This window comes from Dendropsophus ebraccatus, chromosome 4 (assembly GCF_027789765.1).
Source record: "Dendropsophus ebraccatus isolate aDenEbr1 chromosome 4, aDenEbr1.pat, whole genome shotgun sequence".
NCBI classification, from domain to species: Eukaryota; Metazoa; Chordata; class Amphibia; order Anura; family Hylidae; genus Dendropsophus; species Dendropsophus ebraccatus.
In genome coordinates this window covers 11,413,534-11,557,712 of record NC_091457.1, presented here as the reverse complement: position 1 = coordinate 11,557,712, position 144,179 = coordinate 11,413,534, and the positions used below count along the sequence as shown (strand labels likewise).

Below are 144,179 nucleotides of genomic sequence, written 5' to 3'. Positions count from 1 at the left end.
TGTTTATGGGCCAGGGTGACTCCAGTTTAATATTATTTAATATACATAAAAGTTCTCTCTTAGTATTGACCACATTCCCTGTATATAAGGTTGGAATCTTGGTCCCTTTTTTATATTCATTATAAAGAGCATACCCTGAATACATGATAGGTGTCCCCGCTATTATATCTAGCATTTACATTACGATGCTGTATCCCACATAAGTGTCCTCTGATAAAGAAGGGGTCTGGGTTGTTACTAAAAACTGCAGATAATATTGTTCTGGGAAAAACAACCCTCATAATACCCCCATTATAATACACATAGCAGGGCCTGAGTGACATAACATATCTACAGGGCTTCGCCATACAGTTAGATATCTACATAGGGAAAACCAACCTGGGAAGGATAGAGGTAAAAAAAACTATATTTTTAGAGTTTATTTGGGTGTAAACCTCATGGAATTAATGATTTAACTGTTTCTGTACCGCATCGCTCAGTTGTTAACATATAGCCCATAGGCGTCCCTATAAGATCAGCTGTGTGTTCTGCTATTCCCTATCAGTGGGCAGTATGAAGTTGCACCAGGCTCCCCTCTACCCATAAACACAACAATATAACTTAACAAAGAAGTGACTTACCTGCCCCACGTATTGGGGGGCACATGAGTCAGCATTGTTATAGGCCCCCAATCTGCCCCTTTATGGAGATATGGCTTATAAAGGAGACACTCTTACTAAAGATTCACCTCTAAGAGTAAACTGAGACCAGATGGGGAAATCACAGATACTATAACCCCCCAGGTTTTATTTAGGAAACAATAATTATATATATATATATATATATATATATATTATCTTTACATATATATATTTATCTTTACATCATAGGATAAATTATATATTTAAAAAAAATCTTAAAATAATCTAAAAATCTATATACAAGATGGCATTTGAAGGGGTTAATGCTCAACCACAGAAAATACAGGAAATATTAAAAGATGATAAAATGTAGACGTACGACTGAGAGACCAAAAATAGTTATAAAAAAAACTTTTTGCCCTTTTACATTTTTTTTGTTCTTTTATAGAGTCCAGTGGAATGTTCCAGAACTAATAGGAGATAGAGAAATTGCTGACCATCCAGGGGGGAAAATTTTAGGCCCCACTATGGCTCGGACGCATATAGAAAATTAATTTCCGAGATGGGCCATGCGTGAAGAGAGTAGTGTTCTGGGAAGGAGAGGTGACCCCCAAAGTACAATACAGAATATGGGACCCCTCTTGTGGTGCCTGGTCACCATGTCATAAAAATGATGATTTACTGAACAAAATATGACCCATCATTGCTCTCATGAAAAAGACCACAGGTTGTATAACACCCCCCCCCCCCCAGGTTTAGCTGGGTTCACACTACAGTTTTGTAACCCATTTGTGTGCATCTGTTTTGATCTGTTTTTCCATTGACTTCCATTATAAAAAAAATCAAAACTAATCCGTTTTTTTATTTACGTAGATCAAGTACGTTTTTGTGTACATTTTTTATTTATACTGGAAGTCAATGGAAAAACGGATCAAAAAAGATGCACACAATTACATCCGTTTTTCCACCCGTTTTGAGCAAAAACGGATTGCAAAAACGTGGCGTGAACCCCAGCCTTAGGTGTACAGGAAACAGTATATAAGGTTCATTATACTACTATACTATACATCTACTTTATATACATCATTGACTGAAGAATAATCTAAATCTACTAAATAACATCTCACCAGGATAAATGCTGCCAGGTCGTCAGTGATGGATTTTATATATAGAATAAATAATCTTATTATAATTTTTTTTTTTTTTAAATAAAGGTATATACAAGAGGTTAATGCTTGGACATAAAAAAATAAAACAAAGACAATATAATGTCTGCATAAAAAATGTATAAAAAAAAATTAAATTACATATATATACACTATATATATATATATATATTATTATTTTTTTATTATTATTATTATTATTATTATTATTATTATTATTATTAATGTTTTCATCCTTCCATTAGGCCATCCTGGGGATAAGGCGCTAAGAGCCCACTAGAGGTCGGACCTATACAGAACATTAAATCCTTAAATGGGCCGTGTATGTAGAGAATGGTGTCCTGGGAAGAAGAAGAGGTGACCCCCAAGGTAAGGACCAGAATATGAGGCCCTTCTTGTGGGCCGCCATCCTGGTAAAGGAGAGGCCGGGCACTTCATATCACATCTGTTATAGCAGGGAAGGGAAGAGTGACCCCAGGACTAGTATATTTCATGTCCATGTATATATTGTATAGATAAAACATCTATATCTACATACATCCTGTACACAACCTTTATATGAATATTCTATTATAAGGTAGGACCATGGTGTATATGGGGTCAGGGGAGTATGTATATGTATATGGGGACCAGGGTGTATATGGGGCTATAGTGTAGTGTATACACTATACACCAGTGTTCCCCAACCTGTGCCTCTCCAGCTGTTGCAAACTACAACTCCCAGCATGCCTGGTATATAAGACTGGGCTTTGCTTTTGCTTCCAGTACTGACTGTACGTATTGATTTGATTCTTAGTATTGCCTGTATATAAGGTTCGGGTCTTGGTCCCTTTGGTACTCTAAATAAGCAATATACATAAGCGATGTCCCTGCTATTATATCATATCTACATTACGATGCTATATCCTACGTATGTGTCCACTGACAAAGAAGGGATCTGGACTGTTTCTAAGAACTGCAGACAGTATTGTACATGGTAAATGACCCTCATGGTATCCCCATTATATATAGGCATATAGTAGGACCTGAGTCACCCGGAACAAAGCCCATAGGTGTCCCTATAAGAGTCATGGGGCACTGAAGTTGCTTTGCCCTTCCCAATAAAGTTGCACCAGGATCCCCATTCTCTATAGACACCACAATATTACCAAGTAATTGAATTATCATCCTACTCTGCCCCAAGTATTGTGGGGCATATGAGTCAGTATAAGGAGTGTTGTTTTGTGACCCCAATCCATCCAATCCAGTTTTAGTAAGAATAATGGATCTTACAATCACTTTCTTAGATGAAAAGACCCAACTCAGTAGACCCCAGGTTTTATACCCTCACAAGTTTAAGGGAAACAATAATCAGTTATATTGTTCTATGTATTAGGCTTAGAGATATGGATATAAAAGACCGAACCAATAATTATTGCAAAAAATTTTTTAAAATTTCTCTGGCATATATAAAGTGAGGGATTTTATATATATATATATATATATATATATATATATATATATATATATTTAACATCATGGAATAAATTAGAATAATTAACAAGTATAGTTATATACAAAAAGATGGCTGAAGGGGTTAACGCTCGGCCCCGAAAAATATAAAAATAGTAATAAGACGATAAAATGTCGGCATACGACACGGAGACCAAAAATAGCTCAAAAGGAAGAAAATAAACGTCATTTTTTTTTCTTTTTTGTGGAATATGAACTATGTAAATTGTTCACTACTAAGATCCTTCTATGGATCAGTCTTGGAAAATGAAACCTTGATATCTTAAATGGGCCGTGTATGTAGAGGACGGCATCCTGGAAGGAAGGAAAAGGGACGCCATAGTAAAGAAAAAGAATATGCAGAACTGGTAGTAGAACTGGAGTCATAGAAAATGTCTACGTAAGAAAGATCCAACCTGAGAAGGAGAGAGTTAAGAATCGTGATGTTTTTGAAATTTTTTGAAAATTAAGAATGGAGTTTATTCAGGAGTAAACGTCAAAGAACGGATTTAACTCTTTCATTACTGCACTGTCCAGCTCTGCGAATTCACCTGGTACATATGGGACATAGTAGCTCATAGCCGTCCCTATAAGGGAGATGGGGAGCCAAGGTGGCTGTTCCGCCCTTTCTCATTTAAGATGTTATTCTGCACCGACCTCACCTTTCTCTCTATAGACACCACAATGTTACCAAAGAAGTTACCTGCAGCCCTTCTTTGTATTTGGGGGGCACAGGAGTCGCTATTAGGAGCATTACTAAATTTGTTGTTTTTTCTATAGGCCTCCTATCTGAGTGGACCCCGTGTCCTGGAGATACCGAGAAGCTGAATTTTATAATTATTTGCCTTATTGAGAAGAATTTACATCTAAGGCAGACCGGGCCCAGAAGGGGAGACCATCAGCTATATAACCCCCCAGGCTTAGATGTACGGGAAGTGGGACAGTAATCAGATTTTATTATTTTATATATTAAGTTTAGAGGTGTAGACATAAAAGACTAAAGCAATAATCATTTCTAAATCTACCGGGATAAACGCTACTTTATATATATATGTAACATCACAGAATAAGTGATAAAAAAAAATCTTGAAATAAAATATTGTAAACATATAAGTATAGATAAGAAGATATCAGAAGGAGGTAATGCTCGACCACGGAAAAAAAAAAAAAAAAAAACACGAGGCAAAGATGATCAAAAATGTGGGCACACGGCAGCGAGACCAGAAATAGCTCTAATGGCAAAACAAAAAAGATGAAACTTTTTTTTTTTAATTTTTGATTTAGATTCTTTTTTTTATCACTCTCCTATAGAGTTCACCCTCCTGGGGATAAGACACTAAGGCCCATTATGGATCGGACCTATAGAGAACAAGACCTTAATCTATACAATGGGCCATACGGTTACAGTATATGTAGAGAATAGCGGAAAGGTTACCCCAATGTACAAATTTAATTACGGAGCCCCTCGTGTGGTGCGGTCATTACCCCCATCCTAGTAATGGAGAGGCCGTCATTCTATATCTATTATAGTAGAGAAGGGCAAAGTGACCTCAGGACTAGTCTGGCTCATAGTATATTTTATGTCCATGTTTATATTGTAGAACAGCTATCTATATCTACATACATCCTGTACACATACACAAAACCCATATATGTATATTATTAGTACACATACAGGATAGGACCAGGGTGTATACGGGGCTCAGGGCGGACATGGACATACACAATATATACCAGTGTTCCCCAACCTGTGGTTCCCCAAATGTTTGAAAACTACAACCCCCCCATAATATCCCCATTATAATGCCAGAGTGATAGAAGATGTATACGTAAAAAAAAGATCCAACCTGGGAAGGAGAGAGTTAAGAATCATGATGTTTTTAATTTTTTTTCAAATTATGAATGGCGTCTATTCAGGTGTAAATGTCAAAGAACGGATTTAACTCTTTCATTACTGCACTGTCCAGCTCTGATCATTCACCTGATACATATGGGACATAGTAGCCCATAGCCGTCCCTATAAGGGTGATGGGGAGCAGAGGTGGCTGCTCTGCCCTTTCCCATTGGAGATGTTATTCTGCATCGGAGAGAATTAAGAATCATTCAGGGAAATTTATCAAGAGCTTTGCACCTATTTTTAGGTAAATAATTGGATTTTTCCCCTATTTTTAGTCTAACTTCTACTTATGACCAGGTATTCGATGGGCAAATATTTTTTAGATACAACTTTTTTTCAAATTTACCTGTTATAAGTATTCTTCCAAAAGTTCACATAATCCAGGATTAACTCCCAATTTATCATTTGCGACTTTTTAGAAAGTCGCACAAACAGGTGCAGGTCAGTACCAGGTGAATATGCTTGCACAATTTTTGCATTTTTGCAACTTTTTCTGCAACTTTTTATGCGACCCTTTACTTAGATACATTTACTATGGCAATGCTACAATAAATTAGCCATGAGATATTGGAACAAAGTATACACCAATCCTCACTAGAAGAGTCATATAAATTAGACTGCTTAGTAAATGTCCCCCATTGTAATTTTGAAATTTGTTCGAAAATTATGAATGGAGTTTATTCAGGTGTAAATGTCAAAGAACGGATTTAACTCTTTCATTACTGCACCGTCCAGTTCTGCAGATTCACCTGGTACATATGGGACATAGTAGCCCATAGCCGTCCCTATAAGGGTGATGATCCTGAGGTGGCTGCTCTGCCCTTCTCTATTGGAGATGATACTCTCACCTCTCTCTATAGACACCACAATGTTACCAAAGAAGTTACTTGCAGCCCTTCTCTGTCTCCAGTATTGGGGGCACAGGAGTCAGTATTAGAAGCATTACTAAATCTGTAGTTTTTGCTATAGGCCCCTATCTGTGTGAACCCCATGTCCTGGAGATACAGAGAAGCTGAATTTTACTATTTATTTTCTATGTTGTGAAAAATGTACATCTAAGGAAGACCAGGCCCAGAAGGGGAGACCACCCGCTATATAACCCCCCAGGCTAAGATGTTGGGGTAGTGGGACAGTAATGAGATTTTATTATTTTATATATTAAGCTTAGAGGTATAGACATAAAAGACTAAAGCAATAATCATTTCTAAATCTACCGGGATAAACGCTACTTTATATATATATATATATATATATATATATATATATATATATATATATATATATATATATAAAAATATATATATATATTTAACATCACAGATTAAATCATAAAAAAAATCTTGATATAAAATTATCTACACATATAGGTAAGATGTCGGAAGGGGTTAATGCTCGACCACAAAAAAAAAAAAAAAAAACATGAGGAAAAGATGATAAAATGTGGCCACACGGCAGCGAGACCAAAAATAGCTCTAATGGCAAAAAAAAACCTACAATATAAAACTTTTTATTTTTTTAAGTTTTGATATTTTTCCATCACCATCCTGGGGATAAGACACTAAGGGCCATTATGAATCGGACCTATAGAGAACAAGACCTTGATCTATACAATGGGCCGTACGGTTACAGTATATGTAGAGAATAGCGGAAAGGTTACCCCAATGTACAAATCTAAATACGGAGCCCCTTATGTGGTGCGGTCACTACCCCCATCCTAGTAACGGAGAGGCCGTCATTCTATATCTATTATAGCAGAGAAGGGCAAAGTGATCCCAGGACTAGTCTGGCTCATAGTATATTTTATGTCCATGTATATATTCTAGAACAGCTATCTATATCTACATACATCCTGTACACATACACAAAACCCATATATGTATATTATTAATAAATATACAGGATAGTACCAAGGTGTATACGGGGCTCAGGGCGGACATGGACGTTACACTACACACCAGTGTTCCCCAACCTTTGGTTATCCTACTGTTTGAAAACTACAACTCCCAGCATGCCTGTATACAAGATTGGACTTGGATTCCAGTACTGACTTTATATATAATTTGGGTCTTAGTAGCACCCCCATTCCCTGTTCTATATATTTAAGGTTTGGCTCTTGATCCCTTTTATACTCATTAAAAAGAACATACCCTGAACACACAATATAAGTAGGTGATGTCCCTGCTATTATAGGATATCTGCATTACGATGCTATATCCCACATACGTGTCCACTGACAAAGAAGGAATCTGGACTGTTACTAAGAACTGCAGAGAAGATTATTGTTTGAAAATGATCCTTATAATATCCCCATTATAAAGAATATGTTAGGGCTGGAGTCATAGAAAATATCTACATAAAAAAGATCCAACCCGGGAAGTTATGAGTGAAAAAGCGGGATGTTTTTGAAATTTTTTGAAAATTACAAATGGAGTTTATTCAGGTGTAAATGTCAAAGAACGGATTTAACTCCTTCATGACTGCACCGTCCAGCTCTGCTCATTCTCCTGGTACATATGGGACATAGTAGCCCATAGCCGTCCCTATAAGGGTGATGGGGAGCCAAGGTGGCTGCTCTGCCCTTCTCCATTGGAGATGTTACTCTCACCTCTCTCTATAGACACCACAATGTTACCAAATAAGTTACTTGCAGCCCTTCTCTGCCTCTAGTATTTGGTGGAACATGATTAGGTATTGGGAGCCTTACTAAATCTGTATTTTTTCCTATAGGCCCCTATCTGTGTGGACCTCGTGTCATGGAGATATTCAGAAGCTGAGTTTTACAATTATTTTCCTCATTGTGAAGAATTTACATCTAAGGCAGGCCGGGCCCAGAAGGGGAGACCACGCGCTATATAACCCCCCAGGCTTAGATGTAGGGCAAGAGGAACAATAATCAGATTTTTATCATTTTATATATTAAGCTTAGTGGTATAGACATAAAAGACTAAAGCAATAATCATTTCTAAATCTCCCAGGATAAACGCTACTTTATATATATTTAACATCACAGAATAAGTGATAAAAAAAATCTTGATATGAAATAATCTACCCATATTGGTATGATAGGTAAGATGTCAGAAGGGGTTAATGCTTGACCACAAAAAAAAAAACATAAGGAAAGATAATAAAATGTGGGCACACGGCAACGAGACCAGAAATAGCTCTAATGGCAAAAAAAAAAAACGAAAACATAAAACTTTTTATTTGTTTTTTTTTATTTTTTTCGTCACTCTCCCATAGAGTTCACCCTAAGTCACTAAGGCCCATTATGGATCGGACCTATAGAGAACCAAGACCTTAATCTATACAATGGGCCGTACGGTTACAGTATATGTAGAGAATAGCGGAAAGGTTACCCCAATGTACAAACTTAAATACGGAGCCCCTCATGTGGTGCGGTCACTACCCCCATCCTAGTAACGGAGAGGCCGTCATTCTATAGCTGTGTATTGTAGCAGAGAAGGGCAAAGTGACTCCAGTACTAGTCTGGCTCATAGTATATTTTGTCCATACTGTCCATGTATGTATTGTATAGGTTTAACCGCTATCTATATCTACATACATCCTGTACACATACACAAAACCCATATATGTATATTATTAGTACATATACAGGATAGGGCCAAGGTGTTTATGGGGCTCAGGGTGGACATGGACATTACACTACACACCAGTGTTCCCCAACCTTTGGTTTTCCAACTGTTGGAAAACTACAACTCTATCTATCTATCTCCTATCTATCTATCTATCTATCTATCTATCTATCTATCTATCTATCTCCTATCTATCTATCTATCTATCTATCTATCCATCTATCTATCTATCTCCTATCTATCTATCTATCTATCTCCTATCTATCTATCTATCTATCTCCTATCTATCTATCTATCTATCTATCTATCTCCTATCTATCTATCTATCTCATATCTATCTATCTATCTATCTCCTATCTATCTATCTATCTATCTATCTATCTATCTATCTCCTATCTATCTATCTATCTATCTATCTATCATCTATCTATCTATCTATCTATTATCTATATAAGGTTTGGCTCCTGATCGCTTTTATACTCTGTACCCTGAATATACAATATACATAGGTGATGTCCCTGCTATAATAGGATATCTGCATTACGATGCTATATCCCACGTATGCGTCCACTGACAAAGAAGGGATGCGGATTGTTACTAAGATCTGCAGATAATATTGTTATTGGGAAATGACCGTCATAGAATCCCCATTATAAAGTATATAGAAGGGCCAGAGTAAAATATAAAAGTAAAATAAAATGTCTATGTAAGAAAGATCCAATCTGGGAAGGAGAGAGTTAACAATCATGGTGTTTTCTTTTGTTTTTGTTTTTTAAACTATGAATGGAATTTATTTAAATGTAAACATCATAGAACGGATTTAACTCTTTCATGACTGCACCGTCCAGCTCTGATCTTTCACCTGATACATATGGGACATAGTAGCCCATGGCCGTCCCTATAAGGGTGATGGGGAGCTGGAGATCTGGCTTATAAAGAAGACAATAAGCTTAATAGATTTTATAATTACTTCTCTTAGTCAAAGAGAGTCAAGGCCTAGATGGAAAGACCCCAGGTTATATAACCGCCTCCACTAGATTTAAGGAAAGTAAAGCAATAATAGTTTATTTTTTATTGTACTATATATTTATGTAAGTTTATGTATAGACAATAAAAACTAATCTAATAATCATTTAAAAAAAAAATAAAAATCACCAAGATAAATGCTGCCAGGACAATAGTGATAAAAGTTATATGTATTTAACAGCATAGAATAAAAGAGTAAAAAAAAAATCTTAGTATAAAATAATATAAAAAAAAAAAAAATAGGCACGGAAAGGCGTGTGAAGGGGTTAACGCTCAGCCACAAAAAATATAAAAATAGTAATAAGGTGATGAAATGTCGGCATACGGCACGGAGACCAAAAATAGCTTAAAATATATAAAACTTTTTGTTTTGATTTGTTTTTATTTATTTATTTTTTAACTTTGTCCCATAGACCCCGGACGAATCTTCTCTCACTAATATGAGCCACGGAAATTTTTACCATTTTGGGTTTATGCTATTAAGATCCTACAGTGGGCCAGACCCATAGAGAACAAGATTAGATATCTACCATGGGCCGTAGGGTTGCAGTGTATGTAGAGAATATTGAACTGGGAAAAAGGACTCCAAAATATGGGGCCCCTCTCTGTCATCCTGGTACAGGAGAGGTCGGCCACTTCATATACTACTTAATGTAAAATGACCCTTAGAACTAGTCAGTCTTACTCCCCATTGTGTTCCCCAAACTGTGGCTCTCCAGGCGTTGCAAAACTACAACTCCCAGCATGCCCTGACAGATTTCAGCTATAACTTCATCACAGGTATGTTCCCTAGCCTGGGGCTCTTTATCAAAACTACAACTCCCAACATACAGGCTTTACTGCTGTTGCAAAACTACAACTCCCATTGTGCTCTTCCAGTCACAGGCTCTCCACTTGTTGCAAAACTACAACTCCCAGCATGACCTGACTGCTACCTCTACACCCCCTATAACAACGTTCCTTAGCCGGTGGCTCTTCAGTCGTTGCAAAACTACATCTCCCAACATGCCCTGACAGCTTTTTGGAGGTGTGACTACTGCCTCTGCACCCCTTATGGGAATGTTCCCTACCGGTGGCTCCTTCGCTATCACAAAACTACAACTCCTATCATGCTCTGACAGCCGTAGACTCTCTCTCTTATCATATCATAGCTTTACAGGTTGGGAAACACCATGTTACGGTGGAAAAGTGATAGACATCTTACTCCATATAGTGCCCCCCCCCCATTAAATGTATCTGTATTATTGCGCAACACAACTACATATACCCCAGGGTGACAATTACAGCTTCACTGTTGACTACGAGGAGCTCAGAAAGCCCTGGAAATGGTAAACCTGGCCTCTAGTTTAAGCCTAATCCCTAGGCCAGGCCTAGACCCTTGCAGATGCTATCTATACGACTTTCCCATTATGATACATGATATAACTGTGAGGCCAGATGAACACGCACGTTTGGCTCTGTTAAGTTACGTCTGTGTGTGCGACGTATATATATTAGGGTTATGGCTGTGTCTATATGTATATACTCTGGGGAGATTTATCAAACATGGTGTAAAGTGAAACTGGCTCAGTCGCCCCTAGCAACCAATCAGATTCCACCTTTCATTCCTCACAGACAATTTGAAAAATGAAAGGTGGAATCTGATTGGTTGCTAGGGGCGACTGAGCCAGTTTCACTTTACACCATGTTTGATAAATCTCCCCCATAGAATTTAGTAGAGGTATTACCTGGACTAATCAAAACTTAAAAGAACGCAGCTATAGGCTCTCCTTGTGTTGCAAAACTACAACTCCCATCATGCCCTGACAGCCAAAGGCTGTCAGGGCATGATGGGAGTTGTAGTTTTGCAGCACCTGGAGAGCCCCAGAATGGCACATTATATGCAGATAAGAGAGGTGCCTATAGACACTAGATTGTCTGCAGATGCCCCCAAACTTGGCTGGATCTGCCCACAAATATCTAATGTCTATAGTCAGCTTGTATTATCCCTTCAAGGGGTGTGTTACAGAGCGAGAGCTACTTACCTGTTACAGTATGCATAAAGGAGCTGGGTGCATCCTATGCTCACTGTACACAAGGCCTAGCCAGGACTCAGCAGGAAGGGGATTGGCCTTAAGGTGATGGTCCTGAGAGTAGGAGAGAGGGGGGACATGAGTCATCTGCTTAAAGGTCAACTATAGTCAAAATTCACAATTACTTTATACCTGGGCGCACACTATAACACTAATGGTATATTATATGGTATATGCAACATACCTGCAAACATACTCACTAGTGCAGATGGCTATGCACAGGAGGAATATTAATAACTGTATAACAGAACAATGTCTCTATATACAACACATACAGAACATATTTTATACTCTCAGGACATAGGTACCATCTATAATCCCTGTGCACAAAGGAGGGGATATATATATATATATATATATATATATATATATATATATATATATATATATATAACCTTTACTGTAGCATATGTCTGCAATACTGACTGTATACAATAAGTAACTGACCAGTATACAATAAGTTATATCACATATGTCCATCTAGTCCAAATATCACCTATGTAATTGCACAGTATATGGGTAAGTGTAACTGTCTTGTAGCATCAGTAGTACCTTGCAGTGTATACATAGCAATCTTACCTGTACATGGCAGCAGGGTTCCACAGTAGCTTCCTGGTTCATAGTCATCTGGAATATCATGTTCCTAAAAGACATGAAGACAAAGGCCATGATACACCCTGAACTTCATAGGACTATGGAGCTGCCCTTTAAAATCCCACAGCTATGTGTATGGATAGAAGCAACATGAATGTATGTATGAACAATATATGTATCCTATGGCCTTATGTATGAACAATATATGCATCATATGACCTTATATATGAACAATAGTTGTATCCTATGACCTTATATATTAACAATAGTTGTATCCTATGACCTTATATATGAACAATAGTTGTATCCTGTGACCTTATATATGAACAATAGTTGTATCCTATGACCTTATATATGAACAATAGTTGTATCCTGTGACCTTATATATGAACAATAGTTGTATCCTATTCCTTATATATGAACAATAGTTGTATCCTATGAGCTTATATATGAACAATAGTTGTATCATGTGACCTTATATATGAACAATAGTTGTATCCTGTGACCTTATATATGAACAATAGTTGTATCATGTGACCTTATATATGAACAATAGTTGTATCCTGTGACCTTATATATGAACAATAGTTGTATCATGTGACCTTATATATGAACAATAGTTGTATCCTGTGACCTTATATATGTACAATAGTTGTATCCTGTGACCTTATATATGAACAATAGTTGTATCCTATGACCTTATATATGAACAATAGTTGTATCATGTGACCTTATGTATGAACAATAGTTATATCCTATTCCTTATATATGAACAATAGTTGCATCCTATTCCTTATGTACGAACAATAGTTGCATCATACGACCTGATAGTTACATCCTATGGCCTTATGGATGAGCAATAGTTACAGCCTATCCCTTATGTATGGACAATCGTTATATCTCATGGCCATATATATATATATATATATATATATATATATATATATATATATATATATATATATGCACAGTCATATAGAAAGACATCACATGTGAGGAGACCACAACATGACTGTATTGTCTATCGACAGCAACAATGGGGAGGTAAAGGGACTGAGTAATCGAGACGATACAGCTCCTGACATTACTAGTCGAGCCCACCTTTCTCCTTTATGCTGTCACTATGATTTATATACTGTATATATAGTTATTACTATGCATACAGACTACTGCTCACATCATTGTCCTGGATGGTGGTATATAGCCTCCAGCTGATACAGTATACAGTCTGTGGACAAAAGCCATTCACTTCGATGTCCATGAAGCCCACCATCTGCCTACTGACCAAGACAGGGACTGGGGGACCTTCTTATATCTATATAGAAGACCCCCTTCTTTCTCATATCTGCACATAGTCGTATAGGAAACTTCCTATATTGCTGCAAACTTAAACCTTGTAGACGAGGGAATCCCCTGCAAATTGGAGACGACCCTAAAGAGCAGATGTGGTGTATGAATTAGCCTGCTGAGGACTGTAGGACCCTTCTAAAATAACACAGCAGGACTGTAGGACCCTTCTAGAATAACACAGCAGACCCTTAGACCTTGCAAGGAATGTGCAATATTCAACTTTTACTTTAAGGATTTAAAGGGACTATTATAGGGTGCTACTTCTTCAGAACCCCAAGTCTCAGGCTAGCAGTTCCTATACCCTATAGAGATCATTCACTTGCCATCCTCGTCTACCAGACACCTAACCAGGAGCTGGGAAGGTGAGTCGTGACTCCCAATGCAACTGCAGCAGAAAATCTACAGGTCCCTCTAAGAAGGCTGCAGGAATCCCCAGTCCCTACCACTCAAAGACCCCCTTAATGGCCACCGAGGATGTGGACTACCCCCAAATAGTCACCACCAACCTGCAATCTCATCACCTTAGTCCTTAAAGGAATCACATCTCCTTCCAACTTGCGACTTTCTCATACCTGACCTAAACCTGAGAGACGTTTTTGCTTTTTCTCCCTCTTCCCCCCCTTCTCTATCTCCCTCTTTTCCCCTATGTAATGATGGGATCTTTTACCCAATAAGACTTTTGTCTTCGGAGAATCGATCACTTTTAAGAAGGAAGGTGGCAGGAATCCTGTGCAGTGTACGATATACAGGAAAGCCAAAACTGTCGCATCTTTTTAGACTGGGATCTATAAACTTTGGGGCCAGGGGATCTATAGACTAAAGGGAATGACCCTCCAAATCCCTCCAAGGAGAGTGTGCTTGTGTTAGTGACTGTACACACTCATGTCTCTCTCTCATCCACACCTATGCATTGTATGGGAAGGGGGGCGTCTACACATTAAATTCCTTATAATTTATAGTATACATTCATACATATATTTATATACTGTATATACTTATAGACTATACTAATATATATATAGAGAGAGAGAGGGCAGGGTGCTGGGTGCACTCATCACTGTTACTAGGGATCTATACATATTGCTATATACTGTATATACTGCTGCTTTTTCCCACTTTTTACTGATCCCCCCTTTATAGGTGTCACTTTACTGATCAGTTCCCGATAGATCGATGTAGCAGAGTTCATTGTGTATTGTGTAATTGTGATAATACTCTGAAGCTTCCGACGTTTATTCCCAGCTCTCTGACTGCCCTGCACAAGCCCCCGACCCATTTGGTATTGCCCCCCAGTCTGCTCTTTTATTACCAGCTCACTAAGTCGTCTTCTTGACCCCCTACTCAATGTAAAACGTAGCAGAAGCCGGTGCCCCCCTCTTCCTCCTCTTCTTCCTCCTCCTCCTCCTTATTCCTGCTCCGTGCGCGCCGTGTGGATGAATGAAGCCGAGCTGGAGGAGGATGGACAAGGTGCTGCAGGCTCGGAGGAAGAAGAAGAGGAAGATGAGGATGGCAACTTTGGGCTCAACTTTTACTGGGCTTAGAAAGGGTGCGGCACACAAGGGGGGGGGTACTTTATTGAGCCCCCACCTCTAATTTTTAAGAAAGTTTTAGGAAGTAATCCGAAGTTTGTAGCATTGTTCTCCAACCTGTGTTGTAAAACTACAACTCCCAGCATGCCCTGGCAGTCTCCTGGAAGTTGTAGGTCATAGGTTGGGAAACCCCGCATGGAGGAACTTAGAGGGGACACTTGGGAGGAACTTTTGCAGGGTCAAGTGTGGAGTCAATCTTGGAGACTGTTGAAGGTGCTGGAGTGCTGAGCTGAGGGTGGGTGGTCTTGGAGAAGTCTTAGGTGTTGGAGGTGCTATATTAGGAGTGGTCTTGGATAAGTCTTGTGTTGGGTTGAGGGTGGTCGTGGACAACTGTCAGGTGTTCTTAGAAGGTGATGATGGTGAAAAAGTCTTGTGTTCTTGGAGAAGTGGTGGTTTGAGGGAGGGGGGGGGGTCGTTGAAAAGTCTTAAGGAAGTGTTGGGTTGAGGGGGTGATGGTGGGAAAGTCTTGTGTTCTTAGGTTTAGAGTGGTCTTGAAGAAGAGTGGTTGGGGGGCTGCACACTTGTAGTCGGGGAGGGAGGGGGGCTGCACACTTGTAGTCGGGGAGGGAGGGGGGCTCGCTATCACTCAGAGGTCGCCGTAGTTCTGGGGTTAGGAGGTCACTGGAGTCTCTTCGCTGCTGCCGGTGAATGCGCCCTCCGCAAATGCTTTTTGGGGTAAGGGCTTCCCGGCTACGTATTGACATACAGCAAGCCCAGACCGCAAAAAGATTCGAGAAGGACCTGATCCAGCTTGGCGGCTTCCAGCAGCTCCGGTGTTCCGAGCCCCCTGCCTCTCCTCTAGCCGGCCACCCCCCTCCCCTGGCCGGCCACCCCCTCCCCTGGCCGGCCACCCCCCTCCCCGCCCCTGGGATCCGGGCGCCGGCAGCAGCTCCCCGCTCAGCCCGGCTGGATGAGACCGAGCGGCGGAGCCGGAGGAGCGGCCGGTACCGAGCACAGGAGCTGCGTAAAGAGGGAACTCTCCCCCTGAGCGCTCCATAAATACACAGCAGCCGGCCTGCCCATTGGCTGCCACTAAAATCGTCACCCGCCAATGGGGAGCCGCCTCACTGCCCATTTTCTTTTCGAAAGGGGAAGAGAGAGAAAACATTTCCATCTCCCAATTATTCCACAAATCCTCCACAGAAGAAACGATAGTGAAAGGGAGGAGGGGGTGGTGCGCCCCTTTATCCGGCCAGAGGAGAAGCAAGAGCATCTCTGTATAGAGCCATACAACCAGTAAGTACAATCCCTTTAAATCCCCCCACCCCCCTTTTATAGACCCAGAGATGGAAAAGCATCTTTGTAAGAACAGTAAGCGTACCCCTTTAAGAGATGATGCAACCCAGCTGCGCCCCCTTTAGAGACCCAGAGCGTCTGTTTATGGATCCATAGGAAGAGTAAGTGCACCCCTTTAAATTCCCGGGAGAAGCTGATGCACCCCTTTATAGAACCGTAGGAGACCATTTTTTATAATAGATGAGTAAGTGTACCCCTTTAAATCCCCAAGAAGAGCTCACTTATATAAACCCAAAGAGAAGAGACCCCCACCCCCCTTATACCCTCTAAGGAAACAGCGACCCTTTATAAGCAGGGGCTTCTTAGAGGGGATGTTGCATAGTCCTTATTAGCACTGGGTTAACTCTTTCTATTCCTCAAAGGTCCTTGTTCTCTTTATCAAGTCCAACACGTGTACACGTCAAAGCCATGGAATCCCCAGTGAGGGGGGAGCATCAGCCATCCCCCTCCTCATCCTTCCATACATATCATTAACCCTTGCTGTGCCCACCCCATCACTCATCTACTGCTACATACACAGATCATTATACTGATATTATATAGTGCTCTCCCAACTCTACAGCTCTGGCAGACTACAACTCCTATCATGGTGGCCATTGTAGTCTTACCACAGCTGGAGAGCCACATGTTGGGGGAAAACTGATCTATAACATCGATATCATTGATGACAACTTTGTATCTTTATACTATAAATACTATTTCTATACTTACTATATAGATATACATACACCTATATACTATGTCTATTCTTACTATATAAGTATAAATATTCCTATATACTATACTTATACTTACTATATAGATATACATACACCTATACTATGTCTACTCTTACTATATAGATATACATATACCTATACTTACTATGTAGATATACATACACCTATATACTATGTCTATACTTACTATATAGATATACATATACCTATACTTACTATGTAGATATACATACACCTATATACTATGTCTATACTTACTATATAGATATACATATACCTATATACTATACTTATACTTACTATATAGATATACATACACCTATATACTATGTCTATACTTATTATATATAAATATTACTATACTTACTATATATAGATATAAAATATATCTATATACTATGTCTATACTTGCTATATATAGATATAAATATACCTATATACTATGTCTATACTTACTATATAGATATACATATACCTATATACTATACTTATACTTACTATATAGATATACATACACCTATATACTATGTCTATACTTATTATATATAAATATTACTATACTTACTATATATAGGTATAAAATATATCTATATACTATGTCTATACTTGCTATATATAGATATAAATATACCTATATACTATGTCTATACTTACTATATAGATATACATATACCTATATACTATACTTATACTTACTATATAGATATACATACACCTATATACTGTCTATACTTACTATATATATATATATATATATATATATATATACATGTACCTACATACTATGCTTATACTTACTATATAGATATAAATATTCCTCTGCTTCCTATATATAGATATAAATATACCTATATACTATGTCTATACTTACTATATAAACATACCTATATACTATGTCTATACTTACTATATACATATACCTATATACTATGTCTATACTTACTATATAGATATAAATATTCTTATACTTACTATCTATAGATATAAATCCCTATATACTGTGTCTATACTTACTATATATAGATACTAACTATAGATACAAGACAGAACCAGCATCCCCCAATGATAAAAGTTGAGCAGCTACTTACTTGTCAGGCTGCAGGGCTCCTCCTCACATCTGGGCTCCTCTTCTCTTTAGATGCCATCAATATGTGAACAATCCACCTTCCCTCTTGTCCCACAGCCAGGTGTGTATATAAGTTACTGTACTGAGTGGGAGGGTCACGATCCTCTAGATTCCTTAACCCCTCCTCTGCCCTGTCCTGTTTGGATGCAGGGACCCCCTTGGATCTTGTCTCATTGGATCTCTTATTGGATTGGAGCCCCCCTCCCTGGATCCCACCTCATTGGGTGCTGCTGCTGCTGCTGCTGCTGTTTGTGTGTGATACCTTGGACTGAGAGACCCCCCTTCTCCTCTCTCATTGGGTATCTAGAGAGTCACGATTCTAGCTCACTCTGGGTGAACTGTGACTGGAGCAGTGACGCAGGCAGCTGCCATTACTCACTTATACAGTCACGACTTGGAAATCCGTGCTGTTTCCACCGACATCACCGCTGCTGCTGCTGCTGCCGCCATTCAATTATTTCCTAGGATCCCGGGCAGGAGAGCTCGTGTGTGTCTGGGCTGCTGGCTTATAAGGAGGGGGGGGGGGGGGGGGGGGGCTCTGCTTAACCCCTTAGATGCAGTGCATTGGTGTCAGTGCATATATATGTATATATAGGTGTATAAACCCCCTCCCCCTCCCCTCTGGGGCTGCAGTCAGTCACTACACGTGCTGCTGCTGCTGTTGCTGCTGTTCAGACTGGGATCCGTTTGTAAATACGACCACGCAGCCTGGAATCTCAGCAATGTACACAGTGACATCAGTGGGTGGTTTTCTTGTAGAAAATTTCCTCTCCACAATACGTTGGACTGCCTGTCTGTGCAGGCTGCTTCCCAGCTCTCCCTCTCTCTCTCTCTCTTTTACATCCTCTTCTTCTTGGCTGCTGTCCTTAACCCTTTGCAACCAGTGAACACGAAGAAGGGCGGACCCCCCAGCAGCCCCCCCCCCCCCCCCAAAAAAAAAAAAAAACAACGAAAAAAAAACAAAATAGGTGTCCGTTGCTACAGTAAAGGCAATGGCATCCAGGGGGGGGGGATCCTGCAGCCTGAAGAGGAGCCTGAAGGGGTTAATGACGCCAGCTGCCGCTTCATCTGATCACTGATCTCTGGCAGTAGAAGCCGCAGGAGCTCGGATGAAGGTTTGTACACTTCTCATTCTCTCTTATTGCAATGGCCGAGGAGATCCAGGGTGATGGTTCTGTATTGGGGATGGGGGGGGGGGGGGTCACTCTAAGCAACAGGGTTGCTACAAAATAATCACTTTCTTAATGGGGGGGCTACATCCACACTAATAGATACACATCCACACTAATAGGTCCACAAACACACTAACAGGTACACATACACACTAATAGGAGATACACATACACACCAATAGGTACACATACATACTAATAGTTACACATATACATGTACACACTAATAGGTACACATCCACACTAGTAGGTCCACAAACACACTAACAGGTGCACATACACACTAATAGGAGATACACATCCACACCAATAGGTACACATACATACTAAAAGTTACACATATACATATACACACTAATAGGTACACATCCACACTAGTAGGTACACATACATACTAATAGTTACACATATACATATACACACTAAGGTGCACATGCACACACACACACACACACACACTAATAGGTACACATCCACACTAATAGGTACACATACACATATACACACTAATAGGTGCACACACACACACTAACAGGTACACGTACACATACACACACTAATAGGTACACATCCACACTCACTCATACGCTCAGCATCTTCAGGGACCAGAGTCTTAAATAGAGAAGAAAAGAGGTGGGAGGAGGAGAGGATCTAAATAAAGCAACAGCCAGCATCAGCCATAAGTCATTCAAATACGAGGCGGGAAGATGAAGCTGCTGGGAGAGGAAGAGGAGGATGAGGAAGCTTCACCTGCATGACTGCTCCCTACACTTCTCTTCTCTAGTCCTCCTTTCTCCTTGCATAACAAGTCGGGAGCAGAGACTTCTATAGACTGCTGAACGAGCAGAGACTTCTATAGACTGCTGAACGAGCTGAGACTTCTATAGACTGCTGAACGAGCTGAGACTGCTGAACGAGCAGAGACTTCTATAGACTGCTGAACGAGCAGAGACTTCTATAGACTGCTGAACGAGCTGAGACTTCTATAGACTGCTGAACGAGCTGAGACTGCTGAACGAGCTGAGACTTCTATAGACTCTTGTACGAGAAGAGATGTCTATGAGCTGTTTGTTGAACAGCAATGACGTCCCTGGGCTGTTGAACGAGTGGAGACGTCTATGGGCTGTGGAACGAGCAGGACATGTAGAGACTGTTGCCTTCAGCACCGCTCTGCTGGACAGCTCCCGATAACAGCTCAGCACCGCTCTGCTGGACAGCTCCCGGCTCCGCAGCTTCAGCACCCGCACCCTGCACAGCTCCCGGCTCCCTGCACAGCTCCCGGCTCCCTGCACAGCTCCCGGCTCCCTGCACAGCTCCCGGCTCCCTGCACAGCTCCCGGCTCCCTGCACAGCTCCCGGCTCCCTGCACAGCTCCCGGCTCCGCACCCTGCACAGCTCCCGGCTCCCTGCACAGCTCCCGGCTCCCTGCACAGCTCCCGGCTCCGCACCCTGCACAGCTCCCGGCTCCGCACCCTGCACAGCTCCCGGCTCCCTGCACAGCTCCCGGCTCCCTGCACAGCTCCCGGCTCCCTGCACAGCTCCCGGCTCCCTGCACAGCTCCCGGCTCCGCACCCTGCACAGCTCCCGGCTCCGCACCCTGCACAGCTCCCGGCTCCGCACCCTGCACAGCTCCCGGCTCCCTGCACAGCTCCCGGCTCCCTGCACAGCTCCCGGCTCCGCACCCTGCACAGCTCCCGGCTCCGCACCCTGCACAGCTCCCGGCTCCGCACCCTGCACAGCTCCCGGCTCCCTGCACAGCTCCCGGCTCCCTGCACAGCTCCCGGCTCCGCGTCTTCAGCATCCAGGTTCTCCCTATACAGCCAACACCACGAGATTCCTCTGAAGCAGGAACACTAGGAGACTCCACAGCGCCGGCAGCCAGTGGGGATGAGAGGAAAAGCTGCAGCCTCTATCGATTCATAGATTTAATGCTGGGAGATCCCCATTCTCCTCCTAGAATCCCCCCTCACTCTACATTGTACACATGCAACCAATCCCCAACCCCTTCCCATATAGCACAAAACCAACAACAACAACATAATCATCATCATCATCATCATCATCATCAACAACAACATCATATGCATATTCATATACAGAAGCTACATGTCAGGATGTCTACAGCAAAGCATTGACATTACTTACCGTGTCTGGGAATTCTGTGTATACAGAGAGAAAGAGACTGACAGTGTGTGAGAGACAGAGAGAGAGAGACAGAGAGAGACAGAGAGAGAGAGAGAGAGAGAGAGAGAGAGAGAGAGGAGAAAAGAGGGAAAATCCGACAATTAATATCAAGGCTAAAAATAATCCTAAAATGTAACATAAAGGCAGCTGTGATGTGGGGGGCTCTGCTGCCTGCGCCGCCTTATATACCAGTGAAACCCTCAGTCTATTTCTGGCGCACAATCAAAACCCTGATGCTATTTTTAGCCTGAAAAAAAAAAAAAATCCACACACACACACTGACACACACACTGACACACACACACACACTGACATACACACACACACACTCACATCTCATTGGATCTCTGGCATCTATCTATGCATAGCTTGATACATTGTAGCAATATTCCATGAGATTTGGAATTTTCCCCCCTAGATCCCCGGCTGCGGCTTCTGCCTCCTGTATCCAGAGCCTCCTCCTGTTCTGCCTGTTGCAGAATTCTTTTTTTTTTTTTTGTATTGTTTATTTACCGGGCTGATTAACCCTTTGTCGGCAGGATGGCTGGTTGCTGTGCAGTGTAGGGAGAGCTGTCCTGACATCCCCTCTCTCTCCCTCTCTCTCTTTCTCTCTCTCTCTCTCTCTCTCTCTGCTATATGGGTGGATGGGGATGGAGTTGATTTCCCTCCCCAGGATTTCTATTTGGAGCTGAGAGCTTCTATAAATGGAGCTTTGCTTTCTGGTGGGTGAGTTGTGGTATTTTGGGAGGGATGTCCCAGTAATCCACTACACAAGGGATACAGGGTGGGATAGGGGGGAGGGGGGGGGATTAAGCAGTGCACATTGCAGGCTGCCTGCATCCAACCTGCTCCCCCCTCTGGAAGCTGCGTCAGTTCCAGCTATTTACGTCACGTTCAGAGTCCCCCTCTACAGAGAGAGATGAGGCTGAGCTCAAAATGGCTGTGGATGGAGAAGAGGGTCCCTCTGCATAGGGCTGTATAGGGGGGTGACATGAGCATAAGGGGGGATCTGCAGTGCCTGAGCCCAGAGCTGCGCTTCATCCATTAGATTTGTAAGGAAAACAGCCCAGTCTCCCGGGGTGACGCAAATAACAGAGTCTATGGCGCTGCCTCCTGCGCCCACGCACTGCACTCACACTCCCACGCAATCGGCACAGCACAGATTCCCAGACTGGGAACATAGCATCTCCCTTCTTCTTCCCAAACACAAACAAACATTCTCTGCTCCAAGGTGAGCCATATGCAATGTGTGTACGAGAGATGGAGGGGTGGGGGGCATCCAGGCAGGTGCAGTTAGGAGCCAGGGGGAGAAAGAGGGGTGGGGATGGGGGGCATCCAGGGCAGAGGCAATGAGGAGGCAGTGGGAGATGGAGGGGTGGGGGGCATCCAGGCAGGTGCAATTAGGAGCCAGGGGGAGAAAGAGGGGTGGGGATGGGGGGCATCCAGGGCAGAGGCAAGGAGGAGGCAGGGGGAGATGGAGGAGATGGGGGGCATCCAGGGCAGAAGCAAGGAGGAGGCAGGGGGAGATAGAGGGGTGGGGGGGCATCCAGGGCAGATGCAATGAGGAGGCAGGGGGAGATGGAGGGGTGGAGGGCATCCAGGCAGGTGCAATTAGGAGCCAGGGGGAGAAAGAGGGGTGGGGATGGGGGGCATCCAGGGCAGAAGCAAGGAGGAGGCAGGGGAAGATGGAGGCATGGGGGGCATCCAGGACAGATGCAATGATGAGGTAGGGGGAGATGGAGGGGTGGTGGGGATCCAGGCAGGTACAATGAGGAGGCAGGGGGAGATGGAAGGGTGGGGATAGGGGGCATCCAGGGCAGAGGCAATGAGGAGGCAGGGAGAGATGGAGGGATGGGGATGGGGGGCATCCAGGGCAGAAGCAAGGTGGAGGCATGGGGGGCATCCAGGACAGATGCAATGATGAGGTAGGGGGAGATGGAGGGGTGGTGGGGATCCAGGCAGGTACAATGAGGAGGCAGGGGGAGATGGAAGGGTGGGGATGGGGGGCATGCAGGGCAGACAATGAGGAGGCAGGAGGAGATGGGGGGCATCCAGAGCAGAGGCAATGAGGAGGCAGAAGGAGATGGGGGGTATCAGAGCAGAGGCAATGAGGAGGCAGGAGGAGATGGGGGGCATCCAGGCCAGATGCAATGAGGAGGCAGGGGGAGATGGAAGGGTGGGGATGGGGGGCATTCAGGGCAGAGGCAATGAGGAGGCAGGGGGAGATTGTAGTGCAGGGTAGCCCCCCCCCCCCCCCCCATTACCTTAGAGGACCCATTGGGGACAAGCATTGATAACATCAGTCACACCTATCTATGTCAATGTCTAGGGGATGTGTGACAAGGTAGATTACTGCATGGGAGAAGCCGCATGGCTGATAGCAGGAAGCAATAGACTGTATCATCAGTAAATAGCATGGAGCAGTGTTACCCGACCTGTGCAGCACCTGGATACTACGGGCACAAGGTTTTTGCAGTATGTAAAGATGATGCTTTTTTTCTTTATAATGGAAGTCAATAGAAAAACAGATCCAAATGGACTGCATCCGTATTTTTCCATAAAACGTATACATTAAACGGACTGCAAAAACGCAGTGTGAGCCCCCAGCCTAACAGGGTTTTTCAATGCTGGCTTCAGTGCAGGTTTTTACTGCGAAGGTCACTTCTTTAGGGCCCTTGCACAGTACAAAAATCACACGGATTACTTGCCATGGATTACGCCGCCTAGTGTGCTCCCACTTGCTGCTCCACCCATGCCATAGGCTCCATTCTATGGTCAGGCGGATTCCGCCTTCCGCCCAAAAATTTGACATGTCGGCCAGATATTCAAGCGGCAGCGCACATGGAATCTGCGGCAAGTTATCCGCATGATTTCCGTAGTGTGCAAGGGCCCATACATTGGGAAGTGTAAAGCCCGAGATTTGGCACGGGTCACATGTGGCAAAATATTTAGTTTTGTGTCCCTTGAAGACCATGCCTTCCATGAGGCTGTACAATGACATCACAGCGATTCTTCGCCCCAGCACATGATGTCACCAGAATGCAATTCCCTCTTGTTTTATACACATTGATCTACATAGGAATAATAATGCAGTATGTGCATGCAATGGTTGTTATCAGGCGGTAGCAGATGGGGGCTCCTCAGGCGGTGACCAGTTTGGTGTTGATGGTGGACACCAGTAATAATCATATCAGCCAGACCTAAGTCCATGAGGGGTGCCAAGGCCTATCTGTTACAAATCATATCAGGTCCCAGTAACCCCCACATCTGTATATTATACTGTGCACTATAGGAATATATCGTCTGCATAAAATATATTCAGAATAGTCTTGTATGTTATAGTGCATAAGAGTCCAATGGCAGGTCTGGTATTAAACATCCTTACCATAGAGGTCACACCTGCTGCTAATGAAAAACTACAAGTTCCATAAAGCCTGGAATGGCAAAGGCAAAGGCATGATGGGACTTGTAGTTTTACCACAGCTTGGACAATGCTATATAGATAGTCTGACAGAGGGCTATTCCGCAGACTAGGGCTTTACTACACCATGTTATTAGAGTAGTCTGGTATGGGACCGGTCCACTGGAGATCATTATGTAAAAACAGTCTAGCAGTCTATTATACCATTACATTAGGATGTCACCATATTGCGGTCTAATATGACTATAAGAACAGTCTACTGGGCAACATCAGCATATAGCAGTTCAGCACTGATCTATACTGACTGTCTGGCACAACACCAACACTACATAGTCTGGTATTGGACGATTTATGGTTTTTTTTTCTTTACATTCATGAATACTGGCTAAAAAAAAATAAAAAATTACTGTAAACCATCAAGGGACCAGAGAGATTGTAGACCTGTGAATTACTTGGTGCCTGTATCTCAGATAGTACATAGTATGTTAGCTATGGCTGGCAGGGTAAAGGGGGAGTCACACGTTCCATGTACGATCCATAAATACGGGTAATTCAGATTTCCTGGCACTATCATTCAATATGATGCCGGGAGCTCGGAAACATTTTAAATCTTCACGCTCCTGTACTGACACACTTTAAACCGATTCAGTGCTTCCAGCATCATAATGAATGATTCCGTATGTATGGACAGTACATGAATGGGCGACTACCCCCCTAGTGTTCTGTAATGTCTGATTGTCTGTTTATGTTTCCACAGAATTGTAATGTGCTGCGGAATATGTTGGTGCCATAGAAATAAACAACATTATTATTTTTCCTTCTATCTAATGGAAATCCAAATACTAACAGTAGCAGCCAGTGGGATTCAAGGTATCAAAGTTACTGTGTACATACATTACCTTACTGTTCCTGTACTGATCCTGAGTTACATCCTGTTTTATGCTGCAGAGCTGCACTCACTATTCCGCTGGTGGGGTCACTGTGTACATACATTACTGATCCTGTACTGATCCTGAGTTACATCCTGTATTATACCCCAGAGCTGCACTCACTATTCCGCTGGTGGGGTCACTATGTACATACATTACATTACTTATCCTGTATTATACCCCAGAGCTGCACTCACTATTCCGCTGGTGGGGTCACTGTGTACATACATTACTGATCCTGTACTGATCCTGAGTTACATCCTGTATTATACCCCAGAGCTGCACTCACTATTCTGCTGGTGGGGTCACTGTGTACATACATTACATTACTGACCCTGAGTTACATCCTGTATTATACTCCAGAGCTGCACTCACTATTCTGCTGATGGGGTCACTGTGTACATATATTACTGATCCTGAGTTACATCCTGTATTATCCTCCAGAGCTGCATTTACTATTCTGCTGGTGGGGTCACTGTGTACATACATTACTGATCCTGTACTGATCCTGAGTTACATCCTGTTTTATGCTGCAGAGCTGCACTCACTATTCCGCTGGTGGGGTCACTGTGTACATACATTACTGATCCTGAGTTACATCCTGAGTTACATCCTGTATTATACCCCAGAGCTGCACTCACTATTCCGCTGGTGGGGTCACTGTGTACATACATTACTGATCCTGTACTGATCCTGAGTTACATCCTGTATTATACCCCAGAGCTGCACTCACTATTCTGCTGGTGGGGTCACTGTGTACATACATTACATTACTGATCCTGTACTGATCCTGAGTTACATCCTGTATTATACTCCAGAGCTGCACTCACTATTCCGCTGGTGGGGTCACTGTGTACATACATTACTGATCCTGTACTGATCCTGAGTTACATCCTGTATTATACTCCAGAGCTGCACTCACTATTCTGCTGGTGGGGTCACTATGTACATACATTATATTACTGATCCTGTACTGATCCTGTATTATACCTCAGAGCTACACTCACTATTCTGCTGGTAAGGTCACTGTGTACATACATTACATTACTGATCCTGTTCTGATCCTGAGTTACATCCTGTATTATACCCCAGAGCTGCACTCACTATTCTGCTGGTGGGGTCAGTGTGTACATACATTACATTACTGATCCTGTACTGATCCTGAGTTACATCCTGTATTATACTCCAGAGCTGCACTCACTATTCTGCACTATGTAAGGTTCATCCATATGTACCAGCAGGATAGGCCAGGAGGCTGCCCAATGACTTGTGGCTGTCGGCAGGTTCCAGTATATAGTAGGCACAGTGACCACTTACAATGTGAATGATCCTATGATTTTCCTACAACTAATAGTCAGTGTGGCCGCTCGGCCTACAGGAGATGGTGACGCTTCCTCTCTTACTACCTCTGCACCTTTACAGATTAATCAATAATAGAAGTAATATCATTTATTAATATAACCAGACAATTGTCCAATCCCATTAGGAATATTTGGCCCAACTCTCGGTATTGCCAGTCCACGACCATAATTGTTCTACCATGTTAATGGTGCCACCTAGAGGCCTTCTGCAGAACAGCACCTCACATCACCGTACCTGGAAGAAAGTCTCAATGGACTAAACTAGAAACCTATGGAAAGAGAAGAGAAAGCAGAAGAGTGATTGACGGCTCCACCTGCCAAGAGGTTCTTGGGCAGCTGCTCCTTCTATGTCCTTATGGATTTTCCATCACTATTTCCGATCGGTCTATTGACACCAAGTGGTGCAACACTACTTCAATAGAGGGGAAAAGTAATGGTGGTGTTCCCCAGCATAGAGCTACAACTCCCATCATGCGTTTTGCTGTCAGGGAATGGCGTTAGAGCTACAGGTAGTATACCTCTAAAGTTGGGTAGAGCAACCTGTGGCTCTACGAATGTTGCAAGGCTGTCCGGGCATGATGGGAATTGTAGTCGGAGGGTTGCAAGTTCCCCTTCGGATAAGGGTGAACCCCATTAATTTCAATGGGGTCTGCAGGAATTTCCATACTCAATGACAAGATGTATGGAATGGATTCCAGTATTAGGCTCCAGACTGATACAATGTATCCCTGCACAATGTATTCAAGTATTAAAGTAACTTTGTACCCACGATCCCCCCCCCCTCCCCCCCAAACCGCTTGTACCGTCGGATAGCTGCTTTTAATCCATGATCTGTCCTGCGGTCCGTTCGGCAGGTGATGCAGTTATTGTCCTAAAAAACTACTTTGACACTTGCAGCCCTGTGTCAAATTGGCATGGCCTAGATTGTCTGTGCCCTAGGCCTGTGACACCTCTCCATCCCTCCTCCTTGTCCCCTGGGCAGGATTTCTCCTATTCATCACTTGTCTGAACACTGCACAGATGCATTAACAACCCAGTCCCTGTGCAGTGTTCAGACAGGTGATGATTAGAAAAAAAATCCTGCCTGGGGCGTTCCTAATGATGAGGAGGGTGGGAAGGAGGGACGGAGAGGAGGTGCAGGAATAGGGCACAGACACGCTGGGCCACACCAATTTGACACAGGGCTGCAAGTTTAAAAGTAGTTTTTTAGGACAATAACGGCATCACCTGCCGAACGGAGCCCAGGACAGAGCTAGGATTAAAAGCAGCTATCCGAAGGTACAAGTGGTTTGGGGGGTCAGATTGTGGGTACAGAGTAGCTTAAGGGTCGAGATCTGTGATGCTGGTATCATAGATTAGATACAAATGTAACAGTTCCTCAGCTGTGAGCAGTGATAGGTATAGCCACGTGTGTTGAGGCCGTGATCACCTATTCTTATGAACTGAAACAGCGCCTCACCTGTCCTCAGTTTGGGTGCGGTATTGCACCTTAATTCCATTGAGTTAAAATACCACACACAACCACCGAGTTATAATACCACACACAACCTGAGGACAGAGGTGGCGCTGTTTTTCTTATTCTAGATAACCTGCATGACTTCTGTAATGTAATATGCTGTGGATATTCCCCACATAAATCCACTGCCTTCTTCCAAAAAGAGCCCCACCCCTGCCCTCAGGTTGTATGTGGTATTGCAGCTATGTTCCATTGAAGTGAATGGATATCAGTTGTAATACCACACACAGCCTGAGAACAGGGGTGGAGCTGTTTTTACAAGAAAGCAGCTATGTTTTAAACAGTCTGAACCCAAGTAAGAAGAAATATGATGTTTCCAACTACGCTGGAGCCTGGCTGCAGTGTCTGATATCAGGATCGGGCTGGAGACCTCCGACAAACACTGAGAGGGGAGTTAGAATAGCTTTTATTAACAGATGACGCGTTTCGAAGATAAACCACCTTCTTCCTCAGATCTAGATGTGAGTATACCTTCGAAATGCGTCGTCTGTCAGGAAGTTGTCATTCACTGACAGCAAGAAGAGATCTTGAAAATGGTGGCCTTCTCATTACACCAATGAACGTTCATTCCCACAGAGTCCTCCTGGTTCTCTCCGGGTCGTCTTCTACTGGGACTTCTGGTGACCGGCCGAAGGTGACACCCCTCAATGTTCTTGTCGCCCCTCAGTAGAGATCGGATGATACCCGATGAGTTTAAGGGTCCGAGGGGGATGCCGGAGGGTCCTCAGCTCTTACCATAGGAACATGTATACATTTGTATTGTGCAGTTAGTGAGGGGAGCAGACTCTCCTCTATGTACGTCCAGTTTAAAGGGGGTCTGTCCCATCTGTAGTGCAAGAGGAACCGAGCAGAGTTATGGGTAATATTTAGGGATAACTTATTTATTCATGTGAATTTTTGCTCATTCTAGGCTAAATGGTCAAGTGGGCGGTGCTAATCAGTGACTGACAGATTTCTGTATATGTGTACATTTAGAGAGATCAATCACTGATTAGCACCGCCCACTTGACTACTTAGCCCATAAGATTCACATATTATCCTGGAATATTCCCCACATATATCTATATATCAATAAGCTCAGCTCCTTCTGCTCTATAGCCTGTAGATGCTGCCTGTAGATCAGGCTTTATTTACACTGTGATAGATCCCCTTTATTGTGTGTCTCAAACCTTAAAGGGGTAATCCAGCGCTACAAAAACATGGCCACTTTCCCCCTACTGTTGTCTCCAGTTTGGGTGCAGGTTTCAGTTCCATTGAAGTAAATGGAGCTTATTTGCAAACTGCACCTGAACTGGAGACAACAGTAGCGGGAAAGTGGCCATGTTTTTGTAGCGCTGGATAACCCCTTTAAATATTTCAATCCTAGGTTCAAATTTCTGTTATGAATATATATATATATATATATATATATATATATATATATATATATTATGCAATAAACTCATCCTTGTATGAGGTCACACCCGTAGATTATAAAATACAGGGATATTGCGTCACATGACTCATTGTCTTTACTCCTGGGGAGATACCTGGGCATCCTATCTGCAGGGAACTGACTGGATAGAAGAAATCACCTGCGTATAAACTGTAGCTGAGCCCCAGACGCTGCTATATGCCGTATGTGTTACTATAGGAGGTGACGTGTTTGCATAGATGAAAGTACAGTATCACACAGACAACCCTACGCATAAGCGACAACATGTCCACCTGTGTATAAGGAACGTGTCCCCCTGTGTATAAGGAACAACCTTTTCCCCTGTGTACATAGAACAATGTGTCCATCTGTGTATAAGGAACGTGTCCACCTGTTTATAAGGAACGTGTCCACCTGTGTATAAGGAACGTGTCCCCCTGTGTATGAGGAACATCGCGTCCCCGTGTATGAGGAACGTGTCCACCAGTGTATAAGGAACGTGTCCACCTGTGTATAGGGAACGTGTCCACCTGTGTATGAGGAACGTGTCCACCTGTGTATAAGGAACAACGTTCCACCTGTGTATAAGGAACGTGTTCACCTGTGTATAAGGAACGTGTCCCCCTGTGTATAAGGAACAACCTTTTCCCCTGTGTACATAGAACAATGTGTCCATCTGTGTATAAGGAACGTGTCCACCTGTTTATAAGGAACGTGTCCACCTGTGTATAAGGAACGTGTCCCCCTGTGTATGAGGAACATCGCGTCCCCGTGTATGAGGAACGTGTCCACCTGTGTATAAGGAACGTGTCCACCTGTGTATAAGGAACGTGTCCACCTGTGTATAAGGAACAACCTTTTCCCCTGTGTACATAGAACAATGTGTCCATCTGTGTATAAGGAACGTGTCCCCCTGTGTATAAGGAACAACGTGTCCACCTGTTTATAAGGAACAATGTGTCCCCTACCCATACAATAATCGCTGTGTCGCACTGTGTGAATGGCGCAGTAATGTGACCAACAAGCGGCCACGACCTGACAGTCACCAAAAAAAAAAAAAAACATTTACCATGAATTTCTGGTGACCGCCGGGTCACAGCCGCTGCCATTTTTGGGGGTCACAGTGAAGCCCCCATTAACTTACCTGACCTGATTCACATAGCGACATGGCGACCCCCTCCCCTGGCCTCAGCCTTATAAAGCTGTTACTGCAGGGTTGTTACAATGTGCTGGCAGGTGCAGAGTACAGGCTGCTACCTATAGGACCTTCATGCTGATGCAGCAGAGCTGAGTGTGCGGAGCCTGCCTATGTGTGAATGAGGCTTCCTATAGACTCCCTCATTGTGTGAGATAATAGATGGGTACAGGCAATGGCTTATAGTGCAATTCCTCATCATACTGAGTAATGTTGCATTGTTGCATTCCCACTGTGTTAGTTCCTGGACACAGACCCGCAGCCCCCACCCATAGCCCCCAGGTCTCCCTCATCCCCCACCCATAGCCCCCAGGTCTCCCTCATCCCCCACCCATAGCCCCCAGGTCTCCCTCATCCCCCACCCATAGCCCCCAGGTCTCCCTCAGCCCCCACCCATAGCCCCCAGGTCTCCCTCAGCCCCCACCCATAACCCCCAAGTCTCCCTCATCCCCCACCCATAGCCCCCAGGTCTCCCTCATCCCCCACCCATAGCCCCCAGGTCTCCCTCAGCCCCCACCCATAGCCCCCAGGTCTCCCTCAGCCCCCACCCATAGCCCCCAGGTCTCCCTCAGCCCCCACCCATAGCCCCCAGGTCTCCCTCATCCCCCACCCATAGCCCCCAGGTCTCCCTCAGCCCCCACCCATAGCCCCCAGGTCTCCCTCAGCCCCCACCCATAGCCCCCAGGTCTCAGGACATCTATTACAGGATTCATGTTGGACACATACAGTTTGGCAGAAAGTGTCTCTCTGCATTGAACACTTGACGTCTACAACTACAGCTCAGTGCAGAGACACGCGCGCCATCTAGTGGCCACAGGCTGGAACTGCGGCTAATAAGGAAATTGCAGCCATTTTTTTCCTCCCTCTCCTGTCTAGCTCCTACCCCCTTAAAGAGAAAATCCACAGAACACCTGTTGCTAAATCACGCCTCCATATACATTGGGCTTCATAGATGATAATACAAAACAAATCTGAAATGTTCTTCTCTTTTAGGCTGTAACATGAAGGGGCATGCATTAAGAGTAGAGAGGTGCCATGCTGGGGGGGGGGGGGGGGGGCACTTGTGGAGTCTGCCTGCCCAGTCCTGGAAGTGGGGCACCTCAATGTGAGTGCAATGACTGGGGGCATCTGGGGTGAGGGTGTAAAAGAGGGGAGGGGGGAGGACCCCCCCTTGTCTGGAGAAAGTGATGCAGCAAGAAGCTGGCACGACCATGAGAGAAGGGCATGGAGCCAGCTCTGCACCCCACACATGCCAGGCAATGTAAACACAAGCAGAGGGCATGCAATGGGAAGTTTCCAGGAGACGAGATGCGACCTTTCTGCAGGCTCCTTACCTTGCGCCACTTTGTGCCAGTCCGTCCTTGTAGTCGCCTCGGAGCCCTGAGACTTGTGGCAGTGGTGGCAGCGGGGTGGGCTGCAGGAGAGAGGGGCTTCAGCAGGGAGGAGGCGGGGTTAGGGGACATCTGTGCTCAGGATGGAGGGGGAACTCACTGCCACAAAAGTAAAGATTGCACTGAAGCTGCTCCTGACTACTAGTCAGTGACTATAAGGGGGCTGGCAGGAGGCTGGCAGCAGGGGGGAGGGGGCTGCTACTCGGGGGGTAACACACTCACCCATCCACAGACACACTGGGGACTCAGCAGAGTTTCACAAGTCAGTGAGAGCGCCCCCTAGGAGAGGATTATCAGCCGGCTATTTATAGCAGCGCCCAGCACCTTATGTCACCCAGAGAGCCCCCCTAGTGTACGGCGGCAGAACTACAACTCCCAGCATCTACATAGGGAACAACCACCATCACACCCCATTACAGTCACATGCATAATGGAGGATCCCAGTAATGTCATCATAGTAGCATGCTGGGAGTTGTAGTTATACAAATAAGTGAGGATCCCGGTAATGTCATCATAGTAGCATGCTGGGAGTTGTAGTTATACAAATAAGTGAGGATCCCGGTAATGTCATCATAGCAGCATGCTGGGAGTTGTAGTTATAGAACAGTCATGGCTCACCTTGACACTCCAGCTGTTGCAAAACTACAATTTCCATCATGCCTGAACAATCAAAGAAATGGCTTTGGCTGCCCAGGTATGATGGGAGTTGTAGTTATAGAATCATTGAGAAACCTCCAGCTAACATCTATGGAGCTTATTAGATGGGGGGCACGATGGGAGTTGCAGTTATGGCATAATTGAGGGACTCATAGCAAGACCTGTGTCTTTAGACATAATTGTAGCATGCTGGGAGTTGTAGTGGCAGAATAATTAAAGACCCATGTCATTGGATGGGGTATGCACCATGACGGCATGCTGGGAGTTGTAGTCAGAAAATAATCGGGGACTCCGGGTAATAAGATAGAGACTGCACCATGGTGGCATGCTGGGGGTTGTAGTTCTAGAAAAAAAGGGATGATTAGCTGAGCAGAGCGCCCCCTGTCTGGGGCAGTTGTCTGTATAGAGGGCAGCAGTCTCTGGCAGTCTCTGTATCAGGCTGACTGTCTGCAGGCAGTCTCGGACAGTCTCTCCCCCGGCCCGGGCTGTCTCTATCTCGCTGACTGTCAGCAGTCTCTAGCAGTCTCTCCCCCAGCCCGGGCTGTCTCTGTACACACTGACTGTCTGTTAGCAGTCTCTAGCAGTCTCTCCCCCGGCCAGGCTGTCTCTATCTCGCTGACTGTCTGTTAGCAGTCTCTAGCAGTCTCTCCCCCGGCCAGGCTGTCTCTATCTCGCTGACTGTCTGTTAGCAGTCTCTAGCAGTCTCTCCCCCGGCCGGGCTGTCTCTCCTCCACCAGTGTGCTATTGACCTGCATTGACGTCATTGCGTCATTAGGTCTCCCTTAGAAACACTGACTTTCAAAAATAGCATCAAATTAATTCGGCGGCTGCTGGAAACTGCGGAGCGGAGGCGGATCGGGGGCTGAGGCTGCGGATCGGGGGCTGCGGCGTGTGCGGGGCTGAGGCTGCGGATCGGGGGCTGAGGCTGCGGATCGGGGGCTGCGGCGTGTGCGGGGCTGAGGCTGCGGATCGGGGGCTGCGGCGTGTGCGGGGCTGAGGCTGCGGATCGGGGGCTGCGGCGTGTGCGGGGCTGAGGCTGCGGATCGGGGGCTGCGGCGTGTGCGGGGCTGAGGCTGCGGATCGGGGGCTGAGGCTGCGGCGTGTGCGGGGCTGAGGCTGCGGATCGGGGGCTGAGGCTGCGGATCGGGGGCTGCGGCGTGTGCGGGGCTGAGGCTGCGGATCGGGGGCTGCGGCGTGTGCGGGGCTGAGGCTGCGGCGTGTGCGGGGCTGAGGCTGCGGATCGGGGGCTGAGGCTGCGGATCGGGGGCTGCGGCGTGTGCCGGGCTGAGGCTGCGGATCGGGGGCTGCGGCGTGTGCCGGGCTGAGGCTGCGGATCGGGGGCTGCGGCTGCGGCGTGTGCGGGGCTGAGGCTGCGGATCGGAGGCTGCGGCGTGTGCGGGGCTGGGGCGGCGGGCCCCTGGGCACCTGCATGGGCAGCATACCGGCCCCGCAGCACCCCACAGCCCCGCAGCCTGCTGCCCCCTCCTCTCCTGGTCTATAAATAACAGCTACTTTAGTGGCGCTCGGAGCCTTTGTGTTTTTGGGGATGGATGATACATTGGAGCAGGCTCAGGAGATATTGATCAATTGATAGTTGGGGGGGGGGGGAGCTTGTATGGAGTGTACTGCACCAGACTAAGTGGGTTCATCTAAGGTAAAGCAGCCTATGCATTGCCCAGCACCTGCAGACTATTGCACCAGGCATGCCCCCCCCCCCAAACCCCAACAGTCTGCATTATAACAACTACTCCTTCATCCCTCTGTAGCCCCCCCCCGGGTTCATTGACAGAAACACAAAGCCCGAGCCATTAATAATTTGCACATTCATAAATAAGGGGGCTGGGGGGGGAGGGGTGCTGCCCCCTTCTGCGGGGCTGAGAGACTTCACCACATCGAGTGGATTATTTCTGGGCGATATGAAGTCTCAGATCTATTTATAGCAGTCAGGGCGGACCCCCAGCAGGAGAGGAGGGGGCTGAGGAGAGGATGAGATGGGATCGTGATATGCGCGGATACGTGTGAGCAGAAATCTCAATGAAGGAGAAGAGGAAGAAGAAGAAGAGAAGGGGGGGGGGGGGGTACCTGGATTCAGGGTGTGATACCTAAAACCTTCCATTCTATTTAGACTATAGATGTAGCAGAGCTGAGGGTTGAGGTCTGCATAGTGTGAATGGGAATTAGCACACTCGGCTCTGCTACACCTGTCCATGACGTCACTGTCTATTATAGAACAATCCATAAGTGACAGCAGGGATATACACAACATGGCGGCAATGACTGGTAGTATAATAGTGGAGTGGGGTTATACTGAGGCAATATGGGGAGGACTAATGTAATAGTCTTAGGGCTGCTGGGGGTTGTAGTTCCATCATAGTAAGAAAAAATAAATAAAATAAAAATTTTTATATATATGTTTAGTTGTAGGCTCTGCTGCTCTTGCTCTGGAGGACCCAATATGTCCAGTCATCACACCAGGGATGGGGAGGCTGCGGTCCTCCAGCAAAACAACAACTCCCATCAGGCCTGGGGCAGCACTTGGCTACTACCAGCAAATACATAGGGAGAGTTGAGGTGTACAGGAACCATAAGGACAGTGGTGCTGACCCCGTGTATACAGTGGTTATATACAGTCCGCACTATATCAGCCTGTATAGCAGGAGCTGTCCCTGGTCCTGTCCCTGGTGCTGTCCCTGGTCCTCATAGGATTTCAGCACCAAGGACAGCGGCAACTGCAGGTTACAGATACAGATATAACGTACACAGTGACCCCACCAGCAGAATAGTGAGTGCAGCTCTGGGTTATAATACAGGATGTAACTCAGGATCAGTAATGTAATGTATGTACACAGTGACCCCACCAGCAGAATAGTGAGTGCAGCTCTGGAGTATAATACAGGATCAGTAATGTAATGTATGTACACAGTGACCTCACCAGCAGAATAGTGAGTGCAGCTCTGGAGTATAATGCAGGATAAGTAATGTATGTACACTGTGACTCCCCCACGACTCATTGGCGTGTTTCGTTAGGCTGTATTTATTCTATTATTTTGCACATTTTCCATTAGATTTACATTTACTACAACCCCATTGACTCCTATGGGCTCCATCGTTGCGCCGCCGCTTCGTTCCCCATCCACTTTACGGAGCAGGAAAGTTTATGGGACGTCGCACAAATCAGCCGTCACCATGGAAAACTCTTGCAGCCGGGTTTTTGCGCCTGCAGGTAGATCCAAACACCGGGTTATTTTTAAGGTGGTTCAGTCACGTGAGGCTATAAATAGCCACCAGCCTCCGTTCCCATTGTCACCATTAGGAAGAGACGCTGGAAAAACAAACATAGGAAAACTCCGTCCCGAAACACCAAACAGTCTCATTACTTCTGCTAAACAAGAACAAGCAATTTCCGAAAGAGTTGAAAGAGACGGCGGGGGGAGGGGGGGGGGACGGAGATGTCTGGGTCAACATCCCAACAGATGATCAACATCAACTTACGGGTAAATATTATGATCCAGGCTGAATGATACGGGAACGCCATCGCAACGTGGATATTCTAATCACAATCAATAACAGCAATGGTCACCGGCGCCCTCCTCTCTCACCCGCTCCACCATGTTGATGTTTTCAGCCGTGATGCCGCCCTCACCCGCACGATAAGAGGTGGCGGCTAGAAAACAAATATTTTGATGTGAGATGTGAATGGAATTGGCAATGATGGGACGCGGGATATTTGTGGACGATGTTTTCATCAACCTTTTCCATTACAAGCCGACCGCAATGAGTCCTCCTATGGTCAACAAGAAGGAGGGATGAGAGTGCCCCTTTAAGGGTGGAGTCCGTTCATTGAGTAAAACGTTCTTCCAAAAATACAGCGCCACTCATGTCAATGGGCTGTGTCTGGAATTGCTGCTTCATTTGTCTGGTTTTATTAGATTAACCCTTCAGAGTGGTGATTAAGGTGGGATAGCAGTCAGCAGGTAGTGCACACATAGGAACTTTCTTTCCCTTACCTATCTGGCCAATCATATTACAGGACATACGCCTCTCTTCTAGGCCATGGCATAGTGATGGTGAAAGAGCACTGGACAGGCAGGTGGATGATTACAGTACTATTAATTGGAGGGGAAGGGGTTTCTGATGCATTGGGTTTGCAAGGTATTGTGTGAACAGAAAGGAGAGAAGCAGCAGCAGTACACTTAGTTGCTGCTGAGAAGCTAAAGGGAGAAGGGAGATTACACTGCAGCCCTGTGCACATAAAGTTGTAGGAATACCGGTATTTACACAAGGGACAGCCACCCTTTGCTTTATGGGTGGTCGGAGATGAGAGGGAACCCTTGATTTACCTTTCAGGAACAGTGTAGATCATCTTCCCAGGCTCAGCTTGCAGGTACACGGCCCAGACCATCTCCATCTTCTGCACAAAACAAATGCTAAGCCCTGCCCAGACTTCCTGTAATCTAGCTGTAACTAGAGACAGACTTCCCCTAACAACAGACAGTGGACAGCATGAGCGACACCTAGTGGCCATGATGTTAGACTTTGCTAAATGCAGTGAAGTGAAAATTTTTGTGTTCTATGATCAGAAAACGCAGGACACCTTCATTGGTCCTGAAAGCACATGTATAAGACTTAGTGCTGTAATATTAACTTCTATCACCAGATGTCGCTGTTGTTGCAGTAGGAAAGCTTATATAAGGAGCTGGTACCAGAAAGTGAGTCAGTATGTGGCTGAGCCAGATGGCAGGTAGAGGGACCCTGTGCTGGGCAGAGAAAATAATAAGGCTGGGGGACGTGAAAAAGATCACAAAGGAGTCTTCATGTTGCTGTATGTGGGCTGTTGCTAAATAGGTTTAGGCTCAGTGGGTGGTCAGTAATAGGGGAGTCTACTGGAGCTGTAAGGGACGTCAGTCTAGGAAGGAGCCAAGGTAGGAACCCTATAACACAGTCTAGGAAGGGTAACAGCCTGGGGGGGGACTGGTGAGAAGTGCGGCCTGGTTGGTTTACTTCTGTAATGGAGTACAGACTACTAGGAGGGGTTAGTTAAAGGGGTTATCCAGTGCTACATAAACATGGCCTCTTTTTCCCCTCTCGTCTCCAGATTGGGTGGGTTTGGGACTGAGTTCTATTGAAGTAAATGGAGCTTAACTGCAAACCGCACCTGAACTGGAGACAAGAGAGGGGGAAAAGTGGCCATGTTTTGTAGCACTGGATAACCCCTTTAAAGCTGAGCGCATAGGACTAGAGACAAGTGTATGGAGACAATGACCCACGACCTCTATAAGGAAAACATTGGCCCGGTTTAAAGAGGACCTGCCCCCCTGCTAGATCCCCCTATGCTCACCTAATACCTAAGACAGGTATCCTTTAAGTCGAATGGTGTGAGTGTAAGAGAGTGTTGCCTAACCATCGCCAAGAGTCTACTGCAACCTCAAGGTATACTGTGCCCTAGAACAGACCGCAACCACTGATGTGACAAGCTTCCAACCTGACTTGATATTTCAGCACGGGACAGTATTATCACATACCCTGAGAGCCAGCCAGATCCCCTCTGCTTCCATAGGCATCAACCTTTCAGTCAGTAGTGCCTCTAGGATGATGTGCACACCATAGTTATTTACCTAAGCAACCTATATACAGTGGAAATCCCATGATCCTCTACTTATTCCATAGGTATCCACATCCTAATAGTCTCATTAATCCCTACGTCATCACTTCACGATGGTGTTGGGGTGGGCGCACAAACTTTAGCTTAGCTGATCCCGGGTAACCTACGCTGGTGGCGGCCATTTCTCGTCAGCATTCACTTAACTAGTCCGCTCACCTCACACAATGTGAAAGCTATTTATAACCACATGAAATGCAAACACTGAGAGGGTATCCCACCAGTGAGAATCACAGAGAAGATGAAATTACCTGGGACATGGCTGCCTCCCGCTGGACATCCTGGGGAACTGCAGCCAATCTTCCGCAGAAGGGGGAAAGAAAACCCTGAAATGTCAACACGACGATGATGATGATCACAAATGAATCAATCGATCCATGGGACCATCTTCTATTGTTCATGTGTTGGGCCTTCTGATATCACTTGTGCAGATGATCAGCACGTACATTTTTTTTTTTTTTTACGGTCGATAACCCTAAAAAAAAAATTTCCTAAAGCCTAAGGGTGTACTCCATGGGTCTCCAAACTGCGGCCCTCCAGCTGTTGCAAAACCACAATTGCCATCATGTCTGGAGAGCTAAAGCTTTGGCTGTCCAGGCATGATGGGAGATGTAGTCTTGCACTAGCTGGAGGGCGGCAGTTAGGAGAGCCATGGTGTGCTCTGTTATTAGAGGATAGACCCTTATACAGCTCCTTCATCTATCAGCCTGAGTGATAACTAACCTCAAAGGGCTTCTCTGGAGGACCTCACCATTGTATGGCCTGCCAATGGATTTTAGTGGGCCCGATGTAATACCTCACTTATCCTGCGGGAACGCTGCAGAGAAATTCAACACTTGTTTCTGTGGATCCCAGTTGCAGACAAAAAAAGTTTGAGTTTAAAAAAAAAAATGTACCCTTTAGGGTGCGTTCACACCTACAGGATCTGCAGCAGATTTGATGCTGTGTTCAGTTATTTAAATGAAATCTGCTGCAGAAAATCAGGTGTGAATGCACCATTAAAAAGTTTTAAACGGTTGGGATCTGGGTTTTTCCAATACAAAGTGTCCTGATGAGACCCCTGGCAACCGGCTGTAATATGGGCAAGAACAGGTGCTTAAAGTGGATGGAAATAAAGGATTTAAGAAAACACGACCACAGCGCCATCCCTGGTTGTGTGCGGTATTATAGTTCAGCTCCATTCACTTTAATGAAACTGAGCTGCAAAACCCACCCTGAAGTAGGGGGTGCTGTTTCTGGAAGAAAGCAGCCATTTTTTTTTTTTTTTTCAAGACTGGACAACCCCTTTAAGTTTCTTGCCATTACACTGCGCCCATTCACATCAATGACTGTTTGCAATTCAGGATAGGACAGACCCTCCGGAGCAAGAGACGCTCTTTGTACAAGAGAGATAGAGAACCCTCATAGGGGGATAAGAATTGGTTTTCTATGTTAAACAACCCCTTCAGATTTGGATACATCTGCAAGACCAGATCCCATTATGGTCCTCCAGGTGTCAGTTCAGGAGACGCTCAGGGGGTCCCGGCCTTATGGTTGTAACATGGGCTCTACAATAGAGGACCCCCCCTGTGCTGGAGGCATGTGACTGATGAGACAGGGGTGATCCTGTACTGGCTGATACCAGAGAATGATAGATAACGCTCAGCTGCGGGCTGCAGGTTCAGTGGTCCTCCCGCCTGGATTACGCACAGCATCACATGAGGAGAGGACTTTTTTTTCTTTTTTTTTTTTTAGTTTTGTTCTTTTCACCGGTGACGCACGAGAATTTATCCTTGAGAAGTGTTGGGGGTTTGGGAGGAAACGCTCGCTGGCAGCTGTAAGAAAGTCAGGTAAATGTCGGCGATCGCTGCCATGATGCATTGTGGACGCCAATAACTCCAAGGTCTTATTACCTCCAGATGGGGTTAATAACGCAACAAAGTCCCCGACATAGGGATCGGTATGGGGGCAGTGATTAGATAGTATGCAGTGTACAGATTGATGTGGCTCCTATCAGTGGATATGGAGCAATGGCACCCCCTGCTGGTGCATGATATTACAACCCTCCATCCCAGGACATCTAAGGACAGAGCAGTATCAGAAACATTGTACTGTCTATATCAAGATTTGGTTAACCTCATGACTCCAGTGACCGCACCAGCAGAATAGTGAGTGCTGCTCTGGAGTATAATATAGGATGTAACTCAGGATCAGTAATGTAATGTATGTACACAGTGACCCCACCAGCAGAATAGTGAATGCAGCTCTGGAGTATAATACAGGATGTAACTCAGGATCAGTACAGGATCAGTAATGTATGTACACAGTGACCCCACCAGCAGAATAGTGAGTGATGCTCTGGAGTATGTTTCTATTTACACACACACACACACACACACACAAAAAACCCAAACAACATTTATTAGCGGAATTTTATTGGAGTATGTATGTGCCCTGTACAGGAATCACTGCCGAGATGCCAGGAATAGGTGTATTCAGCGTTAGATATGGCCGTTCTCCTCCTGTGTGGTTACAGGCGCTGGGCACTTGATTGGAAATTTTCAATTTATCGCTATACTTATTGAATAGGTGACTACATTTATATATGAACTTAACTAAAGTAAATGGAAATGATGGTGATCAATCACAACCGTTAACAGGGAATGGGGGAACGGATGGCCTGTAGCTGTAATGGACCTTCAGTTCGGAAAAATCTTTGATACGTCATAGCACCAAAAGGTCAGGTGACTTTCAACACCTCATCTCTTAATCACAGAGAAAACCAGGACGGGAAGAACATGAGCCTGACTTTCTGTTCTCTCCCTGTTAGAGATGGTGGCTAGGTAGGGGAGCGACTTAGGGCTGTACTAGATGGTCTGTTCCTTCTTGTAAATGAGCACCGATCGCAGTGATCTGTGCTTGTTTACAGGGCACGTTTAGTTGTGTGGTCAAGTCAAAAGCTGATGATTTTTCGGCAGGTCAGAAATCCCAAGATCGACTGACAAATTTCACAGGGTGATAATGGTCATTATACACCAGCTCAGATTGTGGGCAGGTGGGAGAGCATACATGGAGGGCAGCTCACAGAAGCTGTAGGCAGAGATGAGAGCAGATGCAAGGAGAATCACATGTACAAGTATAAAGCGAAAGCAGAGCAAAATGTTTAATAAAGACCCTAAGAGAAATTTTACTATTAAAGTACAAAGCAAATGTATAGGCTTCCCATAAAAGGTGGGACTATTGTGGGGCTGCTTAGAAACCCATAGATCTACCATTCACAGGGAAATCGGCAATCACATGTTGGCAGAAACCAACAGAAAAGACCAATCTATTGCCAGCACTGTTTTAAAGGGGTCATCCAAAAAAAAAACATGGCTACTTTCTTCCAAATGGTATACCACACCCAGGATGTGACTGATACTGTAGTTAAGGTAATACTGCACACAACCTGTTCCTCTATTCTGTACCGACCCTGTAAGAAAGAGGAATTTAAAGGGACACTGAACCCAGAAAAAAAAAAAAAGAAAAGAAAAAAACACAAACAATAAGCGAACCCTGATCGCTACAGACGTTAGATATAGAAATTTTCCAACAAATGACAGAACAGTCATATTCTGGTTTTCTCCATGTTTAAGCATTGAAAGTGGGTGGAGCTTAATTAAAGGGACAGGACTTTGTTTTGCTTAGTGTCATGTCCAGTCACAGCAGTAACGGGGAGACATTTCTGCAATGACCAGAATGTTTCAGATAAGTTATTCATCCTGTAGTCTAAAGTGAATTTTTCTTTTCTTTATCTTTTTTTTTTTTACCCTTTAGATTGCTATTAGGAATGGCAAAGGGAGAACGGAAATTTCTAGTATTTATTTCAAGTTTAAAATTAAAATTTCCTTAAATTTTTCTAAAATTTTGGCAAAATATTTGAAAACTTCAAGAATTGATTTAAAATGTTCTATTTTAAAGGAATCTCATCCTTCCACAATTGGTCATTGACTGCGACAGCTATAGAAATAGATGACAGATGGATGGGTGAGGTTTTATGAGATTTATATGTATTTTTAATTTTCCTTTTATCCCTGCTGATATGTTATAACATTACTTATAGTTAAATTTGTTACCTGTCAGCCAAAACACCACCACCCCCTACCCTCCTGACTCCTCCACGGACATGCATTCATTATACAGTGCTGGAGGTGTGCAAATGCGCACAAAAATGTGGAGATCATGTGATTAGGTCATGTGACCATCTGACAGGAACGGCAGTTTGGTTTGATTTTAAATAAAAAAAAAATTCAAAATAAAAATTTTAAATAATTTTAAAAATGATCCAAGCAAGCCCCTTTAAAGGAAAACTCTGGTGAAAAATTTCCAGTTTTCCCATACTTATCAGCTGCTGTATGTCCTGCAGGAATTGGTGATCTCTGCTGCCACCTCTGTCCATGTCAGTAACTGTCCAGGGCAGGAGAGGTTTTCTATGGGGATTTTAAGCTGCTCTGGACAGTTCCTGACATGGACAGAGGTGGCAGCAGAGACTGTGTCAGACTGGAGAGAATACACCACTTCCTGCAGGACATACAGCAGCTGATAAGTACTGGAATATTCGAGATTTTTAAATATAAGTGAATTGCAAATCTGTATAACTACCTGAAATCAGTTGATTTGAAGAGAGTACCCCTTAAAAATAAAGTGCGGTGCTCATTGGTGCCCATTAAATATCAGATATTACTTTGCAGTAAAGCAATTTAGGGCAATGGATTAAGACAAATAAAAATCACAAAATCCAAAAATTGATGAAAAAAAAAAAAAAGTATAAATTAAAAAGTCCAAGAACAGTCCGGTGCTGATGTCAGGCATGTTGGCAGCTTCCAGCCCAGGGTTCAGATACAGGTGCCAGTGATGAATAATTTAGACGCCCCCCTTGCCCCCTCCCCTTATATCCACCCAGAGGAGACCCCCCTCCTCTCCCGATCAGCAATTCTTATTTTTAAGCAAATATTCCCTTATCCGTCAGCCCCTAATTGTAACATAGAACTTATCATTTTTGTTAAAATAACCATTAAAAGAAATTATACGTGGAGGAGGATTATGGGCTACGTCTTCCCTTCTTCATGAGGAGGTGACACTGGATGGCGCGGATTCTGTCCTTGGCGGGGGCAAATTCGGGTTGGAGTTCCAGCGTGGACTCGTACCACCTCATCGCCTTCTCAAACTCCTCCTGGGGACACGGAGAGATGCGGGGTTAGAGAGGAGCGCGCACTATACAGCGGGAAACAGAGGGTTACTGCGGGAGGACTCACCATGGCTACGTATACATTGGCCAGTGTGAAGTGGTTGACCACAAAGTGAGGAGCTATTTCCACCGCCATGGTGGCCACAATGATGGCGTCGTTCCATAACTTGGCATTGTGGAAGATGTTTGCTAAGCTGATGAGTGGTACGTCCTGCAAGGACAGACAGAACACTTTATAGGCACGGTGAGGTTTCCTCATCTGATGACATCATTCACTAGAGAACTGAACTGAGCTCTGATGACATTATTCACTAGAGCTATAATCCCCAGTAGGGACCACAGTCAGTCTCCTCCTCCCTTTGGCAGCCATAACTATAATACCTAGTAGGGACCCCGGTCAGTCTCCTCCTCCCTCTGGCAGCCATGACTATAATCCCCAGTAATGCCCCCAAGTCAGTCTCCTCCTCCCTCTGGCAGCCATAACTATAATCCCCAGTAATGCCCCCAAGTCAGTCTCCTCCTCCCTCTGGCAGCCATGACTATAATCCCCAGTAATGCCCCCAAGTCAGTCTCCTCCTCCCTCTGGCAGCCATAACTATAATCCCCAGTAATGCCCCCAAGTCAGTCTCCTCCTCCCTCTGGTAGCCATAACTATAATCCCCAGTAGGGACCCCAGTCAGTCTCCTGCTCCCTTTGGCAGCCATAACTATAATACCTAGTAGGGACCCCAGTCAGCCTCCTCCTCCCTCTGGCAGCCATAACTATAATCCCCAGTAGGGACCCCAGTCAGTCTCCTCCTCCCTTTGGCAGCCATAACTATAATACCTAGTAGGGACCCCAGTCAGTCTCCTCCTCCCTCTGGCAGCCATAACTATAATCCCCAGTAGGGACCACAGTCAGTCTCCTCCTCCCTCTGGCAGCCATAACTATAATACCTAGTAGGGACCCCAGTCAGTCTCCTCCTCCCTCTGGCAGCCATAACTATAGTCCCCAGTAGGGACCCCGGTCAGTCTCCTCCTCCCTCTGGCAGCCATAACTATAGTCCCCAGTAGGGACCCCAGTCAGCCTCCTCCTCCCTCTGGCAGCCATAACTATAGTCCCCAGTAGGGACCCCGGTCAGTCTCCTCCTCCCTCTGGCAGCCATAACTATAGTCCCCAGTAGGGACCCCGGTCAGTCTCCTCCTCCCTCTGGCAGGCATAACTATAATCCCTAGTAGGGACCCCAGTCATCGTTCCTCCTCCCTCTGGCAGCCATAACTATAATCCCTAGTAGGGACCCCAGTCATCGTTCCTCCTCCCTCTGGCAGCCATAACTATAATCCCCAGTAGGGACCCCGGTCAGTCTCCTCCTCCCTCTGGCAGCCATAACTATAGTCCCCAGTAGGGACCCCCAGTCAGTCTCCTCCTCCCTCTGGCAGCCATAACTATAATCCCCAGTAGGGACCCCAGTCAGTCTCCTCCTCCCTCTGGCAGCCATAACTACAGTCCACAGTGATATTCCAAGTCTTCTTTCCCTTCTGGCAGCCAACCACAGTAACCAATGAACTCAACAGTCAGTCCCTTCTCCCTTTGGCAGTCACAAAATCAGTCTCGGTTAAGTCCTCAAGTCAGTCTCCTTTGTGCCGTAAGGATAGTCCTCAGTATGTCCTCAATTTTCCTCCCTCCTCAGACTGTTAACTCTTTAGTCCATGGTAAGTTATCCCCTCCCATTAGCAGTAGCTATAGTCTCCTGTAAGTTCAGTCAGTCTCCTTCCCCTTCTGGCAGTATGTAAGTATACATATCCCCTTGTAAGTAAGCACCATGGCGTCTGGAGCAGTGAAGAGTGACAGTACATCCTAGCTGACAAGTCAATCCTCAGTAGCAGCAGCCTTCAGCTTTGCTATGTATTGCTGGGCTACTGCAGGGGCAAAAAGCTATGGCCGCCATAGCCGCCCTGCAATACACGGACGATGACTAACGAAAACCCAGGCTGTGGGGGCAGTAACAGAGCATGTGCGTCCTACAGCACTCAGCTCTGTAGGTGGACGTGCACATTGCTATATACTGTGAACTCTAGGTGGCGCTATGTACAGTACACTACAATATGCCATATACATAAATATAAATAGGAGGATTTTTTTACTCACCGTAAAATCTCTTTCTCGTAGTCTTCATTGGGGGACACAGATACCATGGGTATAGGCTGCTGCCACTAGGAGGCGCTGACACTAAGAGAATCAAAAAAAAGTAACTCCTCCTGAGCAGGATATACCCGCCCACAGGCACTGAGCTAAACCAGTTTGTACAAGAGCAGTAGGAGAAGTCAAGAACAGGTAAAGTAGGAATAACACCAAAACGGAGAACACTACCATACCGAGGAAAAAACCCAAAACAAAATGGGTGGGTGCTGTGTCCCCCAATGAAGACTACGAGAAAGAGATTTTACGGTGAGTAAAAAATCCTCCTTTCTCGTGCGTCTTATTGGGGGACACAGATACCATGGGACGTCCAAAAGCAGTCCATGGGGTGGGAAAGATAACCGCTAGACAAGAGCGTTCAGTGACGAGGAACTGAATAGCACCAACACAACTATCAACTAGGAAGAGAGCAAGGGATGATGCTGAATGCAGTCTAAAAAAAAAACCCCTACGGATCCGCCGCAAAGGAAAGAGGGTCTAGTCCCTGGAGCAATGTGCTGCACTGCAGACAGAGTGGGTTGTGACCTTCCTGGAAGCCAGCGACATGACGTAACATTGAGACGAACAGAACTAGTAGGCTAGATGTGCAGAAAAAAAGGAGACGCCCAGCCAAGTAGGCGACCACAGGCGGCAGGGACTTACCCAGAGGTAGAACACAAAAAAAAGGCAAATACAACCATGACGGGAGAGACTGGAAAGTGTTTTATGGCGCACAGAGGCCTAAGGCGTCAAATAAAGGAGAGAGGACTGAGCGTCTCTCATAGAAGGTGCCACATGAGATGCAGGAGAAGCTGCGTCCCTGACTATGGAGCAGGGAAGAATGGCCAGGCTGGAAGTTCCATAGGCCTAGGAGAACGGTCTTCACTGAGAAGACAAAGATCGAGCACAAGAGAAGTATGGCAATCTAGGAGAAGCCATGGCCTATGACATGAGTAACCCCATCTGAGAAACACATAGATGGTAATATGAAGAATAAAGCTTTCCAAGCGTAATGCAGTCCAGGGAAAGGAAGGAACAGGAGAAGGGAAAACCGCGATCAGAATCCTGTGTAAGTTGACCTGGAAGGAGTACAGTAGTACCTGGTACCCCGCAGTGCCCGACAGAAAAGAGGAGCAGAGGAAAGCCGGTAAGCTGGGAAAAATCATCTCCATGGGCTGTTAAAGCCTTAGAAAGGAGGTCGATCATCTAAAACACTCTGCTCCCAGGAGACTAGAGGAGCCCGAGAGCCTGGAGTCCCAGAAGAAGACTGTAGAGGGAGGTCAAGGTAAGGCTGATGGGCACGGGAGTTGTCACATGGCAATGGGCACAGCAGTTAATAGATAGACTAGGGCCCATATGTAGACTAGATCTAGAAATCAACGCCTCAAAATGTGAGCAGAGACGTTGCTTGGTAAGAGCAGAACAGAAAGAAAAAACATTGTGTGGAGACTAATGGCCACATGGAAGAGATCAAAGGATCAACCAGCTCAACCGGAGCCTCAGGCAATGGGAAGGCGAGAGCCAGATGCATTCTGGTGGGCAGAGCCACAGAGAAACAAGGGGGCGTTAACAGTGAATGAGACAAGATGATAGAGAATTGGCAACTTGCCGAATAGATGTAAGCCTGGCCAGAATGTGATGAGTGTGGAGACGATAGAGCCTTGGGTAGGGCCAGACATGGGCCCCTGAACACCCCTGTTTGCAAGGAGACCTTTAAGGGATTAAGTTCTCGAGGACTCCACATGGGAGACAAGATAAGAGAGGGGGACCGTGAGCCCCGACTGGAGAGCATGGCAGGTCAACAAGAAGACCAAGGACAAGGAAGGCCAGCAGGAGTGCTCATAGAGGCCAGTGAGGGCCGGAAACCCACACCCACCTGTTGGAAGAAGCTATATTGGATAACAGTCCTCAGAAAAAGTATCTGGAGGATACTTATTATACTAAATATTCCAACTCTGTGGAGGAGGAAAGGGCTGTTTGAAGATTTCCTTGCTGAGTGGTAAAAAACCAACCCTAGGATACCCCCTTGAACAACAGTGCATTACTCCAGAGAGAAAGAGTAATGGTGTATGTGGGAGAACTGCAAAACACCAAAATGAGAACAATGCCCCATAGTCCATATGGCCAAACAAGGACACCTGGAGGAGCTAGACCACGAAGAGACCATACACCTGTGCTGAGGGCATTAGAGAAACAGTACAGGCCGTAAACAGGAATGTTCACCCTGTGAGACTGCAGCTGCCTAAGAGAGAGAAGACTAAATACTTGCTATGTTGGCCATAGGCAGATGCAGAAGGAGAAGTCCTACAGTAGTACTGTGATGGTCATGTAGGCAGTTGATGTCCTACCTACACCAGGGGTAGAGGAAACCCTTTACTGTTTTACCTGAGGAACCGAGAGGCCTCACTATACACAGATCAATGAGAAGAGGCAAAGTGGCTGGTGCTGACCAAAGCCAGCTACCGGAAGTAGAGCACCATGAGAAACTAAGACCAAACGATGCTGAGGACCATCTGCAGTATAGCAGAAGGGGCGGTCTAAGCAATACAAGCCATACCACTGGGGAACAGCCAGCGAGACAAATGCAAGTACATGGCCATTATGCCCAGATGAAGGACAGAAGAACCACCCTGACAGTACCAGGAGAAATAGTGACCGGAACTGTATGCTGCCGGCCACCTGTAGTGGGACATGTAGCAGGATGCTAGGGCTTTAGAAAGGATAAAGCCCAACAGGAAGACACCAAGGTTACGCTGCCTGAGAGCAGGTAATGAGACTTGTCAAGGAAAACATATAGAAGACAAGATGGTGTAGTAACAAGTTACCGTATGATGATCCCCTGAAGTGACAGGCACAGATCATGGAAGTCCTGCGAGGAGGAAAAAGGTCATATACAGGGTAACACGAGCAGACTAGCTGCAAGCAGTAAGTAACAGAGGACCAGCATTCAAGAGATACAAATACCTGGATTGGAAGCAGGTAATGTACCTGGTCAGACATGTAAGCTAGACATGTAATATAGGTCTACAGTGTGAGCTCTGGGAGCAGGGAAGAGATCAGGGCTGTGTCCCAACGTAAATGTGAACTGGACACGAGAAAAGCCCAGCATCACCAGTATAGTGAGTGGACCTGAAGAAGGTGTTATATCATATAACAGAACACCCCAATCTGTGCACACTGAACTACAGGTAGTTGTATCCATATCATGCAGCAGAGGGCAGAGCTCTGAATAACCTTGTACCACCATCTGGGAGGGGGTAGCGTGTCCGGTTCTATGTATGTGACATCATGCAGTAAAGGAATCTATTTCATGAAGATGAGAGGCAGGTCTGAATCACCGCCCGCTAATGGGTGATGTGAATGACCGGATATGTGTTGTACCTATGATATCCTGTAGCAGAGGGGGAAGCTCTGAGTAACACAGGAACAACGACTGACAATGGGTGATGTGTCTGGTCCCATAACCTGCATGACAAACCACGTAGCAGAGGGTTCTGTAGTGAGAGCACAGGAACACCGCATAGTAATGTGTCTGGTTCCATGTCCTGTTTGCGACACCAATTAGCAAAGGATTCTGCCCCGAGAACACAGTAGTCCCCCTAGGAACGGTAATGTGTCTGGTTTTGTGTCCTGCTTGTGACACCATGTAGCAGAGGGTTCTGCTCAGAGCACAATTACACTGCCTGGAAAACAGGCAACGTGTCTGGTTCCATGTACTTACCGAGACACCACATAGCAGAGGGTTCTGCTCAGAGCACAGATACGCCGCCTGATAGCGGGTAATGTGTCTGTTTCCGTCCTACTTGTGACACCATGTAGCAGAGGGTTCTGCTCAGAGCACAGATACGCCACCTGATAGCGAGTAATGTGTCTGGTTCTGTTTCCTGCGTGACACCATGTAGCAGAAGGTTCTGCTCAGAGCACAGATACGCCACCTGATAGCGGGTAATGTGTCTGGTTCTGTTTCCTGCGTGACACCATGTAGCAGAGGGTTCTGCTCAGAGCACAGATACGCCACCTGATAGCGGGTAATGTGTCTGGTTCTGTTTCCTGCGTGACACCATGTAGCAGAGGGTTCTGCTCAGAGCACAGATACGCCACCTGATAGCGGGTAATGTGTCTGGTTCCGTCCTACTTGTGACACCATGTAGCAGAGGGTTCTGCTCAGAGCACAGATACGCCACCTGATAGCGGGTAATGTGTCTGTTTCCGTCCTACTTGTGACACCATGTAGCAGAGGGTTCTGCTCAGAGCACAGATACGCCGCCTGATAGCGGGTAATGTGTCTGTTTCCGTCCTACTTGTGACACCATGTAGCAGAAGGATCTCTCTGAGGGCACAGAAACACTATCTGATGGGGAATGTGTATGTGCATGTGGTTGTATATATGTATTAATGTAATTGTATATATATAAAATCTGACACAGAGGGGTCAACCAGCACCAAAAATGCTGGATCTGCTGCCTAAGGGTTTCTGGAACAGTGCAAGGAACCTAGGACATAATAAAACCTGATGCAAGCCATTTTCCTATATGTAATGGTGTAATTATCACTTCCACCAGTAGGTGGCAGGAGAGATGCATTGTGTCCCAGGCTGCTGGAATAGAGAGCAGTGTGTATGGTAGCTCCATCAGGAGACCGCACACACACACACACGTGGCAGGGGGAGGGGGGAAGCAGCATCCCTCAGTGCAGGCTCCAGAGAGAGCCATAAGGGGGGGATGCCACGGTCCGCGCTGCACCCGAAAAGGGGCGGGGCCTACCGGGAGGGGGAGGGGCATCCTACAGTGAAGGCTCCAGAGCCACAAGACTAAGGTGGGATGCTGCGGGCCGCCTGGTTCCCGAAAGAGGCGGGGCCTACCGGGAGGGGGAGGAGCATTTCAGTGCAGGCTCCACAACTTGTAAGGCGGCAATTCTCCGGCTTGCGCGGCAACCGGAAGAGGCGGGGCCTACCGGAGGAGGCGGGGCCTCCCCAGCGCAGGCTCCAGTGAGCCAAACATAATAAAAAGGAATGAAGTGGGCCGCGCAGCGCCCGAAAGGGGGCGGGGCAAACCGGGAGGGGCGGAGGCAGCCCAGTGTGTACTCTGGAGAGCCACAATAGAGGAGGATGCCGCGGCACCCGGTAAGGGGCGGGGCTTAGGGAAAAGGGGCGGAGCATCCTTTAGTATGGTCTCTAGAGCCACATGAAAGGAAAAGTGCGGGAAACTGCGGCCTGCGCAGCACCCAGTCAGGGGAGGAACATCCCCCACAGTGCGCCCCATGGCACCCAGAGAGGCACAAATAAAAATAAAATGGTGGAGGGGCTGGGCTGCTACTGACTGAGGGGAGACCCTGAAAATGCCAGGAGAGGAGCATCTGCCTGGGGAGGGCTGCAAGTGACTGGAGAGAGGGAGAGTTGCCGATGGGAATAAAATGGCGGCCTGGGAGAGTGGGAGGGCAGGGGGAATATACTCACCCTATAGGAGCACATACTCACCATTGTAGTCTTCAGCCGGTGGGTGCCTCACCTTACGCGCCAAGCTTTGGGGGGCGAGGCGGGAAGGGGCTGTGCGGATACAGAGTCCGCAGAAAGGCGACCAGATAGTCAGACTGATCTGGGGCCCTGGTGTCACGTTGCCGGCCGGTGGCAACCGAGGGTAGACAGTCCATCTATATTTATGGTCTGTTCCCTGGTCGCATAGTGGGGGGATCAGGGTGGGTCTAGATTACCCACCGTGCCCAAGAATCCATAGGACCTAGAAGGAAAAAGAAAATCTAACTAACTAAACAAAGGAAGAAACTGGTCTGGAGAACCCAGACCTGTGTCTGCCTCCTACTGACACTAAGCTAAACTGGTTTACCTCAGTGCCTGTGGGCGGGTATATCCTGCTCAGGAGGAGTCACTTTTTTTTGATTCTCTTAGTGTCAGCGCCTCCTAGTGGCAGCAGCCTATACCCATGGTATCTGTGTCCCCCAATAAGACGCACGAGAAAAATATATATATAATTATATATATATCTGCCTGTCCGTGCATGATGGGTGTTTCTGTTTGGCAACAGCTATTGTAATAAGAGACAAAGGGGTTTCTGTAATCGCTCTTAAATGGCAAAAAAGGTGTCTGGACGTCATCCGGAGGTCCTGGGCGCTGCACAGAGCTGATGGAGTGTAATGGCTGCGGCCGCCACTGACCTTCATGTGATGCGGTGCGTAGTGCAGAGCCTGACGTAAGCAGTCTATGGCTTTCTTCCCTTGGCCCTTCACTCTCCAGTATAAAGCCGCCATGCTGGATAACACCCAAGACGTCTGATTCTAGAGGAGAGCAGGAAAGCGTCACGTTATATACCATTATATTGTATCATAGAGTGTATGTAGGATATCCTGTATTATAGGGCTGTATATATAGGATATCCTGTATTATAGGGCTGTATAGGATATCCTGTATTATAGGGTGTATATAGGATATCCTGTATTATAGGCATGTATTGTATATAGGATATCCTGTATTATAGGGATGTATTGTATATAGGATATCCTGTATTATAGGGCTGTATATATAGGATATCCTGTATTATAGGGCTGTATATATAGGATATCCTGTATTATAGGGCTGTATATATAGGATATCCTGTATTATAGGGCTGTATATATAGGATATCCTGTATTATAGGGATGTATGTAGGATATCCTGTATTATAGGGCTGTATGTAGGATATCCTGTATTATAGGGCTGTATATATAGGATATCCTGTATTATAGAGTGTATGTAGGATATCCTGTATTATAGGGATGTATATAGGATATCCTGTATTATAGGGATGTATATAGGATATCCTGTATTATACGGTGTATGCAGGATATCCTGTATTATAGGGCTGTATGTAGGATATCCTGTATTATAGGGCTGTATGTAGGATATCCTGTATTATAGGGTGTATGTAGGATATCCTGTATTATAGGGTGTATGTAGGATATCCTGTATTATAGGGTGTATGTAGGATATCCTGTATTATAGGGATGTATATAGGATATCCTGTATTATAGGGATGTATATAGGATATCCTGTATTATAGGGCTGTATATATAGGATATCCTGTATTATAGGGATGTATAAAGGATATACTGTATTATAGGGATGTATTGTATATAGGATATCCTGTATTATAGGGTGTATGTAGGATATCCTGTATTATAGGGATGTATGTAGGATATCCTGTATTATAGGGCTGTATATAGGATATCCTGTATTATAGGGATGTATTGTATATAGGATATCCTGTATTATAGGGTGTATGTAGGATATCCTGTATTATAGGGTGTATGTAGGATATCCTGTATTATAGGGATGTATGTAGGATATCCTGTATTATAGGGATGTATTGTATATAGGATATCCTGTATTATAGGGTGTATGTAGGATATCCTGTATTATAGGGATGTATGTAGGATATCCTGTATTATAGGGATGTATGTAGGATATCCTGTATTATAGGGATGTATATAGGATATCCTGTATTATAGGGCTGTATATATAGGATATCCTGTATTATATGGTGTATATAGGATATCCTGTATTATAGGGATGTATTGTATATAGGATATCCTGTATTATAGGGCTGTATATATAGGATATCCTGTATTATAGGGATGTATATAGGATATCCTGTATTATAGGGATGTATATAGGATATCCTGTATTATAGGGATGTATTGTATATAGGATATCCTGTATTATAGGGTGTATGTAGGATATCCTGTATTATAGGGATGTATGTAGGATATCCTGTATTATAGGGATGTATATAGGATATCCTGTATTATAGGGCTGTATATAGGATATCCTGTATTATATGGTGTATATAGGATATCCTGTATTATAGGGCTGTATATAGGATATCCTGTATTATAGGGATGTATTGTATATAGGATATCCTGTATTATAGGGCTGTATATATAGGATATCCTGTATTATAGGGCTGTATATAGGATATCCTAACATATATCACTATATCATATAAACGTCACAATCAATATTCATATAGCCCTGCAGTGTATCTACACAGCCTCGGATCGCTGATAACAATGTCAGCCTATATCCGCAATATAAATGATAGTGTAATGAGACGCTTACCCATCGTGGTGTCTGGTAACCGCAACCCCGACGCACGTTTCGCCTTTAAATCGCTTTATCAAGGGGCGTATATAGCTCATGTCTAGCGCACTATATATACTAGTGTTGAGGATTCCTTCCGGGGGACGACGCGGGTCAAAGGAGTGGCCAGGGATCACGCAGCTTCCTCCCGGCCTGCGTTCCACCGGCGGACGTGCGTTCCAGTGACGTAGGCCGGGAGGAAGCTGCGTGATCCCTGGCCACTCCTTTGACCCGCGTCGTCCCCCGGAAGGAATCCTCAACACTAGTATATATAGTGCGCTAGACATGAGCTATATACGCCCCTTGATAAAGCGATTTAAAGGCGAAACGTGCGTCGGGGTTGCGGTTACCAGACACCACGATGGGTAAGCGTCTCATTACACTATCATTTATATTGCGGATATAGGCTGACATTGTTATCAGCGATCCGAGGCTGTGTAGATACACTGCAGGGCTATATGAATATTGATTGTGACGTTTATATGATATAGTGATATATGTTAGAGTTATCATTAGAGATATGGTGGTCTGGTGACCTATTACTGCTGGATTCCCTTTTGCACTAGAAACAGATTAATGGTTTTATTGATTTTTTAATCATGTTTAATAAAAATTAATATATTTTAAAATTAGCTTTGTGTGGTATAATTTTTATGTATGTAGGATATCCTTTATTATAGGGATGTATATAGGATATCCTGTATTATAGGGATGTATATAGGATATCCTGTATTATATGGTGTATATAGGATATCCTGTATTATAGGGATGTATGTAGGATATCCTTTATTATAGGGATGTATATAGGATATCCTGTATTATAGGGTGTATATAGGATAACCTGTATTATATGGTGTATATAGGATATCCTGTATTATAGGGCTGTATATATAGGATATCCTGTATTATAGGGATGTATGTAGGATATCTTGTATTATAGGGATGTATGTAGGATATCCTGTATTATAGGGATGTATGTAGGATATCCTTTATTATAGGGATGTATATAGGATATCCTGTATTATAGGGTGTATATAGGATATCCTGTATTATAGGGTGTATATAGGATATCCTGTATTATAGGGATGTATGTAGGATATCCTGTATTATAGGGCTGTATATAGGATATCCTGTATTATAGGGCTGTATATATAGGATATCCTGTATTATAGGGCTGTATATAGGATATCCTGTATTATAGGGATGTATGTAGGATATCCTGTATTATAGGGATGTATGAAGGATATTCTGTATTATAGGGATGTATGAAGGATATCCTGTATTATACGGTGTATGCAGGATATCCTGTATTATAGGGTGTATGTAGGATATCCTGTATTATAGGGTGTTATGTAGGATATCCTGTATTATAGGGCTGTATATAGAATATCCTGTATTATAGGGTGTACTGTATGTAGGACATTCTGTATTATAGGATGTATATAGGATATCCTGTATTATAAGGCTGTATATATAGGATATCCTGTATTATAGGGCTGTATATAGAATATCCTGTATTATAGGGTGTACTGTATGTAGGATATTCTGTATTATAGGGCTGTATATATAGGATATCCTGTATTATAGGGCTGTATATATAGGATATCCTGTATTATAGGGATGTATGTAGGATGCCCAGGCATGATGGGAATTGTAGTTTTGCAGCAGCTGGAGGGCAGCAGGTTCCCTATCCTCATTAGTACAGACTCACCTTCTCCAGCACCTTCATTATCCTGGTGCCCACCTGCTCCAGGGACTGCGGGGGGTACTTGTCTTTACCGAGGTTCTGTAAAACCTAAAGAACAAGCACGATCACCTGCATCTTCAGACATGGAGACCCCCCCCCCCCACCAAACAAACCACCCCTCACCCACCTCCTTCAGCTGGCTCTCTCCTGTGTAGTGTATGGCAGCCCTGTTGGCCACCCCATATAGATGATCCAGTGTGTGCATGCTGGGCGGCAGGTTGGCATTGCAGAGCGGCTCCACCCCGGGTTCCTGCAGCTGTGTGCCAAAATCCACGTGTTCTGTAATACTACAAGGGGGATATTATAATGTTATAAAGATGGAGGGAAATTCCTTTATTCAGGTATCTGATAATCCAGCAGGAGAGCTGCAGGATGGCGGACACTTTCCTCTATATACTTACTCTATATTTTTTGCAGAGACTGCCAACCAGGTACTGGCCACGGTGGACAGCTCGACACGGCGGAGCTTTAGGCACTCGTCCGGACTCGGCCACCCGAGGCTTCGGTAATCAGGTCTACGGCCTAAAGGGTTAGCATAGAAGAGTGAATGGTTATTGAGACTGATACACTGTGGCAGAACTGCAGATATTTATGGAGCTGATCATGTGTTTAGCTCACAGAGCATTGTCTACACTGGATACAGCTGAGAGCAGGACTAGCTATGTACAATGTATCAGTCTGGAGCTCACAGAGCATTGTCTACACTGGATACAGCAGAGAGCAGGACTAGCTATATACAATGTATCAGTTTGGAGTCCAGGCTGTAGAGCTCACAGAGCATTGTCTCGGCTGTTACCTTGAGGACCCGGGGAAGGTATTTTTGGCCCGCTGATTTCTAGTGCAGCTTGGAAGTCATCGTTTTCATCATCAATGACGTCGTCTCCAATGGCCTCGGAGAGGTCTGCCACACCGGAGCCGTCCGCCTTTGGCTTTTTCACACGTTTTACCTGGAAAGTGATCTGTAAAGAAATAACAGATCGTAGGAAAAATATTAATCGTAACTGCAGAAAAAGATCACTGCCCAGGACACAGGTGGAGTACGCACCCATTCCGCCTCCTCATCATCATCACAGTCTCCAAAGCAGGAGCCGGACTGACCATCCTGAGTGCCTTTCTTCAGGACCCGTATCCCCTGCAGGTCCATACGTCGCCCCTTCAGCTCCAGAGCCCCCTCAAATGCTTCAAGGGGCCACGAGTTCTCAAACTCATCTACAAGAGCCAGCATCTCCTCAGACATGGGCGCCTCAGGGGTCAAATCCTCCGTGTTGTTGGTTTCAGCCATAATGACATCTGGATGGCGAAGACAAACATAACTCATCACAGTGACCCCACCAGCAGAATAGAGAGTGCAGCTCTGCAGTATAAGGCTATGTTCACACAACGTATAATTTCGTAAAACCACGGCCGTTGTACAACGGTCGTGATTTATACAGAAATATACGTGCCATTGCTGCCTAGGAATCTAGGCCGGAGCGTATACACATAGTATACGCTCCAGCTGGGATCCCTAGCGGCGCCGCAAACAACATGTGGAGCGAGCGGCTCCGGCCATACGCTCCATAGTATGCTGTGGGGAGTTCTGATGCTCAGCAGTACCGGCTCAGGATGATCTTTTCAGAGACCGGCCGCTCCGTAAACCAGCCGGGTAATGGAAAAGCCAGTCTCTTACATAATCTGCACATAGCCTAATACGGGATGTAACTCAGGATCAGTACAGGATCAGTACTGTAATGTATGTACACAGTGACCCCACCAGCAGAATAGTGAGTGCAGCTCTGCAGTATAATACAGGATGTAACTCAGGATCAGTACAGGATCAGTAATGTAATGTATGTACACAGTGACCCCACCAACAGAATAGTGAATGCAGCTCTGGAGTATAATACAGGATGTAACTCAGGATCAGTGGCGGATTAGTGATGTAATGTATGTAAGCAGTGACCCCACCAGCAGAATAGTGAGCGCAGCTCTGGAGTATAATACAGGATGTAACTCAGGATCAGTAAGGTAATGTATGTACACAGTGACCCCACCAGCAGAATAGTGAGTGCAGCTCTGGAGTATGATACAGGATGTAACTCAGGATCAGTAAGGTAATGTATGTACACAGTGACCCCACCAGCAGAACAGGATGACGTTAGAGAATGACCCCCGCCTAGCTGTGGCGGCTCCACACAAACGCACAGGATGGGGAATCTGAGCTACAATCTATCATTCTTATTGTAAACTGATGGCCCAAGACCAGACCTTGAGTAACTAAATGAAGCATTTCAGCCAATGCCACAAAGGAGCTGCAAGAGATTAGAGGAAAGGATCTGCTTTATTTCCCAGAAACACCAGACGCGAACCATTACGTCTATTCCTATATAACCCATTTATAGCTTAAAGGGCCACGCCATGTAAAACTCATACACTGTGATAGATTGAGGGCAAGGAAACGCGGAGCGGAGAGTGGCTTCCATCGTCCTGTATGAAGAATGGCAGCACCCCGCTCATTGTTTAGGTATTACACACCTCTAGCGCCCTCTGCAGGTGAACACTCACTTTCTAAATGTAAGGTAGAGCTGATTGCGGAGTCCGTCCCGTCCTGCAGGGGAGGTTTGTCGTCCTCCGATGTGTAACTATGGAAGTATTTCTCTGCGTTCTGTCCTTTGTCTTGAGCATGGCAGTGCCCTGAAATAAAGAAGGAGCCTGGATTTATAAGACGTTAAGCATTGAGGTCTATAAATTGACCCTACAAGTCAGTGTTGCTTTCCAGCTGTTGCAAAACTATAACTTCCAGCATAACCTGACAGTCGGAGTTGCAGTTTTGCAACAGCTGGCAGGCCACAAGGCATCTCCAACTTGTAGGAGACAACAACTCCCAGCATGCCATGTGATATTTGCAGTTTATTGCCCCTTTAAGACGCCCCCATGGGACTAGCCATCCTTCACATGACTCCTACATTAGCAGACATTTCCGACGGCACAGGACAGACGTCTGCGAGCGAGGGAGAAAAAGAAAAGGCGCCGAATTATTTAGTAACAGTGGCTGAAAGAAAGCAGAAAGTTCGTCAGTAGACGGCGAGGTGCTCACAGGTCTGACGGTGACGCGGCACGTTACGTGTGTCACCAGTCACTCAGACGACTCTCAAACGCTATGACAAGCGGCAGAAAAAGCCAAGAGCCAATTACGTGACCTTACATGACTCAGTGCAGGAGGCTGCCATATATACCGGTCATGTGACCGCACTATCCCCAACACCAGCAGCAGCACCAGGATCACATAGATCATCACACAACATAGTAACAATGCAAGAATAGGGAGTGCAGCTCTGGAGTATAATACAGGATGTAACTCAGGATTAGTAATGTATGTACACAGTGACCTTACCAGCAGAATAGTGAGTGCAGCTCTGGAGTATAATACAGGATATAACTCAGGATCAGTAATGTAATGTATGTACACAGTGACCCCACCAGCAGAATAGTGAGTGCAGCTCTGGAGTATAATACAGGATATAACTCAGGATCAGTAATGTAATGTATGTACACAGTGACCCCACCAGAAGAATAGTGAGTGCAGCTCTGGGGTATAATACAGGATGTAACTCAGGATCAGTAATGTATGTACACAGTGACCCCACCAGCAGAATAGTGAGTGCAGCTCTGGGGTATAATACAGGATATAACTCAGGATCAGTAATGTACTGTATGTACACAGTGACCCCACCAGCAGAATAGTGAGTGCAGCTCTGGGGTATAATACAGGATGTAACTCAGGATCAGTAATGTACTGTATGTACACAGTGACCCCACCAGCAGAATAGTAAGTGCAGCTCTGGGGTATAATACAGGATGTAACTCAGGATCAGTAATGTAATGTATGTACACAGTGACCCCACCAGAAGAATAGTGAGTGCAGCTCTAAAGTATGGCTATGTTCTTTTGAGCTCCGTTTAAAATCACGTCCGTTATTTTGAGTCTAAAATAACGGACGTTACTTAGCAGCCTGGCCTTCCCTTAGTGCAATGGTGGCTGTTTGTACATTATTCTAGTTTGGTTACTAATTGGACTTTGGGTCTGTCTGAATTGAAAAGTCCATTGAATTTAATAGTAAAATCGGAGAAAGAACAGTGACAAAAAAAAAAAAAAAGTGTGTGAACTAATAAAAAACGTCCGCTGTTTGCAAAAGACGTCCGAAAATAATGATCATGTTCATTATTTTTACACCCGCAGGAAAAACGGCTGTTATTCAATACACTGTGTGTATTAAACGTCTGTCTTCTAATTGACTTCTATGCTTTGCCATTGGAATCAGTTAAATCGCGGCAAAAATTGACGTTTTTTTAAATGTGAAAATCGGCCGCCTTTTCAATATTTTTGATGTTGTTTGAACATAGCCTATAATACAGGACGTAACTCAGGATCAGTACAGGATCAGTAATGTAATGTACATACACAGTGACCCCACCAGCAGAATAGTGAGTGCAGCTCTGGAGTATAATACAGGAGGTAACTCAGGATCAGTAATGTAATCTATGTACACAGTGAGCCCACCAGCAGAATAGTGAGTGCAGCTCTGGAGTATAATACAGGATGTAACTCAGGATCAGTACAGGATCAGTAATGTAATGTATGTACACAGTGAGCCCACCAGCAGAATAGTGAGTGCAGCTCTGGAGTATAATACAGGATGTAACTCAGGATCAGTAATGTAATGTATGTACACAGTGACCCCCACCAGCAGAATAGTGAGTGCAGCTCTGGAGTATGATACAGGATGTAACTCAGGATCAGTAATTTAATTTAGTTAATATTTTTACATTGTAATTGGAATTATGCTAAAGCCGCCAATTGAGCGATTGTGAGCAAAACCTATTTTTTTTCCCAATTACATGAACCTCACCGATGAACGTTTTTTATGTAGATCGGCATAATAATACATAATGGATTAAAAGAGTCCTGTGATCTAAGGCCATTACCCGGGGTGCGGGGAGGGATATTCGTCACTACCCGGTGGAGGACGACGCAGCCTCCGCGCCCCTATTAACGACAATCTGTTTTACACTTATATGAAACAACCAGCGACGAGGCAGAAGATGTGTAATTCATGAGAGCGGTGACGCAATATTCCTGCTCTGCCTTGGAGGCTAAAATTAGCTTTGGAGTTGACATCAAGTGAACGCTAATTTTTTGAGAGCATTGAAGCCGTTTAATGACAATTTACGTCTCTCCTGCTCCTCATCAGACTTCAGCGTGACACCTCCTGTGATGTCACAAGCCGGACCGCCATTACACCAGACGCACAGACTACTGCACGCAACAGCTCCCGGAAACCTTCCTGATCAATACCAACAGTAACTATATAAAATAATAAAATAATACACCAGTGTCCCAGGACTACCTGTGGTTTTGACTATATAAACTGCACTGATGATAGCTTTGTTGGGCGAGTGACGTATTTATTCCGCTCCTACCATGCCGACCACCACCTGAAGCCGTGTCACACTATTACACAGTGACTGTAGTACAAAGATTATTACATGATGTGTGGTGGACTTATTTATTTTACACCATCAACTCTAAAGAAAAGATTCACCATTTACACCAGGTGCAGCCATCCAAAGTGACAGCTATAATACTGCCCACTATATACAGGAATATAACTACTATAATACTGCTCCCTATATACAAGAATATAACTACTATAATACTTCTCCTATATACAAGACTAACTACTATAATACTGCTCCTATATACAGGAATATAACTACTATAATACTGCTCCTATATACAGGGATATAACTACTATAATACTGCTCCCTATATACAGGAATATAACTACTATAATACTGCTCCTATATACAGGGATATAACTACTATAATACTTTACCTATATACAGGACTATAACTACTATAATACTGCCCCTATATACAAGAATATAACTACTATAATACTGCACCCTTTATACAAGAATATAACTACTATAATACTGCTCCTATATACAGGAATATAACTACTATAATACTGCTCCTATATACAGGAATATAACTACTATAATACTGCTCCTATATACAGGAATATAACTACTATAATACTGCTTCTATATACAGGAATATAACTACTATAATACTGCCCCTATATACAAGAATATAACTACTATAAGACTGTTCCTATATACAAGAATATCACTACTATAATACTGCTCCTATATACAGGAATATAACTACTATAATACTGCTCCTATATACAGGAATATAACTACTATAATACTGCCCCCTATATACAAGAATATAATTACTAATACTGCTCCTATATACAGGAATATAACTACTATAATACTGCTCCTATATACAAGAATATAACTACTAAAATACTGCTCCTATATACAGGAATATAACTACTATAATACTGCTCCTATATACAAGAATATAACTACTATAATACTGCTCCTATATTACAAGAATATGACTACTATAATACTGCTCCCTATATACAAGAATATAACTACTATAATACTGCTCCTTTATACAGGAATATAACTACTATAATACTGCTCCTATATACAAGAATATAACTACTATAATACTGCTCCTATATACAGGAATATAACTACTATAATACTGCCCCCTATATACAAGAATATAACTACTATAATACTGCTCCTATATACAGGAATATAACTACTATAATACTGCTCCCTATATACAGGGATATAACTACTATAATACTGCTTCTATATACAAGAATATACTACTATAATACTGCCCCCTATATACAAGAATATAACTACTATAATACTGCTCCTATATACAGGAATATAACTACTATAATACTGCTCCTATATACAGGAATATAACTACTATAATACTGCTCCTATATTACAAGAATATGACTACTATAATAGTGCAATATATAGAAGTATAATATGTCCTTAGATGCCCTTTGCTTTCTCCTTTCTCCCATCCTGTGCCATTTCCCCCGCTATGACATGTGTGACTATGTGATGACTGACTACCTATCAGACTATCCATTTCCATCACACAGATGGGGGGGGGGGGGGGGGTGTACACGACTGACATCTTGCAGTACAAAGGGATGGCGGCTATAAATAGGCTGCTCAATAATGAATGGGGTTCTGCTTATTTTCTATGAAATGACTGCGACTCCCCTGGTGCCGCTCCTTTCATATCCCCCTTCTGTCACTGGCTGCGGCTCAAATCGGTGACGTGAAAGCAGAAGTGACTTCCCTCCGCTCTCCGGGCCCAAACACTGAGCTAAATTTAACTCTCCACCCCGCTCTGCAGATAAGAGAGACTAGAAAATGTGATTACGGATGCCTCTCACACATGGCGCTCACCGCTACATATAGAGCGGCCGCCCGTGCCCGGAATATTAATACTGGCCTCGGATAGCTCGGTCTCCAGCAGAGATCACGAGCCAGAGAGAGAGGGGAGGAGGGAGGGGGAGATGACGACAAGAGCGCGCAGCAGAGAGCGAGAGGACAATGCAAAAGACACCAAAGCCAGGCAACTGCAAAGAGACAGGATTCCCTTGCTGATATGCCATGCTGGAACTTGTAGTTTGCAAAGAATTGGCCACCATGTGATCTCTAACCTTTGGCAAAACTACAACTCCCAGCATGCCCAAAGAGCCAACGGCTGTCCGGACAAGTTTAGAGTTGTAGTTTTGCAACAGGTGCTCTAAGTTTATTTGGATGTGCAGTAAACTGCGCCACTCTTGTCCACCTGGCTATGTCTTGTATTGCATCTTCATTCACTTTAAAAGGTGTATTCACAGGGTAGAGGCTAAGTGTCAGTTCTCTGCTGTCTAAAACTTGCTCCCTGCCCTGTGGGGGTTGACCCAAAACGGGGCAGTGACTCAAGCATGTGTGTGGTTGCCCTCTTTTTGGGTCAACCACCACAGGGTAGAGGATAAGTGTCAGATCAAGGGGGCAACAAGTGTGGGGGTGATGAGACAAATGCTTGAATCACCTCCCTGTTTTGGGTCAACCCCCACAGGGTAGGGAGCAAGTTTCAGATAGCAGAGAACTGACACTTAAGGTGGTATTACACTGGAGGATTTTTCGGCGATTAACGATTCACATTAAACGATCTCAAACGACCGCTATGGCGAACGATCTTAAATCCTATTACACAGGACGATGATCAATACTTACGGTCGTTCTTGCGCTCGTACTTTCCTGGCTGATAGACCAGGGAACGAGCGAATGACGGGTTATTACACCGAACGATGAAAATAGGTCCAGATACTATCAAATGATTCTAGTTGGTCGTTTAATCGTTGCCTGCTATTACACGGAACGATTATTGTTTAAATCCAAACGATCTAGAGGTTTTTCGACCGATCACCGTCCAGTGCAATACGGCCCTTAGCGTCTACCCTGTTGATACGCCTTTGGGGTGCATTCACACGTACAGGATCCGCAGCAGATGTGATGGTGCAGATTTAATGCTGTGTTCAGTTATTTAGATGAAATCCGTTTCGGATCCGGTACGTGTGAACGTACCCTTAAAGTGTCAGTTCTCTGCAATCTGAAACTTGCCCCTACCCTGCAGGGGGTTTACCCAAAACAAGGAGGTGACTCATGCATGCGTGTCGCCGCCCCCTTTTTGGGTCAACCACTACAGGGTGGGGGGTAAGTGACAGATTCTTAGAGGTCTGACTGCAATTCTGTGAAACTTATCTCCCATACTGTGGAGGTTGACGCAAAATGGGGCGGCAACACGCTTACATATGTTGCTGCCATGTTTTGGGTTAACCCCCACAGGATGGGGACAAGGATTCGATCATGGGGTGTGGTCCTTTTATAACGTACATTTGTTGCCCCATTCTGGTCGCTATAGTCAGACCCCCGTGACCTGACACTTATCCCCTACCCTGTGTGGGTTGACCCAGAACAGGATAGTGACTTGTGCATGTGTGCCAGCGCTCTATTCATCATAAACGCTAGAGGCCCTGGAGATTGCAAACCTAACACAACATGGCACTTATCACCTATGATTTGTTATGTAAAAAAGGGGTTATACAGGATTAGAAAAAAACACAGCTACTTGCAAAAACAGCGCCACCCCTAACCCAACGCTGTGTGTGGTATTACAATTCAGCTCAATTCACTTTAATAGGACTGAGCTGCAATACCGCACCTAAACTGAGAACAGGAGAGGTGCTGTATCTAGAAAAAAAAAAAAAAAAGCAGCCATGTTTTTATAGGCCTGGTTAACTCTGAATTCCCCTCAAGAGGATAAGTCAGCTCTCCTGAAATGCTTATATTCTCAAAAAAATATATATAAGTGCCTCTTTGAATTGGTCTTGAAAATTTTGGAATAAATTGACAACTGGGTGTTGACATTCTCTTGTTGTAAAGGGCACGTCCTTACACAGTGTGGCACTGTCTAGTGTGTGTGGAGAGTGATGGACTGGAGCCAAATGTGGTCAAAACACTTGGGCGTTGGTTGTGAAGCTACTGAACAGCTTATCCATGATTACAGAAAGATATAGGAAGTGGTGTATTATTTCCAGTCTGACACAGTGCTCTCTGCTGCCACCTCTGTCCATGTCAGGAACTGTCCAGAGCAGCAGCAAATCCCCATAGAAAACCTCTCCTGCTCTGGACAGTTCCTGACATGGACATAGGTGGCAGCAGAGAGCACTGTGTCAGACTGGAAACACCTGCGGTCATGTTACTCCTCCCCCCTATTGTTACATGCTTATTATGGTGCCCCCTGCTGATTTTTTTATTGCATTTCAGAACATCCATCCAATGAGATGAGCAGAAATATTTTTGATCCACGATTATTTTTTCGGGGTACTGCAAATATCCCCGGCTCATTAGTCAACTAAATTCGGCCCAAGGCCGGTACACTGCGGTACGTAACAACCCTGCTTTTTAAGAAGATGTTGACGTATACCTACAGCAGACTGGGTTATAGAGGAGCTCCGGGGGGAAAAAAAAAACAAAAAATTTTCTTTCAAATCAACTGGTTTCAGAAAGGTATACAGATTTGAAATTTACTTCTATTTAAAAATCTACAGTCTTCCAGTACTTATCAGCTGATTTATGTCCTGCAGGAAGTGGTGTATTCTTTCCAGTCTGACACAGTGCTCTCTGCTGCCACCTCTGTCCATGTCAGGAACTGTCCAGAGCAGGAGAGGTTTTCTATGGGGATTTGCTACTGATCTGGACAGAGAGCTCTGTGTCAGACTGGAAAGAACACACCACTTCTTGCAAAGCATACAGCAGCTGATATGTACTGGAAGACTGGATTTTTTTAAATAGAAGTTACAAATGTATATAACTTTCTGAAACCAGTAAATTGGAAAGAAAAAGATTTTGGCTGGAGTACCCCTTTAACACAGCCTTTAAAAGGAAATCAATTAGTAGGTGAGGCGTACTAAACCTGATCCCTAAAGGACACCCAACCTGCCTGATTCCCTTTAGGACCCCTGGGTGGGGAGTGTGACTAGTGATGGTTTGGAAGATGATGGAAAGAAGAATCTTAGATGTCTGGAAACTGTGTAAAGATGATGACTAAGGAACCATCATGGCGGTCTGGGATGGATGAGGAAGGAGAACAACTCTGATCAGTGTAGGTGTCACCTATGAGTCTGTGCGGTGTATTGTACCTATAGGTCCATTCAGGGACAGAGAGCTGCAGAACGAGTGTATCTTGACCAAGTGTAAAAATGTCTGTGGTTCTGTGGCCCCGATGGTACTGTGCCCTCGATCCCTTTATGGGGTGCGTTCACACAAACAGGATCCACAGCAGATTTGATGCTGGGTTCAGTTATTTAGATTAAATCTGCTGCAGATCTGCACCATCAAATCCACTGCCATACGGTACGTGTGAAGCTACCCTAAGGTACAGGATCCACCGCAGATTTGAAGTTGCAGATTTGCTTTGACTCTAATCTGCTGCGGATCCTGTACATGTGAACGCACCTTAAGGGTGCGTTCACACCTACAGGATCCACAGCGGATTTGATGGTGCAGATCTGATGGTGCAGATCTAAGGGTACGTTCACACTTACCGAATCCGCAGCTAATTTTCTGATGCGGATCCGCAGCAGATTTAATTTAAATAACTGAAGACAGCATCAGATCTGCACCATCAAATCTGCTGTGGATCTGCTGCGGATCCTGTAGGTGTGAACGCACCCTAAGGGTGCGTTCACACCTACAGGATCTGCAGCAGATTTGATGGTGCAGATTTGATGCTGTCTTCAGTTATTTAAATGAAATCTGCTGCGGATCCGCATCAGAAAATTAACTGAAATCTGCTGCGGATCCGCTGCAGAAAACCAGCTGCGGATTCGGTAAGTGTGAACATACCCTAAAGGAATTTTCCAGAGAAAAGCTATTGATAGTTGCTGGCCACCCTGTACCAGCTGTTCGGCGCCCCCACGCTACACTGAGAATGAAGCCAGAAACACTTGTAGTGGGAACGCCGGGGTTCCGCAGCCTCATGTCCTACTGAAGTGAATAAGAGCCGAGTCCGCACACTGATGCCAACTGTGTCCTGCTCCAGTCTCAGTGTAGTGAGGGGGCACCAGGTGCCTATTAACCTATAGCCTGTCCTATGGATATACCTTTGTAATTTTTCCCCTTTAAGACACCTGTAACACCCAAACACCCATGCTGGTGCCACCTCTAGAGCTCTGATCCTTATTGGCAGGTTGCGGAGGTCACTCAGGCAGCTAAAGCTTTGGCTGTCCAGGCAAGATGGGAGTTTTAGTTTTAGAACAGCTGGAGAGCCAAGGTTCCCTACCCCTGGTCTACACTATATAGATTTAGTTTAGTCTGTTCTGATGAGTTTCACACTTAAAAGGGGTTATCCAGGATTAGAAAAAGCACAGCTACTTTCCTGCAAAAACAGTGCCACCCCTGTCCTCAGGTTGTGTGTGGTATTACAATTCACCTCCATTCACTTCAATGGAACCAAGCTACAAAACTCCACACCCAAACTGTGGACGGGAGTGGTGATGTTTTTAGAAGAAAGCGGCCATATTTACTGAGCTTTGCTGTGTGCACCTGAACTCACTGCCTTCTATGTATCTCTGGGAGACTCACATCAAGTGTCTCATGTAGGTTGATGGAAAATGTTATTCTATATGGAAGTGTCTCATATAAGTACATGGGAAAAGAGAGTGTCACATTGGAACGCAGGGGGACTAGAATGGTATCCTAGCTGGGAGAAAGGAAAGCTACCCCATTAGAGGGACATCAGACTAAATACTTAAAGGGGCTACCCTTTAAAGTGAATGGAACACAATTGCAATTGGGAACCAGGCACAGTTTCTGAAAGAAAGTAGCTTTGCTTTTTCTGATGTTAGATAATCTTTTTAAAGGGGTACTCCAGGTAAAAAAAAAAAATCTTTCAAATAAACTGGTGCCAGAAAGAGCTAAAGATTTGTAATTTACTTCTACTTAAAAATCTCCATCCTATTCATACTTATCAGCTGCTGCATGTCCTGCAGGACGTGGTGTATTCTTTCCAGTCTGACACAGCGCTCTCGGCTGCCACCTCTGTCCATGTCAGGAACAGTCTAGAGCTGTAGCAAATCCTCATAGAAAACCTCTCCTGCTCTCCATACTGGAAAGAATACACCACTTCCTGTAGGACACACAGCAGCTGATAAGTACTAGAAAGACTGGAGATTTTTTAATCTCTGGCACTTTCTCACACCAGTTGATTTGAAATTTAAAAAAATATTTCACTGGAGTACCCCTTTAAGTACGTATGTATGTTATTGGCGGACAGTAATAAAAGATACACAGTGGACCTTTCATAAAAACCAACAACCGAGGGCCCTGATGTAATACACACCACCCATACTCCTTCCAAAAATTTGGGGCAATGAGAACTACCGAACCCTATGAAGTCACGACCCGGAAGTACTTTGGTTTTGAAGCATTTATTAGTATTCACCAGTCAGATTGTGGTGATAAAATACAAATCAACAAGTAATAAAAGTATCTGTGAGCGGAGGCAAGGCTGTATGCTTACCGCTGCACACGGACGAGGAGGAGACGTTGTACAGGAGCGGGTAGAGCTGCAGGCACCGGATCATTCCCAGGCTGTCTTTACACTCTGGACATCCCCGGTTTAGCTCCAGAGCGGCACGGAAGACTTGTAGGGCCCCAGACAGGTTCTTGAGAGACAGGTAGGCATTACCCAGGCTCAGCAGGGTCAGAGGCTGAGGATAAAGGAGCAGGTGTTAGTTACAGATTTACACTGAGGATCTATGGCATGGCTAGGAAACCTTAGCTCTCCAGCTCTTGCAAAACTACAACTCCCATCATGCCTGGACAGCCAAAGCTTTGGCTGTCCAGACATGATGGGAGTTGTAGTTAGCAAGATCTGGAGAGCCAAGGTTCCCTACCCCTGCTCTATAGCCTGTAAAGGGCGCACTGCACAGAAAGATTATCCGATAAATGAGGCAGATACTGCCCCGCTACTCCTGGGAAACCATCAACAAGTAGGTCAAGCGCTGGTGACAGATCTCTCAGTATGGTTCTCTATCTTATTGCTTGTAGTGCCCTAGGACTATAAATGTACAGTGTTTAATCCTCAGCTTAAAGGGGTATTCTGGCAAAAAACAAACAAAACCCCCTCCCCCACTTTTTTTTTTTTTACATTTGGTTTATAAAGTTATATAAACTTTGTAAAATAACTTTATTAGAGATTTTATTTTATTTTTTACATTAACCGGAAGCAGTAAGCAGCGACATGGCCTCTCTGCAACTGATGTGTCGGGAGTAATTTTACTTCTCTGGAATATCCCTTTAAAGGCGGTAATGCGGGTCCCATTACTGCAACCATATCAAGGCCCTGACTGCGTATCTAAAGACTGCATGCTAGTGATCCAGAATGCTGTCAGTTCAGGTCATCAGAGCTCAGGTTACAACCAAGTTCTCTAGGACTAGAAAAACATGTCCGCTTTGTTCCAGAAACAGTGCCACTCTTGTCCTTGGTTGGGTGCGGTATTGCAGCTCAGTTCTATTGAAGTGAAGGAAACAGTGTTGTCGTACTACACCCAACCTTAAAGGGGTATTCAAAAAAAGATCCACAGGATAGGGGAAAAGTAGGAGATCGCTGGGGGACCGACCTCTCTACCCCCACCAGTGATCCTTGCTTCTATATTATTAATAGATACGGGGGTAGGACACGTGCCCCATGGTTCTATTTATTACTATGGAGCTGCTGGAAAAAGCCAAATACAGCGCTCTTCCGGCATACTCAGCTGTTTCCTTTGCTCCATAGGAATGAAAAGAGCCGCGGGTCACGTGCTGTAGCCATGGCTCTATTCATAATACAGAAGTCTGGCCCGATATACAGATTGGCAGGGGGTACAGTGGTCGGACCACCTACCATCTGCTGCTTTTTCCCTATCCTGTGGATAGAGGAAAAGTTAATTCTTCTGGAATACCCCTTTAAGACAGGGGTGGCGCTGGTGCTGAAAGAAAGCAGCCTTGTTTTTTGTACCTGTCAGACTTACAGGATGCGGCCATCTTGGTCATGTGAGAATGTGTGCGCTAACTGGGGAAGTGGTTTATAACATGGGGAGCTACCCAGTAAACTAAGGCACAAGAGTGTCTCGACCAGTACTGGTGCGTCCTGATAGTCACTGGGAGGGCTGAGCCGGGTCTAATAAGAGGTATAACCACCATCTTGGCACCCATTGGGTAGGAAAGCCTGAGTGCACAGATACGGAACAACATCCACTGGCTTCAACCAAGCACCATGTATTCTTCTCTCTGCCAGATAGAAAAGCAGATCATGGTGGATCCAAGATGGTGTCCCGGATCCTCTGTTACCTGCTACAAAGACCCCTCTGTCCATGTACTTCATATAGCCAGCAGCACTCACCTCGGAGTGATCCAAGCTCCTCGCTTGAAGCAATAATTTAGTGGCATCCAGATGAAGCCCATGGTGCATCAGTAAGTTGGCCAGATTCACCAGTGGGATATGTTGGTGCTTAGGTGGAGCCTGGTTCAATGCTCGTCGCAGGCAAGCGATGGCCTGTGTACAGTTTCCTATGGCTCGCCAGTAAAGGGCGGCCTCATTCAGGACAGTCCACACCGGCCCGGCGGGCTAAAAGACAAACAGTAGGATAAACTGTTACTTACAAGACATGGAAAAGCAGGTTGTAAAGCCTGGACTCTCTTATCAATGTACAGATGGCATTCGGTTTCATCCCAGTCACTGCACTTGTCCCAGACAAACAGCAGCAGGCGCAGATGTGGTGACTATTAAAGGGATGTTTCAAGATTTTCAACAAAGGCCCTATTCTTGTAGGATCAGGGATGGTGGGAATCACCAGCATCAAGGTGACAATTCCTATACAGTGCTACTCAATGCATAACAGGAAATAAATATGTGGCATAGAGACATCAGTACTTGTGTGGTTGTGTCTGGTAGGAAGGCTAAGCATCTCTCATTGCTAAAAGAGACTGTCAGTAGGATTATTCTGTCCTATCTCAGGGTGGCATAAACTAGTGACAGAGAAGCTGAACAGAATGATATATCACTTACATTGTTCTGTGCAGCTGATCCAGAGATATCCTACTGAATAACATGGACAATAAGTAGTCCTCTCCATTATGTGCATGAGCTCAGTAGTCCTGGATATTCATGAGAAGCAGAAAACTCCACCCACCAGCTGCTGATTGGAAGTTATCTATCCATGCTGTGTATAGACAGTGAGCTGTCACTCAGCAGCTGGAGAAGGGGGAGGGTTGTGGCAAGAATTCTATTCTCCTGCATATTAGGAGAAGGGCTGAGCAGAATGATGTAAGTAATACACCGATCTGTTCAGTATTTCTGTCACTAGTTTATGCTGCCCTTATTTAAGGCGACATAAACCTAGTGACAGATTATCTTTAACCTCTTAAGGACATATGACGTACCGGTACGTCATATGTCCGCACTAGCACTTCAAAGCGGGGCCGCGCGGCGGCCCCGCTTTGAAGTGCCGCGATCCCGGGTGCCGCGAGTAGCCCGGGACCGCTGCTATTAGCGGGCACGGTCTGATCGCCGTGCCCGCTAATTAGCTAATCGGAGGCAACGTTTCCCTGGTGTCTAGTGGGGGAGATCGCTCCTCCGGGACCTTGTCCCGGAGGAGCGATCTCCGTTACTGATGCCGGCCGGGGACGCGTCCAAGATGGCGCCGTCCTCGGCTCGGCACTCGTTCGTTTTCGGCTGCAGCAGCCGAAAGCAAACGAGTGCCGATCTCATGGATCTCTGCAGCATATCTATGCTGCAGAGATCTCAATGAGAGATCCAAGTGTATATACTAGAAGTCCCCCAGGGGGGCTTCTAGTATATGTGTAAAAAAAAAAAATAAAGTGTTGTTAATAGTAAAAATCCCCCTCCCCTAATAAAAGTCTGAATCACCCCCCTTTTCCCAGGTTTTAAATAAAAGTAAACAAATAAATAAACATGTTTGGTATCGCCGCGTGCGTAATCGCCCGAACTATTAATTAATCACATTCCTGATCTCGTACGATAAACGGCGTCAGCGCAAAAAAATCCCAAAGTGCAAAATTGCGCATTTTTGGTCGCATCAAATCCAGAAAAAATGTAATAAAAAGCGATCAAAAAGTCGTATATGCGCAATCAAGGTACCGATAGAAAGATCACATCATGGCGCAAAAAATGACACCTCGCACAGCCCCATAGACCAAAGGATAAAAGCGCTATAAGCCTGGGAATGGAGCGATTTTAAGGAACGTATATTGGTTAACAACGGTTTGAATTTTTTACAGGCCATCAGATACAATATAAGTTATACATGTTATATATCGTTTTAATCGTAACAACTTGAGGAACATGCATAACAAGTCAGTTTTACCCCAGGGCGAATGGCGTAAAAACACATTTCCCCCAAATAAAAGAAATGCGTTTTTTTTTTCAATTTCACCACACTTTGAATTTTTTTCTGGTTTCGCAGTGTACTTTATGCAAAAATTCAGCCTGTAATTGCAAAGTACAATTAGTGACGCAAAAAATAAGGGGTCATGTGGGTTTCTAGGTGGAAAAATGCAAGTGCTATGACCTTTTAAACACAAGGAGGAAAAACTGAAAACGTAAAAACGAAAATGGGCCATGTCCTTAAAGGGTTAAAGGGGTAGTCCAGGTGCGGATCCCGGATCAGCACTTGATTGCTTCTGGCTGCAGCAGCCGGAATAACCCTAACCCCAGGGGAAGAAATAACCCTAACCCCAGGGGAGGAAATAACCCTAACCCCAGGGGAGGAAATAACCCTAACCCCAGGGGGAGGGGAATAACCCTAACCCCAGGGGGGGAATAACCCTAACCCCAGGGGGGGAATAACCCTAACCCCAGGGGAGGAATAACCCTAATTATTAATTTGTTTCATTCCTGATCTTACAAGGTAAACGGCGTAAGCGTAAAAAGTGGAAAATTGCGCATTTTTGGTTGCATCAAATCCAGAAAAATCGTAATAAAAAGAAATCAAAAAGTCGCATATGCACAAACAAGGTATTGATAGAAATAACACATCAAAGCGCAAAAAATGGATAAAAGCGCTATAAGCCTGGGAATGGAGCGATTTTAAGGTTCATATATTTGTTAACAATGGTTTCAATTTTTTACAGGCCATCAGATACAATGAAAGTTATACATGTTACATATCGTTGTAATCGTAATGACTTGAGGAACGTGCATAACAAGTCAGTTTTACCCCAGGGCGAATGGCGTAACAACAAATAACCCCCAAAAAAACAAAATGCGTTTTGTTTTTTCTTTCAATTTCACCACACATTGAATTTTTTTCTGGTTTTGCAGTGTAAATGCTCTTGCATTTTTCCACCTATTGACGCCTTTCCGCCATTCGACCTGTGGTAAAACTGACATGTTAGTACGATTACAACGATACCCAATTTATGTTACTTTATTTTAATTAAACATCTTTTAGAATTGTTCTATTCTGATCCTTAGAACGCTTTTTTTTGGTCTATGGGGCTATTTGAGTGGTAATTTTTTGTGCCACGATCTGTTCAGGCAATTCCACATGTTGCGATAACCATTATGCTTTTTTTTTTTTTTTAAAGTCAAGAGATAGGAAAACGGGGCAATATTCAAACTTAATATAGGAAGGGATTATTTTTTTTTTAAAATCCTATAAGCATTACCTAGATTGCTCATAGGGATCAATGCAGTATATATGTACTGCATTGATCTATGCTATGTGTGCTCGATTGCTAGGGGCTGCTGAGCTGGGAACAGGCCACAGCCGTTAAGTATAATGGAGCAGCATCTCACACTGGTATCATAGGACGCAGTCACTATCCCACCGGGCATAGCTTTTTTTTTTTTTTTTTTTATTTCAATGCTGCTGTCAGTTCTGACAGTGCCAGTGCAGAGCGGGATCACAACGTGACCTCTCTCTCTACTCTCCTAGGGACGCCATGATGTACATTTACAGGGAGGGCAGGGAGTGGTGACACAATAATCAAGTTGTACTTACCTGTCCTGGTTTCCCCGCAGCGCCAACACTCAGGATCACTTGCTAGTCTCCTCTATCATCACAGCTCCAAAGGCGCTCAGCCAATCAGTGAATGCAGAGAGGTCAGTCATGGATTGGCTGAGCAGGGGTGGGGCTGCGATGACACAGAAATCAGGAGATACAGGAGACTGGTGGGTGACCCTGAGTGGTGGGGACACCAGGACAAGTAAGTATAACTATTATGTTCCCACCACCCCTGCCTTTCTTGTAAGTTTGCCTGGACTACCTATCGCCATACAGGGTTCTGCAGAGAAGTCCCCATAGCCCTTTAATTCTTCTGATTAGTAGGGGCATCCTAGGGGTCAGGCCCCATTAATATACACAGATAACATATCCTAAGTCAATTGAAGATCCTGAAAAATCTACAGCACACACCTCTAACCAGTCTTATACTATTACTTGTGCATCTTATACCATACTTTACGGTTATACAGACCTGAGCAAAAGACAGATATAAGGAAAGCTTCATTTCATCTTCTGAAATGCTGAAGTTATTGACGAGAGACTGCAGGGCCTGTGGAAGAGACAGGAGACTGAGACGCTGTACTGTGAGAGCTCGTGTATACAGAGATGAGACAGACGCCTATGTATATACCTGCTGTGCATCTCTGTCCGGCTTTAGCTGCTGCAGGTCCAGCCGCCCCTCCACCTCCATTAGCAGACGCTGGAGAGTCTCGTTCTTACGCATTTCAGGGACAGAAGTGCAGTCGGGTGTGTGCTGGTCACTTCCCGTATCTATCTGCTTCAAGACAGCCGGGCTGACACTAGGAGGTGGATACGAAGGCAAACACTTCAAGATTGCATATATCTAATACATCATATACCTAGCAACCGCTCGCGCACCCATTCACAAATGAACGTCCTGTCAATTAACAATAATCACGTTCCTTGCCCAGTAAGGCCCCCTTTCACCTTCTGTGGTCGTTTTTACGGTCAGGAAACAGTGAGGAGGAAGACTTTCAGGAGGCTTCAAGAATCCATCAGTGTTTACTGGTTGTAAAAACGGAGGAGAAAAAAAATAAAAACCATACTCACCCGCTCCCCTACAACAACCATACTCACCCGCTCCCCTACAACAACCATACTCACCTGCTCCCCTACAACAACCATACTCACCTGCTCCCCTACAACAACCATACTCACCTGCTCCCCTACAACAACCATACTCACCTGCTCCCCTACAACAACCATACTCCCCTGCTCCCCTACAACAACCATACTCACCCGCTCCCCTACAACAACCATACTCACCCGCTCCCCTACAACAACCATACTCACCCGCTCCCCTACAACAACCATACTCACCTGCTCCCCTACAACAACCATACTCACCCGCTCCCCTACAACAATCATACTCACCAGCTCCCCTACAATCATACTCACCAGCTCCTCTACAACAACCATACTCACCTGCTACCCTACAACTGTGCCAGAATTCAAGACAAATATGCAACATGTCCTATAATTTAAAGGAGTTTTTTTTACAGCACAGACACCCTTCAGGAAAAATCCTGAAAGATATCGTGCCCAATAGAACACTATAGGTGAATAGGCCTCAAACTCAGCAATCTATTGCTGTCAATAGGACAAGGTTTAATGCTGGATCTAAGAATCCAGAGTTGGGACCATCCATGGTCAAAGCTCATGTGCAATAAGAACTACATACTGTATATATGGACTCACCTCAGACCAGGCTGCCCAGGAGGTAGGTAGTATTTTGGAAGCTCTTCAGGTGGAGGCACCGTTGGGAACCTTTTGGCACAATCTACTTTCTTGGGCCACAGATCATCTGTTTCTTGCTAAAAAAAAAATTCAACAAAAAACATTAGAAAGCTGAGATTAGCTGAGACCTGTAAGAGAGAAACTGAGCATGTGCTTTAGAGGGGTTAACTAGGGTTAGAAAATTATAGCAGCTTCCATTACAATAAATGGAATTATAGTTCCATTACAATAAATGGAGCAGAGTTTTTCTACCACACACAGCCAGAAGACAGGTGTGGCGCTGTTATAGGAAGTAAGCAGCTATGTTTAATGAAACCTGTGCTATCCGCTTATGTTTTTGTTTTGACAGAAATACTAAGTTGTAACTTACATGAAGTGAGGCTGCATCCAATCCCCAGACTTTTATTGCAGAACGTGGCATTGGGGGGCGCTGCAGCAGAATACTTTGATTCGCCTGGAGGTCTAAATTGATAGATGTCATCTGTGCCGAGGAAGTGTCATCCCCAAACTGGAACAAACAATAAAAGTGAAATCCTTAGTTATGACTGGCACAATAGCAGTCTATGGACAAGAGATTCTGCATCGACTCTACAGGCCCCCGGCTTACCAGCACATGCTCCACATTTTCAAAGATGTCCCCTCGGTGGTAACGTACAGGTAAGTCCCATGGGCAGTGCAGGCTGTGCTTACGGCTGGTGATTTGGCATATCTGATGGTTTCCTAAGTCGAATAAAGAGCATTGTTTATGTGCTATAAGTCCTAAACCCTTCTTTTCTGCAAGACTGCCAAGCCTCGACCCTTGCCGCAAGATACTAAAACCCCAACCCTTTCCTTCCATGGGACACGCAAACCGTGGACCTTCCCTCCTGCAAGACAGGTGAAGCCCCGACCATTCCCTCCTGTAAGAGAGGTGAAGCCCCGACCATTCCCTCCTGTAAGAGAGGTGAAGCCCCGACCATTCCCTCCTGTAAGAGAGGTGAAGCCCCGACCATTCCCTCCTGTAAGAGAGGTGAAGCCCCGACCATTCCCTCCTGTAAGAGAGGTGAAGCCCCGACCATTCCCTCCTGTAAGAGAGGTGAAGCCCCGACCATTCCCTCCTGGAAGAGAGGTGAAGCCCCGACCATTCCCTCCTGCAAGAGAGGTGAAGCCCTGACCATTCCCTCCTGCAAGTAAGCCAAACGCCAACCTTTCCATTCATGGGACAGCTGAGCCCCGACCCTTCCCTCTGGCAGGACAGCCAAGCCCTGACCATTCCGACCCATAGGGCAGCGGAGCCTCAAGCCTTCCCTGACAGAGTCCAGCTGCTTTCTAGGCCCTGCTCCCATTTGCTGTTGCAAACTATGGTCATGAATCCCTAAGCTTTTCCCAGGCAAGCAGTGACGGCAGCCTTACCCAGCTGAGCCTCCTTGGCCATTTGTGTCTCATGGATGATGTTTCTGAGGATCTGCTCCTCCTGGATCAGCTTATGCTTCTCCAGGACCTCCTGCTGTCTCAGGTAATGGTCGTGTTGTTTCTGATACTCCTTCAGCTCATTCAGAGTCCTCTGGAGGGACCTGGTAACAGAAGTATACAGATAAGGCCTTCAATACTATGTACCCCATACAGGTATTACAGAGCAGATGCAGAGCTCACCTGTGCTGTGCCTCCAGCTTCTGCTCCAGCTTTTGCTGGCATAAGACCGCCTTCTTCCTTTTGTCGGCCTCATAGAAGAAAGGAGGAGACTCGAGGACTCGGTCGTAGCACAGCACAGAGTGATTATATTCTCCCAACATCTACAACACAGAGGAAGCAATTTTACATGTGACTGTAAAAGATGGACATGCAGCAGCTGATAAGTACTGGAAGACTGGAGATTTTTAAATTGAAGTAAATTACAAATCTGTATAGTTTTCTGTAACCAGTTGATTTGAAAGAAAAAGATTTTCACTGTAGTACCCCTTTAAGTTTTTTCCACCTGCTGGTAGGGCTGGGCACTATGGCCAAAAAAATAAATTCTTGATTTTTTTTATTTTTTTTGGACAATTCTCGATTTAAATCTCAATTTTTTTCTTTTTTTTTCCCTAAATAAAAAGTATATTTTTCTCCTTGCAGTGTCAGATCATATTTTAATGACGTTTGAGACAACTGTATTGCTTCCCAGTGTAACAGAGCTCCCCCTGTGCCTCCATCTAGGTAGGGTGTGATAAACCCCCCTCCCTATCCTGCTGTACAGCCCCAGCACCTGCAGCAACACTATCACCTCTGACCCAGTCAGCCGAATTCAGCTGTCCCTGCGGTCTCCTCCAGAGACCGGGGATCTCCGTGTGCGGCAAGGAGTGGAGCTCGTCCCGCTATGTGTAAGGAGTGGGTCAGATGCCGCCCTGCACCTCACACGTCACCTAAAATGCTCTCTGGTATGGAACGGCTTTCTTTTATTATTATGACTAATTGCACTTATACGTAGGATTACTTTTACACTCATTTGTGCATGGGGATATGCCTGCCTTTGTAACGCATACAGTAAGTGTTTCCCTTGACTTGGGCGACACCTGCTGGTGATACATATAAATACAGGCTGGATTTTCTGCTGTGATACTAGCAAGGGATTTGGATTGGTCACATATCAACTAGTCATGTGGGTTTGGGACTTCCAACATTGCAGCCATGTTTTTCAAGCATTCACACGTGAGTTACACCTCCTTCCTTGTTTCCTGTTTGGTAGCATGGATACTAGAGATGAGCGAACCTGGAGCATGCTCGAGTCCATCCAAACCCGATCGTTCGGCATTTGATTAGTGGTGGCTGCTGAAGTTGGATAAAGCCCTAAGGCTATGTGGAAATCATGGATATAGTCATTGGCTGTATCCATGTTTTCCAGACAACCTTAGACCTTTATCCCAGTTCAGCGGCCCCTGCTAATCAAATGCCGATCGTTCGAATTCGGATGGACTCGAACCCGGTTCGCTCATCTCTAATGGATACATATATAAAGTAGCATGATGCAGGACTGATGAATTCAGGTTCATACCGACGAAACACGTGGGAAAGGGTAGTGCCAGGATCGGGAGCTGGAGCAAAAGTCAGGAAAATCTAACCAGATTTCTTATCAGGAAATACGGATAGATTTCCTGATACATTCTATCAGGCACAGACACCTATTGGGAAAGATGTCCGTGGGGTATAGGTCTGGAATTCTGGAACAGATGCACCATATAGGTGCATCTGGAATCTGTCCAGAATTACAGATGTGCTGCTAGCCAGACCGGGCCAGTGGCAGCACATGGACAAGTGCCAGCAGGTGCTATGCCAGGCTCTTTAACTGTACCCGCTGCAAATTGTTTAAATTGTCACTGGCCAGAAAGCTACATTTCCCATCATGCATTTCCCTGATTGGTCCATTTATGTACTTACCCCCCTTAGCTTTCTTTCCCGCCCACTGCTGTCATTACTATTGCACAGTAACACAGGACTGTTTTATCACTTATTTTGCATCACATTACCCCAATATGTATTCTATACTAACTGATGGTGTAGCAGAGGTGACACACGCATGGGTGTATATACATGCTGAATAATGGGTATCTGTTTACCGGTGGTGAGGGGTGTAGTAGGCTCGGGGACAGGTGTAAGTATAAGGAAGCAGCACTTTAAAATTCACTAGCAGTGATCAGCAGATGAGGTCTCCTGGGGGGCTGGGTTACCAAGTCAATAGACAGCTAACCCGGACCCCACAGAGGAGATCACATGTCCTGTGTCTACAAAGGGGGGGTAGCAGCGAGTGGTCAGAGTGGACACGGAGAAGAGAATATTAGACGTCCAGAGCGGGTATGAAAAGAAAAAAAAAACAAACACAGGGAGAGGGTGCAGGATAGGCTATACATATATATTAGACATAGGGTGGTATTGGAAAGGGGATAATTTAGAATATTGTTTTTGTTACCCAGATAACCCCTTCAAGTCTTTGATGACCACAAGATGATGTCTTGTCAGTGGGGTAAAAGTAGCCTGGGACTGTGTAGAATACCACAACTGTTGCATGACAGCAGGGACCCATTTGTACCTATCAAGAGCAGAGAAACCTTCCATCCTTGTAGTTTAAACCCTTAGATGCTGCGGACAAATTGTGATTGTGTTTAAAGTCTGGTTAAATTTTTTTATTAAAATATTGTATTGTCCCCCAAAAGTTATACAAATGACCAATATACAATTATTACGGGAAATGCTTATTAAGTGCTTTTTTCCCTGTACTTACTACTGCATCAAGGTGTCACTTCCTGGCTAACACGGTGATGTCACTTCCTGGCTAACACGGTGATGTCACTTCCTCGCTAACACGGTGATGTCACTTCCTCGCTAACACGGTGATGTCACTTCCTGGCTAACACGGTGATGTCACTTCCTGGATAACAGGGTGATGTCACTTCCTGGATAACACGGTGATGTCACTTCCTGGATAACACGGTGATGTCACGCCCTGACTCCCAGAGCTGTGTGGGCTGTCGCTGCTGGAGAGGATGATGGCAGGGGGACACTGAGGGACACAGGGCACTGGAGGGACACTGAGCACCCCCCTGCCATCATCCTCTCCAGCAGCCACAGCCCTGGGAGTCAGGGCGGAACATCACCATGTTATCCAGGACGTGACATCACCATGTTATCCAGGACGTGACATCACCATGTTATCCAGGACGTGACATCACCATGTTATCCAGGACGTGAAGCCTTAATGTAGTAGTAAGTGCAGGGAAAAAAAGCATTTCATAAGCATTTCCCGTAATAAGTGTATATTGGTGATTTGTATAACTTTTGTGGGGCAATACAATACTTTAATAAAAATTTACGCCAGACTTCTCCTTTAAGCTGTTTTTGGTCTTCTGTCATTCCTCAGCACCAGGGTTACACAATCACTGAGATGCAGATGGATTTCTATGGCAGCAGGGGGTCTAATGAAAGCCCCCAGGTATGCCATATATATGTGTGCCTACTCGGCTGTGCCTCCAGCAAGGCCAGTTAGATCGCCTATTAACGTTATGTTGACAGAATAACACACTGCACTATACGGGTAGTACAGTATATTAGATTAGTGATTAGAAAACTGCATGTCAGAGCCCCTTTATGGGACTAAAAAAAAAGTTAAACAAAATTATTATTATTATTATTATTATTAAAAAATCTCCAGGCTTCCAGTACTTATCAGCTGCTGCATGTCCTGCGGGAGGTGGTGTATTCATTCCAGTCTGACACAGTGCTCTCTGCTGCCAACTCTGTCCAGAGCAGGAGAGGTTTTTTATAGGGATTTACTACTGCTCTGGACAGTTCCTGACATGGACAGAGGTGGCAGCAGAGAGCACTGTGTAAGACTGGAGAGAATACACCACTTCCTACAGGACATACAGCAGCTGATAAGTACTGGAAGACTGGAGATTTTTAAACAGACTTAATGAAATCTCTGGCATCGGTTGATTCGAAAGAAAAAAAAAAAAATTAGCTGGAGTACCCCTTTAAATACAATTCGAAACTTAAAGTCAGAATTTCTGGATGATCAGATGATGGATTTTACAGAATAATACAGTCATCACTTGAGTGAGGCCAACAGTATACTCACTGCATATATATTCCCCAGGGTGTAGTGGCTAATCAAGGAGTCAGGGGACACGTCCAGTCCCGGAGCCACATCCAGTGCAGCATGAACCAGAATAGCAGCATCGGCTGAGAAATGTGCGCGGTGCAGGACATTGGCCAGGTTCAGAAGTGCAACGTCCTTGTTGTGCCTGTAGGGGGAGTGGTCTAGTGTTAGGACACACATAACTCATCATGACGTATAAGGTTATACTCTAATTTTCTGTGCGTTACCTTGAAGAAAAGTGCAGTGCTCTCATGGCGCATTCCACCACATGGAACGGCTCGTTCTTCATTCTCCAGTAAAATGACGCTATGTTATAGAGGACCCAGGAAGTTGTATTCTGCAAAGCACACAGTAATAGGGTGAGGTGTCGTCTAACCATTGGGAGGGGGAAGCTGCAGCAAAACTACAATTCCTATTGCCTTGGTTGTCTACGCATGATAGGAGTTGTAGTTTTGCAAAAGCTGGAGCAGGGGTAGGGAACCTTGGCTCTCCAGCTGTTGCAAAACTACAACTCCAATCATGCCTGTCCAGGCATAATGGGAGTTGTAGTTTTGCCAAGGTTTCCTACTCCTGAGCAGGAGGGTTGCCAATAGAGGGCGCCAAACTTCTGACCCTCCAGCTGTTGCAAAACAACAATTCCCAACATGCCTGGAAAGCCAAAGCTAAAGCTTTGGCTGTCCAGGCATGATGGGAATTGTAGTTTTGCACCAGCCGGAGGGCCGCAGGTTGGAGACCATTGATGTAAAGTAACTTCACGCTTCTCCTTACCTTAACAAGGGCCTCATATATTCTATGACCTATGTCATCCATAGTCAGCCCCATCTTATAAGACAAGGCGGTAAATATTGCATCTTCTTTAGGTAGCAGCGGAGCGGAAAGGTTCTTCCTCTCCTGAATTCCCTGCAGAAAAATTGAAGCAAAATATTATGTCAACCACAGGATGATTACAGACATAGGATACCATGTACAACTGTCTACCATGGATACCATGTTCTACTGTGCCACCATTGACCTTAGGATGTGTGCGGTATTGCAGCTCAGTTACACTAAAGTGAATGGAGTTGAATTGTAATACCACACACAGCCTGAGGACAGACGTGGCGCTGTTCTTACAAGAACGTTTATTTTTTAAAGGGTTGTCCACTTTTTTTATTATTATTTCAAATCAATTGGTGCCAAAGTTTTGTAATTTACTTCTATTAAAAAAAAAATTATAAATTTTACAGTATTCCAGTATTTATCAGCTGCTGTGTGTCCTACATGAAGAGGCGTATTATTTCCAGTCTCTGCTTCCACCTCTGTCCATGTCAGGAACTGTCCAGATCACGAGAGGTTTCTATAGGGGATTTGCTGCTGCTCCGGACAGTTCCTGACATAGACAGAGGTGGCAGCAGAGACTGGAAAGAATACACCACTTCATGCAGGACATACAGCAGCTGATAAGTACTGGAAGTCTGGAGATTTTTAACAGAAGTAAATTACAAATCTCTGGCACCAGTTGATTTGAAAAAAAAACAAAACATTTTTACCTTTAACCTTGGATAAGCCCTTTTATTATATCAGGTAGGGTCAAATGATAAAATGCCCTCTGCCTGCAGCCACCACCAGAGGGAGCTCATTCCATTATGAACTATTTATTAGAAAATAAAACGTTACAACTCTATTTATACAACACAGGGTAACACTGGTACAGATAACTTATATCTAAGCTACGACAGGTGACACGAGATGAGGTGCTATAAGCCGCTGCTCCTCTTTATATACTCAGATTGCTTCTCACTGTTGGTTTAATGTCAAAAAGTTTGTACCCGAAGGTGCTGAAAGGCGTGAATGCTGAAAGGAAGCTCTATGATACGGGTGCAGTCAGGCTGCTGGAGATCTGGAGGTAAGGGACTGTGCGTATCCACGTAATCTTCAGGGCTGGAAATGAAAACAACATGATCAGGAATCACTCTGGATAGAACAGAACAAGTTAATTTTTTCACCCAATTTATTAAAGAAGATATCACCGTTCTCATTATAATCCTTGAGAATTTGGGGTCATGATACATGGTTGCTTTCTTCCAAACAGCGTCATTCTTGTCCTCAGTTTGGCTACGGTATTGCAGCTCAGTCTCACTGAAGTGAGTAGAGCTGGATTGTAATACCACACACAACCTGAGCACGCTGGGGTGGCGCTGTTTTATTACAAGAAAATAGCTGTGTTTTTTCAAATCTTGGGGTTACCCCTTGAAGTCCCATCACTCTTCAGGAAAATCTGGATAGATTTCCTGATCCATAGGTTTCTATTGGGCACAGACACCATTCAGGAAATTTCCCTGAAGGGTGTCTGTGTCAGAAAGGGGCCTGAAAATTATAGATCCGAAATTGTCACATAGTACTCTATGGGGACATTGAGAATTCCGGACAGCTCCGGATGTACATATGGAATCTGGGTGCTGTCACTTGCCCTTTAACTGTACATGCTCCTAATCAGAAGAGCACACAGTATAATGCAGCGCGGTGTTTGACAGGAAAAGGAGACGCTGGCTCCCAGCCCTGTCAATGAGCCCTGTCAATCACCCAGAGACAGCATTATGCCTCTGGCCACAAGAGGGTGCTCCCTTGCCCCCAGCACTGTGTCGCACGAGTGACATCACTTGTGCGCTTGCAGAGCCAGAAGATAGCGGGAGGAGCCGACCGGAAGCACCGCTGCAGCAGGTGAGTATGCTTTTTTTTTTCATGGGCAAATGGGCATGTAAGCGTGAAGGGGGCCTTAAAGGGGAAGTATCAGCAGGTTAAATAACTAACACAGGGCGCTGAGGATGAAAGAAAGTCTATTACCTGCATCCTCTGCGCCATTGCAGTGCTAGTTATGCTGGAATCTTCTGCCGGTAAGCAGTTAGGAGGGAGCACTGCCCCAAGCACCAGTCACCTGCCCCCATATTGATAATTATAAGAGGGGGCAGGTGGCCAAAGATTTGTAGTTTACCTTAATTAAAAAAAATCTCCAGTCTTCCTCTACTTATCAGCTGCTGTATGTCCAGCAGGAAGTGGTGTTTTCTTTCCAGTCTGACACAGTGCTCTCTGCTGCCACCTCTGTCCATGTCAGGAACTGTCCAGAGCAGCAGCAAATCCCCATAGAAAACCTCTGCTACTCTGGACAGTTCCTGACATAGACAGAGGTGGCAGCAAAGATCAATGTGTCAAATTGTAGAGAATACACCACTTCCTGCAGGACATACAGCAGCTGATAAGACTGGATATTTTTAAAATTTCTGCTGAACTAACCCTTTAAACACATAACTACACAGAGCCAAAGGAGCAGCAGTGATAGACACAGTACCTGATATTCTTGTCCTCGAGCCGGATGTACGTCCCGTCATACAGGTCCATATCGCCCAGGGGCACTTTGGCCAGGACACAATCGGGATCATCTTTGTAGTGTCTCTGCTCCAGACCAGTGTCCCGATCTTCATTCTCCTCAATATGAATTTTCTGTGCGACGAGATGTTTCTGCGGGAATAAGAGGCCGACAGGTGAAAAGCAAGAAACAGGGGAAGAGGTCAGAGACACCACAGGGGAGAGAGAAGAAAGTCACCTCTAGCTCCTTCAGATAACCAACAGTTGTCTCCTGTCTCATGAGGATCACCAGATCGTGAGGGTGCTTCAGGTTCATAGGGGAGTCCACCTGCAACACAGGAGAGCAGTGAGATACATGGAGAGAGGACAGAGAGAGAGAGAGACACTAACCACATGCTGATAGCAGAGGAATCATCCAAAGATACATGTAATTATATCAGCTGTAGTGTAATTATATTCTTGTACATAGGGGGCAGTATTATAGTAGTTATATTCCTGTATATAGGAGCAGTATTATAGTAGTTATATTCCTGTATATAGGAGCAGTATTATAGTAGTTATATTCTTGTATATAGGGGCAGTATTATAGTAGTTATATTCTTGTATATAGGGGCAGTGTTATAGTAGTTATATTCCTGTATATAGGAGCAGTATTATAGTAGTTATATCCCTGTATATAGGGGGCAGTATTATAGTAGTTATATGCTTGTATATAGGAGCAGTATTATAGTAGTTATATTCCTGTATATAGGAGCAGTATTACAGTAGTTATATTCCTGTATATAGGAGCAGTATTATAGTAGTTATATTCCTGTATATAGGAGCAGTATTATAGTAGTTATGCGGTTCAGGGAAGAAACAGAGTGCTGCACCTCACACCTATGGCTGATACTAGTGCCGCTTGGCTAAATAAAAAACACATCAGAATTTTGTGTATGAATTGATCAAGCCATACTGCCCCATGTACCTCGCGCCGGTATCTGATACACATGGGTCCCTACACTAAGTCCACACCGTGCCAGTCAGTGGCCACCAACCCCGCAGGCGTGCACAGCCAGGGAACGGGTGCCATGGGACGGCCCTGCGACCCCCATGCCACAGGACCAGACCCAAAAACACCACACCAGAACCCAGCCAGCACCGCCGGCGGAGAAGGTCGCCCCCAAACAGCACAAGTCTGGATAAGGTATTACACTCACCATAGCTGCAGCAAACAGAATGGGAAAAAACAGGAGGGATTAAAACCATGAGCACTCAGGTGTCTCCTGCTAATTGCGGTCATGTGGGTCTCACCAGGAGGAGTGCAAAACACAGAGAAAAGAGAGAAACAAAATGCGGTTCAGGGAAGAAACAGAGTGCTGCACCTCACACCTATGGCTGATACTAGTGCCGCTTGGCTAAATAAAAAACACATCAGAATTTTGTGTATGAATTGATCAACCATAGTTGGGATGTGCAGCCGTTCCATTCTCTCCAGTTCGTGTTTTACAGTTCTCCCTCTCTGAACAGCTAGCACTCCTTTGTAAGACCCACATGACCAAAATTAGCAGGATATGCCTGTGCTCACATGTCTGGACCCTATGTCTTCCCCATTCTGTGAGAGCAGCAATGGTAAGTGTAATACCATATCCATACTTGTGTCGTTTGGGGGCAGCCTTCCCCGCCGGTGGTGCTGGCTGGGTTTTGGTGGGGCTTTTTGGGTCTGGTCCTGTGACATTGGGGTTGCAGGGCCGTTCCATGGCCTCCCTTCCCTGTATGTGCACGCTTTGCGGGGTTGGCGGTCGCTGACCGACACGGTGTGGAGTTAGCGTAGGGACCCGTGTGGACCAGAGGACCTGCGCGGTGGTATACGGGGCAATATGGCTTGATCAATTCATATACAGACACTCTGGTGTTGATTTTTAATATAGGCCTAGCGGCATTAGTATCAGCCATAGATGGGATGTGCAGCCGTTCCACTCTCTCCAGTTCGTGTATTATAGTAGTTATATTCCTGTATATAGGAGCAGTATTATAGTAGTTATATCCCTGTATATAGGAGCAGTATTGTAGTAGTTATATTCTTGTACATAGGGAGCAGTATTATAGTAGTTATGACATGGAGAGAAAGGAACGGCTGCACATCCCCTCTATGGCTGATACTAATGCCGCTTGGCCTATTTTAAAAATCAACACCAGGGTGTCTGTATATAATTTGATCAAGCCATATTGCCCTGTGTACCATGTGCAGGTCCCCTGGTTCACACGGGTCCCTACGCTAACTCACCACTGTGTCGGTCAGTGACCGCCACCCCCGCAAAGCGTGCACATGCAGGGAAGGGAGGCCATGGAATTGGCCTGCAACCCCTATGTCACAGGACCAGACCCAAGCTGCCCCACAGGAACCCGGCCAGCACCACTGGCGGGGGAGGCTGCCCCCAAACAACACAAGTGTGAATATGGTTATATGGTACAATTATTCCCCATTCTGTGTGAGCAGCAGTGGTGGTGAGTGTAATACCATATTTATACTTGTGGTGTTCGGGGGCAGCCTTCCCCGACGGTGGTGCTGGCTGGGACTTTGGGTCTGGTCCTGTGACATGGGGGTTGCAGGGCCGTTCCATGGCCTCCCTTCTCTGTATGTGCACGCTTTGCAGGGTTGGCGGTCACTGACCGACACGGTGTGGAGTTAGCGTAGGGACCCGTGTGAACCAGGGGACCTGCACGTGGTACACGGGGCTATTATGGTTTGATCAAATTATATACAGACACCCTGGTGTTGAGTTTTAAAATAGGCCTAGCGGCATTAGTATCAGCCATAGATGGGATGTGCAGCCGCTCCTTTCTCTCCATGTTGTGTATTATAGTGGTTATATTCTTGTATATAGGGGCAGTATTATAGTAGTTATATTCTTGTATATAGGGGCAGTATTATAGTAGATATATTCTTGTATATAGGAGCAGTATTATAGTAGTTATATTCCTGTATATAGGAGCAGTATTATAGTAGTTATGCGGTTCAGGGAAGAAACAGAGTGCTGCACCTCACACCTATGGCTGATACTAGTGCCGCTTGGCTAAATAAAAAACACATCAGAATTTTGTGTATGAATTGATCAAGCCATACTGCCCCATGTACCTCGTGCCGGTATCTGATACACATGGGTCCCTACACTAAGTCCACACCGTGCCAGTCAGTGGCCACCAACCCCGCAGGCGTGCACAGCCAGGGAACGGGGGCCATGGGACGGCCCTGCGACCCCCATGCCACAGGACCAGACCCAAAAACACCACACCAGAACCCGGCCAGCACCGCCGGCGGAGAAGGTCGCCCCCAAGCAGCACAAGTCTGGATAAGGTATTGCGCTCACCATAGCTGCAGCAAACAGAATGGGAAAAAACAGGAGGGATTAAAACCATGTGCACTCAGGTGTCTCCTGCTAATTGCGGTCATGTGGGTCTCACCAGGAGGAGTGCAATACACGGAGAAAAGAGAGAAACAAAATGCGGTTCAGGGAAGAAACAGAGTGCTGCACCTCACACCTATGGCTGATACTAGTGCCGCTTGGCTAAATAAAAAACACATCAGAATTTTGTGTATGAATTGATCAAGCCATACTGCCCCATGTACCTCGTGCCGGTATCTGATACACATGGGTCCCTACACTAAGTCCACACCGTGCCAGTCAGTGGCCACCAACCCCGCAGGCGTGCACAGCCAGGGAACGGGGGCCATGGGACGGCCCTGCGACCCCCATGCCACAGGACCAGACCCAAAAACACCACACCAGAACCCGGCCAGCACCGCCGGCGAAGAAGGTCGCCCCCAAGCAGCACAAGTCTGGATAAGGTATTGCGCTCACCATAGCTGCAGCAAACAGAATGGGAAAAAACAGGAGGGATTAAAACCATGTGCACTCAGGTGTCTCCTGCTAATTGCGGTCATGTGGGTCTCTTATAGTAGTTATATTCTTAGTTGGCAGCAGAGAATAAAGGATTACACAGCGGGACCTGTGTGAAAGCCGGTATTCAGAGGTCAGAGAGGTCAGTGCTGGAGATAGCCCGGTGATGTAGCTGATGTAAACTGCTTCTTCATGATAAAAATAATTAGCTATTAGCGCTCGTTTGCTCCTCGTTCCCCGCTCGCTGCTGTCGCTATTCCACGCGGCAGCAGCCAGCGGGTGAGTGCAGGAGGGGGCGCGGGGAGGTGCGGGGGGCTGCCTGGGTGATCGCTAGATCGTCCGGGCAGCCCATAGCATACAGCATCAGTCTGCTGCAGACACTCCTATACCGCGGAGCGATGGCAGCAGATCGCTGCTGTATGAGTCGTTTTGGCTTTCAACATGTTTGAAAGACAAACGAGGCAATGATCAGCCGCCATGAACAATGTCGGCTGATCGTTGCCTTCTATTTCACGGGCGATCGACCGAGTACAGACGATAATTGTTTCGTGGAATAGGGCCTTAACCTACTGACAAAGTCTCTTTAAAGGGAACCAATCATGATGATGAATAAGAATAGTTAGAAAAGCACGTGGGGACCGGCTCGTCCGTCATTAACCCCTGCAGTGCTGTGATCACTGCTGCAGCACTTAACACAGTGACTGTCCGATCGGGACCCACACAGGGTATTGATCCGATTGTTCTATCTGATTGCCGGAGGTCTCTTACCTTCCTCCCGGCAGTCAGATCGGCGATCCATGTATATGGGCAATGATCGCAGATTACACTAACCGATGCTATGTTATGGCATAGCAATGATCAGTGTGTATAATGTAATGTAAAAATGTTAAAGACCCCTATAGGGACATAAAAAGCGTAAAGTTTAAAAAAAAAAATTTAAGTTTTTAAAAACACACCATAGCCCCTCCCCAAATAAAAATTAAATCACCCAACTTTCCCATTTTATAAATAAAACACATAAAAATAAACATAATATACCGTAGCGTGCGCAACTGTCCAATCTATTAAAATAAAACAATATTGTTCCTGCACGGTGAACAGCTTAAACAAAAAGTGGAAAAAAAAAACACCAGAATTGATTATATTTATTAAATTTTTAAAAAATTGATAAAAAGTGATCAATACGTCTCATCTACTTAAATATGGTACTAATAAAAACTAGAGATCATAGCGCCAAAAAATGACACCCCATACATGAAAATATAGAAACGCTTTAAGTCACAATAAGGCCATTGTAACCACACCTATTTGCAAAAAAAAAGTTTTGCTGTTGATAAAAATAGTAAAACATTAGAAAAGCTACATAAACTGCATATCGCCGTATTCAGACCAACCCATAGAATAAAGATATCACGTCAGTTTTACCATAAAGGGCATTACGTACAGGGAACTACCAAAAAATTGCAGAATTGTTCCCCCCCAATTTAACCCCATGAGTGATATTTTTAGTCCTGGATATTCATGAGCACCACGGGGGTAAACAATGAACCGTACCACAATCACAGACATAGGGGTAAACAGTGAGCTGTAGCACAATCACAGACCATAGGGGGACACCGTGTGGTCACCCACAGCAGTAAGTACAATACCAGGAGTCGCCGTAACTCTCACATGACTAGGACTGACTAATCCCCGCTTAGGCCAATCACAGGTCGCGGAGGAACAATGTAGCGATTGGCTGAACGGGAGACCGAAACTGGTACCAGAAGGCATTGGGGGAGCGCAGACAGGCAAGTATGGCTATTTTATTGTTTTTATACTATTACATCACCAGCACTATTACTTATAGCTATGGAGTGCCATACAGTTTAAAGGAGAAGTCCGGCCAAAAGTATTTTTTAATATGTTATCACTTATGGAAAAATAGACAAATTCCTAATGTACAGTAATTATGGGAAATGCACATATATGGCTATTTCCCTTAATTTAGTAGATCCGACAGGCTTCAATTTCTCTAAAAAACTGTGACGTCACGAATCAGGTGTAATTCCTATGGAGTGTCCAGCAGTGGGCGCACTATATGTAAAGGTCTATGTAGCGTATTGTATATACAACTATATGTAATGTGGTGTTAGTGACACTATCACAGGGACACAGGGCATCTCCCTCTCACCCTGTGCTGCCGATGACCAGGCTCACACCGGGAGAGAGGGAGATAGACGGCACAGAGCAGCGAGGGAGAGAGGTGCCTGTGCATCTAACTACCTCCCCCCCTCCCTCCCTGCTCGGTGCGTTTGTGGTGACCTCTGTAGGTGTTATATCGAAGGAGCGGCCGGTCACTTGCTATGTGGTGAAGTGTGACTCCAGTCAGGTGGTGGTCGGCCGAGATACAGCCGGGCCTTAAGATGTTATGTTGTGACGCCAGTGCCGTTTGGGCACACAGGTGTGATGGCACGCCTGCTTGTAGTTTAGAATGCCGGTTGTACCTTGTGGAGAGTGTCCTGTTGGGCTGCTAGTGTAGTCACAGATGGCCAGAGTGGTGTAGTGACCTTCCTGGACTATTGGCACTGCAACCCACTGAAAGGGGAAAAGTCCCAAGGATGTGGTGAACACTGTGTTGGTGTGAGGTGAAGAATTATAGAGTCTCTCATAAATAAGCTTTCTCTTGACAGGGTGCAATAGACTAGATAGTTCCCTTGATAAAGCACTTGATAAGACACTTGAAAATACAGCAACCAGATCTGTGATAGGGATACAGGGAGGAGTACAGTCGTGCTGACTGAGTAGCGAGTTGAGAGATACAAAGAATCAGAGTAGCAGAGAGGAGGATGTCGTGAGAGTTCCAACCCAAGTAGTACTGTGCTCTGCCGGGATTTTGGAAGATGAGGTAAAAGAATACTTAAAAGAAGAGGAGAATACTAGTGCCCGTGTATTGACCTTTGGGTCTTCACATTACCTAATGCCCACCAGTGTCGGGTGACACAAGGCCCCAGACCTTCTCACCCCGGATGAGCAGAATGCTGAGGGTTCCCTGCTGACACCCACACTGCAAGATAGAGTTCCTAGGCTTACTGCAACTTTGCTCTATCTGGATCAGTTGCTAGCTTACTGTTGTCTGTGGATACTGTCCTGCACTGTGACTCTCCTAGTCCACGGCGTGGGTTGAGATGATCTCTGACTTGTCCTCTCTTGTAGGAGTTTAACATTGCATAGTGTTGTGTATAGTAAAAGGAGGAGAAACTGTTAGCTGTGTCTTGTCTTGCTTCCTACCCATACGGGGACCTGACTTAGATTGACTTGCTTGAGAGTATGGGACCTGGCAGAGGGCCAGGGCCCGGAGAGGACCACTGTAGAGAGCTTTCTAGCTTGCATCCTTCCCCTACAACGTCCAACACGAAAGACTCATGCACCTCCTCCACCCATTTGACTTCCTTCCTCAGCATATCTAAGGTGCGCAGTGAGTGGGTGAAGAGTGCAATAGAAGAAGCAAAGAGAGAGGTGAAAGGACAGAAGAAGAACGGAGTCCCATAGGTTCACAGATCCATGTGACACACAAATAAACAATAACCCTTTACATACTTCAGCTGTGCAGCATCTGAGTACAAATATCTGAAACAGCGGCATCTAGTGGCAAAACTTTATCACTACCTTCATCACCACTTAATTACACTAAGTGCAGACTTTCACGAAGGGTGTAACCAATAGCAACACCCATGGGACACATACACACTGTACTACTCCTCCCATCATCTGCTCATATTGCGAGCAGATGATGGGGAAGTAGTACCAGGCCAATCCCCATCACCATAACTGCACTTATGAGAGCCACGCTTTCCCCCGGCAGATGATAAGAGTCACGCTTACCACCACCGCCCCCTGCGTCCTGCCGAGAGCCGCCTGATGTCACCCCTGCATCTCTCATCAACTGCCGGGGGTAAGCGTGGCTCTCATGAGTACGGTGGCGGTTGGTGGATGGAGGGATGTATGCTAGTTGGCGGAATGTGGGGTGGTTATGCAGATGGGGATCAGCCTGGTACTACCCATCATCTGCTCATACTCTAAGCAGATGATGGGAGGAGTAGTACAGAGTGTATGTTTCCCACACACAGAGAAGCTGAACAGAATGATGTATCACTTACATTGTTCTGTGCAGCTGATCCAGAGATCTCCTCCTGAATAACATGGACAATAAGTAGTCCTCTCCATTATGTGCATGAGCTCAGTAGTCCTGGATATTCATGAGAAACAGAAAACTCCACCAGCTGCTAATTGGCAGTTATCTATCCATGCTGTGTATAGGCTGTGTATAGGCATTTAGTTGTCAATCAGGGGATGGAAAGGGGTTTGGCAATAATATTCTCCGGCATATTAGGAGAAAGGCTGAAAATAAGTAATACGTCACTCTATCTAGCATTTCTGTCACTAGTCTATTCTTCCTTAAGGCAACAGAATGTAACCTAGTGACAGGTTCCCTTTAGCCATTTAGCTGCCATACTTACCTGCCCACCCTTCTGTTTGAGTCTCTGGGACACCACTCACTGACGGCCCACTTAGCTAATCACTCCACTGTCCCACCGCATCCAGTGATTGGCTGAGTGAGTGGGCCATCAGTGAGTGGTGTCCTGGAGACCTTAGCAGGAGGGCAGGCAGGTAAGTATGGACTGATTAGTTACATATGTCTTGTCACTACATTCTCACAGCAGAATGAAAACCCACAGCCATAATGCAGGACCATACACCGCAATAGTACCACAGCAGACATCAGATGTCACAGAAAATATCTACTAACAAATCACTGACTGCAAGCTGTGATACTGAAGACCACGAGTCATATATATACACACACATATATATATATATATATATATATATATATATATATATATATATATATATATATATATAAAAAATAATTGGGTTGAACAGCACTGTGCAGACTTAAAGTCAAATGGCTTCCAGCCGATGGGTGCACGTCCTTGGCAGTCGACCCCCGACTCCACAGATAATACAATAAAATGAAGCAGGTAGACGGCACTCCAGTAAAGTAAATAGGTGCAGGTTTATTCACCCGTATACGTACAGCGACGTTTCGACTCAAAAACTGAGTCTTTCTCAAGCAAGTATAAAGTGTCATACATGTGATATTTATACAGAAGGTAACACCCAGAGGGGTATGTCTCTCAATCAGTGATGTCATACATAAACAATGAAAAATTATATACATAAATACATTCATCTAGTGCAGTCACGTGAAAAATGTATACATAGGTATATACTATATTACATAGCGATCCCAGTGAAAAATCTATTGCGCATAGAAGATCCCTTCAAAGTCCTCAAATGTACAAAAATAACAATTGTCCATCATAGAAACGGTTAATCAGGAGGTCGGACTTCACTCACCGCCCTTCTGTGCCGCCAATCCTATTCAGCCGTGGCCATGCTTCATTCAGCGTGTAAACAAGCGGAGTGCGCAAAACAGGATGTACGCAATGTTATGGCTCCACGTGACCACTTGCGATCACGTGACACACTGCGCGCATGCGCTATAACATCATCCCCTGCCAGAGCGCCATCTTGGAGTAGGGAAAAACTCTCCGGTGCCCGAACTGGGTAAAGGTGAATAATGGGAATGAGAGATGAACAAGACGTGCCTCCCAATTTCTGAGATCGTCTCTGCTGCTATGTATGCTTATGCTATGTGTGACAATCTCAGAAATTGGGAGGCACGTCTTGTTCATCTCTCATTCCCTCTAGTCTTTTGCATTATTCACCTTTACCCAGTTCGGGCACCGGAGAGTTTTTCCCTACTCCAAGATGGCGCTCCGGCAGGGGATGATGTTATAGCGCATGCGCGCAGTGTGTCACGTGATCGCAAGTGGTCACGTGGAGCCATAACATTGCGTACATCCTGTTTTGCGCACTCCGCTTGTTTACACGCTGAATGAAGCATGGCCACGGCTGAATAGGATTGGCGGCACAGAAGGGCGGTGAGTGAAGTCCGACCTCCTGATTAACCGTTACTATGATGGACAATTGTTATTTTTGTACATTTGAGGACTTTGAAGGGATCTTCTATGCGCAATAGATTTTTCACTGGGATCGCTATGTAATATAGTATATACCTATGTATACATTTTTCACGTGACTGCACTAGATGAATGTATTTATGTATATAATTTTTCATTGTTTATGTATGACATCACTGATTGAGAGACATACCCCTCTGGGTGTTACCTTCTGTATAAATATCACATGTATGACACTTTGTACTTGCTTGAGAAAGACTCAGTTTTTGAGCCGAAACGTCGCTGTACGTATACGGGTGAATAAACCTGCACCTATTTACTTTACTGGAGTGCCGTCTACCTGCTTCATTTTAATATAAATATAAATATATATATATATATATATATATATATATAGATATAGAGAGAGAGAGAGAGAGAGAGAGAGAGAGATACACACACATTTACACAACTGAGAACTACGCTGTAAAAAAAAAAATGAAAATCCTCCTGTGCTGTCAGTGTCCTGTGCCTTCTCCTTATCCTCCTGTCAGTGTCCTGTGCCTCTCCCTCTCCTCACCCTCCTGTCAGTGCCCCCTCCCCACCCTCCTGTCAGTGTCCTGTGCCTCTTTCCCCTATTCACCCTCCTGTCCGTGTCCTGTGCCTCCTCCTCACCTCCTGTCCGTGTCCTGTGCCTCCTCCTCACCTCCTGTCCGTGTCCTGTGCCTCCTCCTCACCTCCTGTCAGTGTCCTGTGCCTCCTCCCCACCTCCTGTCCCTGTCCTGTGCCTCCTCCTCACCTCCTGTCAGTGTCCTGTGCCTCTTTCCCCTCCTCACCTCCTGTCAGTGTCCTGTGCCTCCTCCTCACCTCCTGTCAGTGTCCTGTGCCTCCTCCTCACCTCCTGTCCGTGTCCTGTGCCGCCTCCTCACCTCCTGTCAGTGTCCTGTGCCTCCTCCTCACCTCCTGTCAGTGTCCTGTGCCTCCTCCTCACCTCCTGTCAGTGTCCTGTGCCTCTTTCCCCTCCTCACCTCCTGTCAGTGCCCTGTGCCTCTTTCCCCTCCTCACCTCCTGTCAGTGCCCTGTGCCTCTTTCCCCTCCTCACCTCCTGTCAGTGTCCTGTGCCTCTTTCCCCTCCTCACCTCCTGTCAGTGTCCTGTGCCTCCTCCTCACCTCCTGTCAGTGTCCTGTGCCTCCTCCTCACCTCCTGTCAGTGTCCTGTGCCTCTTTCCCCTCCTCCTCACCTCCTGTCAGTGTCCTGTGCCTCCTCCTCACCTCCTGTCAGTGTCCTGTGCCTCCTCCTCACCTCCTGTCAGTGTCCTGTGCCTCCTCCTCACCTCCTGTCAGTGCCCTGTGCCTCTTTCCCCTCCTCCTCACCTCCTGTCAGTGTCCCGTGCCTCCTCCTCACCTCCTGTCAGTGTCCTGTGCCTCCTCCTCACCTCCTGTCAGTGTCCTGTGCCTCCTCCTCACCTCCTGTCAGTGCCCTGTGCCTCTTTCCCCTCCTCCTCACCTCCTGTCAGTGTCCTGTGCCTCCTCCTCACCTCCTGTCAGTGTCCTGTGCCTCCTCCTCACCTCCTGTCAGTGTCCTGTGCCTCCTCCTCACCTCCTGTCAGTGCCCTGTGCCTCTTTCCCCTCCTCCTCACCTCCTGTCAGTGTCCTGTGCCTCCTCCTCACCTCCTGTCAGTGTCCTGTGCCTCTTTCCCCTCCTCACCCCTCCCTGTCCGTGTCCCGTGCCTCCTCCTCACCTCCTGTCAGTGTCCTGTGCCTCCTCCTCACCTCCTGTCAGTGTCCTGTGCCTCCTCCTCACCTCCTGTCAGTGCCCTGTGCCTCTTTCCCCTCCTCACCCCTCCCTGTCAGGTGTCTCTTACCTGTTGCTGGATTTTCCCGTCCTCCGTCACCACCCAGTGTGTTGTGGCCTCTGAGGGCCCCACAGCGCAGAGCAGGGAGAGGATCCCGAGCACACAGGCCCAGCCCTGAGGGGTCCGCACCGCACCCGCCTGCTCTCCGGTCTCGTAGGGATGTTGCGGCCCGCTTCTGCTCTCCGCCATCTTTCCCGCTGACATCACTTCCGCCGCACACGAGGAAACAGGAAGTAGCGCGGCCGCCATCTTGGTAGAGGCAAAAACTTAAAGGAAGCGCCATAAAAAGCTGTGAATTAGAGGCGGTGACCGTGCGGCTGTACAGGTGCGGCAGCAGTAACGGAGAAAAGACGCATGCCACTGTATAGACATCATGCAGAGCTCTAGAAAATGGAATTTGTTACCAATGCCAAAGATATATGACATCTGACCAAAGATGGTGGCAATAGGTTGAGGTGACCTCTTGGTTCCAACATGGACCCAGTACAGCGACCACATATCTGCGCTCATTTCCATCAATGCGACCAATATCCCAGCAGTTAGGTCACTTGCAGCGACTCACATTATAAAATGCGACGACACAAGGCGACATTACAATCTTCAGTATGTAGCGTGGCCAAATAGCTGCTGCACCACGGCCGTCTGATGGGCCTCGCCAGTTTGGGACGTTGTATCTGTTGATAGACATACAGGGCACGTCGCACAGTATCCCAGTTTTTAGGCTTAACATGAATGCAAGTTGCATCTGACCACAGCCATGACGTGTCGCAAAGCCAACAACGGCCATGTTGTATCTCGGCCAGTAATAAGGAATGCGGCTGCGTCACAACCATCAGCCTGGCTTCCAGCATTGACCTCAATAGAACCGGTTTGGCCGCTTTTCCTCCATGTGAAAGTTATGTGACTGCGTGTCGGAGACCAATGACACATAGTTTGGTTGCCCGACCCACGTCACCCCATCACCTAATACTGCTAATACTCCAGCACGTTTGGACTTTGGCTGTCCAGGCATGATGGGAATTGTAGTTTTGCAGGTCAGTCAACTGTACCATAAGGGGTTTGGGTGGGATTTTGCATCTCTTTTCCATTAAAGTGAATAGAGCTTAATTATAATACTACACACACATCCTCACAACGGGGGTGGTGCTGTTTTTGCAAGAAAGTACCCTTTTTTTTTTTCCTGATCTAGGATAATCCCTTTAAGAGATTAAGCCCTGATCATGATATATTAAATTGTTTTTTAAAGCACCCTTTATTGCAGAATGCTGTACATAACAAGGGGTTAATATACAATCCAAGAAAAACTGCATGCTCTTGAAGGTTGTGATGGTGGGCGAAAGTGGAATAGTGATGCGCGGCCGGCAACCAACGATTTCACAAGCACCATACATTACCTAACCATGATGCAGGTCTTCTCCTGCGCACCTTCTTCCTCCCAGTCCTGCGCGCAGCAGCAGCAGCTTCGGTGCAGCCTGTCTGAGCTGACAGACTGCTCAGCCAAATCACTGGCCAGGACCGCCACGGCCTGTCAGCTCAGACAGGCTGCACCGAAGCTGGGACCGCGATGAAGGAGAAGTGCAGGAGAAGCCCTGCAACATGTGAAGGTATAGTGTTTAAATAAGGGCTGCAAGGACATCGGTAATGATGTCCCTGCAGCCCTCGCTAAACAATTATCGGGCCGGTAAATGAGCACCGATCTAGCAGATCGGCGCTCGTTTACATTCGGGCACCCATCGGCCCATGGAATAGGACCCAGGCTTCACACGATTCGTGCCGCGTTCTGAAGGAGGATGGCAGCACGGATCCCCTAGCCAGAGCTCCCCTGCCGTCAGAGATGTATGGAGGGGGCAGGGTGTGGATAGAGATTACATGGGGGGCTGTATGGGGAGATCAGGTCAGATATAGAGGGGGCAGGGTGTGGATAGAGATTACATGGGGGGCTGTATGAGGAGATCAGGTGAGATATATGGAGGGGGCAGGGTGTGGATAGAGATTACATGGGGGGCTGTATGGGGAGATCAGGTCAGATATAGAGGGGGCAGGGTGTGGATAGAGATTACATGGGGGGCTGTATGGGGAGATCAGGTGAGATGTATGGAGCGGGCAGGGTGTGGATAGAGATTACAAGGGGGGCTGTATGTGGAGATCAGGTCAGAGATGTATGGAGGGGGCAGGGTGTGGATAGAGATTACATGGGGGGCTGTATGGGGAGATCAGGTCAGATATAGAGGGGGCAGGGTGTGGATAGAGATTACATGGGGGGCTGTATGGGGAGATCAGATCAGAGATGTATGGAGGGGGCAGGGTGTGGATAGAGATTACATGGGGGGCTGTATGGGGAGATCAGGTCAGAGATGTATGGAGGGGGCAGGGTGTGGATAGAGATTACATGGGGGGCTGTATGGGGAGATCAGGTCAGATATAGAGGGGGCAGGGTGTGGATAGAGATTAGATGGGGGGCTGTATGGGGAGATCAGGTCAGATATAGAGGGGGCAGGGTGTGGATAGAGATTACATGGGGGGCTGTATGGGGAGATCAGGTCAGATATAGAGGGGGCAGGGTGTGGATAGAGATTACATGGGGGGCTGTATGGGGAGATCAGGTCAGAGATGTATGGAGGGGGGCAGGGTGTGGATAGAGATTACATGGGGGGCTGTATGGGGAGATCAGGTCAGATATAGAGGGGGCAGGGTGTGGATAGAGATTACATGTATGGCTGTATGGGGAGATCAGGTCAGATATATAGAGGGGGCAGGGTGTGGATAGAGATTACATGTATGGCTGTATGGGGAGATCAGGTGAGATGTATGGAGGGGGCAGGGTGTGGATAGAGATTACATGGGGGGCTGTATGGGGAGATCAGGTCAGATATATGGAGGGGGCAGGGTGTGGATAGAGATTACATGGGGGGCTGTATGGGGAGATCAGGTCAGATATAGAGGGGGCAGGGTGTGGATAGAGATTACATGGGGGGCTGTATGGGGAGATCAGGTCAGATATAGAGGGGGCAGGGTGTGGATAGAGATTACATGGGGGGCTGTATGGGGAGATCAGGTCAGAGATGTATAGAGGGGGCAGGGTGTGGATAGAGATTACATGGGGGGCTGTATGGGGAGATTAGGTGAGATGTATGGAGGGGGCAGGGTGTGGATAGAGATTATATATCTGACCTGATCTCCCCATACAGCCCCCCATGTAATCTCTATCCACACCCTGCCCCCTCTATATATCTGACCTGATCTCCCCATACAGCCCCCCATGTAGAGGGGGCAGGGTGTGGATAGAGATTACATGGGGGGCTGTATGGGGAGATCAGGTCAGATATAGAGGGGGCAGGGTGTGGATAGAGATTACATGGGGGGCTGTATGGGGAGATCAGGTCAGAGATGTATGGAGGGGGCAGGGTGTGGATGACCCTGTACTGTGGTCAATAATTCAGAGTAGATTCATTGTGCAATGGGAGCCGGTGAAGGGAATGTCAGAGGGGAGAGGTGGATTAGCCGGACACCAGAGATAAGATTAGACTGGAGTTAGATGGAAGGAAGAGAGGAGGATGTTACAGCAGTACAATGAGGCGTTACACCTTATAAAACAAATTTATTCCAGCACATGGAACTTGTTACAGATCAAAGATGAAAATAATTAAAAATAAAAACCACACACATTCCATCAACAGAAAACTGCAGTGACGTCATACATTGCCAGGAAGGTAACAGGTCAAAGGACGAGAAGGAAGAGGACTAACTGTAGTTATAAATTAACAGAGAATAAAAGCAAAGACCTTGTCAGGAGGCGGCTGCCACACCACTACAACTCCCATCATCCATAGCTCTGCAACAGCTGGAGGAGCACAGACTGGGGACACTGCCCTACAGTATATACGGTGGAAGTGACTAATATAGGATTTAAAGGATTAACAGTGCCACCACTGTCCTGAGGATGTGTGTGGTATTGCAACTTCGCTCCATTAACTTTAGTGTAACTGAGCTGCAATACCACACCCAAACTGAGGACAGGAGTGGTGCTGTTTCGTGAATAAATCAGCCATGTTTCTTAATCTTAAATAACCCCTTTAATCCTTCAAAGTTTTCTTTCCTTCTTAGCTGGCGATTGGTTGTTGTAGTCACATGTCGATACAGACTGGTAGGGACTTTTTAGTGAGCACAAGGTTTCTCCTTATTGTTACTCATTTCAGATTATGTGGCTAGGAAACCCATGCGTGGTCCATGTGTCACTTAAGAAGCCTTAGCGCTAGCACATTACAACTGCGTTATACACGGCCGTATGCTGTTCAACTAAGTTGTCAACTTAATTTCTTGACTGACATTTTAAGGGTTAATCCCGTATCACAAAGGTCACCAATGTTGTGGCTGTCCAGGCATGATGGGAATTGTAGTTTTGCAACAGCTGGAGAGCCGAAGGTTCCCCATCCCTGATCTAGTGCATATACCTGTTCAATTCTTATCAAAGCCTCTCCAAAACGTAAGACACTTAAAGGGGTTATCAAAGGCTAAGAAAAACACAGCTACCTTCTTACAGAAACAGCACCTCCCCTGTCCTCAGGTTGTGTGCGGTATTAAAGCATCATTCAGTTCAATAGAACCAAACTGCAATACCTTACCCAAACTGAGGATAGAAGTGTTGCTGCTCCTCAAACAAAGCAGCCATGTTTTTCGAAGTCTGGATAACCCCTTTAACTTATCCCACTAGCTACCTGAGCATTAGATTTTTACATCAACCATGTCCAACATGCCGTCCAGACTCTGTTTTGTTTTTCTGACACAATGCAGCTCACAAAGTGATAAAAGGGGGTTAACCAGCCTAAGAAATATCATGCAGTGTTTTCCTACTCATAAGGACATGATGAATGGAGCCACAATGTTATCATCTGACTGTATGCAGCAAGGTTGGAGCTCTGTATCGGAACAGAACAGAGACTGATACATGCGGGAGCTGTACATGACACTGATTGATAATAGACGCCTGTTAGGTTAGTCCTGAGACTGTACGTGTGTTCTAAGGCATCGCTGCAGTATTACCATTACCAGATGAGTGTACAGTTGTTTTACTGCTAAAGAGGCCAGGCCGAGAGACTGCTTACATTCATTTATTAAAGGGATAGTCTCCCCCTATCTACAGGGTAGGAGAGAGGATGATCAGTGCAGCTCTGACTGCTGATAAAGAATAAAGACAACACTTTCTGGATTAAAATGTGTGTCCGATCCCAGTCTCTACAAGGCCACACAGAGCGTTACAACGTTCATCACTCTGCTATGTACAGTGGCCTTATAGGCTGCTCTATCCCCGCAGTAGGATCGGCCGTGGATGGGGTATAACTTCATTACATGGGAATACTACTTTGAGGGGGCAGTCACACATTCTGTAAATACCGATGATGTGCTTTAGAATGATTATACAGGGAATCCCGTTCCATAGCACATCACCCATATTTATAGAATGTTCGACTGCCCCTTTAGCCAGGAACACAATTTTACCATGGCCAGAACTGCCATGTTCACCAATTAACACTGAGAATGCCTTATACCTATACACGCAGCAGAGGAGAGCCTCTGTGCCGATCTATCCTCCAAGAACATATCCCTTGACAGTCACAGTAGAAGCATCACAGAACACATAACCATACGTTCCTCCTTGCAATAAAGGCATTTTAATGCTAAAGCAGCGGATGGAATGATTGGAGAACGTCTACGGTGCTGGATAAACATTGCAGAAAAATCCGCTCAATGTGTCAAACCTCAATATATTTTTCCACTTAAAAAAAAAACAGGCAGCTTCAGTCATTTCTATGGAAGAACAACATGTAGGGAAGAGATAACAGATGCTTCCGAGCTGTTGTAGAAATGGCCATGGGGTATAAAGTATACAGGACAGGAGCAGGAAAATATAAAAGCTCACAAAGAAACGCTGTAGTGCCACAGCTTTACTGTGAAAGAATAAATTAACAAATTTAAAAAAAAAAAAAATAATGGAAGCATGGCGCTGTACCTTGTGCACTCACAGACACGCAGGTCCTTGTTATAAAGGCTTTGGCAATGAACCGAAACTACTAAGGACTTAGAAATGGAAACCATATCTCCACTGTGACGTAAAAGGGTTTCTGCCCTTGGAGATTCATGGACTATAAATGTCAAAGTTCACTTGAAAGTCCTAAAACCAGAGCATATATATATATATTTTTTTTATAGATATCTGTAACTGGAGAAGATTAGAAGATCTGCACACCATCCTCCATGGAAGCAGTTCAGGGTCCTGGATGTGCAGCGAATGAGTGGATGAAACTGCAGCGACGTCTGAATACAAAAAAAAACGGTCGGTACATACAAAGGTAGAAAGAACGCTTGTCATGTTAAAAAGTCTGTTGCCATTGGCAGGTGATCAGGAGGCGACCAGCAGTCCAGCCTTACTGCAGTGAACACTGCAGCTCTTCTGCTTAAGGGTCCACATCAATACACTCGGCCTCGGCTGCGATTCCCACGTCCTCCATAGCCTCTCCCCCGGCCTCCACGGAAACCTCCTCTCTGTTCTGCAGAATCAGGCATGAAATGGTTAGGAAAGTGCACGCTAAAACACAACGTTAACATTTCTATACAAGGCTGGATACATTTCTGGGATAACATATACAGGATGGGCTCTAACAGCGTTCCTGCTGCCTTCACCACAACAAACATGGAGAATCTGGACAAGTTCAGTTGTATTATTAGAAAGCTGCACCCTGTCCAGATACTATCCTGTTTGACACAAGGCTATTTTGATAGGTCTGTAGCCCAATATATGTACATCTATGGCCCAAAGTTCCTAATACGAGGAGGCCGAAGTGTAACACAGGCATATGTTGATCTGTATGAAAAGCCACAATTCCTGGTCCAAATGTGAGTCTAATGAACGACAGTTCAGGTCATCATACCCACCAGTTGGGCCAGGAATTGTGACCTTATCACAGATAATGTGAACTCAGCCTCACAGTATTAGGAAGTTTGAGCTATAGTTGTAAGTACAGGTTATATTATAGTCAAACAATGCATCCTAATGATCCTGCCATGGATCCATAGCATTGGGGGACATTATTCCAGAATGCTGACCCAGTTCCAGTAGTAAGTCTGTCCCTATAGGTTTGGTATGGTGGTAGAAGACTGCACTCTGTAACGGTGATGGTGCGCGTGGTAGGACTTGTCCCAAGATCAGTAGAAGAGTTCCGGCACACATCAGGTAGAATTCTGCTTACTTTATTGGCATAACAAATGCAGTATGTACATGTACTCCTGTACATACTGCACTTGTTATGCCAATAAAGTAAGCAGAATTCTACCTGATGTGTGTTGGGATTAACTCTTCTAATGTCCCTATAGGTTGACATATGCCACTTACCATAAGAGAAATTTCCCAAGCTTCCACTGTATTTCCCGCTAGGAGGGTTATAGATCTGTCTGGAATCCCTCTTTGGTCCTGCAATAGGCTTTTTGGGAGGAGAAGATGATGACGTGTCTTCACTTGACCTCTTTTGACTGAAATGCATAAAATATTGTATTATGGAAAGTGATTTGGCATTACTAGATAAGTGGTCCACTGTGTTGGTAAAGACTTCAGAAAAGAAGGATTTAGGGGAAGTGATTTCTTACAGCCTTAAAATGAGTTACCACTGAAACCAGGGGTTGGGGAAAGCAAATCGTATACTGGGCTGTATACAATATATATACGTATATATTAGTATGCTGGTCTGTACATATATATAATGGTATGCTGGGCTATATATGTAATGGTATGCTGGGAGAGATATATAGATAGATATATATATGCTGACAGTTATGTTTCTCACATTTGGGACACAGGATCCTGAATAAACCTGTAGAAAGCCATACCTGCATGCCTATTACTATGTCATTACAACCCATGATCTGCACCACTGCCCAGGAAAACAGATCTGACACTGGGTACAATGAGATTTATAGACGCTCTTTATACGGATGTGGGAACACTCTGTTTTGCCTCTAATGCCGATCACATTATGTTGACTCACCTTTGGAACATGACAGAAAAACAAACCTCTTACATCATTTGTGCAAGGTGGCCCACTGCCTTCAGCTTTATAGTGCATTTAACCATTACTGGTACAGAAGCCAATGCTCCCAAACCACTGAACTCAGTATCACTGCCTCTCCACATAATGTAGACTTACATCATACATGTAGGGAGGCGATACCTAGCAGACTCAGGAGCTGAGCCTACTCCATATTTGATGGATGTTGGCTGCATATTACAGCCAACCCCTGCCTGGTTCGGATTTTTATCTGAACCTAGTTTAACCCCTTAGATGCCACAGTCCATAGCAACCATGACACCTGGGGGGTTATGTGACAGGTACAGATCCTGTCATGTCTCCTTTAAAATAAAGGCAAGCTAACAAGCAGCAGCAAACAAACCAGACAGAGAAGAGGATTTATTAAAGTGACACTGTCAACCCTCTCTACACACACTCTATATGTGGTTCCCCGCACCATCCACAAGCTTAGATGTTGCACATTCAATGTATACTTGTATAAAACTCGGCGTCTTTTTTCTGTTCTAAAATTGATTAATTTCATTGGTGGATTGTGTCGACTATGCATGGCTCATGTAGGTTCTCCCCCAGCCAGGAGATGCTGTGAAGCCCTTGCCTAGGTGACACTGTCCATCGATGAAACAAAGAGTGTAAGAGGGGGCGACAGTATCACTTTAAATATGTTATAGAAAGGCATGTTAAAGTTAAAGTAATACAATCAAACACCCATAACATTACTTAGCAAGACAACAAAGATGCACAATCTGTAGCCATAGATACAGATAGAAACAGTAATACAGGATAAGAGGATTTTTTACTCACCGTAAAATCTCTTTCTCGTAGTCTTCATTGGGGGACACAGATACCATGGGTATAGGCTGCTGCCACTAGGAGGCGCTGACACTAAGAGAAACAAAGAAAGTGACTCCTCCTGAGCAGGATATACCCGCCCACAGGCACTGAGCTAAACCAGTTTGTACAAGAGCAGTAGTAGAAGTCAAGAACAGGTAAAGTAGAAATAACACCAAAAACTGAGAAAACTACCATACCGAGGAAAAACCCCAAAAGAAAATGGGTGGGTGCTGTGTCCCCCAATGAAGACTACGAGAAAGAGATTTTACGGTGAGTAAAAAATCCTCTTTTCTCGTGCGTCTTATTGGGGGACACAGATACCATGGGACGTCCAAAAGCAGTCCATGGGGTGGGAAAGATAACCGCTAGACAAGAGCGCTTGGCGAGAAGGCACAGAATAGCACCAACACAACCATCAACTAGGAAGAGAGCAAGGGATGATGCTGAATGCATCAGAGAAAACCCCTACAGGTCCGCAGCAAAGGAAAAAAAGAGTGTCTATTCCCTGGAGCAATGTGCTGCACAGCAGACAAGAGTGGGTTGTGTCCATCCTGGAAGCCAGCGACATGATGTAACATTGAGTCCAACAGAACTAGTAGGCTAGATGTGGGGGAAAAAAAAAAAAAGCAGACGCCCAGCCAAGTGGGGGACCACAGGCAGCAGGGACTTACTCTGAGGTAAAACAGAATAAAAGGCAAATACAACCAAGACGGGAGAGACTGGAAAATGTTTCATGGCACATAGAGGTCTAAGGCGTCAAATAAAGGAGAGAGGACTGAGCGTCTCTCATAGAAGGTGCCACATGAGATGCAGGAAAAGCTGCGTCCTTGACTATGGAGCAGGGAAGAATGGCCAGGCTGGAAACTCCATAGGCCTAGGAGTACAGTCTTCACTGAGAAGACAAAACTTGAGCACAAGAGAAGCCATGGCCTATGATATGAGTTATCCCATCTGAGAAACACATGTTAATAAGAAGAATAAAGCTGTCCAAGCATAAAGCAGTCCAGGGAAGGAAGGAGCTGGAGGAAGGAAAAACCGCGATCAGAATCTTGAGTAAGTTGTCCTGGAAGGAGTACAGTAGTACCTGGTATCCCGCAGTGCCCAACAGAAAAGAGGAGCAGAGAAAAGCTGGTAAGCCGGGGAAAAAACAACTCCATGGGCTGTTAGAGCCTTAGAAGGGAGGTCGATCATATAAAACACTCTGCTCCAAGAAGCCTAGAGGTACTCGAGAGCCTGGAGTCCCAGAAGAAAACTGTGAAGGGAGGTCAAGGTAAGGCTGATGGGCATGGGAGTTGTCACAGGACAATGGGCACAACAGGTAATACATAGACTAGAGTCCATATGTAAACTAGATCCAGAAACCAACGCCTCAAAGGGTGAGCGGAGACTTTGCTTGGTAAGAGCAGAACAGCAAATGTAAGTCCTGCCAGAATGCGATAGGTTTGGAGACGATAAAAGGTAGGGCCAGACATGGGCCAGTGAACAACCCTGTTTCCAAGGAGAGGAAACCTTTAAGGGAATAAGTTCTCAAGGAATCCACATGGGAGACAAGATAAGGGAGGGGGACTGGGAGCCCCGTCTGGAGAGCATGGCCGGTCAACAAGAAGACCAAGGACAAGGAAGTCAAGCAGGAGTGCTCATAGAGGCCAGTGAGGGTCGGAAACCCACACCCGCCTGTCGGAAGAAGCAATTACGGAATAACAGTCGTCTGGAGGATACTTATACTAAATATTCCATCCTCCTGGAGGAGGGAAGGGCTGCTTGAAGATCTTCTGACTGAGTGGTAAAAACCCAAACCCAGGATAGGGGGGGTCATGCAAAACAGTGCATTACTCCAGGGAGAAGGAGTAATGGTGTAAGCGGGAGCACTGCAAAACCCTGAACTGAGAACAACGCTTCATAGTCCGTATGGCCAAGCAAGGACACCTGGAGAAGCTAGACCACGAAGAGACCATACACCTATGCTTAGGACGGTAGAGAAACCGTACAGGCAGTAAACAGGAAATCCTCACCCTGTGAGACTGCAGCTGCCTAAGAGAGAAGACTAAATACTTGCCATGTTGGCCATAGGCAGATGCAGAAGGAGAAGTCCTAAAGTAGCACTGTGATAGACATGTAGGCAATTGATGTCATACACACACCAGGGGTAAAAGAAACCCTTTACTGTTTTACCTGAGGAGCCGAGAGGCCTCACTTCACCCAGATCAAAGAGGGGACGGCCTAAGCAATACAAGCCATACTACTGGGGAACAGCCAGCGAGACAAATGCCAGAACATGGTAGTTATGCCCAGACCAAGGACAGAAGAACCACCCTGACAGTACCAGGATGAAAGTGACCGGATCTGTATGCTGCCGGCCACTCAGAGGACCAGAAAGAACCACCCTGTATGAGAGTCCAACAGTCCGGGGGCAGGTAAAATGAGGGGTCCTGTACCTTGTGTAGTGGGACACGTAGCAGGATGCTTGGGCTTTAGAAAGGATACAGCCCAAGAGGAATACAACAAGGTTACACTGCCTGAGAGCAGGTAATGAGACTTGTTAGTGGAAACATATAGAAGACAACATGGTGTAGTAACAAGTTACCCTATGATGATCCCCTGAAGTGACAGGCACAGATTATGGAAGTCCTACGAGGATGAAAGGTAATATACAGGGTAACACGAGCAGAGTAGCTGCAAGCAGTAAGTAACAGAGGACCAGCATTCAAGAGATACAAATACCTGGACTGGAAGCAGGTAACGTGCCTGGTCAGACCTGTAAACAGAAGCCTACAGTGTGTGCTCTGGGAGCAGGGAAGAGAACAGGACTGTGTCCCTATGTAAATGAGGACTGGATACGAGAACTGCCTAGCATCACCAGGATAGTGAGCAGACCTGAAGGTGGTGTATTACATTGTGTAACAGGTTACCACAATCTGCGCACACAGAACTACAGGTAATGTAGTTGGAGCTATATCGTGCAGCAGAGGGCAGAGCTCTGAATAACCTTGTACCACCACCTGGGAGGGGGTAACATGTCCAGTTCTATGTCCGTGACATCATGTAGTAAAGGTATCTATGTCATGAAGATGAGAGGCAGGTCTGAAGCACCGCCCGCTAATGGGTGATGTGAGTGACAGGACTGGAAGCTCTGAGTAACACCGGAACAACGACTGGCAATGGGTGATGAGTCTGGTCCCATAACCTGTCTGACAAACCATGTAGCAGACTGTTCTGTTGCGAGAGCCCAGGAACACCGCATAGTAATAGGTAATGTGTCTGGTTCCATGTCCTGCTTGCGACACCATTTAGCAAAGGATTCTGCCTCGAGAACACAGTAGTCCCCTTAGGAACGGTAATGTGTCTGGTCTCATGTCCTGCTTGTGAAACCATGTAGCAGAGTGTTCTGCTCAAAGATCGTTTGTCAGCGAGTAACATGTCTGGTTCCATGTACTTACCGTGACACTGTGTAGCAGAGGGTTCTGCTCAGAGCACAGATACACTGTCTGGAAACAGGTAACGTGTCTGGTTCCGTGTACTTACCGTGACACTGTGTAGCAGAGGGTTCTGCTCAGAGCACAGATACACTGTCTGGAAACAGGTAACGTGTCTGGTTCTGTGTACTTACCATGACACTGTGTAGCAGAGGGTTCTGCTCAGAGCACAGATACACTGTCTGGAAACAGGTAACGTGTCTGGTTCCGTGTCCTCACCGTGACACTGTATAGCAGAGGGTTCTGCTCAGAGCACAGATACACTGTCTGGAAACAGGTAACGTGTCTGGTTCCGTGTACTTACCGTGACACCGTGTAGCAGAGGGTTCTGCTCAGAGCACATACACCACCCTGATAACGTGTAACGTGTCTGGGTTTATGTACTCCTCGTGACACTGTGTAGCAGAGGGTTCTGCTCAGAGCACAGATACACTGTTTGGAAACAGGTAACGTGTCTGGTTCCGTGTCCTGCTCGTGACACCAGGTAGCAGAGGGTTCTGCTCAGAGCACAGATACACCACCTAGATAGCGGGTAACGTGTCTGGTTCCATGTACTTCTCGTGACACCATGTAGCAGAGGGTTCTGCTCAGAGCACTGATACACCGCCTGGATAGCGGGTAATGTGTCTGGTTCCATGTACTTCTCGTGACACCATGTAGCAGAGGGTTCTCAGAGTACAGATACACCGCCTGGATAGCGGTTAACGTGTCTGGTTCCATGAACTTCTCGTGACACCATGTAGCAGAGGGTTCTGCTCAGAGCACAGTAAACTCCGTCTAGTAGCAAGTAACGTGTCTGGTGCAGTGTCCTACTTGTGACACCATGGAGCAGAAGGATCTGAGGGCACAGAAACACTGTATGGTGATGGGGAATGTGTCTGTGCGTATGTGGTTGAAGGGGAACCAGAGTGTCTGTATATAAGTATTAATGTAATCTTATATATATATAAAATCTGACACAGAGGGGTCAACCAGCACCAAAAATGCTGGATCTGCAGACCAAGGGTTGCTGGAACATTATATGGAACATTGGCCATAATAAAACATGATGCAAGCCATTCTCATATATGTAATGGTGTAATAACCACTTCCACCAGTAGGTGGCAGGAGAGGTGCATCAAGTGTCCCAAGCTGCTGGAATAGAAGGGCCGTGTGTGTGGTAGCTCCATCAGGAGACCGCACACACACACACACACATACACATGGCAGGGGGAGGGGGAAGCAGCATCCCTCAGTGCAGGCTCTGGAGAGAGCCAAAAGGGGGGATGCCACGGTCCGCGCTGCACCCGAAAAGGGGCGGGGCCTACCGGGAGGGGGCGGAGCATCTTACTGTGAAGGCTCCACATAGAGCCACAGGTAAGATTAAGGTGGGATGCTGCGGCCCACCCGACTCCCGAAGGGGGCGGGGCCTACCGGGAGGGGGCGGAGCATTCCAGTGCAGGCTCCACAGTTGAAAAAAGGCGCAATTCTCCGGGCCGTGCGGCACCCGGAAGGGGCGGGGCCTATAGAAGGCGGGGCATCCTCAGAGCAGGCTCCAGTGAGAGCCAAACATAAGTAGAAATGAGGCGGGCCGCGCAGCGCCCGAAAGGGGGCGGGGCATATCGGGAGGGGGCGGAGGTAGCCCTGTGTGTACTCTGGAGAGCCACAATATAGGGAAAAAAGGGCGGGATGCCGCGGCACCCGGTAAGGGGCGGGGCTTAGGGAAAAGGGGCGGAGCATCCTTTAGTATGGTCTCTAGAGCCACATGAAAGGAAAAGTGCGGGAAGCTGCGCAGCACCCAGTCAGGGGAGGAACATCCCTCACAGTGCGCCCCATGGCACCCAGAGAGAGACACAAATAAGAATAAAATGGTGGAGAGGGCTGGCCTGCTACCGACTGAGGGGAGAGGAGCATCTGCCTGGGAGGGCTGCAAGTGACTGGAGAGGGAGAGCTGCCTATGTGGAGTAAAATGGCGGCCTGGGAGGGAGGGCAGGGGGAATATACTCACCATATAGGAGCACATACTCACCATTGTCGTCTTCAGCCGGTGGGTGCCTCACCTTAACGCGCCAAGCTTTGGGGGGCGAGGCGGGAAGGGGCTGTGCGGATACAGAGTCCGCAGAAAGGCGACCAGATTGATCTGGGGCCCTGGTGTCACGTTGCCGGCCGGTGGCGACCGAGGGGTCACAGCCCATTTACACTTATGGTCTGTTCCCTGGTCGCATAGTGGGGGGATCAGGGTGAGTTTTAGATAACCCACCGTGCCCAAGAATCCATAGAACCTAGAAGGAAAAAGAAAAACCAACTAACTAAACATAAAGGAAGAAACTGGTCTGGAGAACCCAGACCTGTGTCTGCCTCCTACTGACACTAAGCTAAACTGGTTTAGCTCAGTGCCTGTGGGCGGGTATATCCTGCTCAGGAGGAGTCACTTTCTTTGTTTCTCTTAGTGTCAGCGCCTCCTAGTGGCAGCAGCCTATACCCATGGTATCTGTGTCCCCCAATAAGACGCACGAGAAAAGGCAATTTCAGGAACACTCACCCAACATCTGCCTTCTGGACTGGTTTCCAAGACAGCGTGACAGTGCTCTTGTAGGATGGAGGGTTATGGAACAGATCCTGCAGAAGAATAAATGTAATTATACATATGACTGATCCCAATTAATTAAAAACCCAAAATTAATTAAACTGGGAGAAAAACATCCCGATTAAAAGGCATCCAAAGGCATTGTGTCTGTTTTCTAAGCATTAACAGGCAAATAGGTGTTGTACACTGAAAGCAAAATACCTATATGATCACTATAGGCCTGACCTCCAGACTAGAGGTGAGCGCAACTCAAGCTCAAGAAGCCGGATGCCGCCCTAGGGAGTCCTGGAAAATATGACTAGATCTATGTTTTGCAGGCAGCCAAAGGGCTGCATCAACCTTCAAACGGCACGTTCATGTCTGTAAGGACCTAGACATGTTCTCATCTATACAGGGAAATCTTAAAAGGGGATTGAAGGAACTATGTTTAAGTGTAATGCCTTTGTAAATGCATATGCAGCTTCCCCCATATAAATATATTGCTGCAGCAACAACTTACCTTGATCAAAACATTGATATTGTTTGTGATTTTCAGGGCTACCACTTTGATTTTGTTCTGGAAGAAAAAGAAAAAAAAAGTAAGGATTAGGGTCCTATTACACGGAGCGATTTTTAACGACTAACGATAAACGATCGTAAACGAGACTGTTTATAGTTAACCTGAAATCGTTCACCATATTACACGGAAGGATGGTCGTTCGTTATAATCGTTACTATGATCGTATATTCCTTCTGATCCCAGCAAAACAATGGATAATGTGCAATTACACTGAACGATTAGTAAAAAAAAATGCGGAACTTGAGCGCGCAAATGTGAAATTACTGCGAACGATTAACGATAATTTTAGGTTCAGATCTTAAACGATCAACATACGAACAATTTTTCGACCATTGCCTGCAACTACACACAATGATTATCGTTTAAATTTGAACGATAACGATTTTTCGCACGATAATCGTACAGTGTAATAGGGCCCTTAGTCTGCCATCTTTGTTCTTTCTTCCCAGCTTCCCCATTTACACCGTTCACCATACAGGAAAACTACTGTTATACTTTACTAGATGGGACGATTACGCCCACATTATATATATTAAAATATTTAAATTTGTTTTGTATATAGAATGGTAAATGGGGTGATTTGAACTTGATGGAAGGGCTGTCTCATATTTAAAAATAATTGTTTATTTACACACTTACCAAGTGGTTGTCCAGTGAAAAAAAAAATTCAGATCAACTGGTGTCAAAAAAGTTACACAGATTTGTCATTTACAAATCTCCAGTCTTCCAGTACTTATCAGCTGCTCTAAGTGGTGTATTCTTTCCAGCCTGACACAGTGCTCTGTGCTGCCACCTCTGGCCAAGACAGGAACTATCCAGAGCAGGAGAGGTTTTCTATGGGGATTTGCTGCTGCTCTGGACAGATCCTGACATGGACAGAGGTGGCAGCAGAGAGCACTGTATCTGAATGTAAATAAAACACTTCCTGCAGGATATATAGCATATTATAAGTACCCGAGTACCCCTTTAACTCACTAAACCATGCACATAACTCAAGGCAGGAGGCAACTATCCTGAGGGTCAGCACAGCATCCTTGACCCTTCAGCTCTAGGCATGATTTAGAGTTGATTGCTTTCCTAGCATGAGTAGCTCTGAGCAGTGTTTGGTCAGTAAGGGAGTGTCTGAAGACTGTCCTAAGTGGACATTTGTAAACGCCATGTTCTGTTTATGTATGTCAATTTTCACTTTTTTGTTGGAAAACCCAATAAACATTTTGGAAAAAAAAAAAAAAAAAGACTGTCCTAATAGGACTTGTAAAATGGGGTGGTATTAAAATATTCACCATATATTGCAACTATACAGCATCTAAAGTAGTTAATTTTTTTTACCTCTTCTGTCTTCAGTGAATCACCAGTTTTCCCTTGCAGAGCCAAGCGGAGCTGTCTAATGTAGACCTGGAGTCCTCGGGCAAAATACTGTAGCCTAGAAAGCAAACATTAAGATGTGTCATGTGACATCCTGGATGAAACCCTAAAACTTAGCTCACACCTGGTCATTTACAGCTTACCGGATCTTAAAGTCTTTCAGTTTCTCTGCGTTGACTTTGCCAATCAGAAAGTCTGGCATCTTCCTTCCAAGCTGATGGAAACTGAAGAGCAAGCATTCTACATAACTGAACTGGAGCTTTGGCTCCTCATTTGCAGAGTTCTCCCCATTTTCTACTTCTTCAGGCGGAAGCGGCATGTATTCCTGCAATTGTATAGTGACAAAGAGCAAAGATCAATGAGAGGATGACAGAACATAGTTAACAAGACAGGCCCCACCTGTACGATCCAGGAGTCTGGCTCTGAACCTGAAAAAAACTAGTTGGACTGTTTCCGTTTCTGCAGTTCAGCCCCATTTATGTATCCTGTCGGTTCTTATCAGCAGGGACCATTTTATGATCGCTTGTCAATTCCACAATAGAAAAGCAATACTGAATATGTAGGCTCTATATAAGCAATCTATTATACAATGCAGCAATTAGATGCTGTATCCCCTTTATTTTGGCGTCACCTAATATCCCTATTATATCTGTGCATATTGCCATTAGGCTGGTCAAATTCATGGGTACAAGCACTGTTTGCTCACAAGAAGCTTTTAGCCCAGCTACTAGTTTGCGTAGCAATTAAAGGAGAAGTCCGGTGAAAATTTTTATTAAAGTATTGTATTGCCCCCCAAAAGTTACACAAATCACCAATATACCCTTATTACGGGAAATGCACAAAGTGTTTTTCCCTGCACTTACTACTGCATCAAGGCTTCACTTCCTGGATAACATGGCGATGTCACGGCCCGACTCCCAGAGCTGTGCGGGCTGTGGCTGCTAGAGATGATGATGATGGCAAAGGGATGCTAAGTGTCCCTCCAGTGCACTGTGTCCCTCACCATCATACTCGCCAGCAGCCACAGCCCGCACAGCTCTTGGACTTTATGTGCATTTCCCATAATAAGTGTATATTGGTGATTTGTATATCTTTTGGGGGGCAATACAATAAATACTCTGATAAACATTTTCGTTGGACTACTAGTGTTTGAGCCATTCTGTTCTGCTGTTCTTCGCAGAAAGCTGCAGCCCGAAATATACCATTGGTTATAGTCAAAGTAATGTTGGACTGCAGGCAGCCATAGAAAGGCTGGTTGACTACTTCATAGTGGTGAGTATGATTACAGTAAACCAGGTAAGTGGAGCCTCAAACACATTCAGGTCTATGATGTTCACATGGTATGTAACAGTGCTAGCTTCTATATCTAGTATCACATACTAGGCAAACAGGAACACATACAGCAAAGTTAACAAAATCTTGATGCTGCATAGAAACACTGGCATTGCACACACAGAACCCTGCAGATCTTTATATCCCATTTAAGGGATAGGAAACTAAGCATAAACATATGTATGGAGCAGATGTCTCTAATATGTACATAAAATGATGTTCACTACATACCAGCAACTTATCAAAAAGCTTGTTCAAGTTTGATTCTACTTTTTCCATGTCACCACAGAAGGAACTCATCTCAGCCAACAGCTTCAATACCTGAAAGAAAGCAATCCACAATTACTAGGGCACACATTATTCCTTACACTGCAATATAACTTATTACGCATAAGCAAAGGGATTGTTTTACTTAATATTTTTGCTTTTTTTGTGGTTTAATCAAAGACAAAGTGACTACAACCCACCAAACAAAGCGCTATTACTTACCTCCAACTGGACATCAATGCCCTCAGCTGGACTGGTCAGAGTACTCAGAATGGGCAGAACGTTCTCACAGAAATAGGTCACAAACTTGGTTGAGTGAACGTTTTTCTACAAGTGAAAAGACAGAAGATCTGCATTATAAGAATAAGGACAATGAATAGTAGCAATATATTTGCATACTGAAGAGGTTGTCCAGACACTGTCAGGGAAACCAATGACCAAAGTGTATTATGCATAGGTCCCACTACAGGTACAAAACTCATTTGTAGTATTGTGTGTGTCTCAAAGACAGATAAAGGAGGAGAGTATGCCTGGAGAACATTGTAGCCGCATTGGAAACTTACTGAAAACAGTGGCACGGCCTGACGCATACACTGGAGCAGGCGGTCCACGGAGTCTGGGTCTGCTGGGTTCAGAGTCTGATGCAGTCCTGCTTGCTCAGACACTAAATCCACCAACTGCTGTCTGCCACTGACTGTCTGTAGGTTTTTCAGTGAAGAAAGGATTTTCATGAACAAGACGAACTCTTCTCCGGTGACGTCATACAAAACCTAAGAGGAAAACAAATTTTAATAATGAAATCATATAGTAACAAGCTTCCACACGCCAAAAATACAAAACACTGGGTAAACGTATAAATGCTTCAAAGACCAGTCTCAGGATAGACAATATATAGGTAGCATGTAACTAGAGATGAGCAAATCTACAGCAAAACTCTTCGTTCCTATTGGGATCCTGCTCATCCGGCTGCAGGCTTTGAAGTGTGATCCGCTCCCTGCCACTTCCTCCCCGGGTGCTGGAAAAGGATGAATTCAGTCCTGTGAAGTTTTCCAAGTCGGTATCCATCTTTTCCCAGAACCCAGGAGGAACGGCATGGAGTAGAGCAGACTTCAAAGCCTGCAGCCTGATGAGGATCCCGATAGGAATGAAGCGATTTGCTTTGTTCCTACCGTAGATTCGCTCATCTCTACATATAACATCAATGTCACAGAACCCTGATGGAATATCCAGGTAATATACCACCCTAACCCCCCCCCCCCTTTATTACCAGTTACCACTTACCTTCTTTGATTCAGAGAAAATCAGATCCTCAACTTCCTTTGTCATAACATCTTCAGGAAGGGTTTTCAGCTTACTAGAGAGGAATTTAATGGCTCGCTCACGGACTATATCTTCTCCTTGAAGGATCTGGCTAAACAGACCTCCCAACGTACCTGAGTAGGACAGAACAAACATCTCCATCAATGTTATGGACAATAAAACCATATCCTGTACCAACAGGAAAAAAAAAAAAAAAAAAAAACACCACATTCTCTTGTCCTACTGAAAAACTGCTAGACATCTGCATGCACACCAATGGATCGTCATTAACTGCCACAGACAAGCGCATCTCGGGCATGCTCAGGTCCGCCTGAAATCAGCATTTGATTACCAGTGTCTGAAGAAGTCAAATGCAGTATAGACACGCTTGTCTCTACTTATGAAATAATCCAAATCCAATAATCCAAGAGACTGACAAATGATGTGTGTGAACATAGTCGAATGCTTGCCAGGTCAACTTTATGTAAACAAACTTCTACTCTACAATGGTCACAAGCAACACAGAGATGATCACTTACCTTTCGCATCCATCTTAAATATGCTAAGCAAAGCATTGTTCACCAGGTTGAATTCGGCAGAGTCATCTGAAAAAAAATATAGGATTGAAAATCAGAAGGATACCATTTGGTTACTTCAACACTGCAACCCTACATCCATTTAAATACTCAGACACATTTCCTTCCTATTAGATACAGTAAAAAAACTACAAATCCTGGTTGGTGTGGGGAGATGTTGTCCCCTCCCCAACAAGTGGGAGACCCATATGGATGTTAAAAAGGCTGTCCAATAAACACTTTTATATGTAATAGTGCTTAGGATAAGATCTAAAGAAAAGAACATGAACTCATATGATGCTCTGCTACTGACCGCTTACAGTTCCGTGTCCTGACACACAAAAAATGCCAACTCAGAGTATCACTGTCTGAGAGTTTCTGCTGCAGCTAGTGATCACCTGATCGGACATAACCTGCATGTCAGGATGGCTAACAGTAAGCTCAGAACAGTAGGGACTGCACTGGTGTCAGGTGAGTGTGTGGTTTATACTTTCCCCATTCTGAGCTCTTTAGGACATCATTCACGTGTCGTCTTTAATTGATTATGGTCAAATTTTGCAAAGTTTAAAACTCATCGATTTCAATGGGCCTTCTCACGCATCTCTGTGATCGGCGCTGCAAAAACTAAGGGACAGATCCTAGTACAGACCCGGAATTGTGGCACAGGTCACTATCTAGAATATAGTGGTCTGTGAGCTTCAGACCACTAAGGAAGCACAAAGTGCTGTCCCCGATTGAGGACGTGTGATTGAGGCCTTACTCAGTTGAGGTGTGTTCACACAGGGTGAATTCACTAGAAAATTCAAGAATGAAAAATCCACATCTTATTACAGTGGCAGCAAAGTGGGCGAGAATTGTAGAAGTCTTGTAGTGGAAACTCTGCGAATTTTGGTTTGTAAATGCTGCATTTTTTCCAATGCAGAAAATCCGGTGTATCTGCCCTATGTGAACAAATCCTTTGGGGGGAAAAAAAAAGAAAAAAAAAAAAGGTATAGCACACCTGACTGCAGAAGTTGAGTAAGGATATCTGCAACACGGGGAAGGTTCTCTCCAGTGGCAAATTGTGACAGCTCTTTAATAGCTTGACGGCGAATCTGAAAATGACAAGGAAAAAAGACAATTGGGTTAACATCACTTGTAAATCACGGTATATAGCACAGGACCTGAAACAATGTTTACTGCTTGTAAGAAAAACATTGCGACCATTATATATATCAATGCAGCCTACAATCTTTCCATATATCTGTATACTGCTCTGAAGAAATGTGACTTCATGGAGGATTTCTGCCTATTTATGTAAATAAAGCCAATTCCTCCCTTGTTTAAAAATCTCTGCTTGCCATCTGTGAATGGCAATTTGTCCAATTTCGCCCATCAGTCTATGGATGGCAACAACGTTTTCATCTATAGACAGAAGAAATCTTGAGAAAGGAGAACTGAGCCAAGAATATTAGAAAGTCGCAGAACATTTCATTATACAGTAATATGAACGCATAGTTCTCCGTACCGACACATCCTCATCCTCACACAGGTCCAGCTGGGCATTGAGCGCAGCGTCGGAAAGTTCTGGAAAATGTTTAAAGAACTTGGGGATAAACTGAGCTGCCAATCTCTTCTCTTTTGCTCCTCCTTTCACACCATCCAGGATAACCTGATAAGCAGCCTTGTGCTGTGAAGAAAAAGGCAGAAAATTAATAACATCTGAATACGCCAGAAACTCTACACAACAGAAAGACGAGTAAACGCCATAAACTATGTGGGGGATAAAACCTAAAACAAGCATCATGTGACAGCTGCAAAAATAGCACCAGGGACGATCATTGTGTGTTCACATCTTTCCAGCGCGGTGTAGACAAACTCAGGGGCAGCAATGGAAACAGCTGCTGCATGCAACATATGTTACTAGATGAAAACAATACATAGACTTCCTGACATGTGACGCTATATGATGCCTATGCCCAGCAAACCAAGAGCAGATGAAATATGCCCTGGGAGAAAAGTTTCTGTTTGAGTCACTGTGTACATACATTACTGATCCTGAGTTCCATCCTGTATTATACTCCAGAGCTGCACTCAGTATTCTGCTGGTGAGGTCACTGTGTACATACATTACTGATCCTGAGTTCCATCCTGTAATATACTCCAGAGCTGCACCCACTATTCTGCTGGTGAGGTCACTGTGTACATACATTACTGATCCTGAGTTACATCCTGTAATATACTCCAGAGCAGCACTCACTATTCTGCTGGTGGGGACACTGTCTACATAGATTGTTACATCCTGTATTATACTCCTATTAGGGCAAATGGATATTAAAAGGGGTGGTCTCATTCATAAAGCCACTGTACGTACAGGGTTAGCACTCTGCCAAACCTGACCCTCATTCTTTCTATGGTTCACGTGAACAGAAGACCACATGACCACACTCATGGGGTCGCCAACTAAGTGTGATATATTTGTTTCTCTTTTAGGGTATGTTCACACTGAGTAGAACAGGCGGAATTCCAAATCCAGCCTGCCTCAATGTCATGTGATGCCTTGTCAATTCTTCCGAGCAGAGAGGGGTGCGTGCCCTCCCATAGACAGCCTGTATGACACGGAGGCTGGCGGGATCCCACGGTGCAGGGTTCCGCCGTGGAATTCCACCAGTTTTACTCCAAGTTTACACTTATTTTTTTTGCATGTTAAATTACAATGCAGGTTTCTTTTTTTTTTTTTTTTTTTCAGTGCAGATTTAAAATTTAAAATCCAGGCTGTGGGAAAGTAGTAACGTGTCATCTCTGATGTGAAATCAGTGTGGATTCTCTGGCAGATCGCCTGGGACACATTCTGGGGAGTAAGGGGCCCTATTACACAGGAAGATTATTGTGTGAAAAATCATTTCAGTGTTTGAATTTAAGCAATAATCTTTCCGTATGTCTGCGAGGAACAATCAATCATTCGGTCGTTAATCGTTAACTGCTATTCAACCGAACGATTAGCGCCTAGATTCGAACGACTTAACGATAATCTGAACGATAATCGGCCCATGGAATAGGGCCCTAAGGACGGTCAGCCAGGACACTGCGGACATCACGCTTCCTCATGCTGACCCTCATTCCAGCAGGCAACAAGGAAGACTGTAGGTTTGTGTTTTTATTTTGCATTTGAATTGCTCCCCCGAACACACCTTTTTGTTTGTTTTCCAGACTTCGGGCAAATACACAAACTGTGGAATCCATTGTCATTCGCATTGCTCCCCCGAACACCTTTTTTGTCATTCAGCCCACAGAAAACAATGGGTCCAATACTGCCCCTAGGTGCAACATAAGTGATACAATTGCAGACCATATCATAGGGTGTAAGGCCTCTTACACACAGCCGGGTCTACCCCTACAAAGCAGAGTTCATGACTGCAGGCGGCCAGAGATGAAACTTCCCATAGCGCCCACAATCACTGACCACGCATAGGGAAACTATCAGCAGGTTTGAGGCATATAACCTGCTATGTACCTATAGCACACGGGGCACTGATGATGGAAGTTTCTTACCTTGATCCTTGGAACCTTTGTAGTTTATTGGATTTGTAAATTTATCTTCCAGTAGTTAGCAGCTGCTGTACGCCCTGCAGGACAGGCTGTATTCTCTCCAGTCTGGACATCAGGAGAGGTTTTCTATGGGAATTTGTAACTGCTCTGGACAGAGGTGGCAGCAGAGAGCACTGAGAGAATACACCACTTCATGCAGGGCATACAGCACCTGATAAGTACTGGAACACTGGTAAATTTTTAAAATAGTAAATTACAAATCTGTCACTTTTTGACACCAGAGTACCCCTTTAGGGCCCTATTACACTAAGCGATTATCTGCCGAATTGGGCAGATATCTCCCTCAGTAAGATAACGATGAGACGAGAAATTACCAATTGTTTGTCAGCTGATTATTGTCTCTCAATCCTGCTAACAAAGTCCATGCAGCATGATTATGGTGCTGTGTAAAAGGTTCGGTGAGCGAGCACCAATTTAGTATATCGGCACTTGCTTAGTCTACCTGTCAGGAGCGTGATACGCCCATTAGCCCTCAAGCAGTTTTCCTGCAGGATCAGTTTGGCAGATCAGAAAAAAACGAATCATAGCTCAATAATAAGTGGCAGGGAGGAGGCTGCCTCTGGCATCAGAGGAAAACGATGGGGCATACGTCATCTGGTTAGAAAGAGACGCACTGGAACGTTACCCCTCCACCTGCATATTGGGGGCACATGGGGGGGATAAGGTGTGGAGAAGATATCGGCCTGATGACGATCAACATTTATCAACTACAGCACCTGAGATCCCTCCATACCAAGGTCTATAGGGGCACTGGGCACCGAGGTATACAGGGAGGACGAGGGGGGAGAGGCCCGGCCACCGGGGTATACAGGGAGGACGAGGGGGGAGAGGCCCGGCCACCGGGGTATACAGGGAGGACGAGGGGGGAGAGGCCCGGCCACCGGGGTATACAGGGAGGACGAGGGGGGAGAGGCCCGGCCACCGGGGTATACAGGGAGGACGAGGGGGGAGAGGCCCGGCCACCGGGGTATACAGGGAGGACGAGGGGGGAGAGGCCCGGCCACCGGGGTATACAGGGAGGACGAGGGGGGAGAGGCCCGGCCACCGGGGTATACAGGGAGGACGAGGGGGGAGAGGCCCGGCCACCGGGGTATACAGGGAGGACGAGGGGGGAGAGGCCCGGCCACCGGGGTATACAGGGAGGACGAGGGGGGAGAGGCCCGGCCACCGGGGTATACAGGGAGGACGAGGGGGGAGAGGCCCGGCCACCGGGGTATACAGGGAGGACGAGGGGGGAGAGGCCCGGCCACCGGGGTATACAGGGAGGACGAGGGGGGAGAGGCCCGGCCACCGGGGTATACAGGGAGGACGAGGGGGGAGAGGCCCGGCCACCGGGGTATACAGGGAGGACGAGGGGGGAGAGGCCCGGCCACCGGGGTATACAGGGAGGACGAGGGGGGAGAGGCCCGGGCACAGGGGTATACAGGGAGGAGGAGGAGGGGGGAGGGGGGAGAGGCCCGGGCACAGGGGTATACAGGGAGGAGGAGGAGGGGGGAGGGGGGAGAGGCCCGGCCACCGGGGTATACAGGGAGGAGGACGAGGGGGGAGAGGCCCGGCCACCGGGGTATACAGGGAGGACGAGGGGGGAGAGGCCCGGCCACCGGGGTATACAGGGAGGACGAGGGGGGAGAGGCCCGGCCACCGGGGTATACAGGGAGGACGAGGGGGGAGAGGCCCGGCCACCGGGGTATACAGGGAGGACGAGGGGGGAGAGGCCCGGCCACCGGGGTATACAGGGAGGACGAGGGGGGAGAGGCCCAGCCACAGGGGTATACAGGGAGGACGAGGGGGGAGAGGCCCGGCCACAGGGGTATACAGGGAGGACGAGGGGGGAGAGGCCCGGCCACCGGGGTATACAGGGAGGACGAGGGGGGAGAGGCCCGGCCACCGGGGTATACAGGGAGGACGAGGGGGGAGAGGCCCGGCCACCGGGGTATACAGGGAGGACGAGGGGGGAGAGGCCCAGCCACAGGGGTATACAGGGAGGACGAGGGGGGAGAGGCCCGGGCACCGGGGTATACAGGGAGGACGAGGGGGGAGAGGCCCGGGCACCGGGGTATACAGGGAGGACGAGGGGGGAGAGGCCCGGGCACCGGGGTATACAGGGAGGACGAGGGGGGAGAGGCCCGGCCACCGGGGTATACAGGGAGGACGAGGGGGGAGAGGCCCGGCCACCGGGGTATACAGGGAGGACGAGGGGGGAGAGGCCCGGGCACCGGGGTATACAGGGAGGACGAGGGGGGAGGGGGGAGAGGCCCGGGCACCGGGGTATACAGGGAGGACGAGGGGGGAGAGGCCCGGGCACCGGGGTATACAGGGAGGACGAGGGGGGAGAGAGGCCCGGCCACCGGGGTATACAGGGAGGACGAGGGGGGAGAGAGGCCCGGGCACCGGGGTATACAGGGAGGAGGAGGAGGAGGGAGAGGCCCGGGCACAGGGGTATACAGGGAGGAGGAGAGGCCCGGGCACAGGGGTATACAGGGGGGGGGGAAGAGGCCCGGCCACAGGGGTATACAGGGAGGGGGAAGGCCCAAGCACCGGGGTATACCGGGAGGAGAGGCCCGTGTGGATGTGGGAGGTTCGGACACAATGAGAGGCCTAGGCCCCTGAGGTAACACAGCGCTGAGGAGGCCGGGGCACCGGGCAGAGTAGGCCCAGCACCACCACCACGGCCGGGATGACGGTCCCGCTCCTTACCTGGCTCACGTCGTCCTTGGCGTCAGCCAGGATCCCGTAGTTCCGGTACAGCTCCTCCACGGTCGGCATGTCTGGCTCCGGCGGTTGTTCTAGGCGACGACGATCTCCTCAGTGTGTGCGCAGAGAGATCAACTGTACAGGAGGCGAAGCGGGAAAGATCACACAGCGCCTGCGCCGCCAAACTACAGCGGCGCCCAGCGGCTCCTGCCGGAACTGCACCTCAGCGGTCGCACGGCGGGAACCACGTGACCAGCTGCGACCTGCTCTGCCGACGGCGCCACCGACCTGAGACTGAAGTCGGCCGATCTGTTCTGGTGTTTTCTATAGATGTTCGGTTGTGGTCATGCCTTCCAGGCGCTTTGTAGCAGCGTTACTAGCCATTGTGTTACTATTGAGGAGAAGGAGGCTGAGGGAGGAGGCGAGAATACAGAGAGTGCGGAACTGGGTGAACCCCCTCAACTCCCAGCGCCTGGCCTCGGGCCAGTTCCATGCCCGCCTCACCCAGCTGAGACAGTGCCCCGAGAGCTTCCGCCATTACCTCAGAATGTCTGTCAGCAGCTATGAGCAGCTGCTGGCGCTGGTGCGGGACGACCTGCGGAGGACGGACACCGCCATGAGGCGCGCCATCACCCCCGAGGAGCGGCTGGTGGTCACCCTGAGGTGAGGGGATTCGTAAAATCTGTAATACCGTGTTCCCTAGGGGCCCTATTACACAAAACCATTGTAGTCTGTACTTGGCCAATCGATGGCTGCTCCGGCCGATAACCGTTTGGTGTAATAGGTCATGCAGAAGGACAACGATCAGCTCCGAAATACCGGGCCGTGTAATAGGGCCGTAACCTGTCACAAAACTCCCAGCATTCCCTGAGAGGCTGAAGGAAGCAAAACTACAACTCCCAGCATTCCCTGACAGCTGAAGGAAGGAAAACTACAACTCCCAGCATTCCCTGACAATTGAAGGAAGGAAAACTACAACTCCCAGCCTTCCCTGACAACTGAAGGAAGAAAAACTACAACTCCCAGCCTTCCCTGACAACTGAAGGAAGGAAAACTACAACTCCCAGCATTCCCTGACAATTGAAGGAAGGAAAACTACAACTCCCAGCCTTCCCTGACAACTGAAGGAAGAAAAACTACAACTCCCAGCCTTCCCTGACAACTGAAGGAAGAAAAACTACAACTCCCAGCCTTCCCTGACAACTGAAGGAAGAAAAACTACAACTCCCAGCATTCCTTGACAGCTGAAGGAAGTAGGGATGGTCCGAACCTGGTTCGGGTCGGGTTCGTGCGAACCTGAACTCTCGGAAATGATTCCCGCCGTCTGCCCGCTCCAGGGAGAGGGTGGATACAGTGGGAGGACCACCTAGAAAACTGGGATATAGCCATAGCCATAGGCTGTATCCCAGTTTTCCAGGCGGTCCTCCTGCTGTATTCACCCTCTCCACGGAGCGGTCAGACAGCGGGAATCGAATGCCGACAGTTCAGGTTCGTACGAACCCGAACCTCGGCGGCTTCGGACCATCCCTAGAAGGAAGCAAAACTACAACTCCCAGCATTCCCTGACAACTGAAGGAAGGAAAACTACAACTCCCAGTATTCCCTGACAACTGAAAGAAGGAAAACTACAACTCCCAGCATTCCCTGACAGCTGAAGAAAGGAAAAATACAACTCCCAGCATGCCCTGGCAGCCAAGGGCAGCAAAACTACAACTCCCAGCTGTAATCAGGCAATTGTACAGTAAAGTCCCCATGGTGGAACAATAAAATACAGTGTAAAAAAACAAACACACACACAAATAATAAATTAAAAATCACATATAAGCCCCATAGGCCCCAATACAATAATAATGTTGGGGGAAAAAAAATTAAAAAGTACACAGTGCGTAATGACACTGGCAATACAATTATTACATGATTTAACCTGTGCGGTGACCGCAGAAAATTTAAAATGAGAAAAATGCTATTTTTTTGTGAAAAAATAGCATTTTTCAAAAAAAACTTTTTACATATTGGCTAAAATTGACCACTAACGTAAAGTACAATATGTCACAAAAAAACAATCTCAGAATCAGAAAGAAAAGTTATAGCATCACGTAGCTACAACCGCATAAAATGAGACGGATTGGATTTTTAGAAAATGGGCTCTGGTCCTGAAGGCCAAAATCAGTCCAGTCCTGAAGGGGGTTAATCAATTGGGGTCTGGGTGTTTGTATCCTAAAATGGAGAGGAACACATCAGGCTCCATAGATGTACTATAGAACCCGACTCCTGCAATGATCTAGATAGAGCAGTGAACCAAGGGGTGAAACACTCAGCTATGCGCTTCACCCTATTCTATCTAATGATCAGTAAAGACCACACAGACCCTGACCAATCAAAACTTTTAATGTCAATTGCAATAGATTTCACCCCTTTAATTAAACTAGCAAGACCCCCTTACATCTTTCCTCTCTCTTTATAGGTATCTGGCTACAGGGAGCAGCTTTGCATCTCTTCACTATGAGTTTCTGATGGGTACATCCACCATAAGGGGCATAGTGAAGGACACCTGTCAGATCCTGTGGGAAAGGCTGTGCATCCACGAGATCCCATCGCCCTCGTCGGAGACATGGGGCAACGTATCAGATGGATTCTTAAGGTCCAACCATTTCCCCAATTGTGTTGGGGCATTGGCCGGTAAACATGTCCGCGTCAGGCAGCCAATGAGCAGCGCCTCCCCATTGGTGAACAGGCCGGTGCACCTTGCTCTTCTGGCTGTTGCGGACACCAGCTACAGATTTGTTGCTCTTGAATTGTGCATGTATGAAGGAGATCCCTCTTTATTAAGGAGATCCATGATTGGTAGATCACTCGCGGCAGGATCCCTCCATATCCCTCCCGATAAGAGCCTGCCCGGGTCACAGAGCGCTCCTCTGCCCCATGTCTTTGCAGCCGGTAAGACGTTTCCACTATCCAGCCACATCCTACAGCCGTACACCGCGGAGAGCGACCTCAGCATCCCCCAAAAGATATTTAACTATCGACTGTCCAGAGCAAGAAGACCAGCGCAGTGTGCGTTCAGCCTCCTCGCCAAGAAGTGGCAGATCTTTCTCAAGCCGATTCCGCTGGCTGTGGACTTTGCAATGACGGTTGTGAAAGCTGCCTGTGTCCTCCACAATTACGTCCTCAGGAGGGAGGGCTGCGTGTTGGAGGACACTTTGGAGGACCCGATTCCAGACATGCCGGCTCAGCTCTCGTATGACTCTTCTGCAGTAGTGGATATGAGGGAGACCTATGCTGCCTATTTCACATCACCTGAGGGAGAACTTCCATTACAATATGAAGGAATCTAAGGAGTATTTGTATTTTTCCTTATATATTTTTTTCTGAGGTTGTTGTTTCTGATAATAAAAAGTTGCTGTTTTCTGGGTGATAAGTTGGCGTATTTGTTATGGAGCGGAAGTGTCATGTCGTGTAACAGGAAACATGAAAATCAAAGGCTCTTCCAGGACTAGAATATTGGTGGCCGCAGGTGGAATAAAGTCCCTATTACACGGGTCGATCGACCCGTCAGATCCGTGCTCGCTTGCTTCTTGTTCCCCAATTGCTTGTTGTGCTATTGCACACACAGACAGCAAGCAGGTAAGGGTCCTATTCCACGGGCGAGGAAGGCCCAATCAACGATGTAAACGAGCGGCGATCTGCTAGATCGCCGCTCGTTTACTGCGCCTATTTCACGGCCCGATGATCGTTGAGCGAGGGCTGCAAGGACATCGTTACCGATGTCCTTGCAGCACCATACATTACCTGTCCAGGCTTCTTCTCCGCGCTGTCTTAATTCCCGGGTCCCACGCGCTCTATCTTCAGAATGGCCGGTCAGCTGACAGGCCACACTTAGCCAATCACAGGCCGCGGCGGTCCCAGCCTGTGATTAGCTGAGCGCTCCATCAGCTGACCGGCCATTCTGAAGATAGAGTGCGCGGGACCCGGGGATGAAGACAGCGCGGAGAAGAAGTCTGGACAGGTAATGTATGATGATGATGCTGCTGCTTGTCAAATCGTCGGTCTCCCGCCGCGCACCGCTATTCAACCGTAGCGATGCGCAGTGGGGGAACGATGATTTTAGGTCTGGCCCTAAATGAACGATCAGCTGATGACATGATCATCGTCTGATCGTTCTCTCTATTTCCCCGAACGATAATCGGCCAAATCGGGCCGATCCGGATGATTATCGTTACTGTGGAATAGGGCCGTAAGAGTAAAGGGGGCCAGGGGGAGGTGCAGGAGGGGCTGCCTATACGATCTTTAGATCCGGAGAGCCCATAGGAGATAGCGTTGGTCTGCTGCTACCGCTCCTATTACACGGAGTGATGGCTAGCAGACCATCATTATCGTTGAGGAATTTTTCAACATGTTGAAAGACAAGACATCATTCATCATTGTGTTTTATCCCAAGATATTACACCAAGCGATTACTTGCCATAACGGCTGATAATTGGCCAGATATGGCCGATAATCCTTTGGTGTAGGTTCACTATACTTGGGTCCACTCCTTCCCCATATTGGTATCATCCATTCATCGCTGACTGAATCAGCCTTTATAGGACCACATGGCCTCTTGGTACACAGAAAACTACTGGGACCTGTACGTATATATGGCTCCATAAACTTTATTCCCACATTAATGTGTATTATGCCCTCACCCTTGGCTGTGTAGACAAGGCCTAACACCCAGTTATCAATTCAGAGACCTTTTTGCACACGTCTATCAGAATACAAGTATTTACTAGAATAGACACATCCCCAGAGCCAACAACACTGGAGATCCACTGACTAAAAGTGGTGTGTTCTCAGATTAGAATTATTTTCTTTTCTTTTCCATCTGGCCCAGAGCGCCATGATGATTTCTAATGGCCACCACTGCCCAGACATCTTTGGCCTGTTCTACAGCCATAATCACCTTCTATAATAACACATACAGAGCCCAGACATCATTTCAGACCAGACCCCTACATTTTGTCATGTCCCAGATTTTGTAAATACAGTAAAGGAGAATGAATTGAATGGGCTGCACAAAAGTTCTATTCAGCCGACGAATGTGCATACATCAGTGATCGCTGTCCTTTTACACGGGCTGATCCTAGGAACACTCACTTGCCTGATGATAAGACTGTGTAAAATCACCCGAGGTTTTAAAGGAGAAGTCCGGCAAAAGTTTTTACTAAAGTATTTTATTGCCCCCCAAAAGTTATACAAATCCCCAATATACACTTATTACAGGAAATGGTTATAAAGTGCTTTTTTTCCTGCACTTATTACTGCATTAAGGCTTCACTTCCTGGATAAAATGGTGATGGCACTTCCTGGATAACATGGTGACGCCACTTCCTGGATAACATGGTGATGTCACTTCCTGGATAAAATGGTGATGTCACTTCCTGGATAAAATGGTGACGCCACTTCCTGGATAACATGGTGATGTCACTTGGTGGATAACATGGTGATGTCACTTCCTGGATAACATGGTGATGTCACGACCCGACTCCCAGAGCTGTGCGGGCTGTGGCTGCTGGAGAGGATGATGGCAGAAGGATGCCCAGTGTCCTGTGTCCCTCAGTGCCCCTCTGCCATCATCCTCTCCAGCAGCCACTGCCCAGACAGCTGTGGGAGTCGGGTCGTGACATCACCATGTTATCCAGGAAGTGACATCACCATGTTATCCAGGAAGTGACATCACCATGTTATCCAGGAAGTGACATCACCATGTTATCCAGGAAGCAAAGCCTTGATGCAGTAGTAAGTGCAGGGAAAAAAGCACTTCATAAGCTTTTCTTATAATAAGTGTATATTGGGAATTTGTATAACTTTTGGGGGCCAATACAATACTTTAAAAAAATTTTTGCCGGACTTCTCCTTTAAAACCTCAGGTGATTTTACACGGTCTGATCATCAGGCAAGTAAGTGTTGCTAGGATCAGTCTGTGTAAAAGGACAGCGATCAACCAATGTTTGCATGTTCGTCGGCTGAATAGAACATTTGTGAAGCCCATTCAGTGCATGGTTGTTGGCCGCATAATCGCCCTGTGTAAACAGATGGTGTGCCGCTCACAAGGATGTATTGAATGGGCCGTATGAATGGTCCAGTGTGGCCTGGTCGCACAATTGATCGAGGCACAGCCAATGAGTGCCGATCACAAAAGAGCCTCATACACCATAAGGGGTGTGAGTATGAGGCTGGGCTGCCTGACCCCCAAACCACTTCCTAATACTCATTATAACATGGTGCCACCACAGCATTGTCATGCAAATCTGTTGGAGTTGCTGTGTATACAGAGTCTTTCCATAAAGTTGTGCGTGACTGGGACCCATCGCCCTTCCTAAAATCTTGCATATGCCACTGTGTTGATAACGCCTTCGGCTCCGACCTGGGATATTTATTCAAACCAAGGTCTGCTAAAGGCTTGTAATGGATCCCATCATCCTTATCAATGAGGAACCTTGGCAGATGGCAGGCGAGCCGGGTACATATAGCAGAGCTGAAGGGGACACAGCTGGTTTGAATTCTCAGGTATGAGATTAAGCCTACAGTCCCGGTAGATGATACAGAACAATGTACAGACAGGTCCTCATCTGGTTCCTGCTTCTAGCATTTACCAATGCTGTTCCGGTGAGTAAATCTGACTATTTAAAGGGGTATTCTGGACTTCCTAGCATTATGATAGTATGTTCTATAAATGCAATGTACTTGTCTGGAGAACAAGGCTCCTGTGACTTGACCAATTTGCCCATAAAAGTGAATAGAGAGTCCAACTTCATTGAAAACAGCCAAGCTGCAGTGCCCAAGCTTTTTCCAACTTTCATAGGAAGAAACTCTCCCTCCTTCATTTCTATTAGACATAGATTAGAGAACTATATAGATGTAGATTATTATCCATTTTTATTCATATGATCACCAGGATGGAAGTAGGAAACATTACATCTACCTGCAACACTGTGTACATAGAACTCATTGAGTGTCCAAGTATAGGGAGCCCTTCCAAAATGTCCTTACAGAACCATATGCAGACCACCCAGACACTTTAAAGGGGAACTCTGGTGAAAAGCTTTTTCTTTCAAATCAACTGGTATCAGAAAGTTACAAAGATTTGTAATTTATTTCTATTTAAAAAATCTCCAGTCTTCCAGTACTTATCAGCTGCTGTATGTCCTATAGTGTCCTACAGTCCAGTCTGACACAGTGCTTTCTGCTGCCACCTCTGTCCATGTCAGGAACTGTCCAGAGCAGGAGAGGTTTTCTATGGGGATTTGCTGCTGCTCTGGACAGTTCCTGACATGGACAGAGGTGGCAGCAGAGAGCACTGTGTCAGACTGGAAAGAATACACCACTTCCTGCAGGGCATACAACAACTGAACTGGAAGATTGGAGATTCTTAAATAGAAGAAAGTTACAAATCTATATACCTTTCTGATACCAGTCAATTTGAGAGAAAGAGATTTTCGCTGGTGTTCCCCTTTAAGACATTTGGTGGAGACTTCAACATCACTGACAATTTGTTCTTCCTTTGTCATCCCTTTAAGTAGTATATAGAAATAAATGGTGCCATCTAGTCACACTAATAGATAGGAGATACACTTACAGATCAACAATCATCATAAGACAAGGAAGGGTTTACAGTTTTCCGGATATCAAGGCTTCCAGGCAGGCAATGTACAACATTCATTCATGTACAAGATTCATGGAGTAGATTATTCCTATTACTAATCTTACTGTGTTTCTTTATCTGCAGCTGGTAACAAGACTGCCGCCGGATGGTAAGTTGTCAGGACCTATATTACACTGTAGCTAGAATGTGACCCTGTGCTCATACTGACCACCAATATAATACTGTATTTTACTGTAGATTAAAAGGGTTACTGTGGGATATAGAATTACTTCTTTACATTTATTTCATAAATTTATATAGCTTGGCAATGTAACTTTATTACAAAAAATGTGATTTTTTTTTCGGATTGCAGCAGTAAAGGGCAACAGGGCTCCTCTGCTGTCACTGTGTCATGAACTACAGGGTTGCTAAAACCCTGGTCCAGGCACACTTACATATCACTAACCATACAGAGCCTTTCCTGATGATTATATAATGCAAGTTAGCATTAGAATAGACATTACACTGGGGGAAGCTGTCTGTGTCACTAGCACTGCAGACTCCCCTGATATCTATATAATACACGTTACCATTAGAATATACATAACACTGGGGAAGCTGTCTGTGTCACTAGTGCTGCAGCCTCCCCTGATGTCTATACAATACATGTTAGCATTAGAATTATACATTACACTTGGGGAAGCTGACTATGTCACCAGCTCTGCAGGTGAGGCATGGTATAACACAGTGAGTAGGGATAAACTTCCCATTACGAGGTGCAGTGCCCCTGACGCAGACAGCTTCCTCAAGTGTAATGTAGTCTGACCTCCGTTCCCCCACGCTGATCTTCGTATCGGGTCCCAGGCTTTTCTGTTATGAATACAGCTGTGGGTATGGCACATGACCCGCAGCTCTATTCATTCCAATGGAGCCACTGGAAAGAGCCTAGTAAGCACTTTTTGGCTTATTCTGCTCTTTCTGGTGGCTCCATAGGAATGTATAATGCTGAGAGAACATATGGAGATCAGCGGGAGGTACCAAGATCGGACCACCCCTCAATCTCTTTTTTGTCCCCTATCCTGTATATAGTGGACAAGTTTAAAAATCTCCAGTCTTCCCATACATATTAGCTACTATATATCACGTCATGCAGGTAGTGTTGTATTCACTCCAGTCTAACACAGTGCTCTCTGCTGCCACCTCTGTCCATGTCAGGAACTGTCCAGAGCAGGAGAGGTTTTCTATGAGCATTTGCTGCTGCTCTGGACAGTTCCTGGCATGGACAGAGGTGGCAGCAGAGAGCACTGTGCCAGACTGGGAAGAATCCACCACTTCCTGCAGGACATACAGTACCTCATAAGTACAGGATGACTTGAGATTTTTTAAATAGAAGTAAATTACAAACCTATATAACTTTCTGACACTAGTTGATTTGAAAGAAAAAGATTACCCCTTTAAGTGATACTTTATTCTTCACTGGCTTTTCATCCATCAGATCCTTCAGTAAGTAACTCAAAAGAAGAGGAGAGTGAAGATGAAGATGTCTTCTCACAGATATTAAGGACCAATAAAGGTAAGATTTACCATGAAGAAAGTTTCTTGCTCTGCGCTATTCCAGGTAATCACCGTTCTGTCATTCAGGCTCCAATGTGAAGTTATATCATGGAGATATTGTGGTGGACCGAAGCTACAGTGCCGCTAAGTGCCCCAATTGTTTTTGGCCAAAATCTGAGGATGGCGTTGTGAGGGTGCCCTACAGCCTGGCCCCCGACTACAGTAAGTGTGGAGGGACATAGAGCAATGGACGAAGGGGATGGGTCATGGCCCAGTGTGTGTGTGCCTCACCTCAAGGATGGAGAACCTTCGGCTGTCCAGGCATGATGGAAGTTGTAGTTTTGCAACAGCTAGAGGGCCGAAGGTTCCCCATCTCTGACCTAGGCAATGAACACAATTCACACCATGCTCCTTCTTTCTGCTTCCAGGTGATGCCAATAAAGTACTGATTATTTCGGCCCTCGAAACCTTCATGACGTTAACTTGTGTCCGTTTTATGGAAAGAACCACAGAGAAGGACTATCTGCAGATCAGCTCTGGAAGCGGGTATGAGAACAATACATAGGCTAGTATATAGACTTCATAGTGTATGAGGAAGCAGCAATAATGTCATCCTTTACACATATAATATATACCTGAGCAATGTCCACAGAGCCGCTGTGTCACATAAGAGACTGGCCAAACCAGATAGAACTCGATGATCATAAAAGCTGCCACATCATGGTCCTGGGCCTGAGAATTGTACAGATGTCGTCTATAATTTGGGCAGACGTTTTGGCCGTCCTGTTTGATTTGGGAACATATTATAAGGTTGTTCTGCCAGAAAATGTAGATCAGGTGGTTGTCATATTTCACTTCTACTAAAGTCAATATATTTTACCACCTCAATCAGCTAAAGAATATATAGGGCAGTATTATAGTAGCTATATTACTGCCTCCTATATACAAGAATATAACTACTATAATACTGCTCCCTATATACAGGAATATAACTACTATAATACTGCTCCTATATACAGGGATATAACTACTATAATACTGCCTCCTATATACAGGGATATAACTACTATAATACTGCCCCTATATACAAGAATATAACTACTATAATACTGCTCCTATATAAAACAATATAACTACTATAATACTGCTCCTATATACAGGAATATAACTACTATAATACTGCCCCCTATATACAAGAATATAACTACTATAATACTGCCCCCTATATACAGGAATATAACTACTATAATACTGCCCCCTATATACAGGAATATAACTACTATAATACTGCCCCCTATATACAGGAATATAACTACTATAATACTGCCCCCTATATACAGGAATATAACTACTATAATACTGCTCCTATATAAAACAATATAACTACTATAATACTGCTCCTATATACAGGAATATAACTACTATAATACTGCTCCTATATACAGGAATATAACTACTATAATACTGCTCCTATATACAAGAATATAACTACTATACTACTGCTCCTATATACAAGAATATAACTACTATAATACTGCTCCTATATACAGGAATATAACTACTATAATACTGCTCCTATATACAAGAATATACTATAATACTGCCCCTATATATAAGAATATAACTACTATAATACTGCTCCTATATACAGGAATATAACAACTATAATACTGCCCCCTATATACAGGAATATAACTACTATAATACTGCTCCTATATACAAGAATATAACTACTATAATACTGCCTCCTATATACAAGAATATAACTACTATAATACTGCTCCTATATACAAGAATATAACTACTATAATACTGCCTCCTATATACAAGAATATAACTACTATAATACTGCCTCCTATATACAGGAATATAACTATTATAATACTGCTCCTGTATACAGGAATATAACTACTATAATACTACTCCTATATACAGGAATATAACTACTATAATACTGCTCCTATATACAGGAATATAACTACTATAATACTGCTCCTATATACAGGAATATAACTACTATAATACTGCTCCTATATACAGGAATATAACTACTATAATAGAAAAGGAGAAATATGCAGTCGCACTCACCCTTAGACTTTCAGCTTAGCGGCTTTATTGCAATTCACAGGATTCGGGGAGGGAGAGGGTTCAGGTGTGTACGCGCCCTGGGACGGCCGTTTCGGGGATACGCCCCCTTTGTCGACCAGGTCACCTGGTCGACAAAGGGGGCGTATCCCCGAAACGGCCGTCCCAGGGCGCGTACACACCTGAACCCTCTCCCTCCCCGAATCCTGTGAATTGCAATAAAGCCGCTAAGCTGAAAGTCTAAGGGTGAGTGCGACTGCATATTTCTCCTTTTCTACTTCAGTACCTCTTTGCTCTGTAGTGTGCACCCCCTTACAGCAGCCTCATTCACAGTTGCAGTTCGGTCCTAAGGACTGGCCCTTGGCTTCCATCGAGTATAGTGCACAGTCCTGGAGCGGTGCAGGCTTCTACACCTCATTACCCATAACTACTATAATACTGCTCCTATATACAGGAATATAACTACTATAATACTGCTCCTATATACAAGAATATAACTACTATAATACTGCTCCTATATACAAGAATATAACTACTATAATACTGCTCCTATATACAGGAATATAACTACTATAATACTGCTCCTATATACAAGAATATAACTACTATAATACTGCCTCTATATACAAGAATATAACTATAATACTGCCTCCTATATACTATTAGTGACCTGTTTTTGCCTTCAGGTGCTGGTCCTCGGTAGGGAAGGTAGGGGGCGCTCAGACGATCTCTTTAATGACCCCTGGATGTATGGCGAGGGGTGTCGTGCAGCATGAGATTGAGCACGCCCTCGGTTTTTACCATGAGCAGAGCCGCAGTGACCGTGATGAGAATCTTGATGTCATGTGGCAGTACATTAATGAAGGTGCGGTCCTTACCCCTACAGAACCCCATGATACTGGCAGTGACGTTGTATTTCAGCTTTTTTTTTATTTCATTGCAGCTGATTGGGGGGAATTTGATCTGGTCGACACAAACAACATGGACCTCCCCTACGACTACTCATCGGTCATGCACTATGGAAAGTGAGCCCATAGACCTTATGCTTGACCATTAAACATGGCTCCGTCATTGACTGATTGACGTCCTCTTCTGTTCCCATGTCCTCGCAGGTTCGCCTACTCTAACACCTCCGACCAGCCGAGCCTAAGTCCTAAGCCTGACCAGTCCGTGGAGATAGGACAGCGATATGGACTGAGCCCATTAGATGTCACCAAAGTGAAGAAGCTGTATGACTGCGGTATATGAACCAGCGCTCTGGCCAGTCCCTATAGAGTATTGACTACAGCAGCCACGTGTCCTCCCCCATTACAACAAGTGGTATGGTCCATCTCAGCCCAGGATCTTCTTTGTTTTTCAGATATTTGCAGTTTTTTGTTGACCGGGAACAATGGATCTCTAGACTTCGACACCTTCACTTCATCTTATAAGGATTCTTCAAGCTGCGTTTGGCTTGTAAGAGTCAATAGGAATAAGGTGAGTGTGTACGGTATGATCAGGTATGGCGGTGTATTGTATGTCATAGAGCAAGCATCGTAAACATAAACAGCCAACCATTATAACACTATAAAAAAAATTCAGGTCAACTTGTGCCAGGAAAGTGCCAAAGAATTGTAATTTACTTCTATTAAAAAAATCTCCACTCTTCCAGTACTTATCAGCTGTTGTATGTCCTGCAGGAAGTGATATATTATTTCTAGTCTGACACAGTGCTCTCTGCTGCCACCTCTGTGCGTGTAAGGAACTGTCCAGAACAGCAGCAAATCCCCATAGAAAACCTCTCCAGAGTGGGAAGAATACTCCACTTCCTGCAGGACATACAGCAGCTGATAAGTAATAGAAGACTGGAGATTTTTTTAATAGAAGTAAATTACAAATCACTGGCACCAGTTGATTTGAAAGAAAAAAAAAATAGGGTGAACTACTCCTTTAATGTCTACAGCAGGGATGCAGAACCTTTAGCCTACAAGCTTTTGCAAAACTACAACTCCCATCATGCCTAGACAGCCAAAGGCTGTCCAGACATGATGGGAATTGTAACTTTGCAACAGAGGACCCAAGGTTCTCCATCCCTGCTTTTAATGTACAATTTTAGGGGATGGCAACTAAGCAATTTCCTAGGACAGGAACCCAAGTAGAAAACTACAACCAGGATATGAAGGTATTATTTGTGATGTGAATTGCGGTATTATATAGTAACTATATGGCAGTATTATGCCGTCTATATTAGAGAGTATTGTGAGCAATACATGAACGCTAGTAAATGCCATAAAATTTTCTCCCTGGCTCTCAATGCATAGTTAAAATCTTAAAACCTTATTAGAACATGATAAAAACACACACCTTGAGGTGCTACGCACTGGACAAAAAAAAACATGCAAGGCCAACGCGTTTTGAGCATCTCTGGTTTAAAAGGGTACTCCGGCGAAAATCTTTTTCCTTCAAATCAACTGGTTTCAGAAAAGTATATAGATTTGTAGTTTATTTCTATTGAAAAATATCCAGTCTTCCAGTACTTATCAGCTGCTGTATGTTCTGCAGGAAGTGATGTATCCTCTCCAGTCTGACACAGCGATCTCTGCTTCCATCTCTGAGAGGTTTTCTATAGGGATTTTCTTCTGCTCTGGACAGTTCCTGACATGGACAGAGGTGGCAGCAGAGAGCACTGTGTCAGACTGGAGAGAATACACCACTTCCTGCAGGACATACGGCAGCTGATAAGTACCGGAAGACTGGAGATTTTTTAAAAAGAATTGATTTACAAATCTATATAACTTTTTAAAACCAGTTCATTTGAAAGAAAAAGATTTTCAGACCATAGGAATATGACTGATATGATCCACTTATCTGATGGGTTCACATGGGCAATGGATATAGTATGGCACTATATGGCAGTATTATGTGAACTGAAATCCAGAAAAACTGTGCTAACAGCTACCAAGGATCTGACTCTGTTTCTTCTAGGCTTTCTTGCAGTTTGATAGTTTTGATGTTCCCTTCTCTGCCGAGTGCGCCACCTATTACATTACAGTATACGACGGACCCAGCAGGAAGTCTCCTGTGCTGATTGACAGAATGTGCGGCACCCATGTGCTCCCTCTAATGGTGGCGTCTGGGACCTCCCTGCTGCTGGAGTTTGGTTATGAGGCTCATCGTGCAGCCGTTGACTTGAAGGCTTCCTATGGATTAGGTACGTGACGCGGATAAGCACTATACATATACATATATATATATATATATATATATATATATATATATATATATGTTTGTATCTTATACCTTAGGGAGGGTACCAGTTCTCATTAAGGAGACCCAGCTCTGTATGGTGTCAGGCAATGCAGCATGGGAAATAAGTTATGCAAATTAACTCCCCTCTCTAGGATGACTATAGATGGCGCTAAAGAGACAGTGTTCTTCCCACTGGTGTAGATCTCTTTTGTAGCTGATTAAAATGGAACACTTTTTACTTAAAGGGGTACTCCAGCGAAAATGTTTTTTTTTTTTTCAAATCAACCAGTTTGAGAAAATTATATAAATTTGTAATTTACTTCTATTTAAAAAATCTCCAGTTTTCCGCTACTTATCAGCTGCTGTGTGTTGTGCAGGAAGTGGTGTTTTCTTTTCTTTTTCAATCATACTTTACCCCTAGTGGACTGCGGCGGTACTTACACTATGGACAATGGCACCGTCACATCTCCCTTGTATCCATATCCTTATCCGAACTTGTCAGATTGTTTCACCGCTATATGGGCTCCTGAAGGTTATCAGGTAAGATATATTATAGTTACATTTCTGACATATTTCCAAAACTTAGGCCAGGCTAGTATTACTAAATCTGTACCAATTTTAGTGCTAAAAATTGGGCGCCTATCCTTGAAGGGATATCTCACTGCTGGGACACCTATCAGCCCTGATCCTTGACAGTACCCAGTAGTAGATGTTCAGTTTTTTTACAGTGCCACCACAGGTTAAATTCAATATTACACTTACAATTCTTCTGACAGATTGTCCTGAACTTTACCGCCTTCGATGTGGAGTATTCCAGCTCCTGCCTCTTCGATTACCTTCTTGTCTATGATGGGGGTAGGACAGACTCCCTGCTACTGGGCAGATTCTGCTCAAAAGGCCCCACCTCCCCTCTCACCTCCTCGGGGAACGCTCTCCTGTTGGAGTTCCGCAGTGACCACTGGTATAACCTGGCCGGCTACGCAGCAAATTATTATTTTGGTAAGAGGCTTTGGGGTGTTCATGGGGTGTTCTCTCCTGTTGGTGCATAATAATAATGTCCTCATGTTACCGCATATAGCAGAGGTAGGGAACCTTGGCTCTCCAGCTGTTGCAAAACTACAACCGCCATCATGCCTGGACAGCCTTTGGCTGTCCAAGCATGTTGGGAGTTGTAGTTTTGCAACAGCTGGAGAGCCAAAGTTTCTCATCCCTTCTATATAGTAATGATGTCCCCCAGTGGCCATAAGCAAAAACCATTACTCTATTATTTATAGTAGTAATAGTAGTTATAGTAATAATATATATATATATATATATATATATATATATATATATTTTTTTTTTTTTTAATTTCTCTTCAATTTCCTTTTTTTTTTCAGTGCAATCTTCCTAGACATACATATAATCTCCACAGAGGCACAGTCTACATTGACAAACAGTCTCCGCGCATTTCAGAAAAAGACTCCAGATCTTCATAAATTCAATGATTCTGAATTGCAATAAAATAAAATGATTTCATTACTTGTCCCTATGTGTCTATGAATTTCCTGTAGACCCAGCTATAGGTCCCTATATACCGACTTTTTTGATTCACCATGGTGTCTATAAAAAATCCTTCCAGAAGCACCAATCAGGGAGTTAAAAGAAGTTAACTCCACCCCCCTGACCTATTATACAGAGGCGGAGCTTCAAGACAAGAGTGAGCAAATCACTGAAGATTATTGAAAGACCAAGAAGTCTGACACAGTGCTCTCTGCTGCCACCTCTGTCCATGTCAGGAACTGTCCAGAGCAGTAGCGAATCCCCATAGAAAACTTCTCCTGCTCTGGACAGTTCCTGACACTGAGAGTACTGTATCCCACTGGAAAGAATACTATAATTAATATATATATACATATATATATATATATATATATATATATATATATATATATATATATATATATTACTATATAAGTATTATAGTATGTACAGTTTTGAACTGAATCTATAATGGGGTCCCGACCCCTTTTCCCCATCTCTTTTCTCTCTGTATTCCCTAAAGTATTGTTGTTAAAACTAAAAAAACTTCAATAAATAAAGATTAAAAAGAAAACCTCTCCTGATCTCCAGACTGGAGAGAATACACCACTTCCTGCAGGACATACAGCAGCTGGTTACAAAACTCTGGCACTTTCTGGCTTCATTTGATTTGAAAGAAAAGATTTTTAGTGAACAATCCCTTTAAACACCTTAATATGGTGCAAAAATAAATTTTCTCCATAGGTCTTTTATAAAAATATCGCTTACTTTTTCTTCTGCAGTTTGCCAAGTGAGCTCTAGTTTCTACATCTGTACACCACCTATATAATTCTCTCCTTCCTTGTATCTGCTTTCCTCCCTATCTACAGCCTATATACACTGTCTTCCAAAGATTCTCTCTCCCTTTCCAGAATTTTTAAAGGGGTTGTCCCAAGGGAGACACTTACTGCCTGTCCTCGGGATAGGTGTAAAGTACGAGATCACTGGGACCCCCCTCAGTCAGTATCACAGGGTCTTCCATGGTCTCCATTTACTGTAAATCAGCTGAATACGCTCCATTCAATATCTATAAGACTATTGGAGACAGCCAAGTATAGTGCTTGTCCCATGGAGTGTCCTGCTGGAATTGGGGACATGGGACCCAAGTTATTGGGGGTCCTCATGGTTGGACCTCCACCATCCTGTGGGTAAGTGTCTTCATTGGTATAACCCCTATAGACGTAGACAAACAATAGCGTCCTTAAAGGGGCATGTGCCATCTATAACACTGCAGTCTTGGTATACAGCCTAGGGGTCCTTGAGGCATCGGGGTAACAATGTGACGTTTCCCCCCCACACCTCCTGATTGGGACATCACGGGATATGAAGGATTCTTGTGCTTCTATTGACGCTGAGTAAACCTCTGGCGCCAGGTTCACTTGACACAACACATTCCACCAGATGAATGGGTCCTATAGGCGGTGGCGGCCATGTTTAATGACACATCTGCCACCCTCCATACACTTCCACTTTAGCCCTGTATACAGTGCAATGTGGTTTCCATGGTGACGGCAGCAGGAGCAGCTTGTAGCAGGCCTCAGGCCCCTCGCCATCTTGGCTATTTGTCCCCCTATTGTCTCCATGTTGACTCTCACCAGACGGTTACTCAGAGACTGGAGATACATGCGAGTATCACGTCTGTGGGGCAGCCGCCATTGTCCTGAGTTTACTTAATTCATTAGGCGTTCAATAGGGGGCAGTGTTTGAGCGGCACATGTGCTGGAGACAGATAAATGAGGATAAAATACGGCTGCCGGAGAGGTGGACTCCGCCACCGCCAGGACAATGGTTGTTGGTTTATCCTGCCTGGAGATGGCGGCTGCATCGGGTGTATCTAGAGAGAAGAAATAGGGGGAACATATAACTGAATGGTGGAAATCTAGCGTCTTCCATCTTATTTTTTGGCGGCTAATAAATTAAAGGATTTTTTCTTATTCCTCCTTAATTCTATGTATATATACGGTGGTACCTTGGATCACGAGCATAATTTGTTCCGGGGCCGCGCTTGTAATCCAAATCCACTCTTAAACCAAAGCAAATTTTCCCATAAGAAATTATTGAAATGCAGACAATTGGTTCCACACCCCAAAAGTAATGATTTTTTTATTCTAAATAACATGAAAAACAAATGAAACAAACAATGAGAAACAGCTGAATATGTGATATCATAAGTTACTGTACAGTATAGCAATCAGCATGTGAAGTATAATGTATAGTAAGTGCAGGCACATTATAGCAGCAGTGTGTATAGCTGAGTGTAAGTGCAGGCACATTATAGCAGCAGTGTGTATAGCTGAGTGTGAGTGCAGGCACATTATAGCAACAGTGTGTATAGCTGAGTGTGAGTGCAGGCACATTATAGCAGCAGTGTGTGTATAGCTGAGTGTAAGTGCAGGCACATTATAGCAGCAGTGTGTATAGCTGAGTGTAAGTGCAGGCACATTATAGCAGCAGTGTGTATAGCTGAGTGTAAGTGCAGGCACATTATAGTAGCAGTGTGTATAGCTGAGTGTAAGTGCAGGCACATTATAGTAGCAGTGTGTATAGCTGAGTGTGAGTGCAGGCACATTATGGCAGAAATGGAGAGGATGAGAAACACAAGGACTGACAGACTGCAGAGAGCATGAAGAGATAAGAAGGGCAGTTGTGGGTACAGTATAGAAGAACTCTCTGGCCGGGAGCTATGAAGAGATTACCTCCACAGTCCTGTCCCCTGATGCAAGCCCCAGCCTGAAGTGGCTCTGCTATGATTTGGAAGGTGAGGGAGACTCCTTGGGTCAGAGTACAGTGCTGTAGACCCCGCTATGCAGACCCGCTATGCAGGCCATGAAAGGTCAGCGCAAGTTTTCTTTGTCTCGCCCACCATTCTATTAGCATGTCAGCACCTGCTGACCTTGTTTTACTGACAGACACTTAATAAAGAGGACGCGGGCTGCAATAACCTGGGTTCTTGCCATGCTGGGGAACGCCCCCTGGGCACTAGAACCTCATTTGCATAATAACAAAAAGGCTTAGGGCCTATTACACCAACAGATTGTCTGACAGATTTTTTTTGAGCCAAAGCCAGGAATGGACTATAAACATAGGACAGGTAATAAAGAAAAGACTGAGAGTTCTCCTCTTTTCAAATCCATTCCTGGTTTTGGCTTAAAAAAATCTGTCAGATAATCTGTTGGTGTAATAGGGCCATTACATCTTGGCACTGGAAAGGACTATAAAAGAAAAAAAATTGTCCCCAGAGTCCTAATAACTAGCCCCATCTAGCCATGGGCTTTTTTTTATGCTCCTGTTTGTGCTATTCCCTTAAAGGTGGCGCTAATCCAAAACAGAAGTCAGCCACATGTGGTGTAGATTGATTAACTTTTCAAAATAAAAATTACTTTTAGTTGCCCATAGCGACGATTTACAGCACAGTTTCAATTTCTTATAATTATTCCAAAAAATGGAAGCTGTCTTGTGCTTGGTTGTTATAGGCATCAATCTCCACCGTAGTATTTTTAACTGGTGTGATGCTTCGTGTGGCCACTAGATGGCGACATCAATCTTTTTCTATTGACTCACATGGTTCCCATTTCCAGGTATTACAGTATTTTCATGATATACCAAAGCGCAGCTCTCAGATACACAGCTATTGTGGGACAAAGAAAAAAAAAAAGTCTGTGAATTTCGCCATAAACGCCAATGGGAGTTATGCAGATTGCGTAAACTCACCCAATTTGACAAGATCTAACATGGCAGCCCCTGATAAATCTGATGGGTGATGGTGCCCACCAGCTTTATCCAGCAGCCATCTGTAGCATATATTTGGGATGACTTATTCAGATTAGGTTTCTACTTCCCCTTACCTTTTCACGCTTTTTTTTTTTTACTATTTTCC

The 144,179-nt window shown here is 45.5% G+C and overlaps 4 protein-coding genes across 4 annotated transcripts; 2 read left to right on the top strand and 2 right to left on the bottom strand.

The window, feature by feature from the left end:
• Nucleotides 1-43,836: 43,836 nt before the first annotated feature.
• On the bottom strand, nucleotides 43,837-97,831 carry TTC17 (tetratricopeptide repeat domain 17). The gene is made up of 25 exons (XM_069965141.1): nucleotides 97,634-97,831; nucleotides 86,118-86,207; nucleotides 85,863-86,032; nucleotides 84,346-84,457; nucleotides 83,306-83,437; nucleotides 82,765-82,874; nucleotides 82,517-82,682; nucleotides 78,565-78,704; nucleotides 78,325-78,485; nucleotides 77,540-77,652; nucleotides 77,303-77,440; nucleotides 76,894-77,009; nucleotides 75,806-75,974; nucleotides 75,647-75,724; nucleotides 71,550-71,774; nucleotides 69,687-69,876; nucleotides 59,220-59,348; nucleotides 57,721-57,965; nucleotides 57,472-57,634; nucleotides 57,077-57,197; nucleotides 56,803-56,962; nucleotides 56,640-56,723; nucleotides 52,969-53,088; nucleotides 44,711-44,854; nucleotides 43,837-44,628 (listed from the first exon to the last, which is right to left on the bottom strand). The coding sequence occupies exons 1-25, from the start codon at nucleotides 97,826-97,828 to the stop codon at nucleotides 44,497-44,499; spliced, it is 3,603 nt and encodes a 1,200-aa protein (XP_069821242.1). The 5' UTR covers nucleotides 97,829-97,831; the 3' UTR covers nucleotides 43,837-44,496.
• A 5,985-nt stretch (nucleotides 97,832-103,816) lies between these two features.
• API5 (apoptosis inhibitor 5) lies at nucleotides 103,817-124,464 on the bottom strand. The gene is made up of 14 exons (XM_069965142.1): nucleotides 124,255-124,464; nucleotides 119,477-119,638; nucleotides 118,970-119,063; nucleotides 117,934-117,999; nucleotides 117,377-117,528; nucleotides 116,659-116,865; nucleotides 116,318-116,422; nucleotides 116,060-116,149; nucleotides 114,640-114,821; nucleotides 114,461-114,554; nucleotides 113,072-113,128; nucleotides 112,528-112,604; nucleotides 105,012-105,148; nucleotides 103,817-104,169 (listed from the first exon to the last, which is right to left on the bottom strand). The coding sequence occupies exons 1-14, from the start codon at nucleotides 124,321-124,323 to the stop codon at nucleotides 104,090-104,092; spliced, it is 1,572 nt and encodes a 523-aa protein (XP_069821243.1). The 5' UTR covers nucleotides 124,324-124,464; the 3' UTR covers nucleotides 103,817-104,089.
• LOC138787872 (uncharacterized) lies at nucleotides 124,359-127,657 on the top strand. Its single transcript, XM_069965143.1, has 2 exons — nucleotides 124,359-124,914; nucleotides 126,716-127,657. The coding sequence occupies exons 1-2, from the start codon at nucleotides 124,598-124,600 to the stop codon at nucleotides 127,584-127,586; spliced, it is 1,188 nt and encodes a 395-aa protein (XP_069821244.1). The 5' UTR covers nucleotides 124,359-124,597; the 3' UTR covers nucleotides 127,587-127,657.
• Nucleotides 127,658-130,759: 3,102 nt separating this feature from the next.
• LOC138789437 (astacin-like metalloendopeptidase) lies at nucleotides 130,760-140,260 on the top strand. Its single transcript, XM_069968079.1, has 13 exons — nucleotides 130,760-130,899; nucleotides 132,020-132,044; nucleotides 133,371-133,448; nucleotides 133,517-133,651; nucleotides 133,858-133,975; nucleotides 136,201-136,379; nucleotides 136,458-136,539; nucleotides 136,627-136,754; nucleotides 136,875-136,990; nucleotides 138,479-138,704; nucleotides 139,164-139,282; nucleotides 139,519-139,741; nucleotides 140,122-140,260. Exons 1-13 carry the CDS (start codon nucleotides 130,843-130,845, stop codon nucleotides 140,133-140,135), a joined length of 1,500 nt encoding a protein of 499 aa, XP_069824180.1. The 5' UTR covers nucleotides 130,760-130,842; the 3' UTR covers nucleotides 140,136-140,260.
• Nucleotides 140,261-144,179: the final 3,919 nt, after the last annotated feature.

What these genes read in the sequence shown, in the direction of transcription:
- LOC138787872 (XM_069965143.1), top strand. Translation starts at nt 124,598, where the DNA reads ATGCCTTCCAGGCGCTTTGTAGCAGCGTTACTAGCCATTGTGTTACTA. An exon ending in CGGCTGGTGGTCACCCTGAG is followed by an intron (nt 124,915 to 126,715) that starts GTGAGGGGATTC and finishes CTCTCTTTATAG; the next exon opens with GTATCTGGCTACAGGGAGCA.
- LOC138789437 (XM_069968079.1), top strand. Translation starts at nt 130,843, where the DNA reads ATGTACAGACAGGTCCTCATCTGGTTCCTGCTTCTAGCATTTACCAAT. An exon ending in GTGGCAGTACATTAATGAAG is followed by an intron (nt 136,380 to 136,457) that starts GTGCGGTCCTTA and finishes ATTTCATTGCAG; the next exon opens with CTGATTGGGGGGAATTTGAT. An exon ending in GGGCTCCTGAAGGTTATCAG is followed by an intron (nt 139,283 to 139,518) that starts GTAAGATATATT and finishes TTCTTCTGACAG; the next exon opens with ATTGTCCTGAACTTTACCGC.
- TTC17 (XM_069965141.1), bottom strand. Translation starts at nt 97,828, where the DNA reads ATGTCAGCGGGAAAGATGGCGGAGAGCAGAAGCGGGCCGCAACATCCC. An exon ending in AAAATGTGGAGCATGTGCTG is followed by an intron (nt 77,441 to 77,539) that starts GTAAGCCGGGGG and finishes TGTTTGTTCCAG; the next exon opens with TTTGGGGATGACACTTCCTC. An exon ending in ACGCACCGCATCACATGAAG is followed by an intron (nt 44,855 to 52,968) that starts GTCAGTGGCGGC and finishes CTGTCCTTGCAG; the next exon opens with GACGTACCACTCATCAGCTT.
- API5 (XM_069965142.1), bottom strand. Translation starts at nt 124,323, where the DNA reads ATGCCGACCGTGGAGGAGCTGTACCGGAACTACGGGATCCTGGCTGAC. An exon ending in AGGCCGTGCCACTGTTTTCA is followed by an intron (nt 116,423 to 116,658) that starts GTAAGTTTCCAA and finishes TTTCACTTGTAG; the next exon opens with AAAAACGTTCACTCAACCAA. An exon ending in AGCTTTTTGATAAGTTGCTG is followed by an intron (nt 114,822 to 116,059) that starts GTATGTAGTGAA and finishes ATACAATTGCAG; the next exon opens with GAATACATGCCGCTTCCGCC.